The sequence below is a fragment of the Sciurus vulgaris genome (genome assembly GCF_902686455.1).
Source record: "Sciurus vulgaris genome assembly, chromosome: 5".
In the NCBI taxonomy this organism is placed as follows: Eukaryota; Metazoa; Chordata; class Mammalia; order Rodentia; family Sciuridae; genus Sciurus; species Sciurus vulgaris.
Genome location: NC_136465.1, coordinates 138088837 through 138233015, shown reverse-complemented (window position 1 = coordinate 138233015; position 144179 = coordinate 138088837). Strand labels below are relative to the sequence as shown.

Sequence of the window (144179 nt, the reverse complement as noted above, 5' to 3'; positions counted from 1 at the left end):
AAATATAAATTAAGAAAGTCTTATATTTTAGGAACTATAGTGGCACTGCTCCCTCTTTTTCAAACAAAGGGCTCTAATTTTCACAAATTAGGCAGTTGGCTCTAAAAATGGCCATTTGAAACTTCACTTTGAACTTCAATTTGACTAGGAAGGAAACAAAAAATGGGAGGTGTAAAAAGAAATCAGCACCTGAGAGTGGTCCTTTCTGATTGTCTTTACTTTGGGAGAAGATTACTAATTGATAGGAAAGAAGGAAAAAAAATCTTCCTTTCAATATAGATCTTGCAAAGCCAAAATCAATAAACCTGGAAGGAAAATTAAAATAGTTGCAATGCAACATGGAAAAATTTGTTTCCCACTACCCATAGAAACTCCATTATATTGGCAAGACTAAGGTTCAAAACATGAAGAATTTTAAGTCAGATTAAATAGGATATCAGAGAGTTAAATAATAACCAAGTGACAGAAGACATTACAGAAAATGAGGGGTCTCACAATGTTTTAAATTAAAAGGTATCATAATTAATGATATTGCGTTGTACTTGGAATAACTGCTAAGAGTTTAGATTTTAGGTGGTCTTCTTCCAAAGAAAAAGAGTTAACTACATGAGATGATGGATATGTTAATTTGATTGACTACAGTAACCATTTCTCCATAGGTATATGAAAACATCAAGTTTATATATCTTAAATATATACTTTTAAAAAATGAGTTCATAAGATCTAAGATTAAGAGATTTTTTTTTTAATGTGAATAAAGATAGAAAGGAGCTGGTAACTGGCCTTGCACAGAAAGAGGGGATACAAACTGTCATTTTTCTCAAATATTAAAAAACTAAGCCTGGTTTGGTGGTGCACACCTGTAATCACAGTGACTCGGGAGGCTGAGACAGGAAGATCACAAGTTGAAGACCAGACTTAGCAACTTAGCAAAGCAACTTAGCAAGACCCCATCTTGCTAAAAAAAAAAAAAAAAAAAAAGAAAAAGAAAAAGTGACTTAGGAGTTTAGCACCCCTGGGCTAACTCCCCAGTATCAAAAAAAACAAAAAGCTAGCTGGTTGGTCTCAGTCATTGTTCTCATGTTATATCAACATGCAGAAAGCATGATCGAAAGGCAAAATGGAGTAAAAGGTTCTTGTTCTATCACTGCTGTGGTTTGAATGCATTACCCAAAGTTCGTTTGCTGAAAACTTAATCCCCAATGCAACTGTGTTGAGAGGTGGAACGTTTAAGAGCTGATAAGGCATAGGGCTCTGTCCTCACGAATGGATTCACATCTCTATCACAGGAGAAGGTTTGCTTTAGCAAGAGTGGTTTTGTTATAAAAAGAAGCTGAGAACTTTCTTGCTCTAACCCATGTGCTTTCTGTCAATTAGGATGCATCATGAAGGCCCTCACTAGACCTGGTCCCTGGATCTTAGACCTCCTAGCCTTCAAAATTGAGGCAATAAATTTCTAGTTGTCATGAATTACCCAGTTTCTGGTATTCTGTTACAACACCACAAAACAGACTAACATATCTACTAATTATCCATGTAATACTAGGTAAATGGTCTTGCTATTTCCCAATCTGAAAACTAGAGGAATTTGCATCATCTTCCCACTCACAGGAATTGTCAGAGGTAACATAATAGAATGTTGCCTCCCTCAAAATAACTACACTTGTCTTCAAAATGGATACATTCTTTCCAAGTAAAAAAATAAAAAGTAGTAGTCTGAGCCTGAAATTATACATTCCAGCATTTAGAAGAATTGTTTCCTATCAAAAAGAATGGTTTTTCTTTGATTTAAGAAAGATAATTTTGGTGGAGGATTCATCAGTAGCAAGTTCTATCTCCTTAAGTATTTCTGAAAAACCATCTATCAAACTATGAATGGCAAAAACATCAATAATTATTGAGCTGTCTTCTCAAATCTCTCATAAACTGATCATAATCATGATAAACAGTTAACAGCATGGAAGCAGCTCAGCAATGGAAAACTGCAGAAGTGAACAAAATCTAGATTAGAGTCCAAAATAAATATGGACCTATTTAAAAAATAGTTGCCTGATTTTGTAAAGACTAAAACACAAATACACAAAACTCTGGAAGTTCTTTGGATAACTGTGATAAACATGATAAAAATATCCTGAATTCAAAAATCAGACACAAGTTTTCCTAAGCTTTTTGAGCCTTTAGCGAAGTATTCTTCTAGATAAATGGAAATGGTCATAGTTACAAAAACTTGTATTTATTTCTATACTTTCAGAGATCCAGTCTGTTCATCTGTAAATGGGACAATAATTTCTGCCCTGCCTATTACATGGTGCTCTAAAATGACCAAACCTGAAAAATGCCTTGAAAATGTTGAAAATATATAGTGAGATACATATTTCTACCAATTTCATCATGTTCCTAGGATCAGCCACTTGGTCTGGAAAGAGCCAGGGGTAAGCAGGAAGGAATTTATACAATTCTTTACATAAGGCCACAATCAATAAAAAATTCCTTTAATGGACGTTGCTGAATGTAGGACAAAAATGAACCAACAAGTAAACTGTTGATCTCTAAGCAAATAACTACTGATCTCTAATAAATATACATCTGTCTAATCAAAAGTTAAGAAGTATTACTTTACATAAATGAAATGGATTTATTCAAATAGAATGTTGCCTCCCTCAAAATAATTACACTTGTCTTCAGAATGAATACATTGTTTCCAACTACCTCCCTCTCCTCTCCTCCTACTTTTAAACACTTTTGAGTCCTGCAGTGGTACCTGCTTGTAATCCCAGCGGACTACAGCTGAGACAGGAGGATCACAAGTTCAAAGTCAGGCTCAACAACTTTTTCCTAAGCAACTCAGTGAGACCCTGTCTCTAAATAAAATACAAAATACGGCTGAGGATATTGTTCAGTGGTTGATTGCCCCTGAGTTCAATCCCTAGTACCAAAAACAAAACAAACAAACTTAAAACTTTAAAGTGTGAATTTATTTCACACTTTTTAAGCCAAAGAAAGAATATTCAGAAATGACCACTGCCATCATGCAGATCTGGAATGTTCCCCAAAGGTCCATGTGTTAAAGGCTTGGTACCTAGCCCAGGAACTTATGGGGAGGTGATGCTAACTTTAAGAGATAGGACCTGTGGAAAGTTTTCAGGTCATTGAAGGCATGACTTTGAAGAGGATTATGGGATCCCAGGACCTTCCTTTTTCTATCCACTTCCTGATGACGGTGAGGTGAGTGGTTTTGCTCTACACATACCCCCACCATAACATGCTACACAGGCCCAAAGAAAGGGGCCAACTGACCATGCACTGAAACCTCAAAAATGTGAGCCAAAATAAACCTTTTCTAAGTTGATTACCTTAGGTATTCATTATAGTAATAGTATTGGAGAGCAGACTAGTACAGACCTGAAACATTTTTGGTTGCTGCCAAAATTCAAAACTAACCTTAATTTCAATCTTTAAAAAACATGTCTTCAACAGATATATGAAAAAATGTTCAACATCTCTAGTAATAAGGGAAATGCAAATCAAAACTACCCTAAGATTCCATCTCACCCCAATAAGAATGGCGATTATCAAGAACACAAGCAACAATAGGTGTTGGCGAGGATGTGGGGAAAAAGGTACACTCATACATTGCTGGTGGGGTTGCAAATTAGTGCAGCCACTCTGGAAAGCAGTATGGAGATTCCTCAGAAAGCTTGGAATGGAACCACCATTTGACCCAGCTATCCTACACCTTGGTCTATACTCAAAGGACTTAAAATCAGCATATTACAGAGATACAGCCACATCAATGTTCATAGCTGCTCAATTCACAATAGCCAGATTGTGGAACCAACCTAGATGTCCTTCAATTGATGAATGGATAAAGAAATTGTGATATATACACACACACACACACACACACACACACACACACACACACACACAATGGAATATTACTCAGCCATAGAGAATGATAAAATTATGGCATTTGAAGGCAAGTGGATGAAATTGGAGAATATCATGCTAAGTGAGATAAGACAATCTCAAAAAACCAAAGGACAAATGATCTCGCTGATAAGCGGATGATGACACATAATGGGGGGTGGGCGGGGTTAGTGTTAGGGTTAGTGTTAGGGTTAGGGTTAAGGTTAGGGAGGGGGGCAAGAATGGAGGAAGGAAGGACTGTATAGAGGGAAAAGAGGGGTGAGAGGGGTGGGGAGGAAGGGAAAAAATAACAGAGTGAATCAAACAACATTACCCTATGTAAATTTATGATTACACAAATGGTATGCCTTTACTGCATGTACAAACAGAGAAACAACATGTATTCCATTTGTTTACAATTAAAAAAAACATGTCTTTAATCAAAAGAAAGTGCCACAAGGTTCTTAATTATGGGCAATTAGCAAAGAGAATGTGTAAACTGTTTTACAATGACAACTTCAATATAATATTTGTATAAAGTCCCAAGTTAACTTCCTTGAAGAAACCACCCCGAGCGGGTTCCAGTTTGTTCTATACATTTGAGTTTATGTGCTCAGGGGTGCCTGTGTGTGTGTGTATCATGGCATGCAATATTTAGTATTGCTCAGACCGTGGCTGCTTACCTGGAGTGGTGCATAAAAATTCGATTGTCTCTGAAAAATGCTTCAGGTAAAGGCTAAGAGAGGTACCACAGGAAACTAGGAAATATGTAGGGGTGGGGGTAATGCCTAGTCCTAGTGTTCCCTTATCCCATTACCCTGCTTTTGTTTTCATTACATCAGTCATTACTTATCTCAATTTATTTTGTTTATTTGTTTCCTTTTTCTCCCTACTAGACTCCAAGCCCTATATGAATAGGGCCTTGTGGGTCCTGTTCAGTTCCATAGTCCAAGACCTGGAAATGTAAGTGCTAGATAAATATTTTTAGAAGGGAGTAAGGGAGGAAGAAAGGGGGAAAGGAAGGGAAGAAGGAAAGGTTCCTTGTCTGGGCTGAGGTCTTACTCCCTTTTCTATAAAAGAAATCAACTGGTGGTTCAGTCTGTGCTGAATCCAGAACAGGGGAGGGAGTCAAGGGTTATTTAGATGCTCCTTCTCACCATGAATTGTTTTCATTCACAATACTTCTGAAACATAACACCCACACATTCTCCAACCCACTAGACACCAACTGAGTGTCCTGTGATTCAATCCAATTCTGAAACTAACTAGCCAACATCTTTGCAGACTCTAGTAGATTAAGGCTCAGTCCCACAAGACTGTCCCCACTTGAGGCACCAGTTGAAAGTTCTAGGTTGCCACTTATACTTCTGATTGGTGAGCTAACAATCAGGAGTTCCCATCATCTCCTCCTCTTGTTCAATAATCTGCTAGAGCAGTCACATAACTCAGGAAAGTAGTTTACTTGTATTTATTTTAAAGGGTAAAACTCAGGAGCAATCAATAAACAGGGCAAGTTATGGGAGAGACTCTTGGACCTTGTCGTTTGGGAATTTTTAGGGAGGTTTCATTAAGCAGAATGATTGATTTAATCATTGGTCACTGATAACTGAACTTAACCCCAACCTCTCTCACCTCCCCAAGATCATGCCTTGGTCTCTCTGACAACCCATCCTGAAGCTGTCCAGGAACTCCCAGCCACCTCACTAGCAAACAAAAATACCCTTAGCACTCCAGAGATTCCAAGGGTTTTTAGAGCTGTGTGCTAGGAACCAGTGACAACCACCAAATGTCTATGTCTCATTGTACCACACCCCTCCACACACACTCAATAATTTCTATTAGTTACTATCCCCACACACACCTTGATTCTGTGATAAATGTCCTCAATTTTAAAAAAACTATATAAATGCAGCTTCAAGCCAAATATTCCAGACATTATTACCTCTTCTGTACAAAAATTATGGAGTCTAAGAAACAAGGAAACAAAGAGAGTGAAAAAAAAAATGGACGAGGGTCTCAATATACCCTTTAAGGACACACCCAATGAACTAACAGTAGCATCACTTCCTAAATGTTCTACCACCACCCAATAGCACCACAGGCTAGTGACAAAGCCTTCAACACATGGTTTTGGGGGACAGTCAAGATCCAAACTAGAGCAGTTTTTTAAATGTAAAAATTTTTAATAAATGTGATCCTGGTTGGGCATTTCTTTTTAAAAGTGGAACTGGCTTAGGTTTTCTCAACTCTAAGGGGTCCTGAACTTAATGGAGAACTCTGGCTTCTAGCTATTTAACCTTGAATAAATTTGTCTACCTTGGAAACCCAGTTTAATAATTTCTACAATGGGATAATAATTCCCACCCTTCCTAGCATATAGTGCTGTTAAAGGGCCAAATATAGAAACACCTTGAGAACTGTTAGGAATACCACAGTAAGATGAAAGTCAAGACATACGGACAAGAGCACCTCTAACTGTGTTACCTTGACCAAATTGCTAACCCACACTGTGAAGAAAAGGGCCCACCCAGATGTATTTTTAATCCCTGCCAACTATAAAATTCTATGATGTCAGAAAAGGAGAAATTATTATTATCATTTTCTTTTCATCTTTGGTAGCTACTACCATGTCTATAATAAAAGGGGGTAAAGCTATCTTTTTTAACATTATTTTATTCAGTAGAATTAAGAGTTTGCCATTAGTAAACTTCAGGAAACTGTAGGGAGGAGTTGAAAGGAAAGCAGCACTAAGTTCACTAAGAAATAGCATTTTGCAACTCAGTGGGTATACAAGTTTATAAAAGATTCTTTATGCTTCTAGTCACTTGGGGTGACTCATCTTAACACTGCTTAGAACTTCAGAACCAATCAACTTAGAACTTCAGAACCAATCAACTATAGCTAGTGTGTGTTATTGCATGTCATTCAAAGCATTTAGCACAAAGGAAATAAAAGCCAAAGATGGTAGGAGAAGAATGTCAGACAAACAATGAATTTGTTCTCCATGTGTTTTGCAAATGAGACAGCAAAGGAAAAAAAAAAAGGAATGCCTGTTTTGAGTTTGATAAATAATGACTAGAATAAAGCAAGAGATAAAAGTATTCATAAAAATGGAATTCTGACTTTCTCTATGCAGGTCAAAACCTCTTTTAAGTAAGTATTTTCACCAGTTTCCCACAAAATAGACGTGAGCTTGGTTTTCCTCGATTTGTAAACCTATCCTTCTGTTCACTCTTAAACCCTTTCCTCAGCAATTGTTCTATTTCAAAAACCACTGTTATCACAATTCCATGAGATCACCATTGATTAGATTTAATCCCCTAATTCTATACTTATGGTTATTGTTTAAAAATTGAGTATTAGCCATGCAGAACATACAAAAACAGTACTTGAGGCAATTACATTAATTGTGCAGTCATATGAAAATATACCTAGTTATAAAACAAATGTTATGTTTCATAAAGTGTGTACTAATTATGTTCTAATGTAAATAGAACATGATAAAATACATAAAACAATCCTTACTTTTATTACTGATGTCAAGGAACCAATGATCTTTTCTCTCAAGTATAAAATAAATCAGTATTACATCATCTGCTGGCATTCAAATCAAATTCCAAGGAGGCTCACTGAAGGATGTTCACTCTTGTACACACACCATTGTTTGTCCTTAAAATGTTGCAGGTAGGTCAGTGGATGTTGTCCCAAACAGGCACATGTTGTATTGGAATGACATGATATTTTTAAAAAATTGAGAGGGGGGGGCAGACATTTATAATGTTCAACTGTCTTTTCTTTAAAAATTAGACCCATCTGAAAATAATGAGCACTATATTCCCATTCCAGCTTGCTCGCTCTCTCTCAATCTCCCTCTCTCTCTCTCTCTCTCTCTCTTTCTCTCTCTCTCTCTCCCTCCCTCCCTTCCTCCCTCTCTCTTTCTCTCCCTTTTTTATTCTCTTCTTGAACATACTGGCCCATTTCATTTATTTAGATTTCCTGTTTGGTCCCTTGGGATCTGAGTTTTCTATCCCTTCGTAAGAACTCACATCACAAGACTGAAAATGTCTTTGTTTGCATTTCCTTTATTTACAGTGCAATTTAAAAGGTTTTCCTGCTTCTGAGTTTTCGTCTTAGTACCAATATAATATGACCAACTTAACAGTAAAGAACTAGATAGACATTCTTTAAATATATAATAGTGATATAAATAAAGAGTGTGAGGGCATTAGAACAACTATGATTCAAAAAAATATACAAATTAAGAAAAAAAGGAAATATTGCCAGCAGATTCAAGAAATTCAGAACCCATTAAAATTAACCTATGGGTTTAAAAAAACCTGAAAGTCATTAAGCTTCTAAACTTGAGGAACTAATTTTCTTAAGAACTCTCAAAAAAAAAAAAAATACACACACACACATATATACATATAAATGTACACACACAATACACTCATGTAACTAAATGTATCTCCAAGTAATGAACCAGTTAAACGCTGGGGAACTATCCATCCAACAGTCCCTGTTGTAGATCAAAATTTCAAACTTGGAATCACTTTAGGAGCTTTTTAAAAACAATGACAGTGTCTAAACATACTCCAAAGACTTGGATTAATTGATGTACCTTGTAGTCAGAAATTGAGATTTTTAAAATGTTTCTTATAATTCTGCCTATCATATTTTGAACTTATCCTGAAAAGCAAATTATGATCAATAGTTTGTAAAGAAAGTCTAAATAAAATAATATTAACGGACCATATCAGGTATTCACAAGACAATCATACCTTTTTCCCTCCATACCTGATCTATGGCAGATATTGCTAATCAACCAAGCATAATTATATCCTTACCAACCTCCACAGAGCATGCTAGGTACAGCATGCCAATGGGTACAGTCAATCAGAACAGGCATGCAAACTGAAATCTATTTTCCTTCCTAAATATGAACAACTGCAGTGGTAAGAGATTTTCTTGGAGTCTTTTCTGAAATAAGGTGATGATCTAATGTTTTAAAATTGCAGACAATAAATCCTAAGTGGGCTCAATTAAGAGATCATAGTATGACAGTAAAATAAGTGAAATCATTAATTCAACCTCTGACAGAAATCTGTGTTTCCAGGATACCTTGTAGAGAAATCACATGGTAGCCAAGAAAATCTGCATTTACCACCAGCCCTGTCCACACAACACCAAGATCTTTTTGAGTCTTATTATTATGCACCTTTTGTTTCTAAGAGGATATTCTGCTTACAAAGAGACTTTCTAAGATGTGTGCATATAGATATTTTAAAACTTTTGTTATTCTAAATTAAAACATTATGGACTTACAAATATTTTATGCAAGTAATCCATGTTCATGGTACAGAAATCAGGAAAAAGAAAAAAAAAAAAAAACATATAATCCTACCTGCCAGAAATACATTTTGGTGTTTTTTCTGCTAGATGTGTTAAAAATTTATCCATTCAACATATTTTTATTGAGAATCTGTGCCAGCCACTATCCTAGGCTTTCAAGGGTACAACATGAATAAAACAGACAAAAACCTATGCCCCAATGAGCTCAATTATTTCAAAAAATACATTTAATCAAATATGATACCATATTTTGTATATAGTTTGTAGTTGGCTTTTTCCAAGTCTTAGGTTTTTGAAGTATACCCCTAATTCTGTCAGGCTTCTATAGTCTTCTATAATCTTTCTGAACTAAGAAATTGCTACCTATCAGTTCAATCTGACTTCTCTCTTGACAGTTTGTTGCTATGTGAACAAAGAAAACCTCCCCCAAAAGAGAGAATTCTGTGACTAAGTGTAAACCACAAAAGACTACTTAGGGGAGAAAAAAAAAAAAAAAAAAAAGACTACTTAGGGAATGGATGAAAAAAAAAAAAACCAAAAACAGAATTACTCTACAGGTTCATAATCATTTCCAATAATGGGAAAAGTTAAGCTGAATAGTAATTGAAAGGCTTACATACAGTTCTTCTGTCCTGATGTCAAAGAAATGCTCACTTCTTTCAATGCTGTATAAATTCTTAAATCCTCAGTTAACAGAAAGAAGTTCAATCCTTTCTCCCTTTTAATTCACCACAAAGGGAATGAATGCTAATTATTTCTTTTAGGCCTGTTTCTAATCACAAGTTCATTAAAACGAAATTTCTTGTTCTAAATTTTTTTATACTCTCTAGAGCACATTATAATGGGAATTGACTGCCACAGTTTCCAACAACGTCATACATTGATTAATTGATAAAATCAGCCTAAGAAATCTGAGATAGCTACGCACGACACACTTATCTTTTGTGAATTTAATGGATCATTTCACTTGAAAAGAAAAAAAAGGGCCATCACACACTGGCAAAGGGAGATCTTGTTTTGTCCCTCAAAACCTTTGTCAGGTTTTTGATTGATCTTGTTGAAGAAGAAGATACCTTGTGTCAGGAACCTGTTCCCCAACGCTGCCCTGACAGAAAAAGATGGTCTGGAAAGACTACAGTTTCCTATAGTCACAGCTTTTTCTCTAACTACTAAAGATGGTTTAGGGAACTCACATTATCCAAGTTTTTTAAGGGAAATTCCACCTTCTTTGTTGAATCATGTACAATATTTGAACAGGGAGAGAAAATGCTGAAAAAGTTTCCTTTTCCTGTTCTCAAAATAGCTTCAGTGCATGCACAGGTCATAATGGGGATTAGAATGATTTGTGGGTGTGTTGGGTTGCTACAATTTTAAATAATCTAGAAATGTAGCTTGATTTCTGCTTCAACTTTGACATTGTAAATATTGTAGTGTCTCAATTGTTTTTCTTTAGATACTGCAATTGTATAAACTGTAAAATGATATGCTGACCCACTACTTTTTTTTTAAGTCTTATACACATAGTTTTAGGCCTTCTTAGATCAAAGAAGCACTAGAATCCAGTAGATTGATATAAGATAGTAAAAAGAAAAGTAGTTTAAAATAGTTCATTTCTAGTTTCCCAAATCTGTTAGAAGAACCAATTTTTTTACTGTACAGGCATTAAATATATGTATCTGGGAAATTAATTTATAAAAACCAAGTTAACAGGCCTTTTCATGATGGGTACTATAATCCCTTGCTCTGGTTTGATTCCTATTTTCCCTGTCTTTGCTTATCCATTCTACCAACATTTATAAGTACTTAGTATATTCTAAACCTTATACTACAAGCTATACTCAAGATGAGTGAGAAAGAATTCTGCCCTCAGGGAACAGAAACTATAACAGGAAACAAACCAGAACAACACAACATGTTTACAAAGATTGCAACTAACCACTTATCCAATGCTGTACGAGATGGTAGAGATACAGGAAAGAACAAACAAAGGCACCGTCTGTTCTCATGAAGTTCAATCACGGAAACAAGTCTTCATCATATGTGACACAAATGGAAGTCCAGTGCTATCCTATTTAGAACCTTTCAGTTCCAAGTGGCCAAAACCCCCACTCCCTGGCATACACCAAAATGTAAGGGTGTTTATTCACTCTTGTAGTTAAAACAGAGGGTTAGTTGCAGTATGTGCTGGTGTAAGGACACAATGTCATCAGGATCTGGTGCCTCTTCTTTGTTTAGCCTGACTTGCCTATATTTGGGATTCATTCCCATGTTCAAATCCAGTGATGAATATGTAGTGTTTTTCTCCTTCCAGAAAATATTCTGGGCATATCCCTAAATTAATATAAAATAAACCACATATTCATTTATGTTCTTCTGGCAAGAGGAATGTGGTGCTCGGATTGGATAGGCGGAAGTCACATGTTCTTCCTTAGAAGGGCTGGGGGAAGGTGGAACCAATTTCAGGAGAAGCCTGGCCAAGTGGTTCCCTCAAAAAATTAGGATGCCTTACAAAAGGAGGGAATGGCACTAGCAGTCAGACACACTAGTCAATGTCTGCTATTGTGCCCCTGTGGAACAGTCCCTCTGAGCCCACTTACTCCTGGAGACAAACACAGCAACCAACATTCTACTAATGCAATTCCTATCCTTCCTAGTGCCTGTCGAAGATTGCCAGAGAGGATCCAATTTATGAGCTACATACATACATTTAAATACTATCTTCTCCTTTCCTCTCACTCTCAATGTCCATCATATCCCATAGTTGCCCCAATGGCCTCCCTGCACACCCTATTATCTGAGTCCTACCAAAATTCAACTGTAGTTCACATCCCTGCTGCCCTGCCTTCGTTCATCATGCCTCAACTCCCTTTGTGTAGGTTCACTTTCCTCACTTTTAGTTCTTTCCTTTCCCATTTCCAGTCTTACCTATGTCTCAGATTTCCCTTCACTCATTTCCCCAACTTGCATAATAAAGTTCAGAAATGCCCTAAAAAGATAATAGTGAGAAGGACCCAGGGGCAGAAGACTGGACTATTTTAATCTAAGATGATAAATGCATTTAGAATGCCTTCACTTCCTTTCCTGCCATCCAATCATATTCCACAGTTACATAATTTCAAAATACAGTAAGAATCAAGAGTGAGGGTGAAGGTGGGAGATAGGCAATGATGGACAGATGTCTGAATTCAAACAAAGGATTAACAGGAATTAACTAAGTGAGCAGAATTGGAAGGTGAGAAAGCACGCCCATTAGAGAAGACCCTGAGCCTGGAGGAAGGCGGGAACTGAAGAGAAGCAAGTGTGTTCAGAGTGAGAGGAGCAGGACACAGATGAGACTGGGCTAGGGAAATCCTCAGGCAGTAGGCTGCAAAATTGCAGACACAATCCAACCAAACAAGAGTTTGGCCCACAAGTTCTCCAGAACTTTTCAAGTCTCCAAAGGACAAAGGGAAGTCTTCTTAATACTGCTCCTAAGCCTCAGCCTTGTGAAACAGGGAACAGTTATTGCACAAATCTCTTTTGAACACTGTGCCTGAATTGTTACGCTACAGCAATCTGAATTATGTAAGCACTTTGCGAAGAAAATGAAAAGTGCCTTCAGCACAGTGTCTCTTGGCTGAACTCATTAGATATCTTTCTGTGATGTGCTTAAGTCAGAAAAGGAATCACTGCCAAGATCACTTTGCTGTTGTAACCATGATTAGTTCAAGTTTCTAATCTTCCACTGTACAACTTTGTAAGGGAAAATTTAATACAGACAGGAGATCAAAGTTAACTTGTTTACTTGTCTAAGAGTTTAGCTTGTGTTCATCGATATGGTTGGGTTTAAACCCCTCTTCTTGTTATCTGCTTTTCATTTGACCCATCTGTTCTTTGTTCCCTTTTTCCTATTTTCTGCCTGTTTTGGGACTAATTGAGTATTTTTATGTTCACATTTACTTCTTTTGATGGTTTTTATTTTTGCTATAACTATTTGTTTTGTTTCATTTTAGTGGTTGCTTTAGGGTTGGCCATATTACAATCTACCTTCAAGTGATAATATACTCCTCCACATATAATACAAAGCCTTACAACAGTGCTCTTTTTCCCATCCCTGAGCCTTTGCGTCATTGTTGTCATGTATCCACATGCATTACAAAATCCATATCATATACATCGCTAGTGTTTTCTTGTTAGTAAATATCTTTTAGATTTCTAAAAAAATCTGCTTCTTTACTATGAATAATGTTCCTCAATCCTTCTGTAGGCACACATTTCTCTTAAGTATCATTTTCCTTTTGCCCGAAGGACTTATTTTTAACATTCCTTTAAGTTCAAGTCTGCTGTGATGAGTTTTTTCAACCTTTATATGTATGAAACTTTATTTCACCTTCATTTTTGTAAGACATTTTTGTTGATTTTAAAAAATTCTAAGTTGACAAATTCTCTTCCCTCACTGCTTTATAAAGATATTGCTCCATTGTCTGGTGGCTGATGTTTCCAACAAGTCTGCTATCATTCTTACCACTTTTCCCACCCTATATGTATATTGTGGTGTTTTTCCCTCTGCTGCTTTGAAGAAATTTTTGTTTTCACTAGCTTTAAACAATTTGATTATGAAATGTCTTGGTGTAGTTTTCATGTTTCTTGTTTGGTGTTTGTTTTGTTTTCTATATGTCATGCTAGGGACTGAAGTCAGGGCTTTGCACATGCTAGGCAAATGCTGTACCACTGAGCAACACTCCCAACCTCTTTGATTCTTGGTGCTCATTGATTCATTGTTTTCATGCCATTTGGAAAATTTCTAGCCATTATTTCTCCAAATACTCTTTCTGCTCCCCTTTTCTGAGGATTCTAGGTACATGTATTAGGTCATTTAAAATTGTCCTACAGCTCACTAATGCTCTATTCTTTTTTCTTTTTTTCCTGTGTTTCATTTTGAATAGTTTCTCTTGCTATTATCTTTAATTTATTTAATCTTTTATCCTGCAAGTCTTAGTAGATAGTGTTTTTCATCTTAGACATTGTATTTTTATTTATATTTTTTATATTTTATATTAAAGTATTTTCATACTTTATCATATGAATTTGTGGAATATAATTATAACTGTTTTAATGTCCTTGTTTACTAATTCTATCATCTATATTATTTCTAGATATGTTTCTATTTATTGATTTTCACCTCATTACAGATTGTACTTGTTTCTTTGCATTCCTGGTAAATTTTTATTTGATACTAATCATTGTGAATTTTCCTATCAATATTCTTGAGCTTTGTTCTGGGATGCAGTTATGTTATTTGGAAATGGTTTGATCTTTTCAAGACTTACTTTGGAGTTTTATTAGGATCAGAAAAACTTCTAGTCAAGAGCTAACTGCCCCACTACTGTGTACTGAGTACTCCACCTAAAGCCTACCTTTGCTCCAAGATCTAGAAGAACATCCTCTCTGGCTGGTGGGAATAGAAACTATTCCCAGCCCTGTATGAGCTATAGGGATTATTTCCCCCTGTGCTCCATTTGGGTAGATCTTTTCCCAGCCTTAGCTAGTTTCTTCATATTAATGCACTAATTAGTACTAAAAATTTGAGAAGGACCCTCTGCAATTCTGGATTTTTTCATTCTCTATAGCTCTCATTTGTCTATTATCCCTTCTGAGCAGAAAGCAGAAATCTTGACCATGTTAAACTGGTGGTTCTCAAATTTTAGCATGTATCAGAATTAACTGACAGGTTATTCTCCTCACCCCTTAATTAGGTAAGTGTTGGCCTGAAAATTTATATTCTTAACAAGTTCTTAGGTGATTCAGAAGCCTGTGTGGTCCAGGACCATACATTGAGAACCACTGGGTTAAACTACTCAACTAAGATGATATTCATCTATGAATTAGCAATAGTGTGAACACTGATGATCAAGACAAAACTTGTTAGTGGTAGAAAGAATCATAAGTACTTAATATAGTGTTTTTCCAACCCATTGGCAGACACACAGAACAAGCTGTCCATGCACTCTTATCTGGTAAATCCAGGAAATCAACTCTTTGGAATGTTTGTAGATCAACCTCAAATGATATTCCTTAGAACACAAGCACTCTGTGAGTTGTTAACAGGTACTTTATCAAAAGTGCCTATTGCTTTTACTACTATGAAAGTACCTGTTTTGTGAAAGGTTTGCATAGTCCAAGAGGGTTAGGAAGCCACAATATGCTAATATATTTTATGAACTTTCTAAAAGGCAACCAGAATATGAAGTGTTTCCCAAACTTATTTAACAATAATAATTTTATTGTGAAAAACACCTGTTAGCAATTTGAGGGACTTTAATGCCCCTCTGTAGGCAGTTTGGGAAATTCTAGAACACACCCTGGATACTTGCAAGCTAACCATTTTCAGCATTAACTATTTATGAGAAGACGCTCAATTGCTGCAGCAATTTGTGATTCTGCTGAGCAAGATATCATGGTTGGAGTGTGAGTCGCTCAGCTGATGAAGAATGAGCTCAGGCTATGGTACCATTTTGTAGTAATAAAAATATTTGATTCGTGAAAATGACCCTAAAAATGACAGCTATTGATTTTGGTTATGGAAAGCAAGAAGAGGGAGAAAGAAGAAGAGAGAAAGAAGAAGAGGGAGAGAAAAAGGAGGAGGAGGAAGAAGAGCAGGAGAAGAAAAAAATGTTAAAAAGTGGGTGCTAGCAAGAAAATAAAGGTTTGAAGATAAAATTTAAAACCTTGCAAATCTGGCAGGAATTTGAATCTATATGGGAACAAGCTCATACTGTAGCTTACAGGAAAGCCATATAAAATGATTCATGAACTGTTGCAATAAGAGATAAAGCTTAACAAGATAAAACATTACATATGCAACTGCTGACTGAAATATAATCAGGAGGAATCCAAAAGCCTGGGCAGGTGTTTTTGCAAGGTTACAGGTGGTGAAGACACTCAGGCAATAAATAATGTTTGCTTCTAGAATTTAAAGAGCTTACTTTGCATATTCTAATACAGAAGTATAGTGTTAGCTGACCACATTTCAAGGAAACATTTCCTCCTGAACTCAATGCCTCACAGAAGAAAATATATGAGAAATAGCTAGGTGTGGTGTTGCACACCTGTAATTCCAGTGGCTCGGAGAGCTGAGGCAGGAGGACTGTACGTTCAAAGTCAGCCTCAGCAACTTAGTGAGACCCTAAGCAACTCACAAAGATCTTGTCTCTAAATAAAATACAAAAAAGGTCTGGGGATGTGGCTCAGTGGTTAAGGGCCCCTGGGTTCAATCCCTGGTACAAAAAATAAAATAAAATAAAAATAAAGAAATTTCATGTCTTAGGACATGCAGAAAGGTATAGGGGGGGTAAGTGCTGTGAATCACAATGATTCTTTTACGAGAATCAATTCAAGTTCTCCTATTACCCCTTTCACACTCTGCTTAAGGAATGAATGATGAAATTTTACATAGCATCTTACTGTGTGTCAGATGATGTGGTAGTTCAAGAGGTTTTAAATGTAAAGGAGCCAGTTCCCTGCCCTCAAGGAGTTCATAGCCACATGATTCACTTGCCTCTTCTCCCAAGGGAGAACAAGAACACTGAACTGCTACAACCTGACTGGTCTGCCATAGCTGTATTTTAGCAGTGTCCCCAGCTAAATGTCTACTCCATAGGGCAGGAATTTGATCTGTCTGGCTCACCTTTGTATTTGTGAAATGCATACATATTGATTAATGAACATTCTATATAATAAGTTTGAAAACAACCTAGATAATCTAAATACAGGACAATGGCTACACACAGATTGAGTTGACACAATGAAATTCTAGAAAGCAGTAAAAATAAGAATTAAATAATGGTAATTGGGGAAAACAAACAAGACACAGTTATGACAATTATGTTAGTTATCTAAAGTATCCTGAACTCTGCATCCTCTGGATCATTTTATTTTGAATGGCTTTTCCCTTCCTGTATCTATTGATGTCTTAACTCCAAGATGCAGTGGAAGCACCACAGCCTCCTGGAAATACTAAGACATTAACATGCCTCTAGCTTCAGAATTAATCTCTTTCTGTAGCATATGCAGGAAATTCCCATCTATATGCCTCCAACTTTAACTTCAGGACTCACAAGTGAACGTCCAGCTGCTAGCAGCAGCATGTCTTTGGCTAAGGAACTTCTCCAAAGCCAGGAAGACCACTCTGCCCACTTGCTTGGCAGGCCAGAAGTTCTGAAAAAAAAAAAAAAAAAAAAAACTTCCTCCAGCAAAGCCCCTGATCCAAAACTGATGGAAGTTGGTGAATAAACACATTAGTTCCTTTGCCCTTCAGTAGAATATCTCTTACATTTTGTCCACATGGTTTCTGAGTTTCCCCTGGGGTATTAAATGCAGAGTCACCGTGGTGACTGGCTAGTTAATGGCTTCTCTAATAGGCACCTCCTCTTACTGTCTCACTTTTCTGCACCCTACCTTCCTGTATCTTTCCTCTCAATCTGGGTTTCCATGTTCTCCTAGTATGTGTCATGTACTCTGTATTGCAATGTACTGTGAATGTCTTGGCTCTTTCACTAAATAAATTATTAACTCTTTGAGAACAGACACCTTTAATGGCTGTCTTATAAAGCAGTTCCTTGTATATAGGAGGTACTTGAAAAACTAGATTTCACCAAATTGAAAGATTTTTAAAGACAGACACTACAGAAATCCAACACCCAAATAAATAGTTCACTGCATTCTCTGTGGCACTAAATAAATCATATTATTTAAGCAATAATTGAATTGTAGTTATATGTTAATTTATAAAGTTCATAATCCCCAAGTTCAAAATGAAGCTTCAAGTATAAGGAACAGGTCAAATATATTTTAACATTTTCTAGGTGAAAAAAATCAGCACCATTTACTGGCACAAAACACTAATTTTAAAAAAAAAAATATATATATATATCTATATACACTATAAATGGATGGAAGAGGGCTTGTGGGAGTGGAGGGAGGAGAGCAGGGTTGCAGGGAGTGCTGGAGACCCACTGGAGTGGTTGTGTTCCATGCTTTTGTGATTATGTGAGGGTATATCCTGGTGTTGTATATAACTAAAAAGAATTTTTAAAAAATCAGCACCACTGAGGAAATTAGAGGGGACAAGATTGAAATGAATGTCTCTTCCTTAACATAGTATTCAACGTCCCACATGGCCTAGCCCTGGCCTCCCTTTACAGCTTCATCTTTCCCCAATGTAAGGTTATATTATCTTCATGCAAATAATTTGTAATTCAAATTTACCTTTAGTTGTTATTTTGAAAAACTACACAATACTACAAATTCTACTTCATTTTTTTCCTCTCGTTTTAATTTGGGCAATGAGAGACATGACATGAAGAGGAAAAAAGAAACTTCTTCAAATAACACTGCTTCTTCCAACCTTGCTTCTACTTTCCTGACATTATTTTGTTTATTAATCTTCCTTAATTTAACTGATTCAAGATATTGGCAAAATTATATTGTTATGTTGCATGCACTGTTACATGTTTGTATAACAATGAGTACCACTATTATGTATAATTATAATGCACCAAAAAAAAGGTGAATAAAAAGAAATTGACTCAAATATCTAGAAATTCAATAACATGATCTGAATTGGAATAATGGTTAAATGCCCTTTAAAGTTATTTCCAAGGTCTAATTCTATGGCCTTTACCTTGAAGAGAGTTGTCTCCAAGACACAAAAAGGCAGGATATCACCTCTAAGTCATGTACATGTAAACAATAAGCATCATTCTTTCATAAAATTATATAAATATTATGGTTGAAAAAAAATCAGTCAATCCTAAAAAGCAAAAAGATGATCAAAACAGTTCTTCTGATCAAAACCAAGCACTACCAAAATTTTAGTGTATGGCCTTCAGTCTTTTTGCACCATATTTTTAGATTTAAATTTCTTTATTTCTGCAGTGCTGAGAATCAAGTCCAGGACCTTGAACATACTAAACAAGAGCTCTACCACTGACTTATATCCCTGATTCTGTATATTTATTATATATAGTCATGTGCTGTATAGCAATGTTTCATTCAAGGATGGCCTAATAAATTAAATTGCCTAGTGATATTTAGCCATTTTAACTTGAGTAACACTCTTACGATGTTCACACAATGAAATGCCCTAACAATGCATTTCCTAGAATGTTTCCATCAACCAACAAGTGATTTGTATGTAAAAAGAGGCTCAAGGTGTGCATGTTTTCCCCCATCTTTTCTACAGCAACGTAATGATGTGGCAGACACTACACACAGGCTTACTTAACACCCACTCGCTCTTTGAATACAGCTTTCTGTACTCCAAAGACAAGAAGGCTAACATTTGCAAGACTCCCTGGAAGTTCCAGTTCCACATGTAACCTAGTTTCCACGAAGTCCTGGAAGATACCCTGAACCAGATTTGGAAGGCAAACAAGCAACACAAGGTGACAGCCATGGTCAGGGACAGTAGATCTTCTAGCAGCCAATAAGTAGATAGTCTATACTCGGACACTGGTATCATAGATGTTGAGAGGCACACATGGTCACCAATACAGTTCTCTTTAATATTATGCCATCCTGGGGTTGGGCACTGATCCTACCTCCATAGCATCATTTTCTTTCTTGCCCTTCTCCGAAAATCTGTTATCTGCAACTGAGAACCCTGGTGGATGCATGTGAACACCTTCCCTTGTCAAAAAATACATTATTGTAATATATAATTGCTACTACTTGTAGAATCATAGAATTATGACTTAAGTGGAACTTAAGTGATCAGTTATACTTACAAAAATTAGGCTCAAAGGGATTAAATAACTCACCCACAGATAGTGACAGAGGCAAGAGTAGTCTCATTCCTGCTCTGTATAAGGAACTTATTCAATCTTTATGCCCTAAAGAGTATATTAAGATAGCTCAGTTGGTAGAGTGCTTGCCTTGCAAGCAGAAGGCCCTGGGTTCAATCCCCAGCACCTCAATAACATAACATATTCATCCATCATTGGCAGGCTTTAGCTCAAAGAGGATAGTCAAAGTGTGATGCTTTTTAGATTAATTTTCTTCCATCTTATCCTCCACCTCCATCTCCTCAGCAGACACCCCATTTTCAGACCTGCTCCCCTGTCTGAAGACCAGATAGGCTGTTGTTTGGTACCACTACTTGTCTTAGCCTTCATTACTGTTAGCCCAAGAGGTGGTGGTCTCCTTGGACTGCAAAGCTTTATATTTGCTTTCCCCAAACACCAGCTCCCAAGAAGATAGCAGTCTTCAGGGTCCTGAAGCAAAGGTTTATGCTCTTCTAGTATGACAGGAAAGAATCATTGTTGAAAGTCCTCATTTAGTAGGTGAAAAAATAAGATGTTTATGTGATAGAAATAAACTCTTATTCTTCCACTTATTAGCTATGTTGCCTTGGACAAGCTATTTGATTTCCATGAGTCTTTTTTTCTCTCATGTAAAATGGAAAAAAGGGTAATAAATGTAAAGATCATTGTGTGGAACAGAAAAAAATATTTCTACAATGTTTGACATGTAAAGAACATTCAATAAATATTGTTATTTGGCTGAAACATATGCTATTGGCTTGAAGAACTGCTAATGATGTATACTTTGGCTCTTCCTCACTTATGATTTTACAGCTGAATTTGGTTAGAAGATGACTCCAAGATATTCCAAAGCCCTTTCACAGAGGACCCAGTGGCTTTGCAATCAATTTTGCTGTGATTTGAATGTATCCTCCAATGTTCCTGTGTTGAGAGGTGGGACCTTTAGAGCTAACTAGGTCACAAGGGTTCTGTCATTATCTGAGGGGTGGTAGTTATTCTAATAATGGGTTCCCTTACAAAAAGATGAGTCAAATTAGACCCTAACCCTTCTGCCTCTCATAAGTGTTCTCTTGCCTTTCTGTCATGGGATGACACAGCAAGAAGGCCCTTGCAACATGGCCCCTTTGACCTTGGACCTGCCAGGCTCCAGAACTATAAGAAATAAGTCTCTGATCTTTATAAATTACCCAGTCTCAGATATTCTGGTATAGCAGCACAAATGGACAAAGGTAGTGTAGGTACATAATGCATACCTACCTACCTACATACATACATGCTTAGGTCTACCACTTAAGAGTTCAGTAGAGTTTGGTTGTGCTACAGAACTCTAAGCCACATAATTGAAGTGAACATAGAGACAAGTAAACGAAAAGTTTAAGCCTTTTAACACGTGACATTATTTAAGAATTGGAATGGAAATTAGATATTCCCACAGTCTTTTTGGAACAGTGTAGGTCAATAATGTTTGAAGTAAAATCTAGACCTGCTCATTATAAGCATATGATTACAGAATTTATAGAAGCAAGCTTTTTTTTTTTTTTTAAATTGACCTTTTATTCAAAGCCCAATACTTTTCTTATGAGGTGAGAGCTACAGGAACATGACAGGTTTTATTTTCTTTTACAAGAAAGGGTTCATTTTACAAATGACTTTTAATCTCTTGTGTGAGGATTATACAAAAATCCTTGCAGGCACATGCCATAAACAATTAAATGCCCATCAATTACAGCATCGTGTGTTGTTTCCAAAATCTAGTTAATGCTCCTTACATAATTTCCCAGAAAAATACACACACACACACACACACACACACACACACACACACACATTCACACACTGTTTTAAGTGGAAAGTTTTATGAGGTTTTCTCTGGAGCTTTGCTTCAATGAACAAGAGACATATGGAAATCTCATTAACTATATTTAAAATGAAATACAAACCTAAATGTTAATTTTTAAATCCTAAATTAGAGTGATTTTCTACATAGTCTTTTCCTGAATGTGGGGAAAGCCAAATATTTTCATAAGCCCTATTGCAAATTCTAAAAATGTTCTTGAAGGTTGGTGAATAAATACAAATTTATTTTTATATAGTCTTTAACAAGAATTTTAAAATATTATCTAAAAGTAAGAAAGTAAATACACAGAGACTTTTTTCTTGAAGTATTTGGTGTTTCCAGTCATAATTGAGATAACAAAACATTATTTAATGTATTCCCCCAGTATCTTCTGTTCCTCACATTAGAATTTTTTTAGGGAACAAAATAAGTGTCCTGTTGTTTGTGGCTTTGAGAATTCATCACATTTCTCATCAGAACAGTATTTAAAGATGGAAGTTAACATTTGTATAAAACTTCGTGAGACCTCTTAGAAGATTTTATTATGTTCATGTACATAAAATCATATAAATATTCAATGTTGTCCAATAACCAGAAGGTAGAGGGTAAGAACTGAAAAATGGCAATTGGTTTGGCAATTAGGAACTCTCAAATGACCACAGTTAGGGTTTCAGGGTCTCTTACCAGAATGCAGTCAAGTGTCAACCAGGGTCAGAATTATTTCAAGGCTTGACTGGGCCATAAAGTCTCCTTTCAAACTCACTCTTATTTTTGTTGGCAAAAGGCTTCAACTTCTCTGTGCCTGTTAGCTAGAGGCTTCTGTTTCTCACCATTTGAACCCCTCCATAGGCTGCTCAAAAGTCCTCCTGACAGGGCAGCTATCCTCCCCTACAGTAAGTGGTGTGTGTATGAAGGAAGAGAGAGGAAGGAGATGGAAAGGAGGGTGGGGAAGTGGAAAAGAGGTTAGGGGAAAGAATCAGGAAGTCACATTTTTTTTTTTCTGTACTGGAGATAGAATCCAGAGCCTCAAGTAAGCTAAGCAAGCACTCTATCACTGAACTACCTCATCTCCAGTCCAAAGCCTTTTCTGGCTTAAACCAAAATCTTACTTTCTAGAATAAAGTCACAAGGATAGGGGAATAAATTAAATCCCATCTATTGAAAGGAGAAGTATTTGAAAAATTGAGGAAATAGTTCTAAACCACCACAAATACTGGGGAGTCCTAAATGTTAAGGATCAGAAAATCCATCTAAAAATGGATTAAATAAAAATGGGGATTCATTTGCTCCCTTAATGAGAAGGTCTTGCAGGTATGAAAACTTCCTGCAGGGACGTTTTTGTCAGCTTTTTAGAATATGGGATAGACAGCATTTTGTCATCTGAAAGGAAAGGAAGCAGTAGACACAGAAATTGAAAATCAAGAGAATATGGTTAAAGAATGCCAAAGTAATCCAGGGCATGGTGGCATGCACCTGTAGTCCCAGCAATTGGGAGACTGAGGCATGAGGATCTCTTCAGCCCAGGAGTTCCAGACCAGCTTGGATAATATAGCAAGATTCTGTTGCAAGGGGTGGAGGTAGAAAGAAAGAAGGAAAAAAAAAAAAAAAAAAAAAAAGCCAAAGAAATGGAACAAAATTCAGGCAGAGCGGATATTGTGTGTAAGGAATGGGAGAAGCATGAGTCCCTCAGAGATCAGGGTCAGCAAGTATAAATATGGAAGAAAACATGGACTCTTGGAGGCAAAGTGGAAAGACTAAGTAAATTTTGCCTGGTGGTTGTGAATGTGAATGAAGGAGAACGTGATGTCACCAGTTGAAAATGAAGAAGAAAAGAGAAACTGGGCATTTGAGGGGTTAAGATGACAAGGATAGAATGAGATGTTCTAGAGGTTGACATTAATGGTGTTTTTCATACTGGTAGAGCTAGAAAAATTCCACTACAATAAAAAAGCATAATCAGAGGTAGAAAAGCTAGAAAGCTCTGGACAAAAGAAAACATAAATAACACTGTAATAGAAGATAATTGTACTGGAGGAAAATAGTACCTACTGTGGGAAAAGGATTAGGAAATGAAGCAAGTGTGAGGAAGTAGGAGTCTATGGCAGATTAAAAGAAAAAAAAAACTATGGCAAATATCAAGAACAAAGTACTTTATCTTTTAAAATGTACGTACATGTAACTTATTGTTTTCTCTGTCAGAAAATGCAGCAGAGTATCAGGAACAAATAGGAGCAATTCTTAATTCCTACCACTGCTGCTAAGTCTTGACTAAGAAAGTAGAACAGCTGTTTCTTTTTCTGTTGTAGATTAGCAAAGTGAGATTTCTGTTCCCCTTTATTTAATATATACTAAAAAATTCCTCTCTACCACAGCCTAGCTGGACTCTAGGAAGGAATCCTTGCCCTAAAATAAAATAAAGAGGTCTTGTGTTTATATTCACACTCATCTGATTCAGAGTTTTGTTAAGAAAAAGGGGCATGAAATAAAAATATAAAAATATTTTAAAAATCTAAGCTTGAAGCACAAGGTCATGAAGAAAAGAATCCTTGATTTAACTTGCCTTAGGACAGTGACCTTAACAGAGGCCTTTGATTCAAAATTGGTTGATAGGTTCCAGAGAATGAAGGAGTTGTTACAAGTATAATGTGGATTTTTAGTGGGAAAGGGAAACATCCTGCCAAGACATATTTAACCTTCAATTTTGCTTTTATGATGTTGAAGGAGTCAAATAGACAAAACCATGTGAAATTAAGAAGGGTTGTCCTCCACAAAGGCAACTTTCTCGTATTAGCCCTTCTCCAGGCACATTGATTGCTTTCTACTAAAGACTCAATTGTTTTGGAAAACACTCAATACCTCCTTACTACCAAAGCCTTAAGAAGGCAACATAAGATGAGTGCTTAGCAAAGTATGATTTCTATTTCTTTATCAAGAGGCAGATAGGGACACTGAGACAGACTTGCCTAACACAACAACCATTATTCTTGAGTATTTACCCTCTTGCCAGGTGCTATGATTGGTTTTATATACACCATGTGTTTTGATACTGTAACAACCCTACAAGGTGTAGTATTGTCATTTTACTGAAAAAGAAACAGGCGTAAAGAGGTTTAGTACTTAGCCCAAGCCGATAGAGGTGGTAGGTGACTCTTAGTTGGCTTCTCTTATTGTAATGGAATATCTGAGATTACCACATTTAAATGGGAAAGATTTATTTTGGCTTACAGTTTTGGAGGTTTTGGTCTATGACAGGTGGGTCCCACTGCTTTGGTCTGTGGTGAGACAGCACAGTACATCATGGTGGAAACATATGGCAGAGGAACTTCATTCACCTCAGTGACTGAGAAGTAAAGAAAGAGGAGACCAGGTTGTTATAATCCTCATTGAGGGCACTCCCCCCACTGACCTGAGATCTTTCATGAGGTCCCACCTCTTACAGTTTCTACCACCTCCCAATCGCACTAAGTGCTAGGGACCAAGCCTTTAACACACGGGCCTCTGGGGGACACTCCAGACCCAAATGACAGCAATTGCAATGCTGTATGTTGAAACCATGTTTGAATCCAAAGCCACACTCTTTCTTAATACCACTCAGTCTTTAAAAACTTAAAATTTCTTAATGTTTATAACTGACTCAAAGGTTTAGATGTTTAAATTAAAAAAATATTTTAAAACGTTTGTGATTTAATACAAATACAGATTAATTATGTTGTCTATTGTTCCCAGACTCACTGTGAAAGATACTGAGATGAAAACATACAGAGATAGCAGAAATACCTTTTAGGTCAGAAACAAGCCTATTCTCAAATGATAGGATGTGACTGTGGAATCTAAGGACAATTTGAGCCTGACAAAAAGCAAACAGGTCAGGTGGAGGCACCTTCCTCATAAAGATGCTGAGAAGAACACAAGCATAGGAGAGAAAGGACAATAGTTTGCTGAAAACTAGTGTTGCAGTGAAATAGTTTCAGTCAGTAGAAATACTACACAGACCTATGCAACAAAAAATAAGTACTGTAAGCAGCCAAGCTAAAGCAAATGTAGAATCTTAGGGACAGATTGGCACAGGAGTCAAGTCATCTACATTCAATGAAATCATTAAAATAAGATTGCCCATATTTAGAAAAGCTCACAGCAGGCAGGAATACTTCCAGACTCCTGCCACAATATCAGGAGATGTCAATCACCACTATGTGTTTTTGTACAGTACTTGGTGGACAGAGAATAAGGCTGCTATTATGAGTTTACCCTGGATTGGCCCCAGAATACAAAATAAAACAATAATAATATAAGCCAGTTCTGTACTTTGTCATGCAGACATGTACCAGAGCCATGGTTCTCAACCATGCGACCTGCCCTTCCCTCAAGAGGACATTTGGCAATGTCTGGAGACATTTTCGATTGTCACGATGTGAGGGAGGGGTGCTACTGGCATGTATCGTGTAGAGGCATCCTACAACACATAGGACAGCCCCACTTCCCCCGACCCCCACACCAACTATCCAGAATCAGAGGAGGCCACTGATTTGTGGCATGAGGGGTAGTTTTCCGTCATTGCTGTTTGGGGGGCACTCCCCAAATAGCAATTCTCAGGATCATTACTGACGGCCGAGAGGTAGGTCACCAAAAGGACTAGAATGTGAACTAGAAAAAGAGAATTATATTCATTTTTATCTAAAACAATGAATCATTCTGAAGCTCAGGTTTTGGGTTCCTTTGGTTCTCAGCCGAATGAGCAACTGGCACCAACTGAAAACCCAGGGTCCTTTGGTGCTGAGGTTTTTACCTGGGTGTAGGTTTCTTCCCCCGCAGCAACGCGTGGTGGGAAAGCGAAAACACATCGGGAATGAAGCGTTTTCGTGACGTCATTTATTTAGTCTAGGTGAGGAGTTTTGCTCTTTAACAACAGGGAAGTTGCGGATTCCCAGAAGCTGGAAATCGGCCCAGAGAGCGTCCACCAAGGACGTAAAGCACGAAGAGTTTATTTATAAGGAAGGTACGGCGAGGGGGAGAGGGTGGTGGAAACCCCCGTTTGGCCGGTGTGCCACTGCTGGAGCCTGCCCGACCTTGGACTGCTCCCTCCGGAGGAAGGGGAACGGGTGTCCCGGTGGGTCCGTCGCAAGGCGGCGGGGCGACTTCCCCACAGGGCCGTCCGGTCGCCAGGCCTCCCCAGTGAGTAAGGAAGTCCCCAAGTCTTAATGGCTTCTGGAAACCGCCGGGTCCCGTGGAGGCGGGGGGGAAGGTCGGCGGGAGAGGTCCCGGGACGTGGGAAGATGCCTGGCGGGCGGGAAGCGGCAGGAAGAGGCGGGACTCCTGCCTTTTGTCTCTTGGTTCTCAGCCCGGAGTCAGCCGCTAGCAACCTCGCGCCAGACGCCCCAGCCCCCGGGAGCGGGTCCGGGAATCCGCCGGGCGCGGCGGGGCGGGGCGGGCATAGGCCACGCCCTCCGGGGGAGCTTTAAAAGGCGTTCGGCGCGCGCCAGCCGCGGCTCCTGGCTCGCTGCGCGCTCCCTCCGGTCCGGTCTCGTTGGCTCCGCCCGCGGTGCGTGCGCCCGCCTCCAACTCGAGTGAGTAGGGGCGGTGGGGGCGTCTCCGCCCTGCAGCCCACCCTTGGGGAGGGGGTTCCCACTGCCGCCCGGGTCCTCTGGCCATCCTTGCTGCAGTCTCACATCCCCAGCCTGACCTGCATTTGTTCTCCCATCCGTCCTCCTACCTTGGCGCCCCAGTTCTGCCCCCGACCCCCAACACACCTGCTGTATTCCCGGCGGCCGCCCAGGCCCTGCCTTTGGATCCCAGCCCGCCCGCGGGGCAGGTAACTAGCCCTGCGTGACCTTTAATTTCTCAATACCGGTGCCTCTAGAGGAGAGGCGGGGTCGGGAGTTTCGCGTTGCCGTTAATCCACCTTTTAACAGCCTTGGGCCCCCGGCTGGAGCGGGAACTGTGTCTACCTTGGGGAAAGGGGTCGGATCTCTGGGACCCCTGGGTCCCCTGGGTCCAGAGTGTGTGCACGCCGAGTCCGACCTTCCAGGGGCTGGTCGACTGAGGTGGGGGCTTCTGTAGCCCCCCGGGCCCTCAGTCCATCCTTTGCTGCCGAACAGAGCTCTTGGCATCCCCATTGTTTGGTGGTCTCTGCCCATCACGTACCGAACCTTAAATGTTGAAGGAATAGACATGAAATGTTTCTCGATCGCTCATATTTTTTCCAGAACTTTCTACCAGTCAGGTACAAATTGAGATACCAGAACGGGTTGTGAAATTCTGCAACAGGTCCTGAAAGTCCCATACTGGGTTCCAAGCTGGATTCTGGAGCTCCACGTAGGCACCCCCTGGGGGGCGGGGAGGGGAAGCCTCTCTAAACCAGCGGCTCCCCCTCCCCCTTCGGAGCTGGGACGTATGTTAAAAGATAGTGGTTTAAATGGTTACTCAGAATTTGTCTCTTTTATTTGCAGTTGGAACACATGGAACACATTTTATCTTCATAAAGAAAATCTCTTTTGGGTGGCAAGTTTTAACTTGGGCTGTGAAAAGTCTCTTTAGTTGTTGACCTTCCTAATGGACCTGTTTTAAAACTCTCCTTAAAAAAAAAATAATAACCCAAAACTTCAAATAGGATAACCATAAAATTGGCTATATTTTGACCCAAATTTTTCAGGAAAGAATTGGTGATGGATTTTTAAAAGGGGGAAATCTCACATAACTTCAAAACTACATACCAAAGTATTAACGATTTTATGAAGTACTACCTGGTCTTCACTATTCTCAAGTTGATTGTCACTGATTCTTTTATCACTATTTCTCAGGGTCCTTTATCCTCAGCATTTGGATTAGAGCACTGTTACTGCAGAGGCAGAAGCTACATTTCATGAGTCTTTGAAACAGTTTGCTGTTGTCCCTTGGTTGGACCAGAACCTGTACTGGTTAAGTGAAGGAAGGAAGGGGAGAATAAGGTGCAATTGTGGGAAGCAGAGATTTAATTTGACTCAAGCAATAGATGTTTTAGATCTTCTATAAAGTTTTTATCATGATTTTTTAATGGATTCCTTCCATGTATTCAATGAATTTTGATCAGTACTATGCTGAAGGCAGTACTGATTGGAGGCCTGTCCTGGTGAAATTATATTTTATCCTAAAACAGAATGTAAGTACAGAAAAAACAGCAATAAATGAGCTTTCAAAGCCTCGGTCTAGATGCAGCCCTGTTACTAAACAGCTATGGAGATCAGGGTCTCTATTTTTTTCTTCTGTGTAAAAAATGGCATGCATCAAATGAAATGGGGAGAGGGAGCCCTCTAAGGGAGAAGAGGCGTGGCAAGGCCGGAAGGACCAAAATGAACCATTCTGGCCAGAATTCACATTCCAGCAGCAGGAGCACGCATTGGTTTGGTGCCCTCAAGAAAGTTAACTTTATTCTCTTGTCTCAATTACTTGTCCTGCTAGATGGGTATAAATAGCACATACCTTAAAGGGTTGTTGTAAGGAGTATAGATGTGTGAACAAAGTGCAGCCCCGCCTGGGAGAAATTTCTTGCGATTAGACAACATTCTGCACTTTTCTAAATATGTGTGGGAAATGGCTATCAGTGAAAGTGTCTTCTGGGAGAAAGTTGACTCAGACTTGATTCAGTATCTCCTAGGCCTTGCCTAGAGGCCATTTCTCTTCCCTTTGTGAATATTCACAGGTTTTCCTTAAAGCACTGCATTATTTCCTGGGCTGATATATTTCACAAGCTGTCTCTTGGGTTCTGTTGCGACTGGGATCTCCAAACTCTCTTGGGGCCTCAGTTACCTAGGTGGGGATTTCTAACTTTTTGTGTCACAGACCTCTTAATAGCCCTGTGAAGCCTCTGGATCCCTTTCCAAAATGCTTTTAGGTTTTTAAAGTACATGGTACTTAATTTACTGATGCCAGCCCAGACTTTAAAGGAATCTGTGGACTCTGAATTATAGAGTACTGATTTACGGGAGTGTTTCTCAGTTTGAATTCTAGAGAAGCCAGCTTCAGTTTATAAAAATTTTATTGTTGTAAGTCACAGAAGAAGAACCAACCAATAGACCTATATTATTAATCATTTGCAAAGGATATCAAATTCCTTGCATTTTTATGATCTCATTGTGATAATAGTGCTAATTGTCTTTGACTAAGGAGGAAAGGACAGACATCATGTGATACTTTAGGGCCAAAGAACTTCAAAGTTCAACTCTAGTAAAGAAGCTTTCATGGTGGCTTCATAAAGAAGAAAAATGGAAAATTGAAATCTTATCCAATACATAGAAGTACAGGAAATACCCAGTTCGAAAAGAACCTGTGCCATAGCAAGAAGATAGTACTACTATATTTGTGTTCCTAGCAGTGGCTTAGTTTTAACAAAACAATAGTAATTTGGAATTTGAGTTTTATTGGTATTCAGTTTTAAGTTGAATTAGTAATTTTGTTTTGGATTTATAGTTATGAATCACTTAATATCTCTATGTCTCAGGTTTCCTATACATAAAATAGGAATAATGGTAATTAATGCTTATGTCAGTTGTCATGATGATTAAATTGATAAGTATGCTATTAAAATAATTAAAGGATATAGTAAACTTTACAAAGTGCATGTAATTATTATTAACGTGTCATGTGGCAGATGCTATTCTAAGTGTTCTGCATATATATAGAACTGCCTTATGATATACATAAGCATCGTTTCCATTCTTTTTTTTTTTTTTTTTTTTTTTTTTTTTTTTTTTTGCAGTGCTGGGGATCGAACCCAGGGCCTTGTGCTTGCAAGGAAAGCACTCTACTGACTGAGCTATCTCCCCAGCCCTATTTCCATTCTTAAAATAAGAAAACTAGCAGATCACATAACCAGCTTGTACTTATTTGGCAAATAAACAGGGGTCTTAGCATATAAATCTAGGTCTCACTCCATGTGAATATCATGTAAATGATAAATTGTTGGGATACTTAAACATCTTGTAGTTTTCACAGATTGTGGATTTGCTATGGCATGTGTTGGGGTCACGATTACCAAGTTATAGCATAGTTGCATTTTAATTACAGTATGTGATTTGGCATACTGTAGTGATCCAAATCTGTGTCAAGAATTTTGCTGTACTCCAAGTTGAAGACATAAGTGGTAACAGCATATAGAATTAGTTAGAATGGTAAGGCTGAGGTAAACAAGAAGAGTTTACTAGATAGAAGGAAGATTTCCCCCTTGGTGAGGTTAGCAGAGAGGTTTTGGTAGAAAGAAGCAGTTTAGGTGTGAGATTGGCATACAGAAGCCACTGACCACTTAGCTGGGTAGATGAAGACTGGATGGAGAGGGGCACATTCCTCTGTTTTGTTATTTGGTAAATCAAGGACTGATAATTTGCAGTGATTCACTTTGCCTCAGTCCTTATTGTTCTTTGCAGAAAATCAGATAATGAGAGTTTGTGGGACAGCTTGTGATTCTGGAGTCAAAATATGAGCCTGATTTGCCGCTTTGGAAGTTACTTTGGAGATCAGTGACCTCAGCAAGTCACCTAACAACTGAACTTGGTAGCCATATTCAGACCAAAGAGGGCTCCTAAAGGAAAAAGGAAGCCAGTGTGTGGCATACTGGCATTTTTCCAAGTACTTTGCGGATGTTATCTCATTAAATTCTTACAACTACCTCTGAGATAGTTCCCATTCATTTCCACATTACAGCTGAAAAAGTTGAGGCTCAGAGTTTAAAGAACTTGGCCAGGATCACAGAGTGATAACTGACTTTCGTACTTAAGTCTGCCTAATTCTTGAGTTCCACCAGAGTGTCTAAGTCAGGCATACAGCCAGGCATGTGTGCTGTGGTTTCCATTGCAGACATTACTAATTACAATAATTTTTAATGCAGATCAATGACTGAACTTCACAGTCTTCTTCAGCATATTCCCAGGAAACCACTGTCAAGGATCTACAAGATGAAACTGTTTTGCCATTCCTATAAAATTAAAGCCATGCAGACTTCTAAAGTCCTTTTCTATGTGCTTCTGTATCATTGATTATGTTGTATTGGCATTATTTATTTACATGTTTTTCCCACCAGTGTAAATATCCTGAGAAACAGACATCCTTCCTTATAACCATTTTATCCTCAGCTTCTAACTCAGTATATGGCTTATGACCCTTTTTTATTTTCCCTTTTTTTGTGATATTGAGGATCAAACCGAGGGCTTTGCAAATACTGGGCAAGCACTGTACCACTGAGGAACATCCCCAGCCCCAGTGTATGGCTTTTTAAAATACCGAATTACATTTATATGAGAGTTTTACAAACCATAAAGCACTGTGCAGTGTTTATAAGCTGCCCCTGAACTAGAACAGTTACTTGAGATATAGAAATGAAGTCAGGAGTTAGCTGGATGAGGGAGGGAAGGAAGGCAATTGCTTTAATGGGAAGGGGTTGAGGCATAATGAGAGACCAGATATACTGTGAGGTGGGGAGGGGAAGTGAGTATTGGTAACAAACGTTGAACATTATGAAATATTGGTGATAGACTTATTATTTATTGAGTGCCTTCCTTACCAAATTCTCGTAACTATAAAGAAGGTACTGTTATCTGTATTTTAAAGGGAAATGACACTAGGTCGGTTGCAGAACCCATGCTCTTAATTTGCCTTTAAGGCAGAACTGTCTCAAAAGCCAGGTTAAGGATTTGGCTTCAGTAGGAGGATCATCAAAACATGGAGAGGCAATCTTGGCTCAGCATGTTCACTAGCTAAGGGAAGTAGACTAAGTGGGGAGTTTGGATAGCAAAAGAAAAACATTTGAGGACCAGCATCTAAAGCTTAATTTCTAATTAACTGCAGCTCTCAAATACTGGCCTTTTAAAAAATTATTGTAATTACTGACAGTGCTACTAATTTACATTTTTTAACAAATGACACTCTCCCTTGGCCCAAGATAAAACTGATTTGTGAAAATTTTCACTTTTGAGAAATTAAACCATAGCCTGGTTCTAGTGTAATAACAAAACCTATGTAGTAATAAAGTGTCAAAACTTCTGGAAGCATTTAAAATCTGGGTTTATGGACAGACTCACTCCAGACCTTCAGTATCAGATCAAGTAACAAATTTAAGTGGCCACACATAGACTTGGAATGCATGGATCCAGGTAGGTCACTCAGATTAAAGTAAACCCAGCACCTGTGGTGTAAGAATGACCTGTGTGGTCATTTTGTGGCATTCAGTTGGTTACCTAGAAAATAGTTAACTTTACCACAAGGTGAGTCAGATTTAGACAATAGTAATTTCCCTGAAGTATAAGTCTTGTGAATTTTGGGTGGTGCCCTAGACTGGGGAGAGGCAGGAAGGAGCAATTGCACATAGGTGTTCACTTGTACACCAAGCCTTTTAATCTAATGCAGTGGATAAATCCTAGTGCTGGAACTCTGTCAGACACTGAAAAACCCAACAAAGAAGACTAAGCAACAGAATAAACCTGTGTTTGACCTATTTTCTGAGGTATATGTAAAGTGGGATTTTATTTCTGCTCTTGCCATTCTGTAAATTAATGCATAGGATTGGGGAAAGCATGCAGTTCACATAGCTCAGTGCAGACCTAGTTTGCTGTGATTAATGGCAGCTGTTGTGGAATACTGCCGCCAAAGGCTTACAAGAAAAATGAAGCCTTGCATATTTTCAATATGTACAGCAATGCCAAGAGTGACAGAATTGGAAGCTCATCACACATCCTCCTGCCAAATTCAGGAAACATCCATAGGGGTTCAGCCTAAAAGTGTAAATTTGAACTTCATTTCTTGGTCACTTCTGTAGGTGGAGCTATTGTTATTCTTCGGTGTGTTTTAATGTCCCAGACAAAAGGGTTTATGAGTGACTGATCTGCAGATTTTTCGCTACCCTGTTTGTGGCTTTGCCAGCTGTATTCTTAGAGGTTGTTCAGTGGGTTTTCCTACTGGAGTATTGATTTTATCTTCACAATATTCTGTTTCCCTATATATAAGATAAGAAAACTAAGCTCAAGCTTGCACCATATTATAGTCATTGAGTTATAACCCAAGTCTGTCTAAACCAATCAGCCTACCTACTCTTCTTCCTTCTTTCCATTATGAAATATTTCAGATATACAAAACAAGAATTTTAATTTAGAAGAAGACCCAAGGATAACTACCCACTATCCATCTTAGAAAACATAAATTCAGCTGAGGCTTTCTGAGGATGCTCTATTACATTATTTGTCTGTATGCCAGAAAAGGTTATTTAAAAACTGTTGGAAAGCACTTAAACTGGATGGAACTGTGTTTTGATATATGCCAAATATCTGGTAGGTGGTGTGGGAAATACAGAGATGTGGTCTTCACCTTCATGGGCAGAAGCTTCTAACATGGTACATTGAATGCTGTGAAACTTCAGTAGGCATTTCCTGAAACCTGACACTTCCACATTTAGCTAGTGTGGCATGTACAGTAGAAATTAAAGATTACTTACAACAAGGAAATTTACAGTAATTCAGTTATGTTAAAAAAGGAATGCTATTTTCTCCTTTTTTAAAAATTCAGGCTGCTCTTCACTAGCAAGAGAAGAACATAAAGTGATAAGTTGGGTTTTTAAATTTTTATTTCAAATATTCAAAGACAACTTAGTTTAACCTTGATCCTGATAGAAATCTGGCTCCTTATTGGTGATTGCTGCCAAGTGAATGTGTGTGAAAATAAAAGGTACCAGATATTAAACACTTCACCTTCTAATAAAAGAAATGCCTCAATAGCAGAAATGCCTCAATAATAACAAAGTATTTTAAGAGCCAGCTAATGCTGGGATCCAATTCAAATAATGGTAGCATCATCATGTATAGCCTAGATTCTATCTTTTGTTCCTTAGGATTCATGAGGAAACCTCCAACACATGTCTGTCACATCCATGAGTATTACAAAACAAGACAACTTTGGAGTCAAGGAGCAAAGTCAGTGTCACTGATTGCACTCCAAACTGAAGCCAGCACAGGCTGCTGGGACCAAGGCTTTGTGTCTTAGGTTTTACAGTCAGGCTCAAGTTTCATTCTGGGTTTAAATAATAGAGTACCTATCTCCAGGAAAGGGAATAAAAGATTTATGCAAGTACACAAAGGAAAGCTTGAAAGTATGCCCTGTTTTTGATCCTATGTGAATGCCTTCAGAGTAAGGCCGGTAACATTGTGGATCCTCGGAACTACTTTTTTCCTATTTGGATAAGAAAAGTAGGCTTTTTACAAACTGATTTTGATAGTTCAGTGGTAATTAGTTATATCTAATGGGGGTGGGGGTTATGTGTGAATGTTGTTTGTTTCTTGGAGGAGGAGTTCTAATTCCAAAGGGCTTAACAGGGAATTTATTGGCTCACATAACTGAGGACGGAGTGCAGGGTAAGATGAGGCACTGCTGAATCAGGGACTGAAGGGCTCTAAGGGCCCTCCGTTTTCCTCTATGCTAGCTTTATTCTTTGGTACTTCTACAATGGCTGGCCTGCTGCTAGTACCTCTATCCCTTATTCACAAAGCTCTAAATCAAAGCCCAGGGTTTGACTTTCAGTAAATTGGACTGGGTTATGTACTCATTCCTAAACCAGTAACTATAGCAAGAAGGGGGAGTGCATTGATCTGACTGGCAACGACTAAGTCACATACCCAGCCCTGGAGTTGGGGGTTGCTATGGCTTGAGTGTTTTTGTCCCTTCCAGAACTCATTGAAACTTAATCTGTAATAACATGATTTGGAGGTAGGGCCTAATAAAAGGAATTTAGGAAAGAAAATATTACTAAAATAAGGGCTTGTGGGGGAATGGTTTGTTCTCTGTGCCTCTGTCATGTGAGAACAGTTTTTCTCCTCTAGAGGTGCCATCTTGAAAATGGAGACTTGGGCCTTCCCAGATACAAAACCTTGCCAGTTCCTTGATATTGTAGTTCCCTGCCTCTAAAACTGTGAAATAAATATCTGTTCTTTATTAATTACCCAGTCTCAAGTATTCTGATATGGTAGCACAAAACAGGCTGAGACCAGGTTAGAGTCAATATTATCTAAACCAGTGTTTTTCAAACTATGTGGTAAAGGACTATGTAGGAATCCATCTTGACATGGCTATAGCTATGCTGGAGATAACCTGCCTTTTGCCTGCCAGATCCCCCTGGCATACCCCCAAAACCCTATAGGACCAAGTCATTAAGATAGTTAGCTGAACCAGCTGTTGATGCCTGGAATGTTTCTTAACAGACATTGGACATGTTAATCATTTTTGAGAAAGGCCAGGTATGTTCCAGTTGGCCATAGTCCACCTTTGTCTAGTGTAGCATATATACCTCCCTTGAGGTATGGGGATCTCCTTTCTGCTGCCCAAGATAGGTTTGTGTCCCTACGTCCCCCGTGCATTTTGTGCAATCCTGGACCTGTATGCCTCTTTCTTTGGTCTTTTGGCCCCTTCTACCTTGGTGTCTGTTTCTCATAACACCAGGAATAGGTTTTTCCAAAAAAGAACATATGTTTTTCAAATTTCCAAGTACAAACTAACTGTACACAGATGAGTCCATCTGTCCTACTCTTGGTCATTGTGGCATAATACATGAAAATTTTTGTCTTAGTCCATTTTCTTTTGCAGTAACAACACCTGAGACTGGATTAATAGATAAAGAAAAGAGGTTTATTTTGGCTTATAGTTCAGGAGGCTGGGAATTCCAAGATTGGGCACCAGCATTGCCTGGCTTCTGGTAAGGGCCATGTGCTATTCCATGCATGGTGGAAAAGTGGAAGGCAAGCAGTTGCATCCAGAGAGGATGAGAGAAGAAGACTGGATGCTTTATAACAATCCTCTAGTGTAATAACCCACTCTTGAAGCAACTATATGAATCCCTTCATGAGGTTGAGGCTCATGAGCCAAATACTTTGTGCCAGCCCTCACCTCCACACATTGCTACACTGAGGAATTAAGTTCTACATGAGTTTGGGTGGGGACAGTTCATATTCAAACCATAGCAAGTTTCAAAGTGCTTATCTGAATTTTGGCTCAAATTGGTAATAAGCATAGTGGATCATCACCAAGAGACCATACTTTAATAAGTATTTCAAACCACAAGAACTAAGAGAGTAGTTGCCTCCTTGGAAGATAATCTGGGGGAAATATTTCGAGAAGAGGGGCAAAATGTCTACCACATCAATTCATTCTATAAATTGAGAAAGGCCTCATCTAATATTCAGGAAATTGTTGGGTTCTGGACCACTTTAATGGGGGGAGGATGGGAGTTCACCACCCCCTTTTTATGTTAAGGATTATTGAAGATTCTTCAGTCTTTCCTGCTTAGCAGCATTCTTTCCCCCCTTATTTTCTACAAGGTTTGCATTAGTAAGAAAGTCTCAACTTTTTTAACCTAGCCATTTCCCACAGAGGCAAACTGCTACCCCAAAGAGACAGAACAGGCATGGGCTGAGTGTCACTCACAGAAGGGAAGTCTAAAGAGGATGGTGGGGGCAAAAGAATTATTACTGTGTTTTTAGATACCACTCAGGGCCTGGCAGATATAACATGTCTTCTAGCAGAATGACTTTGTTTCTGGCTAAGGCGGTTGAGGATGCTGGCCATTCAGAACCAGGCGTTTAAAACTCTGTCCTGATAGACCAGTTTGAGAGGAAGCTGAGAGGATTTTAACTCCATAGCCTAATAAGATAACCTAGAATTTAACCTTCCAGCTCCACATCACATTAGGCCACATTGTTCCGAACACTTTTATGAACAGTTCATGTTTCTGGGAAGAGAACTTGGTAGCTTATCTGTATAGGCTGACAGACCTGTCACGGAAAACCAACTGTTGGCTGAACTGGTGGATGTTGGGTGTAGTGGAGCAAAGAAACTTAAATCACAGCCATCTGGGTGGGTGTTTGTTGTGGTTACAGCAGGGCTGCATGCACGCAGTTGTTCTGGTCACAGACACAGCTATTTATGCTACAACTCTGCCTAACTTTAGCAGACAAATACAAGTTTTTATTGCAAAGCAGCACATTTCTTCCTCCCTAAAGATTGTTTATGGCTTATATATGTTGAATGTTAAGAATTCAGTGCAGTTACAGTGAACTAAACATGTAGTGAAAACCTCCACCCAAGTGTAAGCTCTTCAACTGGGTTTTTGTTTTTTGGGCTTTTTTTTAAAGCTCATTAAAGATTGGGGTGTTCACACAGGGCGATGTTTGCCTTTCCACTCCCCAGCTTCTTTCTTAACTCCTGTGGATTCTGGTGCATAGTTTGTTTTGTGCCTGGTGACCTGTACTGTTCTATTGAATACAGGTCCTTTGTCTTGTAGAAAAAAACTGTGCATGACAAGCCAGAGTTTCCTAATGAAAGCTGCAATTTGGGAGAAGAGATGAGGTTATTTTGGAGGAACGCAGGCCTTTGAAAGATGTGGTTTGAGTGGTTCATAAAGAAACAAGATCTGCAGCTGTCTCTTGGGTTTAAAAAGCCCTCTAGGGAGCTTGTAAGACAAGCACAGGGGACATTCTGATGAATCCTTTGTTCCTACAGAATGCCTGTCTGGGGAGGTGGAAACAAGTGTGGGGCCTGCGGGAGGACTGTGTACCATGCTGAAGAGGTGCAGTGTGATGGGAGGAGCTTCCACCGCTGCTGCTTTCTGTGCAGTAAGTATCGCCGCCCCCGCCCCCCCCCCACCCCATGCCTTACCTTTGACAAAGTTTACATGCAACAAGCTTCTGTTTACCTTCTTAAGAAGAAAGTTGGTTTTGCTAATGAAGATGATTTTAGAAGCACTGCTGGGTTTTACCTGTCTGTTGTCATAGACATTGTGCCAAGCTTAGCAGCAAGGTCAGGAAGGATGACCCAAGACACTTGGCCTCTGTGTTGACCATACTGCCTCTGTCTCCCCTGCTTCACTGAGAGCTCCGTGTTGTTTATGAATTCTGACACCTAGCAGAGTTTGTGGCACATTGCTATAAGGGCTTGGCTCCAGTTTTGAATGAATGAATTGCTCTTAATTTACCCAGTTTTTTTCTGGTTAGGGTCCTTTCTGAAACCTTGTTAATCTCTTACCACACTGATAATTGAAATTCAAGTGCCTACAAGCTTCATTTCTGTGGAAATTAAAATTCTTTCTTCTCTCATAATGAACATTGAGTTACTTCTGGTTATTGATATTCCAAATTTATTGGGGGAAGGAAGTGGAAATCCCAAATTGGGAATTGCTGTTGTTCATAGATGTCTGGTGCAAGCAGAAAGTAGCACATAAAACAGCACATACCTGTATATCTAAAGATAGCAAATACTTGATAATGAGAGAAACAGAGCGAAAGAGAACCTCCACACACAAGTCCTCTCTAGTTTTTAAAATAGTAGAATATCAGCTTAAGAAAGCTTCTCATTAATCATCTGAGTCAAATAATTGTTTTCTTTTTTGAGGGTCGGGTACCAGGGACTTGACCACTGAGCCACATCCCTAGCCCTATTTTATATTTTATTTAGAGACAGGGTCTCACTGAGTTGCTTAGCATTTCACTTTTGCTGAGGCTGGCTTTGAACTCTCAATCCTCCTGCTTCAGCCTCCCTAGCCGCTGGGATTACAGGCATGTGCCACCACGCCAGGCTAAAATTTTCTTTAATGAAGGGTTTATCACATCTAAGGAACCCACATGTACATGTAGATATTTGCCTTTATGTATAGTATTATAGAGTGAAATTTACTATAAGAAACCATTTATTGAAAATAAATTTGTTTATATTAAGCAATAATTTCAGGAAAAACACATTTGACATTTGAATTGTCCTATTCTCATAGAAAGCAGCAGTCAAGGTATCCAGACTTCTTTATAGTGAGACTGCTTTGTAGATGATGAGAAACACTAGACAGTTGCAGTTATAAAAATAGGAAAATCTATATATCAGTGTGTGCTGTGTATACCTGTGTAATAGCTACCATTTTTTTTAGAAGTTACTTTGTTTCTTTTAAGTTATCAATTTTTCAACAAAACTGTAAGCAAGAAAGTACAGAAACAAAGAGAAATGCAAGTACTTTAGAAATTATTCACGGTTTCATGTAAGGTTAAGCCATAATGTCTACACCGTAATAAAAGTCAGCACTGAGTAAACAAGTTCTTGGTAGTTTGTTTCCAGAGTAGATGTCATTTTATTCTGCTGGAACGTCTTCAGTGTAAGATAATAGACACTTAACAATTTAACTTTAAACTAGCCAGCTAAGTCATCTTAGCTATCCTTCCCGTCGTCGTCCTTCCCCTTTTCTACTCCACTGTTTGATTTCCAGCTGCCTGATTGTGCTATCAATGAGTTCCCTCACAATTTACCTTTTCTCAAACTTAACTGAAGTTTTAGAAAGTGAAATAATGTCTGAATAAAACATGATGACGTGGCAGTTTTATGAAGTGGGATATGTGGAAATGTCTTGTGGCAAGAGATCCATCAAAAAAGAATGTATTCTCCTTTGAGACAGAAGGGAAAACAAATGGAGGCTTTAAACCACTTGCTGGTTTCCAGACATAGGCATCACTGCTGGAGAAGTTGGCGGGGAGGATGAAAGGAGGGTACTTTCTCCTATTCTAGACCAGGGAACACAATTAGAATTCTGGATTTAAAACTTCATCCCTGAGGGTGTTTTTAGAGGAATAAAAAACAAAGGCAGCCCCTATAAGGCACTCACTACTCTTTTGTCAGATTGTGATGTGCCAACACTTGGTATGAAAAGACTGGGAAGGGTTAAGTCTTGAAGGTTGGGAGCAAAGGTTTTAAGATTATAGGCATTTTTAGTTTTATTCCTTTTGTGCATGTGATTGGAGCAATCTCTGAAACTTGTTTCCCTCCTGCCAGATCATTTGGAAAAGTTTGAAGCTTCTGGATGTTAAAATTCCAGTACTTTCTGAAGCATATCATGGAGGAAGGCCAATAATCTTCACCTGTAGCTGACCAATCTAGCTGCTGTCTTGTGGCTTTTGGGAAACCACAGGATAGGCTGTGAATGAGAGAACCTCTGCTATTACTCATGGTTCTAAGAAAAAGGGTATTTGTTGGAGCGTGTTTAAAATTGTAACTTTCTCCCTCAGTGATTTGCAGGAAAAATTTAGACAGCACGACAGTGGCAATTCATGATGAGGAGATCTACTGCAAATCCTGCTATGGAAAAAAGTATGGTCCAAAAGGCTATGGTTATGGCCAGGGTGCTGGCACGCTCAACATGGACCGTGGTGAGAGGCTGGGCATCAAGCCAGAGAGGTGAGATAGAAGGACGTTATCTTCAGAAGTGAGTTAAAACAGTTAACGTTGCTTAGTGGTCAGGACTCTGGGAGTTTCCAGATTTTTTTAGCTTAAATTAAGTAAACAAAATGTGAGTTGGATTTTCTAATGTAAACTAGTAACTATTCTTCAATTTCAAAATATTGACAGTTTTGTACCTAACAGAAGTCTCCATCTATAACCTTGCCTATTCCTTCATGTCATCCTAGTCATCCTTCAGGACCAAGTGTAAGGACTTCATTTCCCAAGAAATCTTTCTCAGTGACTCTGAAACCTTGTGGCATGTGATGATTGTAATACTTGTGGAGATTAAACATCTTCACAGGGTTGATCTCTAGGGGCAGCATCAAATGGGAAGAGCACTTCCTTTGAGGCCAACTTACATTTTCAGTTCAAGCACACAATTTACTAATTCTGTAGCCCTTCACCAAGTTATTTAACATCTGAGCCCCCAGTTCTTCATCTGTAATACAAGTTAACAATTATCCATACACTATGAAGTTCTTAAAAAGGCAGAGGGAAGATAATGTGTGAAGTTCTTACTGACAAGATTGACAGATTTGAAATTTTTCTTGAAACTTTAATAACTACAAGTGTTGGAAATCATTGTTAACAGGTTTTAAAGAACACTTTAAAAAGTAGATTATGGAGATTTTTTGAAAATGCACCTACACTAGGATCAACCGGAGAAACTAATACTGTGAATTAATACTTCGAATTGGTATTTGTTGCTTAGATTATTTCCATTGGCCACCCACAAAGGATGCTGTATATTAAACAACTTGGGTAGAAGTATATTAATGACTCCAAAAAATGGGTGGTGAAGATGAAGATATTGAAAGATGCATGGGAAGTATTTGAATAAATAATTTTATGAAAGGGCAATATTCTAAATTAAGATTCTTACTTTTTATGTATGTAACTTAATAAGCTATAACCTGGAAAACATTTTATTTGCCAAGCAGAAAATATTGACACAAGCTGCTGCTTACACAGTGGTGTCATCTATTTTATCTACTTGACTTATAAGGTTCTACGAGGAGGGCCTCAAAGCCCAGAAGCTCTTCTGCACATGTTAAGTATACCTACTTATTCAATAGAAAACTATTTCTGCTGAAATATGGTCTGCCCTTGTGACCTGAAAATAGTGACAAAATACCATTCTGTCTAGAGAAAAAAATAAAGCTAAACAGTAATAACCAAATTTTTAAAAATATTTTCCTATGAAGAAAGGAGTTTATTCACACTTTACCCTGCTCATATATACTGGGAAACTAATCTGTAAAACACGTTTAACTTTCTTAGTGACTACTTAAGTCAGTTGATCAGTTTTGTAGAAAAAACCTTTTTGGTACTGGGGATTGAACCCAGGGGCACTCAACCACTGAGGCATATCTCCAGCCCTTTTTAAATATTTTATTTAGATTCAGGGTCTGAGGTGCTTAGGGCCTCACTAAATTGCTGAGGCTCCTTTGAACTTGTGATCCTCCTGCCTCAGCTTCTCGAGCTGCTTATAGGAACCCAGCTAGTTTGCAAAATTTAACTGAAGAACTGTTTAACATTGATTTTTTAATCTCCTATGAAGTACAAAGCTAGATATGATTCCAGTGATTTTGATGCTGTGAATCTGGGATAAAAATTATTGCTAGCACAAGGTATGATGAATTTAGACTTGGGAACAAGATATTTGAGTATGGGAGTTTGGCTGTCTTTTTTGTAGTAATGAGTCCATAACAGGTTAAATAACTCCAGCCAGCACCTGAGATTAATTTCTCTATTCTTTTCCTATATTGGCTGCAACGGCTCCAGCCTTGAGACAGGGTAGCAGTTAAGTCCCAGAGTTCCATTGTTCCTGCATTGTGGACTTATAAGGGCCTTTTGGGAAATCTTGCCTCATTTTTTCCCCCTTTCTACAAGTGTTCAACCTCACAGGCCTACAACAAATCCAAACACTTCAAAATTTGCTCAGAAATACGGAGGTGCTGAGAAGTGTTCCAGATGTGGGGATTCTGTATATGCTGCCGAGAAGATAATTGGAGCTGGAAAGGTAAAGTGCCATTTTGAATTAATAACAGTGAATGAATCCTCTCTGCTCCCTTGGTGCCCTAGACCTCTTCATATCTCAGTTAAGTGCTGTGTCTTCTGCTTTGAATTAAAACTTTTTCTAAACCAAATTTCCATCAGAATCGATTTTTTGACCTATCACTTCTATGTTTAAAACTTGTTTTCATAGAGAATGCTCTCAAAGGTCATAAATGAAAAGGGCTAGACTGTCAGACAACTTGGGATCGGCTGGTTAATCCGTGTAATCAGGGTCAGGACATCAGATGCTAATTAGGCATGTGGATTTAGAAGTTACCACTTAGCTTCATTGAGCTGCCCAGTTCTCAACCAAAAGGCAGATTTTGAAAGAGGACACTAGGTTTGTGGCAAGACCTGAGATTGCCCTTAGGGAAAGGGCCGTCCATAGGACAGCTCCCAGCCCAGGTCTCCTGTGAATGAAGTTTGAAGACAGCTCTCTTGTGGGTGGCCAAGAACGCAGATGCAGAGGAGGGCCAGTGTAGCCTTCCAGCTGAGCTGAGCTGAGCCACAGCAGCCAGGAGCTTGTGTTGGGTTTATCTTCCTGAGCTGCTACTTGGACATCTAAATTATATTGCAGGAACCAGGCCTCTCAAACATGCTAACACATCTATCCCTTCTAGCCCTGGCACAAAAACTGTTTCCGATGTGCCAAATGTGGGAAGAGTCTTGAATCAACAACTCTGACCGAGAAAGAAGGTGAAATCTATTGCAAAGGTAAAATTCATGTCCTACTGTTATCCGTATAAGTATCCCATACTGGCTATTATTTAATGAAGTATCACCAGTACAAAAAAGCCAAAGTACTCTGAAAAAAAAAGCAGGCAGTGTCACTGGCTAATTGAAAATAAAACATCCAGAGATGCTTTCGGATGTCAAGAGAACCACAATATTAAGTTCCTATTCAAAGTGTACAAGCATATGAGGGTAACAGATAACTTAGCTGATCTGACTGCCATACTTGTAAGTCAACATGACCGTGAGCTCAACTCTAAGGAACCAGAATGTTGGATTTAACTTCATAGCTTGAAGATAATTACTACAAGGCACATTTTTTTTTAATCTGAAATAGATTTTGGCATAGCCAGCAGCTTGGTTTTTTAATTTATGGGAGTTTGTCTTAAGTGATGCTAGCAAAGCCCAACGAACTTGCACTAACTCTTCCGCTTTCTTTTTGTAGGATGCTATGCCAAAAACTTTGGCCCCAAGGGATTTGGCTATGGCCAAGGAGCAGGAGCCCTCGTTCATGCTCAGTAAAGGTGTTAACCCAGAACTAAGCATCACACACTGAGAATCTCTTCATAATCTAGACAGATAATCTTGTAACACTACACTACTGTGAAATTCTATCAGCTTGAAGTGCTGTATATTATCCTGTACTTGGATGGGCTAACTTGTAGGAAGAAAGCACTGTATCTATCCTTTTACTTAATTCACCAGCATTTTCAGGAACCAATTCTTTTATGTTTTAAATAAAACTTCAACTTTATATATGTGTTCCTTGTCTTTTAATTAACCTTTTGGAGGAGCTGTTGTGACTTCAGTTAATGGAAAACCATTTTTGTTGGACAATCAACCTCATCATCCAGCTGACTCACTAGGCTCATGTTTGCAATACAGGTGTTGAAAAGTGTCTCTCTTTTTTAATCTGGGAAATGTGCCACCAGCTGGCATTGCGCAGTACAGCAGTACCTTCCTGCCTTATCAAAGCCTAGAACTTCTCTTTTGGAGCAGTTTTCCCAAGTGTGGCTTCTGGAGAACCTGCACTAGAACTGCCTGGGAGAATTAAAAGGCAGATCTGAAAGCCCTGCTTCAGCCCCACCAAAGCAGAATCTCTAATGGTAGAATGGGCACAAAAGCCCTTCTAACAAGTTCCTCCAAAAGGCACAAACAGAACCAGAGTAGTGCACACTATTAAAAAAATCAAAAATAAACTTTGGGGGCTGGGGTTGTGGCTGTGTGGTAGAGTGCTTGCCCGGTGTGTGTGAGGCACTGGGCTCAATCCTCGGCATCACATAAAAATAAAGGTCTTTGTGTCCATGAACAACATAAAAAATATTTTTTTAAACTTTTAAAATATATACTTAAAAGTCATTATACCTAACTAGCATCTTCTGAAGCTTAGTTCCACTTGAACAGGAGAGATGTTAACTAAATTCTAGAAACTGGGGTGGCTTTTTTCACTGAATATTCTCCGTAAGTAGCAAACAATGTTGCATTGTCTGGACACATTCATCAGCCTCAGGTAGAAAAGGGCATTAGACTAAAAAAGGAATTTTCATTACCCTGACTCCAGAAGAGTTTTTACTCCATTTCAGGTATGAAATTAGTCTGTAATGTATGTTACTAAAATTAAGCCAGCTTGATTTATGAACACAATCTTTCCAAAACCCACATTTATACCTGATACTGCTTATTCAGAAAAGCTAACAAGGATTTCATATATGTAATTATATATATAAATATATATAAGATATTTAAAAAGGGAGAAACTTTGGAAGTTTTTGAGGGTATACTTGGCAAAACAATTCAAGCTTCCTCTATGTCATATCCTTGAGCAGCTTCTGGTATTTTCTATGGTACATCAGTATCAATGTAGGCGGGGAGGGCCCTTTAGTTAAAGCTGAAAAATAGTTAATTGGCTATATCAGAAGTTGAATTAGGGAGCTGAGGTTGTGGCTCAGTGGTAGCGCGCTGGCCTAGCATGTGTGAGGAACTGGGTTCAATTCTCAGCACCACATATAATAAATGAGAAAAATAAAGATCTAGCAACATCTAAAAAAAATGCAAAAAACAAAAAAGATGAAGAGTTATGGAACAGATTATGTGGTAGTTTTAAAATAAGTCCACAAACTCCTTGACATTCCCACTTGGGAGTGTTGCAGATATGTTTATCCCTGTATGTTTACAGTGCACACTGGCATACTGAAAGCCTTGGAGCACTGAATTGTCCACGGTACCACCATCTAGGGAGATGTTGGGGTGAACCTGCAGTTCTCAAGATGTTTGCTCTCAGAAGCCCTTTACATTATTGAGGTATTCCAGAATTCAAAGAGCTTTTGTTTATGATACTTGCTATCTATCAATATCTATCAAGTGAGGACATGATATATTTTCAGAAAGTCCAACATTAAAAATTAAAATTTTTAAATTTCAAACTTCCTTCATAGCCAAGATTAAATAATAGGGACCTTTCACTGGCAACAAAGGCAAATTACACAAAAAACTTCAGGAGACTGGACATAAGGCAACAAAGGATAGTTATTGGGCGGGGGAGGGCAGAGATCAGCCTATAGATAACCAAAGCTTACTCCTTTGAGAGAACTGCTAGAATATACTGCAAGAAGGGAAAACACAAATGGAACTGGAAGCCACCTTGAAGTGACACAGAGCTGGGAGTGCAGAAGGACCAAGGTTGTTAGTCTGCAGGACTGGTGTGCTGTGCAGAGAGAACTTGAGGATTATGCAGATACCACCATCCCATCTTGCAAGTCTTCAGCTCAGTTCTGAAAAAACAAGCACGAGATAACTGTGATCCTGCCAACTGCTGTTAAAACAATGTCTCCTGCTCACATGGGGCAGCAAGGTGCTTGGTCCTAACCAGTAAGACGGGGAAGTGAGATTTCTCAGGACTTGAGATAGAATACACAGAAGGCCTAAGCCTCAGTAATGGGGAATTAGCTCTAACCCGAGCACTGCTCTGGTCTTGCCTAACAATCTGAAAAGCAATAACTAAAAAGATCAAGTTTACCAAATAACTGCATCCTAGAACAAAGCTTTAAAATTGGTTCAAGAATATAAAAATATCCAGCACCGAATTCAGTTTGGCATTCAACTGAAAATTACCAGGCATGCAAACAGGGAAAGAAAAAAAAAAAGTCTGTGAGGGTGAAAAACAAAATGCCTAAACCAATCAGAACTGACACAGATGTTAAAATTATCAAGTGAGGACATGATATATTTTCAGAAAGTCCAACTATGGAAGATATAAAGTCCAAATATTGTAGGTGAAAATTATAACGAGATGAAAATACACTGAATGGTATGAATGAAAAATCTAGACATTGAAGAAACATTAATGAACTGAAGAACATAGAAATTCCCCAAACATGAAGGAAAAAGAATTTAGAAGATAAAGATCAATAAGCTGTAAGACAATGTCAAACGACCAAATATATATGGAACTGAAATCTCCTGAAAGTGGGGAAGGAAAAATATTTGAAATAAGGACCAGAAAATTTCCAAATCTGATGAAAACTAAACCAACAGATGCCAGCAGCATAAGCAACAAGAAGCCATTCTGATGCTGGAAATGGAAACAATCTGCGTACTAAAAACACTGCTACCTATTAAAAATACTTGTCAATTCTAGTAACTGACAGAAATTTACCTGAGCACAACATTTATATTCAACTCAAAGACAAAAGAATTTTCAAAGAGCCACATCTGGTTTCCTTAAGCTGTGACTTGCTGACCTAATCAAGAGGCATTCTAAATGTTTCACTTGGAATTGTGGATTTTCCTATTTTAAAAGTAACACAAATACATTTAATTTAAAAGACTCTTATAACAAGCACTTGATGAAATTGAAGGTTTACTTTGTAACTAACAACTTTCTTTTTCTGGTTATGTACGACTTACTTCCAATTATATCTGTAAATGAGAAGCCCATGTCCTCATCCCAAGTTCAGTCCACCAGTCCGGCAAGGATTGGCACGCATACAGGTAAGCAGGTAATGAAGAGGATGAAAGAACCTGACTGGAATGGCAATTATCAAGAATACAAGCAACAGTAAAGTGTTGGCGAGGATGTGGGGAAAAAGGCACACTCATACATTGCTGGTGGGACTGCAAACTGGTGCACTCTAGAAAGTAATAGTAGAGTGCTCAGAAAACTTGGAATGGAACCACCATTTGACCCAGCTATCCCACTCCTCAGCTTATACCCAAAGGATTAAAAGCATACTACAGTGATGCAGTCACATCAATATTTATAGCAGCTCAACTCACAACAGCTAAGCTACGGATGGAACCTAGATGCCCTTCAACAGATGGATAAAGAAAATGTGGTACATATACACAATGGATATATACTCAGTCTTAAAGAAGAATGATATTATGGCATTAAGTAAAATAAGCCAATCCCAAAAAACCAAAAGCCTAATGTTTTCTCTGACATGCAGGTGCTAATTCATAATGTGCGGGGGGGGGGGTGGGGGGGGGTGGGGAGGGAGGTTTAGGAAGAATGAAGGAACTTTGGATTGGGCAGAGGGGAGTGAGGAGGATGGTGTAATGAGTCGCTCTAGTATTCCCTATGTACATGTATGATTGTAATCATGTACAGTCAGAGGAATGAGAAGTTATGCTCCATTTGTATACAATGTGTCAAAATGCATTTTGCTGTCATATGTAACTAATTAGAAGGAGAAAAAAAAGTGAGTGCAGTGGTGCATGCCTGTAATCCCAGCAGCCTGTGAAACTGAGGCAGGAGGATTCCAAGTTCAAAGTCAGCCTCAGCAACTTAGCAAGGCCCTAGGCAACTCAGCTAGACCCTGTCTCTAAAGAAAAATATAAAAAAGGGATGGGGATGTGGTTTCATGGTTAAGCAATTCTGGGTTCAATCCCCACTACCTTAAAAAAAAAAAAAAAGAACCTGACCAGAACAGTGAATGCTTGCTTTATTTTGTATAGTGCTCAAAACACTGTTGCTTGAGCTCTGGACAGCAATAGAGGCATTTCTTTCAGTATCACGAAATAATTATGAATTGAAAATATTCCCATTTAATACCATTGAATTCTCAAACCATAAACAACCATATGAACAAAAGGACAAGGTTCCTCTATAATTTTGCTTTTAAAATTCTCAAAGATTCCTTGTCATACATAAAGTGTGATCAACGTTTGGTAGGTTTCATTCTGTAATATCTTATTATTGATATATTTACATTTAAAACAAGATTTTTCTAAGTATCCTAAATCCATGAAATCCAAAATCTTAGAAAAATGTATTCTTTTTATTTAAAAAATGATACACATACAGAAAATTAGAAATTTCTAGAATACTGACTTTACCTTTTACTTCAGCAAATTCCTGTTTTGCCACTTGACTCCTAGTACCAGGATATACATATACAGAACAATTGTTTCATCTTGCAGGGACCACTGTCAGACTTTCTTCAATTTAAGTGAACTGAGTTAAATTAAAGACATGCACACACTTAAGAGTCAATATTTATTTTGATTAATATTTTACAAAATTCTGACATTTAATTTATGTAAGGAGAACTAATTTATTAAACTCTTTACAGTTTTTTCTTTCCATGGAGTAACACAGTAAGTAGCAAAATAATACTTGGCACAGTTATAAATAAAATACAAAATAAAAATACCCATGGCTTAAGTATAATGATGCCATTTTATGTCTATTAATATTTCAAAAAATTCCTACAAACAAAAAAAAGAATGAAAAATGCCAAAGTAATTCATGTTCATAGTTGAGAATTAAGTTCCTATTTGCTAAAAACATCCAATGAGGCTGACATGAACTATTCCCAAAAAGTTCACCTTCATACACAACTTTAGAGCTGAGTGAAACTGGTTCTACACACAGGACCTACAAAATAATTAAACAGTAAGTTCACTGCTGCATAGTTGGCTCCTGACCATTTGACCATTTCTGAGTTATAGATTTCACTGGTACTATGAAATGGTTAGTACTAAAGCATTTTCATTGCAAATATTTTCCATGTAATTACACATCTAGAGGTTTTTTTGTCTATTTGACTGAAACACATCTCTCTTGCACTGAAAAGAATACTGTACCACAAAGAAAGAATATGGTAAACATTCTCAAACTCAGAAAAACACCAGTCATTAAGTTGATTAAAATGTATTTGACAAAAATTGTAACTGAATCTTCAGGTGAAATGGCTCATAACAATAAAAATTAAATACTAGCAACTTATAAATAACTTTGAATTTAAAATTTTTCAGAAATTGCCCCCAATTAGTCAAGACTAGCAGACACATTTGTAAAATTAATCATCTTTTTAACATTCTATGACAAAATGGCACAATGCTATTGCCACCACACACCCATCTCTTCCCTTTTCAAAAATAAAGGACATATGCCAATTTTCTAATATTAAAACACTCAGGTACATTAAGGGTAATCTTTTTTGATGTGTGACTTATGGTAAAAGAAACTACTATATAAAAATGGTGGTACTTGGAAATACTGAACACCAACTATATACATTTTCACTGCTCCTCTTACTAAGGCAAGGGGCGGGTATACCACTAGATTGCTTTAATGCTTGTAATCTGCATTTTACAGGGAATACTAATTTTACCAAGCATCAGACATGCAGTGAACTTGCAGGGTATAATGCCTATTAACAGCAATATTGAACATCACTAGAAGCTCATTAATTATCTCCCTTTTCTTTTTGGTTGGATAAAATGAAATCAGCAGCTTTAAAAACACTAACACATATAGACATAAAGAGAAAACTATTTGATAAATTATTTATATACAGATACACATTCTTTACACTGGTCTAGGATCTGTCATCAGTCTAACCTCCCTTCCTCCCTCATTCCCCCACCCCATTCCCTCTCACAGGTTTCCCACGGGTTGCTTGAACCACAGTTTGCTACAGCATTTAAGAGGACTAAACCAAGTCTCACTTTGTAAACAATATTCATGGAAGCAGTGACTAGTAAGTAGTTCACCATGAAGGTATGAAAATGCTGCAACAAAAATTGATCAGTGCATCACATTTAACAATAAGAAAATATTTCTGAACTTGTTTCAGAGAGCATTAACAAACTTTAAAACATATTCAATATTGAGAAAATTGAAATCATCTTGGAGATTAAATCTTGCTTTCTGATAGGTCATTTCTAAAAACCAGAAGTAATACCATTAGCTTTTCTTTATTCCCATGTGCTATGTACAGAGATCATGCTCCATCTATAGCTTAAACTGTTATTTTTGTCTACATTTTGCAGCTCAGAATTTAAAATGTATATCCACTTACTTCTATTACTAAGAATTTTGCATTAGCTTATTTAATTTGCCTTTTCTTGAAAATCTCACCTCAACTCTTTTAAAAATTGAACTGTTTGCACATCAAATTAAATTCTAATTTATGCTTCACTGGATAATATCTGCTAGTATACATTCTATGCAGTGTATCATGCACGTAGTAGGGCTTTTAAATTTGAACAAAATAGTATGACTTACTACTCATGCAAGTGCTTTATTATCAGACCATAAACCTCAGAGCAAGGTTACTACAAATTATTTCACTGAACTAGAAATATACCAGCATTGCAATGGCTGATAGAAACAAAATATTATTAGCACATTTTTTGTGAACATTATTTTCTTGTGCCTTTGAAGACACATTACACAGTATATCCCTAATAAAACCACATGATTTTCATCACAGTATTTACATGTACATTCTAAAATGTACATAATACTAGTCAATTAATTTTAGACAATTCTCCTGGAATTAGATGCACAATACTCAGTAGAATGCATCATAAAATGTAGCCATGTAACATAAATTTAGTTTTAGTTAGAAATGAACATTTCTGATCAGTATACCATGTCTATCAACAGAAATGAGTTCACTCTTTTTTCATGAAAAACGTAATGAGAACAAAACCAAAGCGTTGAGTACATTGTGAATTCCCACATTAACAACCATTAAGATTCTTTTTATGATCTTTATTCTTCCCAGAAGTGGCAGTGTGTTCTGTCCATGTTGACTTTTGTTAATAAAGTGTTGAAAAAAAGACTGTAAAATTCACTGTTAGCCCTACACATAGCATGCTATTGTTCAAGGATGTGGATTCGAGTGAGAGAGAGACACGGACAGACACAATTTTCAGGCACCACTCAGCAATATGCTTCATAGAATAAAGATGTTGCTACACAAGCTGGTACCCAGATCCTGATATTTGGTCATATTCTATTGTATATTGTCTGGTCCAGTCCACGATAACAGGACGAAAGAGGCCACAGCATCGAAATTCAAAGAAGTCTATAATATTCCTTACACATCCATGGCTAAAAAAACCCCCCCCAAAAGAAAAAAATCCAATTAGTGCAAATGATTTAATGTGAGTTCAGTATAATTTTGGTGTTAAATGCATTTTTTTTCAAACATAAAAACTCAGGTTACTTGGAAGAAAGAACCAATTTATTATTTTTTAAAAAATGAATTACACCACTGATTTTTCCTTTTGCTAATTTAAAAGGTTGAATTTATTTCATTACTGTACCACATACAATTTTTTGCAGAGGGAGGGGAGCAATAATGGGGATTGAACCCAAGGGCACTTTACCACACTAAACTACATCCTCAGTCCCTTTTTTTTTTCAATTTTCCATTTGGACACAGTATCTCAAATTGCAATCATCCTGTCTCAGCCTCTGGAATTACTAGGATTACAGGCATATGCCACTGTACCCAGTGGTCCATATACAATTTTTTATTAAATCTGCCTTGATTAGCAGTGGCAAGGTAACAAACTATTTCCAAATTGAGAAAGGAAGTAAAAGACCAAATAATTGTATATCACAAATTTGGCAATTTTAACAATTAAAAAAGAAAAAATGTCAAGAGGAAGGTCAGGGAATTTTAGAACTTCAATAATATCCTTTAAAAAGCAGTCAGTTTTACATTATACAATTGTATAATTATTGTACCAATAAGAAAATCCTTTTTACGCAAAAGCATACTCGCTTTCTAGATGTACAAAATAATTAATATGATGAATTCTACATTATGTTGTGGTGTGTTAATAAACTTACCAATGCTACTTCTGCAGAAAACATAAATTCAGTAGTAATTAAAAACTAGTTTACATATTGCTAAGTAAGATAAATATTTCCTATTTCATCTTCATGCCATACCAAAAATACTTCTCTTCAACATATTCACTAGATAATTACTGTTTGCTCACTAAGGAATTTATACGACAAGGGAAAATATTCAATTTATAAAAATGTACATACTTGAATGGGCTTTCAATAGATGTTGTTGTGACTTTAAAGTGCTTGTATCTTCTGGCATTCATTCTTTCATTTGTAGTAATACCTAAACATGATATCTAAGAGGAAAGCAAAAGCAACCCATTACTCTTTTGATTATTTAATGTACAAAAATGTTAATTCTCAAAAGGACTAGGATAGACAGGAACATGATGAAATCTGTTTTTAGTTTCCCATCAGGAGCTTACTGAGCTAGTTTACATCATATCATTTTAACTCTGAAAAGCATCCAGTTAAACAGGAAAGGTATTTAAAAACAGGTCACTTGGCATTGTGCATTGGAGACATTCAGATACTACATATACAACCTCTCCATTAGCTTCTTTCAGAATGAGTTTTCAAAATATTCTTAATTTTTAAAACTTGAAAAATTGGTGTTTGCATGTAGTAAAACAGTACCATTAAATGAACACAAAATTAATGGCATAATCAAAGTTCACTTATTCAGGAATAAAAATTCAGAGAAATAAAAATTTCTGTTGAGAGTGGTACTAAAATTTATAAGTTCATAATATGAGAAGAGAAAGGAGAAAAAGAGGAAGATGAAGAGAAAAAGTAAATAAACAATAAAAATTTATCCTTGAAGAGTCACAGTGGTTAGGAAGAGAATATATTACTATCTTTTAAGAAAGGAGAGAAATTTTAAAACAGCACACTAAACAACAAATAATGCATTGGCACCTACCTGGTACATCTGACACATGAGTAATACAGCCACCCACATGAAATGAAAAACACTGTTCAGAAACATCCAAAACATCCAAGGTGAACATGTGGCAATTTGAGTAATATATGTCCAAAATCCATCCTTGGTGTAAGTGGTCTCACAGTGAAGTCCCCAGTCTAAAATCAGAAGACAAGGGACTCACATTTACTCAATCATCATCCAAGCACCTCATGCAGGCATTTATGCTAGCAGATCTTAAAAAGATCTGAAAGTTCAGATTTAATTGATGATGTACAATAGCAAATGTTTTTACATTTTTAAATAACCCCTTTATACATTAATGAAAAAAATACACCCAATACAGAAATGGAAAAGTGGCAATCTTCAAATAATTACTGTGCATCCTGTGGACATATTTATTTGACTGGCACTGCATATACAAAACTTAAAAAGAATCTTTTCTTTAAACAAAGTTGAGGAGTGAAATATTTTGGAGGGGGTGGGGGAATTTAACATAATAGGATCAAACTGGCAAGGTAAGTTTTTTCTAACACAAATCTCTGGCTTGAGAGCTGCTGCAATCAAAAACTAGTTTTGTGGGCAGGAAAGTGTTCTCTCTCAGGTGTGCTGGGCCAGCAACTAGGTGAAGCTCTTTGGCCAAATCTTTCTCTTAATCTCTATTTGAGGAGGTAGCCTCCTTTTGTTCAACAGGGGAACAGTACTGATGGTTTTTAATATTTCTGAGGGTAGGAAGACTAAGAAACCATCCTTACAACTTATTTTTAAACCAGAATCTAATGGTTTATTCCAAGCCTCACCAAGTTCTGAACTAACATTTTCATTTAAACTTTTTCAGATCAGGTTCTCAATGCAATAAAAACTATCACTTCCTCTAAGGTATTAAAACCATGTGATAGAATAAATGGCAACATGTTAAAAAGGTAATTTCTGATATCCAATATTCACTAATAGGCAATAATTATAGCTTACTTTTCAAAATATTTCAAGTTTTGTGCAAGCTTAATTCTACATGTATGTTCTCAAATGTTTGGTAAGAAAGAGGAACTGGCATGAAGGCTGCATCTACAGACCACTAGAATAAAGCAAGCGTGTGATATGAGATGTTGGTGTATTTTACCCAGAAGATTTTCAAAGCTTATTAAACCAACACATTTTCCAGGGGACACACATATTAAAAGGTGGCTAACTGATAACTGCTTATACTGTATGTTGAAGATATCTTTCTTTATGCTTCTTCACAAGGTGTTCCCCAAACCATATATTTTTTGTTAAAAGACTTGTCATTACCTAAGTAATGTTAAGTATAATCTGATTATGCAAACATTTATGTTTTAAGAAGGCAAAAAACTAATTGTACTCACAAGAAATACAACCATAGATCATCCAGCAGATCATAAAAAGCAAGAAGAATAGGTAGCCCATAAAGTATCTATGGTTGCCTGCACCTGAAGAACAACACAGAAGCAATGTTTTTCAGCTAAGAAAAACCAACTGGTAATACACCTTTGAAGGGTGTGCTATGAAAGGAGTGATACAATTTGGACCACTATAACATACATTAATTATTTATAAAATGGCTTTTAAGAAAATAAATGTTTTAATAAAAATCTTAAAATAAGAATGCTTATAATTACACATAAAGATGTGATGACTGCAATGATATTCACTCTGAAGGCAAGGGAATCCTGAAGAACGAAAATCACAATTCTGACCTTTGCTCTTATCTTTGTTTTGTGAGGCAGAAAATAAACCTACTTTATTTTATAAATCTTATAATACAGATTTTCAAAGGTTTCTCTGTAACAGTCACACAATCTTTGTAATGTTTTTCTTCTGTCTCTTCATAAAATCTCCAAGGCCATCTCTCAGATCACTTACTTCATCTTCTCAGATAGTAATATTCTTGAACACTGAGATGTGTACAGCTATATATTATTCCTGTCTCTGTATGTAACATCATTTCAAGCATGGCTATTGCTTTATTTTCTCTAGCTTAATTTCAAAACCAGTATTATTTATCTCCTTATCAATTACAATGTTACCCAAGAGGGAAAGCAGGAAAGAGTAGGCACACAGAGAATGAACAGAGAAATGAAATCAATCTGTTCTAGACAATGATTCTGTGACTTTTTTCCCTCTCTCTTGGTTGAGTAGCAGTTTTGTTAACCAAAAGACAACTGGGAGGATCAAGGACACAGGAATAAGCTTTCTGTTACCTATTTGAATACTGTACATCATTAATTACCTAAGTAACTTCTGAACAATACATTTAGAAATTACTAATATAACTTACCTACACAGTTACCCACCCACGGACAATGATGATCAAATTTTGCTATACAACGGTTGCACACGCCACAATGTTTGGACCTCACTGGTTTCCGTATCTGTTAATAAGCATGTTAAAAGATTATGAAAAACACCGTACTTTACAGGGAGAAGAGCTGAACATTTATTTTCTCAAAATACAAATGTGGAAAGTCACAACTATAGTTTTTCAACAAGATCATATCAAAGTTTCCAAATCAATAAAACCAAACAAAAATTATTTTCTTCATTATTTAATGAAATTACAACTGCAACAACAAAGACTAAAAAGAAAAGAATACCCAGAATACAAATACTTTTAGAGTGAAATAGATCCACCAATTCATAAGAATATCAACTAGGATTTAAATACCAATTTGATGCTATGATGAGTGACATACTTAATTCATCTCTCTCAAATTTCTGAGTAATAAAAACATAATCACTCTCAAGCCAGACATGGCGGTATACACTTGTAATCCCAGCAACTCAGGAGGCTGAAGCAGGAGGATCACAAGTTTAAAGTCAGCCTCAGCAACTTAGCAAGGCCCCATTTCAAAATTTTAAAAATTCTTAAAAGGACTGGGGATGTAGCTTACTAGCAAAGCATCACTGGAATTAATCCTTCAATCCCTCGTACCAATAAATAAATATATACACACACATACACCCATATACACCTACTCCTATATGTATATACGTGTGTGTGCGTGTGTGTATGTGTGTGTGGTGTGTGTATTACTCTCCAAGCTTCTAAGATTCATTTTATTAATGGTCTTGATACTAGTTACTCTAATAAATCTAATTAAATTGTTCTTTAGTAAAAACAATCAAGTTAGAAATGAATAAAAGAAGCTTTTATAATTTGAAATCATTAATAAAAAAAAAGTACCTTCCCAACATTAACAAATTCAGCCAAAAATATTAAGTTCACACATCTATTTAAGCGCCTCCCTGAGATCTCAGATTAAGGTTTGGCATTTCCCCTGCTGGAATTTATGAACACATCTGAGAAAGCAGAACTTGCTTACTGAGTTCAGAGAATCACTACTGCTTGCAAAAAGCAAACTCTATTATTCAACCCTTCATAGGCAATAAAAAGTTCATGTTTATGATGTCTAAGTATCTTAAAATGCTTTTTACTCTATATTATGCTAAATTAGCCAAAGGAATAAAAAAACTCACTGGTAATCTTCAAAGGGCTAGCAGATCCAATATTGGATATATAACAAGAGTTAGAGTTGTTAACCCATGACAGAAATAAAATTTACAGTAGTCTACATTGACTATATTGGTGTTTCAATAAAAGATCTGCCGAAATTTTCCCACTACTTTGCATTTAAGGTTGAGCAGTATTATGAGATACCCAGGCAAAGTTATAGGTAGACTGTACAGTTCTTGTACCTACTAAAAATTATCTGTGGGCTGGGGTTGTGGCTCAGTGGTAAAGCGCTTGCTTCACATGCCTGGGACACTGGGTTCATCCTCAGCACCACATAAATACATAAAGACATTGTGTTCATCTACAACTAATAAAGTTATCTGTGGACCAAAGAAAAGGATAAGCTATTCTTTATCACAGATATGAGACTAAATCTATTTAACAGAAAATCAGTAGGATAATCGAAGTACTACCACACTCACAACCCCCAGCTATAATTCCCCTTTGGGCAACAATAGTCAAAAATCTGAACAGAATAATCAGTTAAGGGTAACTTAGTCTCGAGAGACCTAAATGAAACAATATCCTTGGCTCATTACCGAAGTAATTCATTCTTAAAAAACTCTTCTAGGGCTGGGGAGGTAGCTCAACTGGTAGAGTGCTTGCCTCGCAAGCACAAGGCCCTGAGTTCAATCCCCAGTACCACAAAAAAAAAAAACCTCTTTTCTACATGTGCCTTCTTAAGTGAAGCATACCAGGAGTGACAATTACCCTTTAGATATGAATCATTTTATAACAGAAAATGCTCTTTACAACAAGGAATTATCTATTCCAAAGTATATGGCTTATAACATAGTACACAATAAAATGTCCATGACATATTGACAAAAATAGTATTGTTCTTGTCATCAGATATTTATTTAACAATGAAACTGCTATCTTCACTGAGTCATTAAATAATTGGCCGTACACCAAGAACATCCACATTGCATCCTTGACTTAGAACAGAATAGTATTTCCACAGAATAGCAATGCATGGAAAGTCTAAACATTAAGAAAAGAATACCAATTTTATAAAATTACTGTTGTGAAGCATAAAAACCTTTTCAAAGAAGGCGTGAATAATGAAAGAATCTAGTCAGTACCCTAAAACTGCTCTCCAAAGTAAAGGGAAGCATTTATTTTAAATATTCAAAATTGTAACTAGTCAAAACAACATTGAAACAAAGAATTTTGCAGAATTAACGCTGTTTCAAAAACTCATTGTATAATCCTAAACTAACAATTTTACTACTAATCAAATGATAAAACATTAGTTTAGTTGCATTTAATTTAAAGGTATAAAAGAGCACTTAATTTAATTATATAATTTGGGAACATTCATATGTAGAAAAATACAATTTAACCACTGCAGCAGTCTAAAATTTCTACAAATATTTATAAAAAACAAATTAAAACATAAAAGTACTATTGTAGTAAGAATTAATGTCTACAATAAAGATTATATTTGACTTCATAAGCAAATATTATTTAATTTTAAACACATGATTATATATGACATAAATAAGACCACTTTAAAAATCAATAATAATGTTCAAAACTGCATGAACACTTCACTACAGACAAGTAATACTCAAATTGAACATGCTAGGTGGCCATGTTGTCTGAAAACTTAAGTAATGAATTTTCCCACTGTGACTTTAAAGTTGAAAAACCAATTTTTATTAAAACCTAATTAAGAAATTAGGAATTCACAGTAAACTTTTTATTTTAAATATTTTAAAACTAAACTTTTACTGACTGAGCTATATTTTAAGAAATAAAAAGGAGAATGAATAGCACTTCTGAATCAGAAGTGTAGTCAAAATCTACTTTAGGGAAATAAACACTGGGAAGGTGACACACCTCAATCATCTTTCCATTTGTACCACGGACTAAATGATATTTTTGAGGGTGGGATTAAAAACGTACCCAGCAAAAGAAATTCCCCTTATTCCCCATCCCCCAAGCCCTCTACACTATGCTATTGTCAGAGGAAGAGGAATGAACACAGAAGAAAATACTACCAAACAGGTACTGCAGAATATACTGAGGTCCAGACTTCCTGTTTCTGCAAGTTCAACTATTGTCTGTGAATCAAAAAAAAAAAAAAATTACTTTATTCAGAAATGAATAATGCTCCCCAGTTCTTTTGTCATTACTATGAGTCAATGCACATGAGGCTCATCTTTAATTTCCCAAAATTTTAAGTTCAAAATAAGAAATCTTTTGCTTACTTCTATTTCATTATAATATGAATACTGAAGAACATCATGGTACCAATTTCTATGCAGCCCAGACAAAAGAGTATTGGACCGTTAAGAATTTGCCACTGTATTAATGTACTGTGGGCAGGAATAATTCATCAAGATTTGTTTATAAGAATGGATAAAACACCTCTTAAAATAATCTAAAATGCCTCTAGTTCAACTCTCTATATAACATCTTTTGTGAAACTTGCTATCAAGTACCTGGGTTATATTATAGGAAAGAGATGCCCTGGATCATATATACAAATATTTCAGTTATTGGAATGGTATATCTGTACTATCAGTTTACTGGTCTTCTATTTATAGTCATTAGCAAACACTTACTGAATGCATGTTATTTGCTGTGGGTTTACAGATATATGTGAGCTAACGTCTTTGCCTCTCAAAGCAATCACAGATTATTTATTTATTTATTTACTGCTTTCTAAGGAAGAGAAACACGAAATTATATAAAGTCATGGAAATGTTAAGGACAGGCATCACAAAGAGTACCACAGGTGAGCACCAAATAAAATTTAATCTCAATTTAATTTGAAATTCCTTTATATGCCGAAAAGTTTTTTCCTTTATAATTTAAATATCAGCTATAAATACTGATAAACTGAACAGTTAAATATGTAAACTGTATTTTACTACCTTTTTCTTTTGCTCTTCTGTAGCCTTAATAATCCCTGGATCTGATTTCCAAGATTTTCCAAAATTGTAGAAAAGTGCAACACTATTAGCAAGGAATGGAAGATGAATAAATAAAAAGTTGAGATGTACCTCAAGTTAAGGAATCTAAAACAATGAGTTATTACATGTAAATTTATAATCCATAAGCTTTTACAAAATATTTACCAATGAAAATATTATAGATTTTTAAATCAAAATAGGTATTTTCCCATTATGTTCATAATTAAATTAAAAAATAAAAATGTGACTTCCTTATAAATTTTAAGCTATGTAGACAGTTATCTGACACTATTTTTGTGGTACTGGGGCTTAAATCCAGGGACACTGTACCAGTGAGCTATATAGCCAGCCCTATTTATGTTTGTCCATATGTAGGTATGTCTTTATTGAAGACAGGATCTTGCTAAATTGCTGAGGCGGCTTGTGTTCTCCTGCCCCAGCCTCCCAGGCTGCTGGGATTATAGATGTGCACCACTGTGCCTGACTAACTTAAAAAGTCAGTGAATATGTTAAAAATTACGTGACTAGATTAAGCAATCAACATTTTGTTTGACAAAAAGGGATTTTTTTCATATTCAAATTTATTAGACACATACTTTATCTATATGCACTAAAATCTTTATATATTTACCAAACACTTTAGACACAGACCCAGATATTTTCAAGACTGCCTTTAAAGGTAAGTCAGAGAAAAATTCTCTCCTTTGCCTTTTTTGAATATATTCAGTTCTTAGAAATGTATTTATAAAAATACAGTTAGAAATGTATTTATAAAACTGCTTATAACAGAAATAGTTTTTCTGTTTACTTTTTTTTCAACCTAATGAAAATAGAAAAAATGTACTAGATAATTACAAGTGAGGAATCAAAAATATTTTAAATAATGATATAAAAAATAAACCAATGCAGCTAGAGGAATACCTTTCTGGAACACAAAATATCTGGTATACTGAAATAGACCATTTTAAAGGTACTCTTTGGATACAAGAATTTTACAAGACTTTTTGACATTATCATACATTTACACTGTTTCTCATGAAACGTAGACAGAAAACAACTTCTGGAATGAAATCATCCTACATTTGTTTGGCAAATACCAACAGTCACTTAAAATAGAGGAAAAAATGAAAAAGAGAGAACTTCTTGAGAACAGCTGGGTAAATCTATGGACAAAGAATGCTAAATACTGGCATTACTAATAACTGGCATTATCAGTAAAGGCAGCACCTTTACTGATCAGAACAGTTTCAAAAAAGTGTTAACATATCAATAAATAGGTCTGGCTCTTACAGTCTGAATTAAATTTGCACAGGGTCACTAGCAGCTCAATATATGACCACATATTTAACAGGATTATTCAGGAATTAAATATCAGATAACTTAAAAAAAATTCTTTGCTTGCTATTAAAGGCAAGCAAATTAGTTAGCTTCAAATGATAATTTAAAGTCAGTTTTAGTAATAGGTTAAACACACTAACTTCAAAATTTTAATGAAAATTAAATTTAAAAAGTATACATTCTCTACTAATAGAATGGTTGTTTTTAGTATTTATGATTCTTAAAACAAGAACACATTTAAAAATCATAAAGCAAAAAAAAAAAAAAAAAAACTAATTATACAACCCAGAAATAACTGCTTTATTTATGGTAATTTCCATGGTCAGTCATAATTGGGATCATAGTGTATTTAAGATTCATCTAATAAACCAGGCATGGTGGCACATGCCTGTAATCCCAGTGGCTCAGGAGACTGAGGCAGGGGGATCATGAGCTAATAGCTGACCTCAGCAAAAGCGAGAAGTACTAAGCAACTCGGTGAGACGCTGTCTCTAAATAAAATACAAAATAAATAGGGCTGGGATATGGCTCAGTGATTGCTCCTGAATTCAATATCCAGTGCCTCTCCCCCACCAAAAAAAAGATTTACCAAACAAATAACACTAATTAGTCACCATTGATGCGCCACTTAACCCACACCAAGAGCCCTATGATAAATCCTGCTGCTATGCCCCTTCTATAGATGATAAATGTGGGCAGAGGCTAAGTCCAAGACTGCAGAGTGAGTTAGAAGTAGAGCAAGTATTAAAAGCCTGGCATTTATTACCTATGCTATTCTTGCTCTCCAGTGCTCAGAATTTCTTAGGTCAATAAATATTACAGAAACAATCTACAGGTCTGGATATTGTCAAGGCTTGTTATATACTTCTATACTGTCAGATTATTTTTCAGAAAGACTTTATCCATTTATAACCCCATTAGCAATGACTGCTTAATGACTACCTTTGCATTAGCACTAAGGAAAAAATGCTGATTTTAGAGATAAAATGTTTTATTCTTTTAACTTATGATTTTACGATTAAAAAGTCCTCTACTTAGTGATAAATGTTATCAATTTCATTTCAAAGTTTATTTATATGTAATTCTTTAATCAACTTGGATATTATTTTGATGGCTGCAGCTCTCACTTGATTTAAAAAAATCTAACTAGATTTTCTAAGATAATAAATTGAAATCCTTGCACTAAATTTCTTTACACTGTACCCAACAAACCAAAAAAGTAAATCAAACCAACTACTCCCCCCAAAACTAGTAACAACTTAGGCAAAGGGACAAGCTCTACTATGCCATATATCTTAAAACTGAAAGCCAAGGAAAACAGATCAGTCTGGTGAGGCAAGCTGCCTAGTGTCGTGGAGTCCTTGGGCTTGCCTCCATCAATACAAGTAGACTGTAAAACTAGATGAGAAGGCCAAGTCTGAAAAATGTCATTAATTTCACACTAATTCTGCCATTTATTTGTGTCTGCCTCACCCAGAACCGTATGTTGAAGCCATACCCCACAATGTGACTACATCTAAAAATAAGGCATTCAAGGAGGTAATTAGGGTTAAATGAAATCATAAGAGTATGACACTAATTCAATAGGAGTATAGCCTTATAAGAAGAAAGAATGAGAGATGTCTGAAGTAAGAAGATTCCTGTAAGCTAGGAAGAGAGCCCTAACCAGAACTTGACTATGCTGGCACCCTGATCTCAGACTACTAGCCTCCAGAACTTTGAGGTAACAAACTTCTGTTGTTTAAACCACCAGTCTACAGTATATTGTTATGGCAGCCTAATCTAATAAATACTCCCGCCCTTCATCCTAGGCAATTAGGATGAAATAATGAGCAGACCACTTAAACAAATCAAGAAAACCCTTCAGAAATAAAAGTACCTGAATACCACTACATAAATTCCATTAAGTTAAAAAAAAAAAAAAAAATACTACAGCCTATTGCTAATAAGGTGATTTCACTAAATTGAAGGGATGGTTGTAGGGGATAATTCCAATATCATCCTATCTCCAAGACTGGAAGAATGAAAACTCAGGCAGAACTTTTAACAAGATCTTATTAGGATAGCTAAACTCATGTTCCTGGGAAAGAATTTAACTAAGCTCTCTCTTCTCAGGCAAAGGAAATGTATAGAAATGTAGTAAAACTGTAGTATTGGTGGGGTATTATGCTGGTACCTAATAAGTTAGGAAAAACTCTAAAAATTAGCCTATAATATATCAGAAAAGTCTGAATAACTTTGCACAAGTTAATCATGAAAAAACTGAAAGATAAAAAGCAGCACAACAACTATGCTAGCATGCTTTTTTAAAAAATAAAATGAGAAAAAAAGGTTCAAAACATTCACAAAGCAAAGAATCCAAACCAAAAGGAAATACAACATAAGGACAAAAACAAATTAAAGATGTTTTATAATTAAAATACAAATAATAAAGAGCTTAAAATAACACGTAGGTGATAAATTTGGAACTATATGAAAAGGGTGATTCTAGAAATAATGAGATTGAGGCAAAAAGAACCTATTATATAAGTGAACTAAAAAAATTTGTAAAGATGAATACAGGGAACATAAAAGAAACTAAGATAAAGTAATTAGAAATAGAGAGCATGAACACGGATGGTAGCCAAAGAAAATTCAACATAAGGATGATTTTATGTATAAAGGAAATACAATAAAAAGTATTCAGATATTACAGAAATATTTCTCAGAAAATGGAAAATTTTTCATTTTTGTATATTATATATGTAATGCACAAATATGACCATCATTTTAACATATCATATACTGAAAAGCCATATTGTTTGTTAAGAAAATCTAAGGGACAATGGTTAACATATTCTAAAACATACTGGTTGTTCTTCAATTTTAATAATAATGTCATAGGATTCTTTTTAAAGATCTTTTTAAACATGTTGCTGAGCCGTCAGTAGTATAAGAGGATCCCCTGAAAAGCAGACATGATAAACAAGTACAAATCTAGAGGAACATTCATTCTAAAATTTGGTGTCCACTTTTTGGGTGTTTGCTTATACCTGTATGCTACCAGAGACATTGTAAAAATTTACTAGAGACGTTTACAAAATTCAAGATTACTGGTTAAAAGCTAATACTAATAAAGTATTCACTGTTAATGCTTTTCACTGTAACTACATATTGATAACAGGTTCAAATAATTGGAAAGAAATAATTCTAAATCTATAGACACTTGATTTAACAAAAAAATGTCAAGTAAAACTGAACTCTGAGAAAACTCCATATTCATAAATACATGGAAAAGATTTAATACAATTTGGCCCATAAGTGATAGAGGTAGATAAAAATTTAGTAAGGATACAGTCACTTGAGCAACTCAATTAATAAGCGTGATTTTATATGCAGAATGCAACATTTTGAAATAGTACCTTTTAACTTTAAATGCTTCTATGAAAAAATAAGTTAAATTCAACACTTTTTCATATAATTACTAATTGCTTATATGTCTTCTGTAAAGTGGCTGTCCAGTTCCTTGGCCCATTTATTGATTGGATTCTTTGTATTTTGGTGTAAAGTTTTTAAGTTCTTTATAAATTTTGGAGATCAGTGCTCTATCTGAAATGCGTGTGGAAAGATTTTCTCCCACTCTGTAGGCTCTCTATTCACATTATTGATTGTATCCTTTGCTGAGAAAAAGCCTTTTAGTTTGAGTCCATCCCACTTATTGATTCTTGCTTTGATTTCTTGTGCTTTGAGAGTCTTGTTAAGGAAGTCTGATCCTAAGCCAACATGATGAAGATTCAGGCCTACTTTGTCTTTTATTAGGTGCAGGGTCTCTGGTGTAATTCTTAAGTCCTTGATTCATTTTGAGTTGAGTTTTGTGCAGGGTGAGAGATAGAGGTTTAATTTCATTTTACTGCATATGGATTTTTATAGCAGCTCAATTCACAATAGCTAGATTGTGGAACCAACTTAGATGCCCTTCAGTAGATGAATGGATAAAGAAACTGTGGTATATATACACAATGGAATATTATTCAGCCATAAAGAATAATATTATGGCATTTGCAAATAAATGGATGGAACTGAAGAATATCATGCTAAGTGAAATAAGCCAATCCCAAAAAACCAAAGGCCAAATGTTTCCCCTGAGAATGTTTTCCTGGAGAATGATATATAGTGGGGATGGGGGGTAGGGAGTGAGAGAAGAACGGAGTAACTTTAGATTATGTAGAAGTAAATGGGGGGGGTAATGAAAAATCGTGGAATGAGACAGACATCATTACCCTATGTACATGTATGATTACATGAATGGTATGAGTCTACATTGTGTACAACCAGAGAAACGAAATTATGTACCCCGCTTGTGTAAAATCAATCAAAATGCAGTCTGTAAAAAATTAAAAATAATTTTAAAAAGAAGTTAAATTTAAAAATGGAAATAAAATTATTAAAAGGAAAAATGGAAAAGATTAATAAAACCTAAAGTTGTTTCTTTGCAAATAAAGAACAAAAAATAAATTAAAATCACAAATCCAATATCCAGTGATAATCACTTCTAAAATCCTATAAACTCAGTTCCAGTTCTTTTCCTTGGTACATTTTAAAATTAGAATCTCTTTGTAAATAAAACTTAGTATTCTTTTACTATATTCTAATGAGCCCATCTCATTAAATCTTAGAAAAGTATCTTAATGGTTATTTAATCTCAATCAATATGAAGCACAACTTATAAAATTATCCCTTTATTCAGGATGGATATTCAGTTGTTTCCATTTTTTCCATTATTAAAAACATTATGAAACATTCTTATAAATAATTTTTGATCTTATGCCTTGTAAGTATTACCTGCATATGATTAAGAGATCAAAGGGTATTTTTTTAAAGCTCTTTCTATAGCGTCAAACTGCTTTCCAGGAAAGTTCACAAATTATGTTCACAGCATAACACGAGGGCATCTGAAGATATACTGAAACAAGTAAAAAACCTGGGTTCTACACCACTCTTTTAGTTAGCTGCCTATGTAACCTCGAGCAAAACATACTTCTTTTCTGTGTCTCAATATTTTCTCAATTAGAAAACAGCATTAAGATCTATGTTTTCTCTCAAAGAATTGTTCTGAAAACCAAGTAAAATAATATATCTGAAAGAACTATAAACCAAAAAGTGTTGAATAAATATGCAGTACATATACAGGGAGATAATTATGTAATGAATAGAACAGTTACTTATCTTTTCCACATCTTTATTGGTACATGATTATACACAATATTGGAATTCATTGTTACGTATTTATACATGCACATGATATAACAATATAATTTGGTCAGTATCACTCCCCAGTATTTTCCCTTTCTCTCCCACTGACCCCCTTCCTTTACTCTACTGAGACTTTCTCTTCTTTTTCCCTTTCTAGTTTATATACTAGAGAAAAATCTGATCCTTGACTTACTTAAGTTTGGCTTATTTCACTTAACATAATGTGTTCAAGTTTCATCCATTACCTTGCAAATGACGTCATTCTTCATGACTGAAAAAAATTCCGTTGTATATGTGTAACACATTTTGTCCATTTATCCACTGGCAAGATAGCTAGGCTACTGTGAATTGTGCTGCTTTTAAGAATGGGTAAGCATGTATCACTACAATAGGATGACTTTAATTCTTGAGGATAAATACTGAGGAGAGGTATATCTGGGTCATATGATGGTTCCATTCCTAGTCTTTTGAGGAATCTGTACTGATTTCCAGAATAGTTATACTATCTTATGACCGTACCAACAATGTAAAAGTATCTCTTTCCCCCCATATTCAATCTAGCATTATTGTTCATATTCTTGATGGATGCCATTATAACCGGAGTAAGATGAAATTGCAGTGTAATCTGCATTTCTCTAATTGCTGAAACTGTTGAACATTTTTTCATAATTTGATAGCCATGTGTCCTTTGAGAAGTATCTGTTTAGTTCATTTGCCCATTTATTAACAAGGCTGTTTAGTGATAAGTTTTTTGAATTGTTTATTTATTCTGGATATTAATCCTCTCAGAAGAGTAGCTAGCAAAGATTTTCTTATATTCTGTAAGATCTCTCTTCACATTGTTTCCTTTGCTGTGCAGAAACTTTTAATTCCATGTCACCCCATTCATTAATTCTTATTTCCTGAGCTTTAGAAGTTCTACTGAGTAAGTCATCACCTGTACCTGTATGGTGAAGTGTTGGTCCTGTAATTTCTTGTAGGAGTGCCAAGGTTTCCGGTCTAATTTCTAGGTCTTTGATCCATTTTGAGTTGACTTTCGTTCAGGGTAAGATAGGGTCTAATCTCATTCTTCTACATATGGATTAACCAATTTTCCCAGCACAATTAAAAAGACTGACTGTTCTGAAATGCACGCTTTTGGTACCTTTGTCAAGGATCAGATGACCATTACCAGTGTGGGTTTGTCAATCGTTTGTTCTGTTCCATTGACACGCAATTTTTTTCTTTAATCTCCATAGCACAGTCGTATAATTTGTGATGACTCCAATATTGCTTTTTTGGTTTAGTACTGCTTTGGCTGTTCTGAGTTTTTCCCCCACTTCCAAATGAATTTTAGGATGGTTTTTTTCTAGTTCTGTGAAGAATGTCATTGGTATTTTGATAGGGATTGCACTGAATCTGTATATTGTTTTTGGTAATATGGCTATTTTAACAATATTAATTCTGCCTGTCCATGAAAATGGGAGATCTTTTTATTTTCTTGTGTCTTCTTCAATTTCTTTCTTGTGTTCTAGTTTTCATTGTAGAGGTCTCTGACCCCCTTGGTCCAATTTATTCCTAGGGTGGTTGTAGGTTTTGTTTGCTTCTGTTGTTGTTTTCTCTCCCTTTGAGATTAAGGTTAGGGCTAGGGTTAGGGTTAGTTGCTGAACACAATTTATTATTATTAAGGTTTTCTTCATCTAAGTTCATCAGATTTAGTGGCTTATAATTTTCTTTCCTTGATGTGTCCTTATCTGGTTTTGGTATCAGAGATACCAGCTTCATAGTGTGCATTTGGAAGTATTACACGCAAGTTCTAGTTCATGAAATAATTTGAGGAATACTGGCATTAATTCTTTAAAGGTCTGGTAGAATTCAGCTGAGAATGCATCTGGTCCTAGGCTTTTCTTTGTTGCAAGGCTTTCTAATGCTGCTTTTATCTCACTGTTACTGGACTATTTATGTTTTCTTTATCTTATTGATTTAATTTTGCCTGGTCACATCTGTCTAGAAATGTATCCATTTCTTCTAGGTTTTCCAATTTACTGGAGTATAAGTTCTCAAAATTGTCCTAAGAAATCCTTTCTTGTCTATCCTTTGTGCCTTCATTATAATTTATTCAGTGCCTTTTCCTGTCCTCCTCCTACAAGTCTCTTAGTCTGCCCCTCCCAGTCTCAGAAGTTAATACTGGAAATAAAGTTGCTCCAATATCATATAGGATCTAAAAAGATAGTTATTTTATAACATAAGAAAAGCACAAGGTTTTCAGAAAAGATTACGAGAACTCAGAAGTTTGTGATTGCATTCACAATTACCATACACATATAAACTTTCAAATATAAACTGTACATTTAAGGAGTATTTGGATATAAACTTTAGATTTTCAGTCATGTATGTAAGATGCACTTATTTACATGTCAGGTGTGTCTCCAGGTGTTCAGCTTCTCAAGAACTCTTAAGACAATACGGATAAGTAACTATAAAACTTAGTGATCTCATAGAGAAACTTTTATTTGAAAAATTAACGAGTAAAATTTAATGCACCTTGAAAAGATCGTTACAACAATCTATTTTAAAAACAGAATTATTCAAATTGGACATCTGAAACAGACTTGGTTCTTCTGGACTTCCCTCAAAATCTCTCTCTCATATTCTCAACTCCCCAGCTATAGAAACTCATATAGCTATTTTATGCTATCTCCAAATAAAGAAAAAAGGCAGGTGGGGAGGAGAATATTCATAATATTCTCAAACATTAAGTTCACATTATTTGGTAATTTACTCGTTTTACTGCTTCTCTCCATTTATGCTTAATAGATCAGAAGCAGAGAAAGTTTAAAATTATTTTGAGATAAGAATCTGAGGAATTTCCCCCCTTGTACATAATTTTAATAACCAGTTTAGGAAACACAAAGAAAATATGTCTGGAATACTAAAGATATTTCAGAGGTCAGTGCATTTCTTAAATTTAAAATAGGTGAAGTAACAAAAACAGCAAACCTGTTTCGCTCATATTAAATGTTCCAGTAAGGCATTCCAATGCTCAATAAATCTTTAAAGAGTAACTTTTATATTAAAGTATAATACAAGGCCAGAACTAACTAGCACAAACTGTCACATGGAAATATTTAAATAGATACACTAATAAAGTATTTTAAAAGTACAAAGTACTGAACATTCCAAAATTAATCACAAATGCAGTAAAGATATAAGAATTAGCTGGACACGGGAGCACACTCCTGTAATCCCAGTGGCTCGTGAGGTTGAGGCAGGTGGATCAAAAGTTCAAAGCCAGCCTCAGCAAAAGTGAGGCACTAAGCAACTCAGTGAGACCCTGTGTCTCTAAATAAATACAAAATAGGTCTGGGGATGTGGCTCAGTGGTCGAGTGTCCCTGAGTTCAATGCCCAGAAACAAACAAACAAAAAATTTTAATCGGGGTGTGTGTATGTGTGTGTATGGATTGTAAGTATGGCTACAAATCTGGGGCTTTGGTGTAAAAAAAAACAAACACCTTTTGTTTTTCAACTAAAACACAAGGCCTCTTAATAAAAAGAATACAATATTATAATATGCAAGACTGTGAGTGAAACTGCTATTACTAAAATTGTTTAAGACAGTTACAAGTAACCAAAATGGCAAGTATTTAAAACATATTTCTCATAGTAATGTTTTTAAAAAAGACTTAGTAGACATTTATGAAATGTAGGCCTTTATTATATAATAAATCTTAGCAAACTTTTTCTATGTAAAAATATCAAAAATTGACCTTGGTTTTGTTTCTTTGAAAAGGCACACACACACAAACACAATTTCACATTATATTGCTTTTAAAAAATGTATTACACTGATAATTTGCTGAAGTTTTAGCAAACATTCAGGGATATGGCACATGGTTTTAACAAAGCAAAAATGATGAAGGATTTTAATAGAAAATTATCTTCTACTATCACAGCAAAATAGTGATATTAAGAAAATACTTAAGAGATTAATGGAGTAGAAAAAGGGGTTGAGGAGAAGAGGGAGAAACTACAGCATGAAATTGACCAAATTACATTAGATACATATAAGATTATAATAGTGAATTCAACCTTTATATCAATAAAGCACCAATTAAAAATTTTAAAACACACAACAAAAACTGATAGAAACCTAGAATTTCTCTTTGCTCTTCTGGTATTCTGTAATCAGTGAATGGTTAATGAAGTAAAAAAGAAATTCTGTAGAACTTATCAAAAAAGAAAATTAACTTAGAGAAAATTTGATACTAAGAAAATCACAGTTTTATAGAAAGGTTTAGAATACATTTACAGTTAGACAAATACTTGTTTCAGTGCCAGCTGTATCAGAGACATGCTATGTGTCTTTGGGCTCCATTAATCTAAATTTTATCATCTATAAAATGGAGTAACAATACTAACTTATGGGATGTGGGTTAAATATGTACTTAAGAAAACGCTTTTTAAAAACTCAGTAGACAAGCTATTGTTATTAATTATTCATAGTTGTTAAAAGCAGCTTTCGAAAGCAACCTATTAAATATGAAACATTTAAAAACATTACATTAGTTCACACTTAATATTCTAGGAATACTGTTTTACTGTAGCAAATCATGAGTAGTTCAGTCCTAACATTAAACTATTACTAAACATATGTTTAGCTGGGTGTGGTGGCACACTGTAATTCCCACAACTCTGGAGGCTGAAGGTGGAGGATCACAAGCTCGAGGCCAGCCTCAGCAACTTAGCAAGACCCTGTCTCAAAATAAAAAGTAAAAAAGTAAAATAAAAAGTAAAAAGAGCTCAGTTTTAAAAAGCTCCCATGTTCAATCCTCTCAGACTATAAATACAAAAAACAAAAACATGTTTAATAAGATTTGTGTTAGATAGGCTCTTTATAATCAAAGGATATCATTCCAAAACCAGAAGAACCACGTCACGTACATCCAAAATTTGGTTGCCAAATATATTCCAAGGGGCAATGCACTATGCATTGAATGATCAAAAAAGGACCTGTAAGATACAAGTTATATCTACGATGAACTCTAAAATTCTTTTTAAAAAAAGCATTCAGATGAAATTGCACAAATTCTGTGTTTTTAAAAACTGATTTAACCAGAATCCAGGAGTCTCCAAGATGCTTAAATACTGATACTATTTTTGTAATAATAATACTAAATGAGTTCACAGAAGAGTCAGCAAGATTATGAAGTTTCTTTTAATTTACCAAGAATTAAAATTATATCCAATGTACTTTCTGACTTCAGAATTCCAGTGTATTCCAACTCCTTCAGTCAATAATTCACTTCGGGATACAGAGCAACTATGTAATCCAGCACATTATTCACTAAAGATGTGTTATAATTTCAACAAAGGAGTATAAAACAGTACTCAAGTTTTTCGTTGTTTCTCCAATATTCCCTCCTTACCTACACATTTCAGTTAAGGTTAAGACACATCTTTTCAAATACAATGAATCAGCTAATTCTGTGAAATTGAAGGTTTGTATTTATAACATTAATATTTAGGAAATAACACGTATTAATAAATTTCATTTAACATCAACAGTATTAACTATCCATGCATGTTAAGTAGAGAGTCTTAGTAACTTCATATTTGTAATCTGTTTGAGCTCCTAGAAACACTAAAATTAATTAACTAGAATTCAGTCTTTTATTGAGTTAACATATTTGCATATTACTAGCTATTTTTATTCCTGTGTGAATTATTTTCATGACTCCTTTCTAAAATTCAGGCAAAAATAAGATGTGAAAAGAATGGAAATTAAATAGTAAATTCTAGATCATAGATGGCTTCCAAGATTTGCTGAATGGGGCAACTTTTAGGGCAGTGGGATCTGTGGATAAGAGGAAAAGAAAATGGTCATAATGTTTAAAGAAAAAAAGGAAAGAATTTTTAAAAACTCAGTCTAATTCATAATTATGCTGACTCTACCCTGTTACAAAAATCAAACTTCTTGCCTTGTTTACTGCGTATGAACGAAGAAAATATAATATCAATGGAAAGGCAAGTTCAAGCATTATAATTACTTAGAAATAAATAGTATATATTTACATTTACAATTCTACAAACTCAAGTTCACTATTAAAATAATTTAAATATTGCCAAAAATGTTTAGCCTTTAAAATTGCATGCTACACTTCTGTAATTAAAGCACCTTTAGAATCATTTTAGTAACAAATTTTTAACAATCTAAAAGATTTTGCATATTATCAAAATTCTTTATAATAAATTAAGATCACACATACCACATGCAGGTAGTATTCTAAACATAGAAAACACTGATTTTATGTAGCAGGGTATGAATTAAATTCATGTACAATTAAAAACATAGTTTGAAAATAGCATACTTACTTTGAAAGAAACTGTACTGTAGCCCAAACACCACCATACATTAGTCCTTTAATGAGCCAAGAATCAATATTTAGGTCTGCTATAAATCCAACCAGCCAAATAACTAGGAAGGGAGTTCCTAGCATTACTTTCTGCCGGAATTCCTATACAGAAACAAATAATTAGAAAGTTTTTGCATGTTTGAAGTAACCTCAATCTGAATGATTGTAATTGTTGTGAAAGTATGCAAGAGAGGTTGAAATTCATTCAAAGTTGCCTGCTATGTTCAGGTACTTACTATTCAAGGTGGTGGTTCTCTGGAGACAGATATTAAACAATTTAAAAGGACTTTGTTAAGATTGTGGAAAAGGAAAATGAAAGTTTAGGAGTGGCCTCTACATAGTCAGATACAGAATGCTAACACAGGGCCTAGAAAATAGATCACAACAAAAACCAACCCATTTAAACAAAGATATTGGTAACTAGATAGAGAAGGACAATCAAAATGACTATGGTCTATGTACTCTATCAGATAAGGAAACCTAACCTGGAGAAGACACTCTAAATAACATAAATTAACAATATATCAAACCTTAAAATGAGACGAGAATAAAATCAAACAGTCTTCAGGCTCCCAGAACCCACAGAATGAAGACATATGCCTCTGAACACAAATCAAGACACAGCGTGCCAACTCCAAAGGAAGTTCCATTTCATTTGTTTTGGGCTGGTTATTAGAAAGCCCACACTTGTAAGTATAAGTCCTATATACTTCCTTAACATCTATCACAATTTACATCTTCAGACAAACACAAACTATTAGCTCTTCAATATAACAGCTCTCACAAACTTATAGACAGCTATCAAGTCTTTCTTGAGTTACATGACAAAACGATATGAAATACTCAGTTGTGGTCTAACAAAGCTAAGTATAAATACTACTTTTCTCTTTGAATATTTTATCTTTCTGAAAGCTAAGATTATGCTACACCTTACAGCACCCTTTTCATACTATGGTTCCTAGTGAAATAAAATATTTTTTTTATATAAATGACCATATTTTTCCTATTTTGTCATCATAACTCACTTTCTGAAATGAATGTGTGATCGTAACATTAATAATTAAACATCAATATCAGTTATTGTTGTACTCCAATAACTATCTTATTTTTTTCTACTTCTGTATGAACTTTTATCAAGAGATTATAAAGATTTTTAACTCGGAGGATTATGTGGATACTAGCAGGAAAGAAGAAATTGTCACATGAAAAGGTATTTTCTAATATTGTTTGCTTTTAGTTAAAACACTTGTTCTCCCTCAACATTAGTCACGTTAAAAATAGAGACACTCTTTATATACAGTAAAATTCACCACTTTTTGAGTATAGTTCTGAGTTTTGATTAACACAGTGGTATAACCTGTACCAAAGCCAAGGTAATGTAAAAAGTTCTGTCAAGCCCCAAAATTCATACCCCACCCCCGACCCCTATCCCCATCCCCACCTCCAGTCTCAGCTCAGGTAACCACAAAACTAATTTCTATCCCTGTTAATTTTTCTTTGCAGGAATCATAATGTATGTAACCTATTAAGTCAGGTTTCTTCATTTAGAGAACATATTTGGCATTCATCCATGTTGCTGTGTTATCTATAATTTGTTCCTTTTTCAATAGTGAGTAGTATTCCATTTCCGTGTATGTGCTAGGTCTATTCCCCACTTAAATTAAAATTGTTTCCAGTTTTAGGTGATTCTGAATAAAGTCATTATAACCAATTTCATAAAGTTTTTGTGCAAACATGTTTTATTTCTTTGGATAAATATTTGTGTGTAGGATCTCTAGGTCAGATTTTCTTTCAAAAAAATTATCAAACTGTCATCTAGTTCACGTAAGATGACATTATAAAGATGTAGTGGTGATGTGCTGCTATACCGATATGATAAATCTATTTTCTCCTACCTTAGGGAAATTTTCTACGACATAGGAAATTTGATAGCATTTTGTAATACCTTCATACCCACTACCTAGATTCTAAGAGTTTATCCCCTTCAGCAATATCAGAGAGTAATTAAATACTGTAGCTACATAACAGGTCAAAATGTAACAGAAAAATATATAGTGATTCCTCATTTTCAAAAACATTTCAGCTCTTCTAGGTCCTCCTCTAGGTATGGGAAAAAAACCCACTAAGTCATGGTAACTTCTTTTATATGTTGCTGGATTCTATTTACTAATACTTTGTTAAGAATTTTTGAGTTTACATTCATAAGAGATGATTCATACAGTTTTCTGGACTATCTTTATCTGCTTTGGGATCATGGTAAAATTATTTTCCATTGTTACTTTCAACAGGCCTATCTCATTATATGTAAGGTTAGTTTCTTTGTAAAAAGCATAAAGTTGGAAAATAATTTATAATCCACATTGTCAACGTGGTCTTCTACTGGTATTACTTAGACCATTTTACATTCGATATAATTATTGATATGTTGAAGTATGCAATTTTTTTTGTTTTGTTTTGTCTGTTCTCATTCCCTATTCCCCACACCCACCGCCTTCCCTGGGGATAACTGTGACATTTTTTAGAATCCCGTTTTGATTTATATACAGTATTGTTAAGTATATCTCTTTGTATATCTTTTTTAGTGGATTCTCTAAATGTTGTATTATATAAACACAACTTATCACAGTCCACTGGTGTAGAAAACTTAGCTCCTTTTATGTCCATCTTTGTCTATTTGTTACCTTAAATATGTTTTCTACATACATTTAGAGCCACATTAAACAATATTATAATTTTTGCTTTAATTCTTAAGCATAATTTAGAAGACATAAGAAGATTCTATTTTATTTGCCCATAATTTTGCTTACCAGATTCTTATTAAGATTCCTTCTTTTATTATTTCCTGTTTAAAGAACTTTATTTGCCACTTTTTCAGGGTACACCTGGTGTTAGGTTCTCTAGTTCTGAAAACATTTTGATCTTTCTCCTTCATTCCTAAATGATAATTTCACCAGACACAGGATTCTGAATTAAGTTTTCTTTCAACATTTGAAAAATGTACCCGTTCCTTCTGGCATCTATGGCTTCTGATTTTTAAAAATCTGTTGTCATACGAATTGTGTTGGTAACAGGATTTTAAGATTTTCTTTTTGTTTGTTTCTCTAGTTTTCAGAAGTTTGACCATGATGTACTTAGTGAGATTTCTTAACCTGTAAGTTTGTATGTTGCCAAATTTGGGCATTTTTCAGTCAGTATATATTTTTTTCAGCGTCAGCCTTTTTATTTATTTATTTTTTAAACTAGGACTCCAATCATATCAATGTTGGATCATATTCAGGCCCCTGAGGTTTTGCTCTTCTCCCCTCCCCCTCCAATTTCCTTTTGCAGTTCAAAGTGGGTAAATTTTATTGTTCTATCTTCAAGATCACTGAATCTCTGTCATCTCTATCCTATTGTTGAGCCTATCCTTTGAGGTTTTTATTGTTTTGGTTCCTGTAATTTTCAACTTCCACTGGATTCATTTATAGTCTACATTCTATTTCTTTGCTGAGGATATTTTTTGATTCACAATCATGTTCACAATTACTTTTTATGTTCATAAAAATCATGCTCATAATTACTTATTGAAGCCTTTTTATGATGGCTGCTTTAGACTCTTGTGTCAGACCATTTCACCCTCTCATCATCCTGTTGGCAATTATTTCATGCAGTTTCAGATCTTCCTGGTTCTTAGTATAAGTAAATTTCATTTGAAACCTGGACATTATGGGTATTTTGAGATTCAGGATCTTATTGAACATTCTCTTTTAGATGGATTCTTCTGAAATAGCTTCAAAGCGGTAGTAAGGAGTCATCTCTTCTCTTCAGGTGGAAGAGAAGCCCAGGGCCCCTACTTAGCTTCCACTCCCACCTGAGGATGAGGTTCCTCGTTAATGGTGGATGAGGGTGGCACTTCTACCCTTCAGTGTACCTCTACTGGTATCTTCCTGGCTGGAAGAGAGAGGATTGCCTCATTACTGCTCACTATGTGGTCACCAATAATAGAGGGACTTCATTAACAGCCAGTGGTGATAAAAGTCCCAACTCTCCACGCAGCCTTCTCTGACACCACCCTAGGAAAGAAGTTCGAGCATTTCACTACAACTTGGTAAGGATGGAAAACTAGGCTAAACGATGGGCCTTTGCTGCTCTGAGTCAGGGTAGAGTCACATGCCTTTCTGTAGTGTTTGGCTATGATACAGCAGTTATTTTTAAGAAGATTTCTATGTTGCTAGCGTACCTTTTTTGCGGTCCTCTGACTAGAGTGCAGGCTTTTGTTCTGGCTATTTTTGTCTGCACACATTTGCGTTAGCATTGTGTTACCAGCTTTGCCAGTTCCTAGTCTAGGGTATATGGGCCAAAATAGAAAACCTATAGAACTCACCACCATGTCCTTCTTCAGGTCCTGAATCCCTAGCCACTTAGCCTTTGTCTTCTTCTTCTTCAAGAATCTTATCACATTTACTTTGTATATAATGTTCACGGTTTTTAGTAGTACTTAACAGGAAGGATATGTAGTCAATCTTCCCAAATTTGTTTTCATGTAATCAATAAACATTTGTTAAAAGGATATGTGAAATTTCACTTATTAACAATGGAATCCTATATTTTTTAATGTTGAAATGTACTAAAGATTTTCCTCCGTTAACTATAAATCTGTTTAAAATTTTCTAACCTGAAAAAATCCAAGAGCTTTTTAAATCGTTTTCTAAAATCAAGATTCTTTCCATATCTATTTACTAGCACTGTCCCAAAATACCCACCCCTTCCACCTCTTGCTTCCAAGGGATGATTTTTCTAATAAAATTAAGTCCTGAGTGTCACTATTTTCTTATTTAGTTTCCTCCCCACCCAATGGTTAGTTCTAAATATAGAAAATATTTTCACAGGCTAGCAAACAAAATCGTGTTCATGATTTAAATTTTTCTAATACGAAATGGAAAGAAAAATGAATAATCTACAAAACAGATGTTTAATCCCACAGATCACAGAGAACTCAATCATCATATATTTTTATCTAGTAACTTTTTTTATGGGGGGGCAGTGATGGGGAATCTAACCTTGAGCCCCACACATGCCAGGCAAACACTTCAGCACTAAGCTATGCCCCAGCTCCAGTAATCTTTTTAACTTAGTATATCTAAAATCCCTAATGAAAAGAAAAACAGGAAAGAAATTCAACTTCTGAACGGTTCATGATAATATACAAATGCTAAAACTGCACTAAATTTTTAAGAAGATCTCTTTTTAAAAAGAAATAACAGCCAAACTCATAAACCTCATAGTTTTAATGCTATAATAAGTAACTTCATAATTAATAAAACATCTAATATTTGACTACATATATATGACTACATATGTAAAAATAAAACTTCAAAATATTTAAATTCAACAAAATGAAAGCACAAAGATTATATGATTTCCAGAGTAACATGAGATATTTTTATTACTAGCCAAATTATCATGAGACATTATTTTTCACTATTGAGCAAAACTGCTCCAAAGTTCAGAAGACAGAGCAACATAAAAATAAATAAATAAATCACTTTCTACACCATATTTAATAATTAACTGGAAATATTAACATAATGTTAAAAAATGCTCATTATTTTCAGCTATGGAGTTTGAAATTATAAATCCAATTCTTCTGATGTTTACAGGTGAACTTTTCAGTTCATTAAGGAGTCTAAATGCCTACAAGTAAATGATGCACTGCTATCCTTTTATTCAAAACTTGTCTTTCCATCTTGATAACAGAATAAATCAGTTAACTTTAATCAATTAGTATCACCACTAGAATAATCTGAGTTAGACATACATAAAGATGGTAGTCAAAACTTAATGTCACTCAAGTTATGATTACTGTTAAGTTAGAGAATACACTGTAAATTACTTAGGTACATAAAAAAATGTCAGTCAACCTATTTCTCCTCTATTGGGGAAGAAAAAAAAAAATTTAAATCTAGTCCTCCCTCTCGCTCTTTTGGGGGAAATATTGAAAGTTTTTAAATGATATTATTATAATTAGGCAACTAAGCCAATAGGCATAGTTTAAAATTGAAGGTATATGAAGATCTAAAACTGGATTTTCCATGGAGTAGTCAAGAAAGTAAGTTTTCTCTCTACAAATGTTACAACATATCACAAAAGAATGGAAATCTCAAATTAATTAGAGCTACAGTTGTTAGTTTAAAAAATATGTATTAGGACTATGCTATTTCTCAATATGTTACTAAACTAACAAATGAACATAAGGCCAGTTGAATCAATAAGCTAAAAATTATGTGTAGCCTATGGAAATTTAAACAATTTCATATCCCATCTTTCTTAATTATCAGACAACCAAAACAGAGATATAAACCAAGAAAACAGAGATCTAAGAAACTCTGCTATTTATCTTTGCTTTATTTTAATTAAGAGTAATATTTTTAAAATTGCTTTGGGAAATGCTAAAATTAAAGTCTGTGGATATTCATGTAAGTAAGTGTGGTCATGAATCTTAAAACTCTTTAATCATGAGTTTACCTTGTCAGCTTTTAGCTTTCTAAGGAAAGATGGATTGTCATATCCTTTTGCTTGCCTTGCCTCTTGCAAATGGTTGATCATCCACACATTTTTTCTCTGCTTTGCCAGATCAAGCGCTGATTCACCCTGATAATAAAAGAATTTTACATTTAAAATAAAAGAAAAAACAGAATACTTTAGTTAATAACTTTTATAGAACTTTCACAAAAATCAACATTATTAATTTATTTACATTGTTTTGACATCAGTTAAAGTCAATTTATGTATGTAAACCATCACATATTTGTTAACAATTTTCCAAAGTACAATCAGAAAATGTGTTGTCTCATCTTATTCCATTGATTCTATTTTTGTTTGCATTTTGACATATTAGAGAGCAAATCAAAAAGTAGGTATTTTAGTACCTGCTGGATCAGAGGCTATCACTTTATCAGTTATTTCATATTCTGTATGAATTAATAACGCTAAACATTATGCTACATACAGTACCAAGTTGCTAGAAATCTTAGTAAAATGTTAAGAGTCATAAGAAGAGAATAAGGAAAAAAAGAAATGTCATCTTCTATTTCTGCTACTACTGTACTGGCATTCTTGACCTATCTTAAATTCATTTACCCATTCAGAAATTTCCAAAGAGCATAGAAGTGATAAAAATAGTTTAGTCCATGTTATAAACTAGCAGGTTTAATGCTAAGAAAAAGAATGCCAGGGAGTAGAAGTGAATAGGACTAAAATGTACTAACAAAGTAAGAAATAAACATTCCCAATCCTAGGTTTCTTTTTTTTTCTACTTTGGCAAAATTGATACCTACATTTCCATTTTATTTACTGTCCTCCTCTATTTTTCTACTAAGTTAAATAGAAAAATCAAATGAAAATTGTTTGTCAAAATTTGATGACTGTATAGACAGATATTCAAATTACTTCAGAAAAATATTTAAAATTTTTTTCAAAATACCACGTGAAAAAGAATAAAAGAATAAGAAGCCTTAGGGTACCTTACTCATGATAGAGGATTACTTATCAAGTTTGGAATATGATTTAAAAAAAAAAAAAAAAAAAACACTAAAATTAAAAACAAACAACAAAACATACCACTACCACCAACAGCAACAACTATTACAAAACAACGATAACAACAAAAAGCCCAACCAATCTTTTAATATCAAAATCAATAGTATTTAATAAGGAATGGGCTAATCTAGGTGTCTCTTCCACAAATAGGGATATTTATTTTAAATATCTCCTTGCTTATTCCATAATTCCATCACCTAAGTTGTCAGAACCAGCTAATTAATCCAAACTATAAATATTACCTGAATAATAGCAATCCCTTGGGTAACAACTCCCAGAGAATATCCTGCAGTTGCCTCGGTCCAGCTGAGCATCCCTTCCACTAGAGGGCCATGTGACACCTAAGGATTGCCTAGACAAAAAGATTGAGGGAGCTTTAAAAAAAATCTTTCAACTACTCCTCTAGTCATCTGACTACTTTTGTATAGTTATTTTATTCAGCTGGCAAAATAAACAAGCAATTAATTTAAAGAATCATACTAAAACCAGGCAGGGTTCTGAATCAAGTCTATATTTGACTACTCCATGTCTCAGCCAAAACAATAAAAGACTAAGAATAATGGTATCAGCAAGAATTCACATGGAGTATTTATAGACTATGTAAGTGATAAGAAATTCTTTAAGGGTTTCGGTCAGGTAAACATTCTAAGGTGGACGAACACTCAAAGTTTTGCCTTAAATGAGAATGAATTTTACTGTCAAAACTAAGGAAAATTAATTAGAGACCATCTAGGTCAGGTATTCAAGAGGTAACGAACAAGTATTTTCTGAGAAGTTTCTTACCTCTTTTCAAGAACCCAGAAATCTTTCAAATATATTAATTAATTATGAGAGTTCAGTAATTTTATATTCTATAAAGCTAAAATTATTCTTTCATAATTTTAGAAAGAAGAGATCATAAATGCTTGTGCAGCACTCAGTGATTGTTCTCCCCAAACTCAATTCATCTAAATTAACCTACTTAACCAAAAACATATACTAGGGGATGAAATATTATCTTTAAAAAGTTCACAATGAGATACTACCATAAAAAAGATTATGGCATAGGCCATAATTTTGTTTTGGTTTTTAATTCTTCTTATACCAAATCACCCCACACACACATACACACACTGCTGCTACTTAAATGGAAAGGTTCAACTTTATTTTATGTAACTATTATCTAGAGCTGGAGTTCTTAAATTCCTTTCAGTCATATCTGATGAAACGAATGATTCTTTTCCCCATAAAATACTGATTCTAAAACTGTTAGAAAAAAAGTTAACCTGCAAGTCCACTGGTGGACCACAAAATGAGAACCTCCGATTTAGAGTAAACAGCTATTGTTGATTCTTTCAAGGATCAAAAAAATTACCTATCATTTAATATAAACTGTCTTCAAAGTAAGTTCTATCTTATACTGAGAGAAGAATCATTTGTATATTAAAAGAAGGGAATTCCCTACTCAACTTATTTATAAGAGTAAATCTCTAGACAAATTTCTAAGAAACTTAAGCTTAATCTTATTAGGTAAATGATGACTTAAGAAGAAACAGGATCAACTAGCAGTTACATAATTATTACACAAAGTATACTTTTTCATATTCTTTGAAGAATAACTTGCAGAGTCTAATTCAGATCTACAGGCTACATCCAACTGTTGCAATTCATTTATATCAAGAAGATTCTCTTTTCTAAGACTTTTAAAATGAAAAAATGTACAGAAAAAAACTTGGCCAAATTTCTGGACAAAAAAAAAAAAATTTTTTTTAATTTTCCCTTTCAAAATTTGCAGCAATCTATATTTAATTATTTAATGCAGTCCACATCACTGTGAACTAAATATAATACAAAACGAACTAATCCCTGCTACCTTCACCCACCAAAATGTATTTCTTCAACCTATACAACCTCAACATATATCACAAGACACTTAATTAAAAGAAAACCTAAGTCACCAATAATATTTTTTCATCCCATATAATCTACCTTTTCATTTCTCCTCTAAAATATCATCTCCAAATTCATTCATTTCTGTCTACTCCTCCTCCAGATCCTAGACTAAGCTAACATCAATTATTTGCCTGATTCACTACAATGACTAACTAATCTCCACCTTATCCATTCTCTTAATTCTTCAATGCATTCTTCCTCAACCCAAGTAAAATTTCAAAGATAATTAAAACAGAAAGCATATCCCAAAGTCATTCTACATAAATCATTCTAACTGCCTACCCTGACTTGAGGATATAATTAAAGCTTCCCATGGCACTGTACCATCTGGCACCTGCCTCTCAAGCTCCTTGTTCACAGTACTCTGGCGAAGCTATCTTTATTTCTGCACCTCAAACATAGATAGCAACCTCATCCTGCATGTCTACATGGTCCTCTACAAGGAAGTTTTTCCCCACGTCTCTCTGCATAACTCTTTCTCCTCATGTGATTCTCAAAGTACATGTCATCTTCTCAGAAGTATTTTGAAGTCACAATTTATGTGGCCCTCTCAGTACAATACATTTGTCTTTTAAAAAATTTATTGTCTATTTCCTCATTACAATGCAAGTTCTAATAGGGATCATATCTATCTTAAATACTGTGCCTACCTAACTGAACAAGTATTTGTAGAATGAATGAAACAGTGTTTTTTATTAAACTACACTTGTATATGATGGGAATGCCAGATCCCAGCAGAAAAGGCATTTGATACTTATTTCATCCTTTTAATTACATAAAAAGTGGAGTTTAAAACAAAAATCTCCTTTTTTTTTTAGCCCACATTCTTTTTTATTGGTACCTTATAGTTGTACATATTGATGGGATTTGTTGACAAATATTTGTACATGCACACAATGTAACAATATTATTTGGCCAATATCACTAAAAGTCTACTTTTTCAGCAAAATGGATAAAAAGATTTTTTTGCTGAAAGTATAAATGTTGCTTGTGCAAATGAAATTACTCCTTAAAGTTTTTTTTTTTTTTTTTTAAGAAAGAATAACTCACCCCAGAAGCCACAAGAGAATTACATTTAAAATAACCCTGTAAATAGCCAACCTTGGACATATGTCAAATAAAACTAAAACACTAATAAAAAAGAATTTGTGCAGGAAAAAACTACATGAATTTAAATAACATGCCCACAGGCACAATAATTAGGTCAATTATTCATCACGAGACTCTACAAAGTATTCACATGAACTGCGCTACCAGTTAAGGAATACATTTCATTTTATCTGATCCTAGTGTTAAATAACTAATCTGCTTGAACTTAAAGGACAATAAAAAGAAAAGGTTCAAAATCATTTAAGTAATTTCAAGTATCTCTACTCTTACCATTACTTTTCTTTTGAAATTCATTATATAGTATTTCTTTTACTAAGATTAAAGTTTTCTGCAATAGTTAATGGGAATCACAACTTTCCATTATTTATTTGAAGATATGTAAAATTACAAACAATTCCTCAAATACATGATTGAAGAGATGTTACCTAAAATTTTATATAAACAGAAAAAAATTTTAAAGCTTTAAAAATAAACTACTGGTTTCAAATTATACAGGTGTGTCATTTTACTATTATAATTATTTAGTATCACTGTAATTTCAAAACCTTGTCATGTATTCAACACACTATGGTTATTAGCAGAAGGTATGCAGACTCTTACTAGTTGTCATTCTGAAACTGGTTCAATTTCTTCAATAAGATAATACTAAATATATTGAAATATATTCCAGGTGCATGATGACTTTAAGAATGTCTAGTAGCAAAGAACACTAGAAAGCAATTCAGATAATAAAACATGAGGAAACCTCACTATATTTTTTTTTAAGGGAATACCAACAAGGTTCAGTCAAACTTCTTCCTTATCCTTTTGCCCTAAGGTCAGTCTAATTTACTAATCCCAGTGTCATGAACATTTTAGAGGATATTACTTAAAATTTTTTGGAAAAGCAAAAATCTCTTTATAATTTCTGTAGTGGCAGAAAGGTATCTTGGAAAAATCATATTGAAACCTAGCTTAGGTAAAATTCAAGACTGTGCAAATCTTCATTCAGTCAATACAAAGAGTGGGGGTCAGGCACTATGGTATGCTAACTTTCCTTTTCCCCTGTTTAGTGGTAGATAATGAAACTTTCTGATCACTTTGGGTAGGGACAAGAAAACTTGAAAGTTGTAAAAAAATAAAGAAAGAAAACATGTGATTCTATCACTTCTTAGTTTCTATTATTTTCTTTTAACTAAAATTAATATTTGTAATTAGACTCGTTTCTGAAAATTGGTTATAATCTTAAATCATAATGAAAAACCAGTCTACACTATTTTATTATAATAGTTAAACTTTCTCTTCTTAAAGTAACCAAATCTAGAAAAAATTACTCATTGGAACATAAAGAAATACCCTGATCCAGCAAGAGATACCTACTTTTTGATTGGCCATTTCAGGTTAGTATGTGGCTTGAACTACCTTCATACTTAATTAGCACATATCCTTTAGACATTTATGAAACATGACTCAGAAAATACTATGACTTATAGCCAAAATTAAAGTACATTTGTTAATGGGCACAGTTATTTCTGACAGTCATTCCACAAAAACACCCTGTTCCTTAAAGACACAGTGGGTCCTGAAGCTTTAGAAATAAGAAGGGTTAACCAAAATTTGAGACTACCAATAGAATTCTCTTGAATGTATTCATAAAGTGTAAACAAATTTCTAAATGTAAATGTTAACTGTGCTTGGTGCTTAGTTAATTTTATATACTTTTCCTGGGTTAGTTCACCATTTAGGGTGGGAAAGAGGTTCTCCTATGAATATGATAAAGGTATTTATCAAATTTAGATTCTTGACCTTTGAAAAAATAAGACAATAATATGAACAATTCAAAGAATTACTAAAATTTATTATGAGTAATACGGTCTAACTATATACAAACATCCTCTCTGTAATGATCTAAAAGAATCCAGAAAACTATTCCCTTTCATCTACAAAAAAATAATCAAAGTAATTTCCAAAAACCAGTACAAATTCATAATAAAAAGACCGCCAAACTTTAAAATTTGCTTCAATACCAAAAAAGATGATAGTAAATGATCCGAGCTTTCAAAACCAATTATTGCATGGAAGCAATGGGTTCAACTAAATAAGAAGTTTCTTCCAATTTTCAGTCTATGAAAAGTCTTTTTTATTGAGCAATTCATATATTAACAGCCACATTTTAAACAGCATAATAAACAAAAGATAATTTTACCTTGATATTCTGGGCATCAACATTAGCTCCAGCTTCCAGAAGAAGACTAATGACTGTGGTATTCCCTGCTAGTACTGCCCAATGCAGAGCAGTGTTTTTGTGATACTTGTCACCAAGGTTAACTGAAACATTGAATGTTAAAAGCAATCTAGTTGGATCCACACTGAAAAGGAAAAAAAAAAAAAAACAACAACAACAACCCTAATTTCAATTATCGAAATCATTACAGATACTAAACTGATTGTGGTTGCATTGTCATTCCATCTTGGAACACTTCTAATCTACTTAACAACTTTACAATGAATAATGAGACATACTCTAGTATGTTGTGCAACCCGTATAAAGTAAAAGAGTTCCAAGACATAGCATAGCATACTTGGTCCTGACATCTACTTTTAATGTAAGAAATGATATCATTAACTCCCATATTAAGAATTTAATTTTGTAAAAGTTCAATCTGGACTTTTCCAAAAATGATTTAAAACAACTTGCAAATTAATATATAAACTAGCCAATGTAAATCACATGAAAAGTTAATTACTTTTTTAAAAAATATAATCTCGGTCCATTCTTAGAAATGGTTAAAAGGAGGACTAGATTAAGTAGGTACAATTACCGAGGTAGAGGTAAACAGAGACACCAAAACATTCAAAGAGATAATTTATGATATATACTGTCAAATAAAAACTTGTAAACATTACTAACATTTATTGCTTTTTTCAACATTTGCTTCACAATATATTAGGCTAAAAATGATCTGAATATTTTATAATGGTTACATACCTATGTGTTCTATAAGCTGCCCACATTAAAGGTGTCATTCCATTCTGATCCATCATATCTACATCCTGATAAAGTAAAACAGTAAAACTGTATAAGTTCTCAACCAAAATTACTTGGAAAAAGCTAACTGACACATTACAGAAGCCAATACATTACTATTCAATCAAGAATGACTTATAAAACTTTCAAAATCTTTATTAATTTTAAAATAAGTATTGCCACTAATGCTTTAATTGGTTAAAGTATTATCCTTTTCTAGTTTTCCCTTTTGAGATGCCATGTGTTGTATTTAAAGATCTTTACCTATTCTTACCTTTCAGTCACAAAGGACAGATAAAGTGATTCAAGTCTCTGAAAAACTTGTTTATACTAATTTATGATAGGAAAGAATAGCAAACTCTTATTTATCCCTAAATATTTCAAAAACAAAGAATAAAATGAGGTACTTTTTAAAAGAACTCAAAGTTTATTTTTTATTTTATTGTATGGATGTACTTTTTAGAGTCAAATAAATCTGCAAAGCTTGTGAGGAACAAGTGACAAAACAATCCTCTACCTTACTTTCCACCACTTTCAGTTTCTTTAACTCATTTTGGAATTTAACTTTATGTCTTTAAATAAGACTCTTGCCTTGCTACTTCTTGATTTTTCAACTTCAGGCATTATCTTCTGAGACTCCTCAGTAGGAAAAATGAGAGCTTATCTCCTTCCTCCCCCTCTCCATCACAAATATGCATCTTTTCTACTGTTTCTTCTCAAGGTACCTATTGTAATCCACATTATATACACATTCACTATTTTTTGTTACAAATATGTATTCTCTTCCATGCCAAACAATGCAGTAAACTATAATTATTTTCCCTCTTCTACTTAACTTTATACTTGCTCTGAAACTTCTTCTCCCTTTTGCTTAGTTTTTGGCGAATCTGAAATAAAACTACCACCTCCTAAATCAAAATTCTACCCTGGCTCTCTACATCTCCTTTCAAGATATTCTGATGTATTGGAGAGTCTATCAGTTTCATTGCTCTGAAATCACCCTCTCTGATCCACCCACTATCTGGTTTGATTATCCTCTATGCCTGAGGCATCTATCTCATTAGACAGAATAGGAATCTTTGAGAATCAATATTTAATCTATCTTGGTATTCTCAGTACCTATAAGAGTAAATGATGAAAACCATTTGTTAAATGAAAAAATATACTCATCTGTCTACTCTTCTAGGCTTGAGAAAGGAATAGGTTTTAGAATGAGACAGACATGGTTTAGAATTCCTAGTTCCATCATTATTTAACCACTATGAGACTAAAGGGGTGGGGAATCAAACCTCTAAACTTCAGCTTCTTCATTTAAAGGAAAAAAAAAAAGTGAACTCAAAAAATGATTACATAAGACTCCTATGGTGATTAAAGAGAATAATTTGAGTACTCAGTATCATAGTCTGGAATGTAACGTTCAGTAAATATTAAGTTTGTCTGCCTCCCTTCCTCATCTCCCATTCCCAGGTTATATTAAATAAACAGTTCTAATCCAAGTTGTCTTCCCTAATCAGTGGAAAGAGGGCAGTTAAGACAGTATCCTATAAAACACTGCTTATCTCTATGCAGTTGTTCTTTGTGAGCCACTATTACTGATGGGACTATGTCTCAAATGTGAATATTATCCAAGTGAACTGAGGAAGAAAAAATAGCTAAGAACTACTGTATTAGAGAACTAGAATGTATCCTTGTTGGCATTAGTTAGCCCCTCACCACGAATACTATAATACAATGTTTTGCCTTATCCATTACATGCCAAGAAACAAATCAGGGCCTCATACATGCCAGACAATCACTATACCCTGAGCTATATTCTCAGTCCTTAAATATGTAAATTCTTATTTTTAAATTTTTTAGTAATAACAAGTCTTTTCATATCCTTTTTAAAAAGTGATAGTATCAAAAATAAAGAACAAAATTTAAAAAGTAGGATATACCACAATTCTAAAATACTAAAAGAAAAATGAAATTCAACCTTTTCTCTCTTTAGGTTGGAATTTTTAATTTGGTACTTCTTTTTCAAGTTCAGCCTGGATGTAGTGTATTCTCTATTAGGAACAAATAACAAACCCAGATCAAAAACTTTTGAGAATCCATGATCAACAGGGCTCCAAAACAGTATTTTCCCCTTATACTCTTAAAAATCACCCAAAGAATTGATAGTTAGCACTGAATATATTTAACAGATTACTAAAACAATTATGAAGAACAGAATGACAAAACTGAATGGAAATGTACGTGTCCTAACAATGTAAAATTGATTAAACTAAGAAAAAATGCAGAAAAAATGAAAAAATATTGAAAAGCATGCTGAAAGTCTCGACTGTAATAGCTATGATTCAGTGTATTATCTAAATCAAAGTAATAGAAATAGTTATAATTTTAGACTTTTATTTTTATTTATTTCTTTATATGTGGTGCTGAGAATGGAACCCAGTGCCTCACACATGCTAGGGAAGCACTGTACCACTCTGCCACAACCCCAGCTCCAGAAATAGTTATATTTTTCACAACAAAGTTAACAGGAAGAAAAAGATTATTACTTATGGGAAGCCACCCATGGCCTATATGAGAACCAAGCATAGCTGGGCCATTAACTGGAAAATCTGATCCTAGGGACTCTCTAGTTATTAAAACAGAGCAAGATTGCCTGAGTCAAGTGGTTACCCTGCTTAGCTCACCACTGAACTTCAAATGCAGGCCTAGATGTGGGAGTGACCCACTAGAGCCAAATGGCTTGCTTAACTCCACCCTTATCCTGTTTTTCACCGAAGAAGCTCAAACAGCGGACCCGTTTTCTTTTGTTAGAGTCAGACCTTTATGGAGGGCTCAATGGGTCATGCCCCTGCTTCTAAGATACTTCTGTCTTCTGCCGTTATTCCTGATAAATTTCATAGCCTTTCATTTCGCAGCCAGCCCATCCCTTCTACAGGAACCCTTTCCTGCGCCCACGCGGGGCGTGCTGCAATAATTACTGACTAAAAGCAGTGAAAGGGAGGGGAAAGAAGAAATAAAAATACATTAATTTTATTGCTCATAAATTGGAACTAATAAAATTGCGGCGACAACCTGACTGAACAGAGGGAGTAGTGACTAAGTAAGGAAAGGCCACACACACCGGCAGTAGGAGGAGCAAGCACAAAGGTCCTGAGACAGCAAGTCTGAGTTGCTCAAGGAATCCCAAGAATGGTGTAGTTGAAGCAGAATAAGGAAGGGGAGATGACAGAAGAAAACTGAATAGATAGATGGCTCTGTAAGGCAGAGAACTTGATCCATTTAAGGTATAATACAAACATACATTAGAAGAGTATTCTTTGTAATTTATTAGTGTATACATGGAAAAAAAAATCTTTCATGTACTAAACTATTGAAGAAACCTCAGTATAGGGTAAGGAAAGAAATGGGATTTCATTTTCAAAGCCAGATTCTTCTATTTTATTTGACTATTTTACAATAAGCATGTATTGTTTTTGTACACAGGAAATATTGCTCAGAGGAAAAAAATTAATTATTTGTCAGGCACTTATCATGACCATCATGCACTTTTCATACAAAAGGTACTATGATAGGTAGAAAATGGACCCTTTGAGAATTCTGTACCCTACATACTATGTTGGGTTTAAAAATACTAACAAAATCATCCAAACTCCAAAATCAATTAACAAAAAAATGATGACTCAAAAATTTATACCTCTTTTCTTTCCCAGTTAAAAACTACAAGACAAAAGGTGAATTCATATTATGTCTTCAACCCCTGTTCTAAGAGAAATTGTGGAAGAATAAGGATAATCCCTTGCACAGTTGTCTTCAAAGAAGATCCTAATAGACCCTGCCTCCAGGAATTCAAACTCACATTGACCCTTCCCCAAACTTAATAGGGGCTAGACCTATTCCTCACCTTAACTGATAGAAAGGAGCAGAAATATTGCTATGCCATGAGACCTAAGACTTTAAAAAATGACAGAACAGTTTTTGTCTTTCTTTTGGAGCTCTAAGGCATCATGTAATAACTCCAGTTGCCTGCTAGAGAGACCACATAGAGTATTGGTGTGACGTTCTGACACTGCATGGACAAAGAAAGACCACTCTACCTCAGCCAAGAACAGTTTTCTAGGCATTTCTATCTAACAAGACACAAGGTATATATAAGTGAGCCAACCCTCCAGCCCAGTCACGTCCCCAGATCACTGCAGCCCCCAGCCATTTTCACAAGGTAACAACTACCCAGCTAAACCCTATCACCTCACAGAACTGGGAGATAACAATTAATGGTTGGTGGAGTTCTTAGCCATTAGAATTTGAGGATAGTTTGTTAACAATTATAGAATAAACTCCCTCTTCTAGCAATTACCTTAGTCTATGCCTCTTTTTCTAAACTTCAATGTAAACACACAACTGCTATTGCTTAATATTGTCAACAAAAAAATTTATTAGAATATTTAACATTCAAATTCTAAATCAGTGTGAAATAATAATAAATGTGCTGACAGCAATGAATTAAATTTATTTTTCTTACTCTTGTGTGAGGAGATCCTCAAAATACAAAATACATTTATTATAAAAGCACAGTAACACAAACTGGTGATATTTAATGTGATTATGGTCACTGCTACACATTCAGGAAAAATCAGGACTTAAATCAAGGGGCATGTTCTGACAAGCAGCAGCATTTTATACAGCAAAAAATGAGAAACTGATCTTAAAGAAATTATCCCACTGAAGAGGTATTAAAATAGAAAATAACCAATAAATAACTTCAAAATGTTTAGATTAATTCAGAGGATATATTCAAAAACCATAATTAAGGGGGAAAAACTCAATATCCAAATTTTCTCCCTTACTTTCCAGTACTTATCTCCATCCATTTCAGAAATTTAAAAAACCCACCTTAATGAAATATTATTTGGTTCATGATTATAGTTGTTATTTTTAATGTTAAGGGCATTAAAATTTCAATACCAATTAACTATATATATATTTAGTTTCTTCATCCCTCAGAAAGTACTACTTAAATATCACTAGACTGTTACACATTAGGCATTAAAATCTACACCACTGACAATTTTGTTTTTTTTTTTTTTACCTGTCCTTTTGCTATGAGATAAGCAACAATTGAGGTATGTCCAAACTGAGCAGCTAGATGAATACAGCTACATCCTTCCCCATCAATTAATGAAGGATCTGCACCATATTTCATTAGTTGCACAACCATGGATAGATGGCCTTGTCTAAAACATAAAGAATAAACAATGAAGATATACAAAGTTATTTCAAACAGGATCTTCTTGCAAAAATGGTTTCAAACAAAATAACTGTAGAAAGATTACACACACATTTTACAAAGTTATTTTAAAACAGATGTCAACATATACTACTATAATTGTATTTGATAATTTATAGGAATATTCATAACTTCTTTAAATATAATACATAATTACTACAGTGTATTATTTTTATTACAATACGATCTCAGTCATTCCATGAACTGAGCTAGCTCATTAACTGAATATATACATACAGGCTGCAAAACAATTACACTTACAAATCTGAAATTTAATGCAATCTTTTATTGGAGGAGATACTGAGGACTGAATTCAGGGGCATTCAACCACTGAGCCACATCCCCAGTCCTACTTTGTATTTTATTTAAAGACAGGGTTCTCACTTTCGCTGAGGCTGACTCTGAATTCTTGATCCTCCTGTCTCAGCCTCCAAAGCCGCTGGGATTACAGGCATTCACCACCACACCTAGCTTAATGCAATCTTCTAAGTACATTATCATAAGGCATTGGTAATTCCCTTAAGACACCTTGAACAACAAACTCAGCTTCTAATGCCAGTATTACTGGTCAGGAATACACTGGCATGTTAGAGATGTTAACTATAAGCTTAATAAACTCTCCCACTGATTTTGGCATATCATTTTAAAAAAAAAAGAAATTATATTGTTTTATATTAATAAATAAACAAAAGGAAAAATAATACAGAAGCAAATTTAAACCTTGTGGCCCAGTGCAATGGAGTTGAATTCAGGTCTCCTCCAAGTTGATCCACAATAGCACCTTTCGAAATATAGTATCTATAAGACAAAATTTGTAATCATTTAGAAATTTGCATCTTCAATGTTAAGAAATTATGTGAAAAATAAGGAAAGAAAAGTTTTCCATTTTAGATCTCTTGCTACTTTGTGCCTCTGAAAATAAGCAATCTTTTTTGATTTTTTTTTTTTTTTTGTGGTGCTGGGGATTGAACCCAGGGCTTTGTTATACAAGGCAAGCATTCTACCAACTGAGCTATATCCCCAGCCCCCCAGCTTTTTAAAAAATTTTTTTAGATGGTGATAGACCTTTATTTTACTCATTTATGTATATGTGGTACTGAGACTCGAACCCAGTGCCTCACACATTCTAGGCAAGGGCTCTACTACTGAGCCACAACCCCAGCCCCTCAGCCCCTTTTATGATAGTTTAAGAAACATAATTAGAATTTTATCTTACAAATACATCACTTTTTTTTTATAGAATGAAAAATTGTAATTACAATAAAGAATAGAAATTCCAAATTAATCATCTGAAAAAAGAAAGTATCAGAGAATCACAAAGATCTGAGTAGCAGCATGTAAAATATTAGAATCAGAATGGTGGTACAATGGGCAGGATATGTCTACCTTGAATTGCTCAGATTTTTAAGCTTTACTTTCCTTATAAGGTTACTGTAGATTAAATAAAACAATATACATGCAAGAATTTCATGAACTATAAACTGTAACAGAAGGTCTTTTATTATTCCTTATTTGTCTTACCTAGTTTAAAGCCATGTTGCTTTAAAAAGAAAAGACAACCTCAATGTTTAATGTATTAATGGTGTACCACTTGATATCCTCTGAAATGAACCCATGTATTCCACTGAGGCTCTCAAGCTGTTCTAAGTGATTATTGTTTTAAGTCACTAATGCATTCATTTTTAATGTACATAGTTCTAAATGTTTAATATAGTCATTCTTATAATCATTCTTATAATTAATAAATCTTCTGCCTTATATAAATATTTGTTAAATTTGTGCTTTTAAAGCATTGTATAATGAAGGGACTAACTCCACTGTCATGTAAAACATATTTCAAAGTAACTTATTACAGTATTTCCAGAATTACCAACTAACACAAACATTTAGGTATTTTTGAATTGGTTCTGTTAGACATTATACAATGCTGAAGATATTTCTTGAGAATGGTTAGGCTAGAACTCAAAGAAGTATGGCTCCAAGAACTATTTTGATAGGAATTTTTTTTCGTTAATCCCAACTTCAATTCTTTTAAAGCAATTCCATTCCCTTCTTTAGAGGGAAAAAAAATTACCTCCAAAGCACTGAAACAGAGAACAATAGGAAAATGTACTAAAACAGAAAACAAAACAATAGAGGAGGGGGAAAAAACCCTATTATCTAGAAAACAGATACAAACATTGGAGCAATGGAAATTACCAAATTATGGCAAAGAAAGATCTCAAGGCAATGGTTGTATAGTAGCCCTACACAGCTAATAATCTGGGCTGAAGCATGAAAAGTGGAGAAATCTAGGAATTATTTCATCTTCCCTCCTCCATAAAAACAGAACTGATAAATTATCTAATACTGTTTGCATAAGAGGAATTTTTTCAGTTCTAAGTGTATGGGAAGAATTACTGACAGGTAAATAACAATTAAGCAAATGAAAACCACATGAAGCAACTTGATAACTCAAGACAAAATCCAAAGTTCTACAAGAAGTTAATCCTAGAATTGTTTTTGTGCTTAGCAGTGCACAGTTACATATACCTAACAATTTAAACACTGTGTAATGACAGAACTAAAATCAGAAGAGTAACAGAAAAGTATTAGTGGTGAGACAGTCTAGAACGTCTAGTTAAAAGAACAAAATATAATGCTAAACATTAATAACCCAAGAAATAGTATAAAGTTATCAATATTTATTAAAATTAAAAATTTGTATCTTTCTTACTCCAATGAATTCCAGACATACATAAACATATGCAAAATGATATGTGTATGAGATATCAATTGCAGTACTGTTTGTGACAGCAAACACTAGAATCAATCTATTTATCTGTCCATCAATAAGGTAACCAGTAAATAAATACTTCATATCACTGGTTATACAGATTTTAAGAATGACACAGCTCGATTTGTACTAATAATGAAAAACCCTGAAGACATACAGATTAAATGAAAAAACAGAAAATTGTTTGCTATCATTTGCATTAAAAACATACATATAAAGTAACAACATAAATACATCAAGTTTGAGAGTAAATACTAGGTGGAACAACTTAAGCATTGAAAATTTACTTCCGAAGTATGGAATCAAAGGGTAGAGAGGGGCTGGTGTTTTTCATTATAAGACTTTAAACAATACCTGTTTAATTGTTTATGTACTACTTTGATTAAAATAATATTAATCAAGAAAATAGAGATCATGGAAGACTATGTAATTTGAACCAACCTAATCCTCTCATTAAAAAAAAAAAAAAAAAAAAAAAAAAAAGTTCAATGAAATATAAGAAACATTTCCTAAAACCCAAAGCCTAACAAAATTAACAGCATTTACCTGGTTAAGATTCAAGAAAGGGCTGAAACCTGAAGAAGTTTAAAAAATGTTCAGTATGTTGACTTAAAGACAATTTGCTGATGCAGAAAAGTTGGCCAGGAGAGAAGCAAAGGAGATGAAAAGCAAACTAAGGATTCAGACCAAAAAAAAACTGTACTTAAAGTAAGGAAGAGCTAGAACTAAACTTAGCTACAGCATAGCCTTTGTCTGTCTATCTGTAGGAGCCAGAAAATCTAAAGTTTTTGAAATTAGGTTGGGCCTGGCAGAAACAAATTTTTGCAACTTAAGTCTCAAATTAATCAATGTATAACTTTTCCAACACAATGTCTAGTATATACATCCAAGGATAATCAGACACATTGAAGAAAAACAACAGAAACAGACCCACAGACTCCAGAAGCTATACTTTTACAGACAGATTGTAAAATAACTGTATTTGCTACATTTGAGTATGTAAGACAAGATTGGAAATTTCAAATAACTAATGATTTGAGTAATAACAGGTTTAAAAAAAAATTCTAAAACAGAATGATAAAATTTTTAAAATTAGAAACCCAAAGATTAGGAACACAGAAGATTACACAGAGAATAAATGGAAGGACAGGTTCAAAGAAGTTTCCCAAGTGAAGCACAGAAGAGACAAGCTACAATTAAAAAAAAAAAAAAAAAATCTAACATACATTCAATGGAGTTCTGGCAGGGAAGTTAAAAGAGAATGGAGGGGGCTGGGGTTGTAGCTCAGTGGTAGAGCGTTTGCCTGGCATGTGTGAGGCCCTGGGTTCAATCCTCAACGCAGCATATAAATAAATAAATAAATATCCATTGACAACTAAAAAATGTTAGAGAAAGAGAGAATATATGAAGCAGGAGCAATATTTGTAGCAACAAGAGCTGAAATCTTTCCAGACTGAGGAAAACATCAAGTGACAGAATCAAAATTCCTTGCAATCTAATTCAGAATAAATAAAAAGAAAATCACACCTAGATACATCATTGTGAAACTGCAGAAAACCAAAAACAAAGAGAAAATCTCAAATGTTTAGCATGATTTCTTAACAGTAACAAAAGTCAAGAAACCGAAATGTTCTTCCCAGGGTGTAAAAGGCAAAATTTTCCATTCCATGTGAAAATTTCCTTCACAAAGATGAAACAAATACATTTTTTGACAAAAACAGAACTAGACATAAGGAGATCCATACTGAAGACACAGGGAAAGTTAAGAGATTTAACAAGGGCAAATGAAGAACAAAGAAAATGGAAATATACTCTCTGGAAGAAAGTGATTCACCATGTTCAATGCATTAGTTATTGTTTGTTTAATCTTTGCTTAGAACTTTAAGGACAAATTCTTTTATCTGGCATTAATATTCTGTTTGCCTCTGGACTCTGTATGCTGCACTTAACTATACATCTCCAACCAGCTCATTTTAGAATTTCTTTTCTAAAAATTTTATGTCCAAAGTATCAAAGACTACCAAACAAGATTACTAAGAAAGACTTCCTATCATTTCAACTTTTTGCTTATTTAACTTTTTTCCTTTTCTTTTTCCATTGCTGGGGATCAAACCCGGGGCCTCACTCATGCTAGGCTAGTACTCTTTCTCTGAGCTTTATCCCCTGCCCCTGTGAATATTTCTTTTTAATATTAAACCAGTGGATTAATAAAGAATAAAAATCATTTTATACTTCATACATGAAATTCTTATCACTTAAGCTGATATGAACAATTAAATAAGATTACTGTCTCTTTTCTGCTTTTCCCCATAGAATCCACACTCAAAATGTGAGTGCCAAGTTAGACTGCCTAAATTCAAATCCTAATTCCAACCATTATTAGTTGTTTGTTATTAATAGCTGTGTGTAGTATATTTAAAGGCTGTGTTTCAGTTTTCTCATCAGTGAGATGGTAATTATTGTTATATTTCATATAGGGTTATTTCAAGAATTAAGGCTAAAGGACCCAGTGGCTTGGGAGGCTGAGGCAGGAAGATCATGAGTTCAAAGCCAGCCTCAGCAAAAGCGAGGCACTAAGCAACTCAATGAAACCCTATCTCTAAATAAAATACAAAATAGGGCTGGGGATATGGCTCAGTGGTCAAGTGCCCCTGAGTTCAATCCCCAGTACTTTAAAAAAAAAAAAAGATTAAAGGAAATACACATGGAAAAGCACTCAGAAAAGTACTTGGCTTATACTGTCAATATATGTTAAAAGCAATCTTGTTCAAGAAAAAAGGTATACAGGATACATAATAAGTCATGAATTTTGAAAATTACTCATTTTATGACCATTTCTTCCAAAAACTTAAAAAAACAAATAAATAAAACCAACTAATAGTTAATCAAAACCAGAAAATACATACTTGACTAAATCTATTCTGTTATTGATGGCAGCCCAATGGAGGAGGGTAACATTTTCCTTGTCTGGTTGCCGTACATCATAACCTGCTTCCACCAATTCTCGGCAGCGTTCATATATTCCATATCTTGAAAAGAAAGAAAATACGGATTGTTACTACTATTTAACAACAAATTTAAAGATGAAAATAACATTTTAAGAAGAAGATAATGCTCCATTTTCAGACTCGGAAATTAAAATGGGCTGGGATTGTAGTTCAGTGGTAGAGTGTCTAGCATGTGAGGCACTGGGTTCAGTTCTCAGCACTGCATATAAATAAATAAAATAAAGGTTCATTGACAACTAAAAGAAAAAAAATATATATATATGTATGTGTGCGTATGTATATTTTAAAAAGAAATTAAATGTATTTAAACAAAAATATCACATTTCTATCTGACTTGTCTAAATTCCTGTGTGTGTGTTGCCAGGAATTGAACCCAGGGCCTCATTCATGTAGGCAAGTGCTCTACCAGTATTTCAACAGCTTTAATCCATTTTATATTTCTAAAATTTCTCATTTATAAAAACGTAGAATCTAATTAGCTGGAAGAGAAAAGGATACCAGAAATGAAAATTCAATTAGTTCCTCATTTTTCTTTATAGCACTATTCCATGAAACATTTGAGGCAGATTGTAAAAATATATACGGCTGAGCTTAAAATAAGTGGCAAGGAACATGTAAATGATTAGCAGAACATCAAAAGGAAAGGATGTTTTATAAGCCCCAGAATCCTCTATTTGTAAATTTAGCTTTGATATTCCTGAAAGCAAATAAAAAAGGGTGTGTAGGGGTTGGAAGTGGGTGGGGAAGAACCCTATAATTCAGTTCAATCCAAACCAAGAGAAAATGCACTGGAAGAGCTCTTTGAAGGATGTTCATATCTAATAAAAGAGAGGCACATGCAGACAGCCTGATCTGCACTTGCTATGTCCCATCACTCTGTGGCAAATTATTTTTAAGACTTTAATTATGGAAATTTTCAAGTATATAAAAAGCAAAAGTAAAAAGAATAATACGATAAACCACCAAGATTCCATCATCAAGCCATAACAAACATCTTCTTTCTCCTAAATACTGGATCCCTGGAAATAAGTATCAAAAAACAAATTTAAATACATCTGACATTATTTGTATTTTCTTAAGCACAGTGATATCCAAAATGGGAAAGGTACACCTCAGGATAAGGTTAGGGGAGAGGAAGCACAATAAGGATTGCTAGAACCGAACATTAGAACTTCTACCTATATCCATCTCTTACGTAATAGACAAATTAGATTTACAAATGTTTAGCACAGCCCTCACACTGCTGCTGTCCTTGGTTATGATTTGTACAAGTAACACACACACACACACAAGAGAGAGAGAGAGAGAGAGAGAGAGAGAGAGAGACATAGCAGCATCAACCTAAGGTAAGAAAAAGCAAGAGGATGACAATGATACCTTTAGTTGTTTCTTTCAGAAAGTTGCTTACGAATATCCAGACAAGTAACTAGGCATATTAAAGAGTGAAATCTCACTTTGAGATGATAAATGACCAGGGAAATCTTTTGAACCTTAAACAGAAACACTGGTTATTTTTCCTCACATTTAAAAGTACCTGAGGAGGATTCTTGGAGGTTGACAGAATAGGAAGCATCAGAATCTGTTGCTCCACCTAGACAAGTGCCCTGGCAGTCTGTATGATGTATCTATATTTTGGAACTCTGAGGTCTTTTGAAGGCTTGCAATTTCCAGGTGAATGCTTGGACAGTAAACTACAATTCATTTCAGTGCTTGGCCCACTCACAACTACCAATCCCTACTCTCCATCCCCTGGCAGGCGGCTGTGCACCTGTTTCTAGACTATCAGTATACAGCTAACCAGGGTGAATCCTGTCCTCTAAACATTAGAGACCTGTGCTCTGATTGCTTCTTCAAATCATACAGGCACAGAAAAAAAGGGGTGTCCATTGTTGTAGCACATATCCTCAACTGTTGCAAGCCTCTCCACTTCTGGGTGAAATTAACTTAAAGGACCAATGTCGCTTTTCTTCCTCTCCTTCATTTTTCTTTTTCCCCCTTTGGGAATAAACAATAAGAAGTGGGTTATTCAAAGACAGTTGTAAATACAGGGAAAAATTAGAAAGTGACTATGCATGCCCAGGGAAGAGCACAGACTCAGAAAAGTTCTGCAAGAGCCTACAGTTTATACCCTCAGGCTGACTCTTGACAGAGACTACCTTTAATAATCAAAAAGAAAAAGGAAAGTAAATAAACAAACCCTGAGGAAGGAGCAGTACCTGATTTCCTAGTTACGACATCATTAGATTCAAATGTCCAGTTTTCAACAAAATAACCAGATGGCATTAAAACAAACCGTTATGGGGTGGGGGGATCCATACAAACTGTCCCTGAAAAACATGTGACAGCTCATGTACTAGAGAACTACTTTAAAACAACTGAATTAAAGATACTCTAAGAACTACAGGAAGATGTGGACAAAGTTAAGACAATGACACATGAACAAAATGAAAATATAAAGAATACCTATAAAGAAATTCTGGAGCTGAAAAGTAAGACCATGAAAAATTCACCAGACGTTTTTAAAGGCAGATTTGAGGAGGCAGAAGAAAGAGTAGGCAAATGAACCTAGAACAAGGGAAACTACCAAATGTGAGAAGTAGAAATTAAAAAATAGACTAAATTAAAGTGAAGGGAGGGGCTGGGATTGTGGCTCAGTGGTAGAGCACTTGCCTAGCACGGATGAAGCACTGGGTTTGAACCTCAGCACCACATTAAAAAAATAAATAAAATAAAGGTATTGCAACCCAAAAAACAAAGTGAAGGGAGTCTCTGAGGACGTTTCTCATCAGAAACTTTAGTAATCAGAGGACAACAGGCCAATATATTTAAAGTATTAAAAGGAAAAGTATTAAAAGGAAAAACAATGTCAACCATAAATCCTATATCCAGCAAAACTGTCTTTCAAAAGAGACAAATTAAGACATTCCTAGATAAAAACAGAGGCAGTTCATTACTGCTAAACCTGCCCTCCAAGAAACACTCAAGGATGTCTTGTAGGGTAAAATGAAAGGACACCAGACTGTAGCTTAAAGCCATATAAAGAAATAAGAGTGAATACATGAGTAATTACAAAAGTTAATATTTAACAATTTTTTTTTCTTTTTTTTTGGTGGTGCTGGGAATTGAACCCAGGGCCTTGTGTTTGCCAGGCTAGCACCAGCACTCTACCAACTGAGCTATATCTCCAGCCCTTAACAATGATTTTTAACTCTACTTTCTACATGGTTTAAGAGATTAATATAACTTTTAAAAGACTACTAGTTTAAAAGCTAATATTAATGCTATTTTGACCTATAAGGGACTAATGCATTTTAAACAATTATTTGTTTAGGTTTTGGAGAATACAATGTATAAGTAGGTAAATTTGTGAAATTAAATACTGAAAGGGGTATAAAAAAACTAAATGAACAGTTTGTATATTATTAAAAATAGTATATATAAATTCAAAATCAAATTCTAATTTAGAGCTATAATTTTAGAATCTTAAAAGTAACACAGCAATCACAAAGAAAAATAGCTACAGGAATATGAATTTAAACATTTCCCTATAAAATTTTAACTGAACACAAAAGAAGACATTAATGCACTAAATAAGGGTCAAAGGCTATGAAGCACACAGAAAACAGGACAAAATGACAACTGCTCATATTTATTGGTAATTATTTTCAATGTAGATGGACTAAACTCTCCAATACAAAGATCCATAATGGATAAAACAACAACAAAAAAACACATGTTCCAACTGTGTGCTGTCTACAAGGGAGACTTTAGATTCAAAGAAAAGGAAAGTGAAAGGCAGAAAATGAGTATGGAAAAACATATTCCATTTAAATAAATAGTAACCAGAAGATAGCGGTAATGACTACACTAATATCACACCAAATAAACCTTTTGTTCTTCGAGGCACTGGGATTAAACCCAGGGGCACATTACCACTGAGCTACATCCCCAGCCCTTTTTATTTGGAGAAGAATATTAATAAGTTGCTAAGGCTGGCCTTGAACTCATGATCCTCCTGCTTCAGCCTCCTGAGTAGCTGTGATTACAGGTGTACACCACTGTGCTTCCAGGTCAAGTAAACTTTATATCAAGAAAGATGACAAGAGATAAAGACATTATATATTAATAAAAGATTTAATACAGCAAGAAGATACAACTATGTTACTACGCACCTAATAACAGACCACCACAATATCTGAAGCAAAAATGAATTTGAGATAGCTCTCCCATAATAGCTGGAGACTATCAATCAATTTGCAACAATAGCTACAACCACCAGACATAAAGAAGTAAACAGAGGGCTCAATATGATAAACGACTAGATCAAACAAATACACAACACTCTCACAACAGACAGACACTGTGGAAAACAGTATGATGGTCCCTCCAGACACTGAAAATAGAATTATATGATCCTGCAATTCTATGGTATATGCCAAAAAGAACTGAAAGCAGAGCCTCAAAGAGGTATCTGTAACTCTGGAAAGCAGTATGGAGATTCCTCAGAAAACTTGGAATGGACCCACCATTTGACCCAGTTATCCCACTCCACAGTTTACTCCTCGGTTTAAGTCCAAAGGACTTAAAATCAGCATACTACAATGATGAAGCCGCATCAATGTATACAGCTGCTCAATCCACAATAGCTAGATTGTGGAACCAACCTAGATGCCCTTCAACTGATGAATGGATAAAGAAACTGTAGTATACATACACAATGGAATATTACTCAGCCATAAAGAATAAAATTATGGCATTTGCTGGTAAATGGATGAAGTTGGAAACGATCATGCTAAGTGAAATAGGTCAAGCCCAAAAAATCAAAGGTCAAATGTTTTCTCTGATAAGTGCAAGACAATATAAAGGGGGGCAGGGATAGAGGAATGAAGGAACTTTGGATGGTGTAGAGGAAAATGGGGTGGGAGGGGGTGGGGGACAGAAAGATAGTAGAATGAAACAGACAGTATTACCCCATGTATATGTATGATTACATGAATGGTGTGAATCTACATTGTGTACAACCATAGAAATGAAAAGTTGTATCCCATTTGTGTACAATGAATCAAAATGCAGTCTTTAAAAATAAAAGATTTTAATATTAAAAAGAGGTATTTGTACACCTCTGCTCATGGTACCATTTTTCACAATAAAGAGTGAAAGCAATTCACATCCATCAACATATCCATGATGAAGCAAAATTCATTATATACATGCAATGGAATATTATTCAGCCTTAAAAGGAAAATTTCCTTTTAAATTTAAAGGAATTTAAATGGATGAATTGGTGATATAATACTAAGTGAAATAAACCAAAACAAAAAAGGAAATACTTGTATAATTCCACTAATATGTAGTATTTAGGGCAGTCAAAATTGTAGAAATAGGGAGACAGAGAGAAATGTTAAGTTATTATTTAATGAGTATAGTTTCAGTTTTATGAGATGAAGAAGAGTTATAGAGATGGATGGGGTGATAGTTGCACAATATTATGAAAGAATTTAATACCACTGAACTGTACACATAAGAATGGTTAATATGGTAAATTTCATGTCGTGTATCTTACCACAATAAGAAATGGAGAAAATAAATGTTAAAAATTTTAAGAGAGTATGTATGTTTCCTTTAACAAAACAGACAAAGCTTGGTGGTGCACTATAATCCCAGTGGCTGTGGAGGTGGAAGCAGGAGGACGGTGAGTTCAAAGTCAACTTTAGCAACTCAGCAAGACCCCCATCTATAAATAAAATACAAAAGGGGCTGGGCATGTCGCTAAATAATTAAGCATCCTGGGTTGAATACCTGGTACCCAAAAAAAAAAAAAAAAACCACACAAGTGTTTCAAAATTTACTGACCTTTTTCTTTTTGGCAGAAAGGGCAATAATGAGTCTAAGTAGTATGCTACCAGTTACATTTTCTTAAGAAGGGTAATGATTTAATCTGTTCCCCTTTCAGTTAAGGACAAGTGAAAAAGTATTTTTATTTAAGAAAAACTGCTTCTATAAAAAAATGCTTTTCAAAATTCATATTTGGAAATATTTCTGTCATTATTCAACAGTTTTTTGAAAGATCTAAAATGTACTCCATTTGTGTACAATGAATCAAAATGCAGTCTGTATAAAAATAACATTTTTTTTAAATTTAAAAGAAATAAAACCATTTGTTTAAAAAAAAATCACTAATAAAAACCTTATGTACACACAATAAAAACATGAAACAATTTTCTAACATTTGAACCCATTTGTTGTTGTTATGAAAGTACCAAAAGCTGATTAGTTCTCAAGAGTGATTATCAACATAAAATGTATGTTTACTAGGTAAACTTCAGTAAACTACACTTGACTAGTGAATGATACTGAGGGTAATTACTGTGACTTAGTAAATGTAACCTGCATTCCAGTTCTTCCATTTGGGAATTACATTTTTTTGTGAAGTATCTTTTTTCAAGCAAGATAATCACTAAAATAGGATCAGAGATCCTTATTACTGTAGCAAAACATCAAATGATAAAGCATATTTAATTACACTACTCACTGTAAATGAGATTGATGAAGACACATTAAGAGTAAGACCTAAGAAACATTCTTCCCAAAATGATCTACAACTTTAATGTAATTCTAATTAAAATCTTAAATGAGTATTTCATAAACTTCCAAGTGAAACTCTAAAATTTATTTTGAAAGATTGGAAAGGCCAATAATACCGACAATACCCAAACTCATTTTGAAGAAAGCTTTAATAAAACGATGTGTTACTAACAAAAGTCTCAATAAACGGAACAAAAAAAGAGTACCTGGAAATGGATGATGCATGAGGCGGCATAAAAGAGACATATTAAGTATCAGTGAAGAATGGATTGCTGAATAAAAAAATGTCTGAGATATAACTGGTTATCTATACTGAGAAAGATGAAACCAGAATCATGTTATCATAATAAAAAATACCTAAATTAAAATTTGCATGCACATAAGCATGCAAATGTAAAAAGACAAAAATCAAACTATTTGAATACAAATGTTTTCATCTTAAAAACAAAGTACAAAAACTACTAAAATAAGTATCTACATAATTGCCAGTCAAACCAAGTAATAAAACAATCGAAGCACTCTAAAACTGTCATGATTCCTTGTCCTTCCATACAATTACCTTTATGATCTTGGGAAGAGAAGGATTTAAGATATTTCCCAAAAGACTAAATTTTAGAAGAACTCATTGAGTAAAAAATACACAGTGACACAAAACAACAAAGAAGAGAATAAATTAATTTAAAGCAGTTAAACAGAACAAGAGGTCTCTATCTGGCAATAAAGAAAAAAATCACAATAGCCTTATGGTTCTTAAAAAAATTAAAAAGTAAGCCACAAAAAGATATGTATATGATTTACATAAGTTTTAAACATATTTCAGTAGCATATTTTGTTTACATAATGGGTGTGAATGGTAATGATTCCTAGCAATTTTAAGGAAGGTTTCTTTCCAAGAGATAAGAGAAAGAGCACACCAGTGAGGAACCTGTAGCAATGACAGCAAAATGTTAGCATCTGCTTAATCTGACAGTTCTATTTCTCTATGTATTTTTCTACAGGACTGAAATGCTTCACAATTTAAATAAATGTTTTTAAAAACAAATTGCTAACAGCATACAAATACTTTTTAAGAAACAAGATAGTCAGAATGGTACATGAGGGATAAAGAGAAGTATTTTATTTCCTAAGGATGGAAGATGCTGGAGTATATTCATTTGTTGAAGAGGAATGATACATTAAGGTGGAACATATTAATGTAAAAGAAGAGAAAGATACCAAAAAGAGTAAAGTTCCAAAAAGAGAAATCAGACTAGAAGAAGAAGAAAAAAATACACGTGGTAGGTATGTGTGCAGGTTCAAGGATGAAAAGGTAAGGTCTCTAGAATCTGGGATACAAAGTACTAAATGTCCAAGTAAGCAAATATATAATAAAATTGGTGGAAACAAATGGGCTAAGCTTTCAAAAAACAGAAACAAGACTCAGATGGTTAAATAGGATGAACTGCGTGTGAAGTCCCACAGAACTACTCAATGACAGAAAACAAGAAACAACAAAATAAATTAGGTTAAAGCAGTTAAATAGAACAAAGTTGGTCCTTAACTATCAACAAAGAAAAAACACATTTATGATGAATAGGATGAAAAAAGTTAGTGAAAATACAAAGTTACTTAATGTCTAAATATCTGCTTACTAACATAAAACTGATATCCTGCTATCTATTACATTACAAACGATATGAATCAAAGAACAAGGCTTTAAATTTTTTAATAAGTTACACATCTAATTAATAAAGCATAACCACAAACTTTCTAGTATCCACTGAAATTAATGTAATTTGTTTCATAAATTAAACACAGTTGGCATAAGGGTGCATTGATCTTTGACTCTAACACTCAAGAATAAATAAAGCCCTAGAAAAGTTATTACTCCACAAGAACAATAAAAATTTGGCAAATGTGGTCAAAATCAACATTTTTAGTACTCTAGAAATTACCCAAAAGCTTTCAGCAACCCAGGGAATGAAGAAAAATATTTAAGTTACAGGAAACCATATCTAAAGAAATTTTAAAATACTTAAGCTTTACTTTGTTTACTTATTAATCACAGACATCACTTAATCCTGTTATTGGAGATATGCAAATGATCAGAAAGATTAGGAAAATCATATACCTGAGGTAATTATCCAGTAAGTATTAACTCTGCTAAATGCAACAAACTTCAGAAAACTATAAAATGCTGAAGGACCTATGAAAAAATATGTACTTCCTCCTCTTTCTTCAGGTGAAAATACCTGCTGTATTTCTGGCATTTTGAAAATACTTTAGGTAACTGTAGTATCTCTATCAGTATAAGTTAAATAAATAAACAAACATGGCTTTTACTACATTTTATTTCTAATTTGTGTACCTGGCTAAAGGGGAGGGCAATAAGGGATGAGAGCTAAGATTCTTCATTTATAGTGCTTTTAACCAACATTCTCCAATTCTCCATAATCAACCTAAATATTTATGGCATAATAATAAACTTCTCTAAAGATTAGTAAACCCAAAAGCAAACAGACATGTTCAATAAACTGATGGGAAATACACTAATTTAACTGAGATACTGAGATTTTTCCAAAATAAGACAATTATTCAGATTCATATTTCACTTAAAATATATGTCAAAGAAGAAAAAAACTACAATAAAAACAAACTTACTGGGTAGCCTTGACTATGTCCCATGTACTATAATCATCAATATGAGTTTTCCGTCCAAGAGGTTCACCATATCCATGGTTATAATGGCTTTGGGGTTTGATTTCCTGTTAAAGAAAAAAGCATACAGGCAAGAGATGAGAAAAAGAAAGGGTGTAGAAAATAATTAAAAATGAAAAATCTTTTTGAAATGATTGTTTCAGTTCATTCATTGTTCACATCCTCAAAATTTAAAAACTATAAGACTAGGAATCAGTGACCAATCAGTAACTGAAATCCATTTTTAGTTCCATAGAACTCTTATGGCTTCATGAAGTCAGCCCTCATTTTCAGAAGTTTTTCTACTACTCTAGCATAATCCCTAGCTCCAACACACTAACCTATTCCCCACATAAGCTCTAAGGTCCTAAAAGAAAGGAACTTCTGTATTCTCGGAGAATATAAGACTATTATTATTCTATTATTCTCAGATACTACCTTTTCTCAAACACCTTCATACTGAGGACTTAATATTCTACCACTAGGGAAATAAAGAACAATGCTATAGTGCTAATAAAATATAAATCTGCCCATACAGTATATGCTATATAACATTTCAGTCAATAGACCACAAATATGATGATTATCCCATTAAGATTATAATGGAACTGAAAATTTCCCAAAACCTAGTATTTTTACTGTACCTTTTCTATACAAATATTTGCAACTGTATTTTAACTGCATATTCAGTTTGGTAACATGCTCTGCAGGTTGTGGACTAGGAGTAATAGGCTACCTCCTGCAGTCCAGGTGTATAGTAGTCTGTTCATTCAGGACTGTGTAAGTATACTCTATGATGTTCACAGGACGATGAAGTTACCTAACAAAACATTTCTCAGAATGTGTCCTATTCATTTAGAAAAACAACTGCAATTCTAGGCCTATCAATATCCTTTAAATAACTTTTTGTATAAAAATTTAATTAAATAACAATACCAGAGTATTACAGTATTCAAACCTTAAATATTGCATACAACTTTTATTTAAAATAAGAAATTTGCTATAGTCAGCTACCTCAACATAACACAGCACTAAGATACAACGGTTTCTTTTCAATGAAAACAGAAAAACTGAGTATGTCCAGCTCTAATATCATTTTCACATTGCAACAATTGATGCATTTAAATATAAATAAAAGGATAAATCCTAACAAAATAATTGGAAAGTGTTGGGGGGTCTCAAATTAATTGTGGGTGTGTCTAAGCCATCTCTAAGAGGAGGTGTGCCTCCCAGAGAACTCTGCATATTATCTCACCTATTAGACTGCTTCATTTGGCAACATCCTGCTCAAAAAGAATTCTATGACACCCCAGAATTTACTGGTTCAGACAGCCCTAGGTTCAAACACAATTCTCCCAAGATGGAAAGAGATACTGGTGTGCCCAAGTAGCCTCATGGCGCCAGCTTCCTGGAGGAGAAAGAATTACTGCACAAGTGATAAGTCCCCAATCAGGCCAACTGCCCCACAGCCCCTCGCTTCTTGTTTACCTTGAAGAACTCTTCCTCACCACAAATTCCTTCATTGTGCTTCACTATAATTAAAGCATTCTCGAGGGTTTTTCCCCTTTGTTAGGATCAGACCCACCAGGACTTTTCCACCCAAGTCCCTACTTTCAATATATTTCCAAGGCTTCTGCTTTATTTCTTGATATTATTTTTTCACACTTTTATCTCCAGCAGGCCCACACCACATCTATGATAACCGAGGGTTACTTATTCCCTCCCACCAGGCTGCAGTGAGAGGAAAGAACTACTTAGAACAAATTATATTCTCTTGCCTCTAATCATATCACCTACCACTGAAATGTAATAATATAAAATTAAGAAAAGTTTACTGGATAAGTCTAATGTAAGCCCCAAATGTAGAAGACTACCAATCTGGATGTTTTAAAAATTAGTATATAAGTATTTTAATCTAAAACAGGAATTGTAAAATTTTCACAAAAGCAAATTCTGCTTAGTATACAACCTTTCAAAAAGCTAATGCTTAGTTCTTTATGAAAATGCTATAGCCAATATTAAAATACCACAGTAATAATCATATGTCCATATTAGCAGAAGAATGGAAACATCTCATAGTTAAGATTCACAAAATACTGTTAACTAAAATGATTTTTAAAGAAATTATTCTCAAACTCCATTAAAATTAGAACATGGACAAGAGTTAACTATTTGGGGTATATTCAACATTCTTAATAAGTGATAAAACATTTAAGATTTATGCATCATCTTTTTTAAAATTTCTGAATTTACACTCCCCACTGAATTCCACTTTTCAACTCCTCTGTGTTCTACAATCAGGGGAAAGATACTTCTTAGGTTAATAATACTTCCTTCTTTCTAAGTTCTCTTTTCTGATTCTATTTTCCTCTACAAGAAAAATAATTTTTGAACCTTCCATTCTGACTTTTATAGGGCTTTCCCCTGAGAGACAGTAAGAAACTGGTGATAGCTTTCAAGCAGAATGGAATAATATAACCAAAAAAATAAGAAACTGCTATACATAAAGCTCTCAACAAAATACTTGAACTCAGAATCATGCATGACAGGGTGAGGCGAGTGCAAAGTTTCAGAGTATATAAAAAGAAGGTAATCAACATAAAAAATAGATGTTTTAAAATTGAAAACCAATTACAAAAAAAGAAAAAAAATCCATGATGAACCCAAACACCAACCTTTTAAATACAGAACTTCACCATTATTGATTTTTTTTTCTTTCACATTAGACTCTACAATGGCTCAGAGCAAGTACTACAAAACATAGCGTCTAGCCCTCAAGAACTCTGTAATGCAAAATGCAAGGACAATGAAGGAAATGAAGTGAAAATTATGAGCAAGAGTCTGCTGATAAGTTAAAACACAGAAATAAACAACACAATGTCCAAAAAATATAATTTCTGAAAGCATTCAAACTTGAAAATCAGCTAAGACCAGCTGCTATTCTTTGTTACCAAGAACAAATATATTGCATGTAATGAATATCCACAAATGTTTCTTTTTGAGGATTACTATCTAAAAGAAGACTATCATGTGTCTTTAATTTCATTTTCATTCCTAGAGACCTCACTTACTTATGATTAAACTGCATTCTCAGCTTCTCTATCAGCCATTTTGTCTTACCAACATTACCAGATGTGATCTTACAAATGTTACTGAAAGTCAGTCTTTTTTTCTCAGTAATATTTTAAAATTAATTAATACCAAAATCTACTTTGCTCTATTAGGTTGTTTTTACTTTCTAGGAAAAGATATCTGATTTTTTAAAAGAATGTTTTTCAACATAACCCTAGAGCAATTCTAGAGTGGAAGAATTAATCTTAAGCAGAAGAAAGGTGGCTAAGTAAAACTCAACCTTCTTTATTACCAAATTTTGCAATATGGAGCTTATTTTTCTCATCCTTATACAGACTCAATACTGGTTCATCTCTAGGACTAATACCTTGTCAATGTGACAAAGGACAACATTTCATCAAGATAACCATAATTATTACTAGGCCTAGACTAAACTGTAATTTTAAAACTTAGAAAAAAATCTTTTTCAAAAGAGAATTTTGCTATGTTGCCTAGGCTGACCTTGAACTCAGGCTCAAGTGACCCTCCTGCCTTAGCTCCCACAAGCAGCGAGGATTACAAGTTTTCGTCAAAGTGCCTAACTCATAAAAAAATTTTTTTTTAAATGTGCTCACATAAGTAAAATTATGTTTTACTGACTGACCAACAAGTAAGTACAAATAGATGCTGCAGAATCACCTCAAGGACTAGCAGAGCAGGTAAGATTAAAAAGAATCAAAGGATTCAAGCCCAACTCATTTACTCCCTTCCTAAACAAAGTACTTTGCTATTTATGTGCTTTTAGATTCTTTTTTTTTTAAAGTTAAAAAAAAAATAAACTTACTTAGCAGTTTATTTGCACAAAGAACAATTCATGAAATGGGCAGGACTTACAACCATAAGAAGTTCAGAGAGCTAAGTTTTACATCATGAGCTGAGGGCTTTTAAAAGCTCGCCTCAAAAGCAAAAAAATATATTACTTGGTTGGATGCAGTCATTGGTCATATTTGGGTATAAATGTGGTAGAAAAGTTTCTAGTTAGAAGTTAATTGGCAGTTTCTGATTGGTAAAGTCTGCTAGATAGTGACTAGCAGTTTTTCACTGATAAGAGCTGAAATTTCATTTTTTTCTGTTTTTGTCAAATGAGGATTTGAGTTGCTTATGTAGGAATTTAAGGCACTGCAAGAGTTATCTTGGCCTAATGACCTCCCAATTAAATCTTTTTTAGTTTAGGGCTTTATAATTTTTTTTTCAATTAAAAAAAGATTCAGCTTCTTTTCAAAAAAATTCAGACATTTCTAAATTAGAAGTACTCAAAGTCCTTTCTAAAACTAACATATAACTTAATATATTAATGTAAATTATAACTACTTGGAAGATTCTTAATCTACCTAGATGTCAAAGATTTTTACAAGTCCTGACTTTGGCAGCTGTTTGAGAACCTGAAGGAGAGAAATTACCTTCAGATCTGCCACTAAACAGGTAGAGAGGAATTAGAAGAGTTGGGATAGACATACCAGCTATATACACTACTGCAAGAGAAATCAACACAACATAACCTAACTCAATTATACAGTAAGTACCAGGTAAATGATGGCTCATGTGTCAAGATAGTAGATACCATAATTCATATTTACTCACATCCCTGTTGGAATTATATAGTAGTCTCCCCTTATCCATAGGGATATAGTCCAAGACCCCTGCTGGATACCTAAAACCAGAACAGTACTGAACTCTATACATACAATGTCTTTTCCTATACACACAGAAATTTAATGTGTTTTACATCTTAACTAAGCATTTATCACACTGTGGCTACTGCAGCCTGAGGTGCAAGAGCGAAACTAGCACCAATTTCTTTTTCCTTCTTCACAATTTTACACAGGAGATTTGTTCTTATTGTAGGTCTTAGCAACCTCAGCATCTTTTTCTGTCCATATTAAGTCAAAATATTTTACCTTTTCACTTAAAGGAAACACTTTTTTACTTCTCCTTGGCTTATCTAAATTGCCAACACTACTACTCTTGTGTTTTGAAGCCATTATTAAGTTAAGTAGGGTTGGTTTAAACACTTTGATACCTGAGACAAGACAGTTGATCTGGTAAAGTAGGCAGCAGCTAAGTAATCAAAGGTCAGGCAGTAGATATAATGTGAGTACAGTAGACAAAAAGATGATTCAGTCCCAGGCAGGATGGAGCTGGATGTTGTCATTTTATCATGCTATTTAGAATCACACACAAATATATGAATTGTTTACATCTAGAAGGCAAACAGTAATTCGAACAGGGCAAAATACGGTGGCAAATACATTCATGAATACATGCTGCAATTCTCAAATAATTAAACTGCATTCCCAAATCAAAAAAAATAAGAAGCAGCAGCAGCAGCACCAGCAACAGCAGAAGAGGAAGAGGAAGAGAAAGGAGGTGGAGGAGGAGGAAGAGAGAAGAAGAAATCAATCCAACAAAACTCTACACACGTGGTTAGCCACAAGGTTACACAGGTAACCTGCCTGCCTTTGGTGCGTACTTCATAAATGAATTAGCAAATCAAAAGGGCTTAACCACATGCTTATGAAGTACTTTCACTGTACAAATGTCTGATACCAGGTACCATTCCAAAGGACCAGACTCTGAATCAAGAAACTAAATAAGCTTAATTATGTCATTTGAACTACTTAAATTTAATTCTATTAAATTTATGATACTAAAGCATTAAAATATGGCTGCCAAGAAGACAAGGAAGGAAAAAGAACTCTAAAGGTACTTGATTCACTTCTAAGTTCTATTTAATACTGATAAACCAAATGCAACCTTAGAACAGAATGAAACAGAAGCTCACAGATGTAGTTCACTGGAAAAAACAACACGATTCTTTACTCATATTGTGAAACAAAGGAACAAAAAAAATTTGGCAAAGAATGAAAACTTCAGCAGTGTACTAAAGTCTGAAGATACCATATGAATTTTTAAAGGCAACTGGTTTTCTTTGCATTGCATTATTTTCTTGGTTATATATATGTTTTATTTTGTACTGTCTGACAGCACAAATATATATTAGAAAATAACTTTCCTTTAAAATGTAATTAGTTAACTTTACCAGCAGATGGCACTACTCTCAAGGCAGAATCTTTTAAGCTACTTAATGCATCATCTTAAGGGAAGATTGGATGAAAATGATTTGGTTGAGAACATATAATGGAAAGATTTCAAACCAACTTTTTCAGGAAATACCAAGTCCCTTATATAATATGTATTCTGCTGAGTTCCCACTCCCTAGATAATGGCATGTAACTACTGATTCTAAGTAAAACAACTCCAACTTGCAGCACCAATTCTCTATGTACCACTGTCAGTCCAAAATATTAAATATTTCTTGCTTCCAACAAGAAAGTATGACATGATATGACAATAAAGAAATTCAACTAGAAAAATGTTCATCAACTTCTAGCTTCTTTAAAAACTGGTTTTCAGTCTAATGTGCAAGTCCCTGAATTCAACCCATGCCACAAAACAAACTGGTTTTTCACTTTATTTTCTTCTAGTATTAGTCCTTATGTATGCATGTGCTTATAACAATATATGTTAATTTGGCAAGGCTGAATGTACATCAAATGTCTGTGGAAGCATCCCTTTTGGATTCCCACAGCACTCATCTTACAATCATGATTAAGTCTACTTACTGCAGTTGCACTGAAGTGACTAGTTCTCTCTGGTTTTCTATAATGTTAAGTTTTTATTATGGCATGATAGCAAAATTATATTCTAAAGCTTATTTTGTAGGTGGTAATAGTTTTTAGACTAGCTTTTGTAAATACTGGTGGAAATAAAGCATCAAAGACATTATATATTTAAGCTGATATATATATATATATTTAACTGTTTTTTTAGCTCCTCATGAAATCTTAATTATGTGGAAAACATGGTTGCTGTTTAAGTGATGCTGAATTTGCTGTGCATTTATAACTTAAGTGCTATATACATATATGTATATTTCAAGATGTATTACATATTCTGTATTAATACAAAGAACCATATTTTGTCTGCTATTTTGTAAAAATAAACATCTGAGAAAATAAACTGTTTTCACAAAAAAAAAAAAGTCTGTGGAAAAAATTTTCACCTTAAACTAAATTTCTTTCAACACTGCTATACAATCTTTATTTGCCCAAAGGATTCATGTAGTCTGTAATCATAGTCCTCACATCTTACATTCTTCTCCTTTTACATTCCCTCATACCATTATACTGTTTAAGTACAGTATTTAACCAATGCATATACCAAGACATGAAATGCACTGATATTATTAAATTCTTAATCAGTGAACGTTTAGGTTATTTAAACACATCTTAACTAAACTCGAAAGTTAATTCTTAGGCATCCCTCTTCTATGTCTTCTAATATTCTCCTCTCCATTAGACTTTAAGCTATGACAGGACAGAACATTATCATAATCACTCATATACTCTGGTGCTTAGGGCAGAAGCTGTCTAGTATTGGTACCCTTAAATGAAATAAAGGAATGGATGTAATTTTTTCTTCACTACTAAAAAATACCTCAATTCATTAACATTTCTCCTTTTCAACTAGGGTAAACTTCCTGGAGAAGGCATGAATATTTTTAGGGCTTTGACAAAACCATAAATTGTTCTGAAAAGGATATTTGTAATCCCACCAGCAATATTTAACAATTTCTCCATAAACTCACACTGTTATTTTTAAATTCTCCCCCATTTAGAGTAATAGTTACAATTCCAAACTTAAATATTTTCCTGTTCTATCTATTAAGAATTTTCTGTTGTTATCCTTAAGTCATTTTATTCTACTTGAGTTCTAAAATTTGTTTAACAATTTGAATTACTGATTTCCATACTGACAATAAGACTTCTGTCCCATTTTCAGATGCTGATTTATGATTTCAGTATATTTGAGATCGTGTGTGTGTGTGTGTGTGTGTGTGTGTGTGTTTACCAAGGGATATTTAACCACTGAGCCATATCACCAGCCCTTTATTTTACCTTTTTTTAAAAATATTTTTTCCGATGTTGGTAGACCTTTATTTTAGTCATTTATTTATATGTGGTGCAGAGAATTGAACCCAGTGCCTCACACATGCTAGGTACGCGCTCTACCACTGAGTCACAACCCCCAGCCCCTTATTTTACTTATTGAGACAGGGTCTAAATTTTTGAGGCTGACTTTGAACTTGCAATCCTCCTGCCTCAGCCTCCTGAGCCTCTGGGATTACAGGCATGTGCCACCATGCCCAGCAGATTACATTCTTTTATAGTCACATACATATTTTTCTTGAGTTTTTTTGGTCTTGACTTTTATATTGAAAACTACTGTAATCATTAGTGCTTTTCACCAAATATTCCCTGTTTTCCTCTCAAGCACATGGTAGAACTGGAAATCTTTTACCCTGTGAAAAATAATGTGTATGTGAGGTTGGCTTTATTTTAACCAGTGGAATGTTTCCCCCTGACTTTCTCTCTTTCCCTCTCTCTTTCTGTCATAGACTGGAAATCTTCAATCATTCTGGGTCCCAGAGTAGCCACCAGATAACCCACAATGTATGTGTAGCATGAACCACCAACATTTAAGCTCTTAAAATTTTAAGGTTGTTACTGCAGCAAAACCTAGCTTATCCTAACTTAATTCTAAAAGTTACTTATTTTGTTAAGTAGAAAGCAGACAGATCTACATACATTTTCATTGAATTTTGGAGCTGGTTATAACTTCTACATGGTTTGACTACTACTATTCAGAGATTTCTTTTATCTGGTTACAATGTTAAAATATAACCTCTGATTTCAGATCACCTCTTTGAATAGTCTAAGAAAACAATCGAATCTCCTATAGATAAGTGTTGTTTTCTATTTCCATGGTCTACAGCATGGGCAAAAAGATCAAATTAAATTTGGAAAAAATAATGAGAATATATCTCCCCCAATTTTAAAGGCAATGTCTTTAGTATTTCACTATTATATACAAACTTGTTAAACCATCCTTATCCAAACATATTTCAGAGAATGAATAAACAAATACTCATGTGGGCAGAAATGTTCATTAGATCACCATACTCTTGCATTTTGGAATATATCCAATTTTGTATTTCAACTGACACTTATTCTTAATTTTATCCTCCAATTCTAGGATTCTGACTAGAATCCTTCTAATGCATATTCTAGTTGGACTGATAATATTGTGCAAGTCACCTTCCCTCACTTTTTTCTGCTTCATCTACCACAGGCCAACTGTTTTAACTAGTAGCCCAAACTCAAGTCTTGAACTTACTTCCAATTGGACCCTAAAAATCTGGCAAGACATAGATTCTGGAAAATTCTGAGGAAGTATCTTTCAAGCACTATAAAATGTTTTGTTTAAATCTGAGTCACCTACACATGTAAATTATTTAATTACCAAAATGTAATTTGAATGGTAAAGAAACTGAAAATCCTAAAGCCTGTTGTGAACAATTTCTTAGAAGAAATGCAAAAATTCCTTCTTCAATGAGGAAAAAACAAACGCATTTACCTATCCAGTTCAGTAGGCAACAGAGATCAATAAAGGAGTTTTTGTAACAGGGGCTCACTTGATGTTTTATCCCTTGTCGTTTTGAAACTCATTTTTTTTTTTTTTTCTTTTTCCCAAACTTTACCCTGACCTTCTCCCTGAGCTTTTCCCTAACCTCCTCCTCCCTGATCTTATTCTGAGTCACCTCTATAAAAGGCCCTGTTTCTGCTGATGGGCAGGATCAGAGCCTTTGGGACAAGAGTTCCCTGTGTTTCTCCTTGGCTAGCAAAGCAATAAACTTTTTCTCAAAACTATGTCCTCATTTTTAGACTGGTATCAGGGACAAGGACCAAACTTACCGCAACATTTTGAGAGCAAGGAAATAACACGATTTATTTTTGCCATTTAAAAAATAATCTAATGATTTCCCCCCCCTCTATCTCCACAGTCTATTGTTTCTCCTTCCTGTTTTTTGTTATTTTTTGTTTTTGTGGTGCTGGGCAATCAAACTGAAACAAGAGTTTTGAGATGGGTAGATTCCCAGCTTCACCAATTTCCTCTGGGTTCTTGTCTCGAAAACTTAGAAGAATAAAATCCACAGACAATTTCAGCAAGAAGAGAACTCCTACCATGCAGGAGGGGGGCCAATAGCAGAAAACACCATTTTGGTGTGCCAGCTAAGGAGTGTATATAGGGTTCTAGGTAAAACATGGATCAAAATACATGTTAAACAGGCACTGAAAAGCATGGAAGCTATTGTCTTCCTTTCCATCCCGGTTCACCCCCACCTTTCTTCCTAAAACTTCCATTTGGGTTCACCCCCACCTTACCTTTTCCACCTCTGGGACAAAGGAGTTGGCTGGAGGTGTTCCCACAGGTGAACCTCAAGGTCTTTTACATTTGGGATAGGCCTTGATGGTGCTCATTAATAAGTCTACAGGTTAGCTGCCAGGTGTGGTTCCTGTGTCTGAATAAAATTGACTACTGATATTCTGTTCAAAACCAGGACCTTTAACGTGCTAGACAAGAACTCTACAACAGAGCTAAATCCCCACCATTGTTCATTTTTCTGTTTTTTTTTGCACCAGGGATTGAACCCCAGGGCACTCAACAACTGAGTCACATGCATCCCCAGCACTTTTTAAAACTGTTATTTAGAGACACAGAATCTGGCTAAAGTGCAAAATTGTTAGAGAGAGAATCTCGCTAAGTTGCTTAGGGTCCCACTAAGTTACTGAGGCTGTCTTTGAACCCATGAAACTTCTACCTCAATCCAGAGCTGATGAGGCATGCACCATCATACCATTTATTAAAAAGCATGTCTATGTGAGACAGGGGCAAAGGACAGATAGTCAACGTGTGAAGGAGGAACCAGACCTGATTATAAAATGAAATTATAAAAACACTATGATGAAGAACCAATAACTGAGGAAAGGGTTCATCCCACCCCACTCAGCTTCTCTTCAGGGAACCTAATTAACCTCGGGTCCCCATCTATTGGATTGTAAATGGTTTTCTCTAGAAGTTTCCCTCTCTTGAAATGTAAACATCCAAGCCAGAGATTCAACAGGTTCCTGTGAAGAGTCGTTTCTTCTTATACTTTGAAATTTTCTGGACGCTGTAGGAATGCAGCTACAGCATTTAACTGCTTTGCTAAGTAACTGTTGTCTAAATTATAACCTCCTAGGTTTAGTTCTTAAAAACATAGCTCTTAGGGAAATAAACTCAATTCACCTTGAGTTACTGCTGCCTGTGATGAAGGTCATTTTGTGATAACACTAGCAAGCGTTTTACTGACTGTTCTACACCTGTGAATTATTTATCGTAAATTCCCTGTGCAGGGCCAAAAATTCAAACTCACCAATGCTGTAATGGTTAAGAAATGTCAAATTTCCTATAAAAGCCCCACATAACCTCAGCTCAGGACCCAGAACTTCAGAGTTCACTTGGGTCTGCTAGTGTAACAAACCTGAGTACTCCAACACTCTAAATGGTGCTTGGTCTCTTGCAGAGTGCTACTTCCATAACTAGCCTAGATAATAAATGATCCAGTGGGGAAGATAGGGGCTAATTCCAGGAAAAGGAAATGAAATGCTCACATCGCCAGAGGACTCCTACCCTTCTGAAGGTTACTGACACCTCCAGGGAATCGCCCCTCCCAGCACAAGGAGTTGCTAATGAATGCCCCCAGTGCAGATCTTTCCCTGCCTTTTGATCACACGGGCAAGATAGGAAAGGGGTGGTAAGAGGAAAGGAAACCTGAGATCTATCAGGGGGCAAGAAACCCCCACTCCTATGGATACCAGTTCTGGGTCCCCTTCTCTCCAAGTGTCTACTATCTCTATTCTGCCCCTTAAATAAAACTTGCTTTCTATGCTAGCCTTGAAATTTCTTGGGTGTTTAATATTCAATATCAGGGAACAAGGACCCAATCCTGATTTCTGAAACTGGTATCATATGTATCAAAATTAGAAAATTCATTCTACCTTGACTCTTTATCCCAATACTCAGGTACAGTAAACTGCTTACCAAGTCTCACTAGGCTTTTCTCAATACAAATACATCAGCCCCTTTTTCTGTATCTCCTTTTAATATCCTTTCAAATAGTCTGTCATTATTACTGCCCCTACTGCTCCCATACTTAAAATCACACATACAGAGTAAAAGATTATTCGAGCAGCCATACAAAGTCATACAAAATCGCTCATGAACCTGTTCCCATTTACTTTTTCCAGCTTTAGTAGCCAACATCCCCTTTTACACATCCCTCGTTAGCTATTCCAAGAAGTTATGTACTTTAAACTGCTTTTGTTATCCTACTTAGAAGATTTCATCCCATCTCAGGTTTGGGCAAACTTTTATAAACCCGCCAATTTACAATTCAAACATCACCATGCCCTTCCTTGTTTCTCAAGTAGTAAACCGCTCTATTATCTATTCTCATTATAGTTAATTTATCATTGTCCCTGTAATAAACTGTCACAAACTTAGTAACTTAAAACAACACACATTTATTATCTTAGAGTTCTTAGAGTATCTTAGAGTTATCTGAAGGTCAAAAGTCCAAAATCAGGGGCTGGGGATATAGCTCACTCAGTTGGTAAGTGCTTGCTTTGCAAGCACAAGGCCCTGGGTTCAATCCCCAGCAGCACACACAAAAAAAGAAAGGTCCAAAATCATTATCACTGGTCAGGATAATCTTCCCATCTTGAGATCCTTAATCATCTCTGTATTCTTTTTCCTTATAAGGTAACATTTATAGGTTCCAGGTACAAGAACCTACTATCATAAGGGGAGGGTTAGAATTATTCTGCCTACCAAAGGATGAGAATAAGGATAGAGAAGTGACAAGAGACAAAGTCCAAGTTACAGAACTGGTGCTGTTTGTAGTTTCTCTCGACTACTCGAACACCTTCAGAATATCATGGGACAAGTGCAACTATTGGCTGTCTTGTGGGCCACTTTGAAAGTTGTGAAATTCGCCCTATGGGGACTGACAAAAGACTCTCTCCTTAACCAAACTGTAATCAAGCTCCTCTGTGCCCTCATCTTGACTAGACCTCCACACCTCGACCTTTGTCAGGCCTGCCTAGCTCAATTTTGACAAGAATCATGCTAAGCATCATGTTCAGGAAGAATCACCTACCCCAGTTAACTCTTCAAAGAATTCTCCTCACATTGTTTTCTTTCCCTTGGATAGGCTTGAGATGATGGAGTTCTAGGCCAATCATGGCCACTCTTCAGCAAATTCGACACCTTTGTTTACAATGCAGGGAGCTTCTATCAGGTAGTGTTCTTAGCTTTGGGCTCCAGGAAAAAAAAAAAAAAGCTGACAAAAAAAGTTCCACTTAATATCCTGGGACACACAATACTAATCCTTTCTCACCTAGTATTTTTACCATTGTTTTTGAGATTTATCTATGCTGATATGCATTGCTCTAGTTTATTCAATGCAATCACTAAGTGGTATTTCATTACATGGATAAACTACTTACCAAGAAACAATTAGGTAACTTATACTATTGTAGTCATACTGCAATGAACAATCTTACACAAATTTCATCTACAAAAGTTTCTCTAAGCTGGGTATGCTAGCACACACTTGTAATCCTGATGACTTGGGAGGCTGAGGCACAAGGATTTCAACTTTGAGGCCAGCCTCAGCAACTTAGGTAGGCCCTAAGCAACTAAGCAAGAAGTTCTCAAATTAAAAAATAAAAAGGGCTGACTGAATATGTAGCTAGGTGGTAGAGCAACCCTGGGTTAAATTCCCAGTACAAAAAAAAGGAAAAGTTTCTCTAAGAGGGCACCTGCTAGAACTTATGAATAAAAAGACTTGAGTCTTCAGCTTTACTTTCATGCTTTCCAATGTAGTAGGATTAATTTATACTCTTTACTATCAATATGAGTTTTTCTTTCACTATACTTAGATTTATCTGACTTCTTAACTTGGAAAGATACCAAATTTTATCTTGTTTTAATCTGTACTCCCCAGAAGCAAAGTGAGAAAAGTTGACTAAGGAGAGATCAACTATATCAATGCTGCTGAAAGTCAGAAAAGAATGAGGACTGCAAGCTGACACTAGAGTAAGCAATAAAGAAGTAACATTACTTTGAGAAGGCAGGGATATATGCCAGATTGGAGATCATTCAGGAAAGAATTAAAGACAATACTGACAACTCTTTGGGGGAATTGTGTTACAAATAAGAGCAAAGAAATAAGGCAGCAGCTAGAAAGGAAGTGGGATCAATGAAAAATATGGTTTTGTTTAAAGGACGGGAGAAATGCTAAACAGTAGAAATGTTCCGGCCAAACCAAAAACTGATGATTTAAGAGTAAAAGAGAAATGCCAGAGGGAAGTCCTAAAGTGAACATGAAGGGACAGAAATTAGTGCAACCAAACATCTACAGTGCCTTTGTGCTAAAAACTACAAAAATACTGGGGAAATAAAACAAGATCTAAAGACAGACATACCATATCTATGAACTGGAAGACTCAACACGGGAAACATGTCAATTCTGATATACAAGGGTAATTCAATTCCTATCAAAATTCTAACAAGGCCTTTTTTTTTTTTTTTGGTAGATACAGACAAGGTCATTCCAAAATTTATACAGGAATGCAAAAAGATAAGCAGATAAAATAATCTTGAAAAAAATAAAGGAGGAAGAAACAGTCTACTCAATTTTAAAACCTATTATACAACTATAGTAATCCATACTGTGTAGTGGTGACTGAAGGATAGACACTTATCAATGGAACATAAGAGAAAACCCAAAATAAAAACACACAAATATGCTCAGTGCTTTCACTGATGACATGACTCAGATGGGCTCTTCTACCGCCACTTAGGCAAGTGGAATCCCATCTAATGCCCCAGACCCCTGGACGCTGGTCTCACCTTCATTTGCCTGTACGCTTGGTTCTACATCCACCACTGGCATTCAGATTGGTGAGTTTTTCCCTAGGCCAACTTAAACACTCCTCTGCTGACCTGAGACATCACCATTGATGGTCTGGCACCCTCAAGGCGATTGAGGAGTAGGGTTCCCCCAGCCACGACTTTTACAGTTACAGCTGGATCACCAATCTTGATGATGGAGATTCTCTCCGGGTTGAGGATTCTCTTCACTTTTCCTCTCAAAAATCCTGGTGTGAGGTCCTCAACCCTCTTAGCTTTTGCCCGGCACACAGTGAGGGGGCTGACAACTCCCATCATTGTGCTGCCTCCTCATCTCCAGCCAACTAGTCTGTGACCTTGGGACACCTTGGACACTGACTCGGCTATGCATCAGTCTCCATCATGGGATCTAGGTCCTCCACCCCTGGGATGTCTACTAGAAAATCTTAATACTCCTTTGCCTAATCCCCAACTTAGAGCCACCAAAACTTACTCACTTGTGCAATGATATTTGGCCACAATCCTTTAGATAATCAATCAAAATGGCCAATTAATGGCATCCTGGATTCCAATGTTTTACAGGACTTGTACAACTTTTGTGAGCAAGGGGGCAAGAGAAAGAGATTCCTTATCTTCATGCTTTCTCTTTCTTGTGCTCTTCCTACAAACCCAAACACCTCCTTTTGGTTTCTTCTCCTCCTCCTAATCCCTCCTCCTCCTCCAACTTCGACCTGGCTAACAAAGCACCCCCATACCGGTCCCCTGCGACAGTGGTCCCTCCAGCCCCTGCTCCTCCATCTCCTTTGCTTCCTGCCTCCCACACACCACCTGCCCAGTCTACCCAGCACTCCCATCACTCAGTCCCTCGCACATGTTCTAGTTCCCACTACAGGAGGTGGCCTGGAGGGAGTGATCAGAGTCCATGTTTCTTTCTTGCTCTCTGATCTTCCCCAGATAGAAAAGAGGCTCCTTCTCCTAAAACTCCGCAAACTTCATTAAGGAGTTTCAGTATCTTACTCAGTCTTATGACCTTACCTGGCATGACATTTATATGATTATATCCAACACCTTTACTCCCGAGGAATGCAGGAGAGCCTGGGAACAGGCACACAATTATGCAGATAAGGTTCACCAGTCGACCTCAAACCACCTCACTGGGACTGAAGAGTACCAAATAGGGAGCCTCAATGGGACTGTAACACAGGGATCAGGCATCTGCGGTGCAATGAGTTCCAAACCTGCATCCTTACTGATTCCGAACTTCAGAAGTAATACAGGACAAAACTGAAAACCCATCCTCCTTTCTGAGTCGCCTCTCAGAGGCCATGCTCAAATATACTAACAAGGACCCTGAAACTTTGGAGGGATGACAGCTACTCATGACTTACTTTTTTTTCCCAAGGATACCCAGACATAAGGCTACATTGAAGCAGTTGGACAGGGGGCCCCTTACCCGACAGCCAGAGGTTCTAGCGGTGGCATTCAGGGTGTATAATGGAGGGGAAGAAAAAAAAACAAAAAACAAAAAAAACTAAAATACCTAATGCTAGCCAAAGCCTTTTAATCAATCAGTTCTGCCCAGCCGACCACTACTAGGGGTACCCTAGCTCCCAGAAGACCTCCAGGCCCATGCTTCAAGTGTCATAAAGAGGGGCACTGGGCATGAGCCTGCCCCAACCCCTGGCTGTTCCCAGGTCCTTGTCCAAAATGCCACCGACCGGGATTGGGCAGTGGATTGCCCTGGTGCTCAGAGAAATGCCAGGTCACCCTCACGCCCTTCCCCTAGTGACTTACTGGTATTGGTAATGGATGACTGAAGGGGCCTGGGACTTCTACACCAGACAACCAATACCACTCAGGAGTCACAGGTGACCCTTATGGTGGCAGGCAGGCAGCTTCCTTTCCTTATAGATACTGCAGACACCTTTTCAGTGCTGTAGGAGTTTGGGGGGCTCACTTCTCCTGCCAAATCCTGTTGTCAGAGTAGAGGAAAAACCATACCACCCCTTACAAACCCGTCCAATAAGTTGCCAAATCAGAAAAATCTGTTTCACTCATTCCTTTTTGATAATTCCTATTTGTCCCATTTCTTTCCTGGGAAGGGACATCCTAACCACCTCTATTTCCTACTCACTATCAATCAGTTTGTATTACAGAACTATCAGGACCTCATAAAGGATGACTTGGAGTCTGGCTACAAGTGCACTCCCCAGGGAAATTATCTGGTCCCCACCCCCACCTACTGCAATGACATCTCCCTCCCCTGAATCAGTTCGATGTCCATGCCCACAGGAAGCAGTTACTGAAGATGGATCTGTGCCCATATGCCCAAAAGGAATCTTCTTATAAAAACAAAAATGGGGAAATGAAGGGAACAAAGCTGTAGTCATTGCTCCCCTGATTCTGCTCCCCACACACACCACTTTACAATCTAGATTGTTAACTTCCTCATCAGTCATTGGTCTGATTAGCCCGTGGGCTTCCACAACTTAAGGGCAGTTCCCCTGCCATTTGCGCTATCTCTCTTTCACCCTTAAGGGCAGACACTGTCTGCTTATTAAAATCTCTTGTGTGAGTTCCCGCCTCTGGAGTGGTTTTCTGGGTGCTTTCAACTATATTCGAAGGTAGGGCCTTAAAAGAGGCAAATAAATTAAAATGAGGCCATCAGAATGGCCCTAATCCAAACTATGGTCCTTTTAAGAAGAAATATGTATATACAAAAGTGACTATGTGAGATTACTTTGAAAAGGTAGCCACCTCCAAGCCCAGCAGCAAGACTCAGAAGAAAACCTGACAACAACTTGGGTTCCAAAATTTCCAAAACTGTAGGGAAAACGTGGGGAAAAAATTATTCCCATAGTTTAAGCCATTCAGTGTGGTTCTTTGTAATAGTGGCCCTAGTAAAGTAATACAGCCAAGAGGAAACACTTCATCAGAGAGGATACACAAATGAAAATAAGCACACTAAAAAAATTAACTTCATTAGCCACTACAGAAATTCAAATATGGCAATGGCTTATCATATACCTATTAGAATGGGCTAAAATTACAAATTATAAATTTACTTAATATAGTTGTTGCTTTGTCATCCATTTTTTTAGGCCCAACTTGTTATTTGAAATACAATGGAATCCTGTTATCAATGGCCTAATTAAAACTCCCCAACTTTTGTGTGGCTGTTTGCAATAAAGACTATTTGTTCTTTATGTCGCTGACCCAAAACCAAACACACCACACAACAGCTGACTATGATAAAACCCTAATGGTCAACACTAGTGTCCTATAAGTAAGCTCCCTGTTTCTCTTGGTCTAATTAGTCAATGTGTTTCACACTAGCCAATCCAGAACCCTCCACACAGGAAAGCCAACACACAGTATATTGCTATAGACCCTAATAAAGGCATAATTCCAAAGATATCCCCTCTCCATCTTTCCCCCTCTTCCCACTTCCTAATGGCACCCTTAACCTCTGGGATATATAGTAAGTTTGTTTCATGAATTCTGATTTCACTTCCTCACCTCTAACCTGATATACACACCTGAAACTAATCCCCCTCCCTACCACCATACCCTACCAGGGCTCTCCTAGAGATTAGCCACAAGGAAAACTAAATTATAAAGAAGCCATAATGACAGAAATAATAAAGTGACAACACCAAATGCCAATGGGGATGCAGAGATATCAGATCGCACACACACTACTGGTTGCAGCATAAAATGTATAGCCACTCTGGAAAATAGGTTGCCAATTTCTTAAAAACATTAATACACAGCTACCATGTGAGAAATGGAGATATAGCTCTGGCAGAGTACTTGCTCAGCATGTTCAAAGCCCTGAGTTCCATCCTCAGAACCAAAAAAAGGGAGGGAGGAGTAAAGAAACAGAAACAACTACCATATGATCCAGTAATTCACACTCCTGGGTGTTTATCCCAGAGAAATAAAAATTTATGTTTACATACACACCTGCATACAAATGTTTGATAGTCAAACCTGGAAGCAACCTAGATAACTTACCTTGGGTAAATAGTTAAAACTGTTGTACATCCATACTATGGAATATCATTCAGTAATGAAAAGGAATAAACTACTGATACACATACAACCTGACACAGAGAACTAGGCTGAAAGGGGGTGGGGGGGAGGCCAATCCCATATGGTTACATATTACATAATTCTATTCACATAACATTCATAAAATTATAAAACCAGAGAAATGGAGAATAGATTAGTTGTTGCCAAGGGTTAATGAGAGGCTGAGGGCTAGAGGGAACACCATATGGTTATAAAAGGACAACATAAAACATCCTTGTAGTTATGGAAATGTCCTGGATCTTAAATGTATCACTATGTTTTAGTCAGTTATTCTGCTACTGTGACAAAAAGATCTACCCAGAACAACTGTAGAGGAGGAAAAGTTTGAGGGTTCACAGTTTTAGAGGTCTTAGTCCACAGAAGGCTGACTCTATTCCTTGGGGCTCAAAGTGAGGCAGAACATCATGGCAGTGGAGGGTGGCAGAAGGAGGACCTCACATCATGGTGAGCAGAAACACTTCACACTCCAGATACAAAATATATACCCCCAATTAACCACTTCCTCCAGTCACATCCCACTTGCCTCCAGTTACCACTCAGTTAATCCCCTCAGGGATTAATTCACTGATTAGGTTAAGAGTCTCACAAACCAATCATTTCTCCTCTGAACCTTCTTGCATTGTCTCATGTGTCACCTTCTAGGGCACACCTCATATCCAAATCAACCTCCCGGTTATGATATACTATAATTTTGCATAATGTTACAACTCGGGGAACCTAAGAAAAAGGTACAAGGAACCTGTTTTTTTTTGTTTTTTTGCGGTGCTGGGGATTGAACCCAGGCCTTGTGTGCCTTGTGCTTTCAAGGCAGGCACTCTACCAACTGAGCTCTATCCCCAGCCCAAGAACCTATATTTTTTACAACTGCATGTGAATCTGTAATTATCTTAAAACGTTCAAAGAAGTTATCAAACTGAATATTTAAAAGTTGTGCCATTTATCATAACTTAAACACACTGTGCAATAAAAGTAATTGTGCAATAAAAAAATTTTAAAAAGATACACAATTTTTTTAAAAACTGGGCAGGCATATGTTGTGAAACAGAACTTTCTGCAATTATAGATATGTTCTACAACCCTCTGTGTTGTAACAGCAGCTAGAACAGCAAAAAAAACCTACATGAAATGTGAGTAGCATGACTGAAAACTGATTTTATTTTATTCATTTTAATTAATTTGAATTTAATCAGTCATGTGTCCTTGGTTACCAAACTGGATTATGAAGGTCTTAACAATAAAAAAGAATAATTATTATGTGCTAAAATAGAACCATGTCCAAATGTTCAGGAAAAAACCTTTATAATATACCATTTATATAATAAAAACAAAATAAAGGCATATAAAATATTTATATTTGCACCAAAAATTTCTCAGTACACTTGAGAGTAATGGTTACCTCTAAGAAGTGAGAAGTATGTATTTATTGGAGGCAGGAACTGGAGCTTTTTCCCTCTATTATACATCTTTCCACACTATTTTTAAATGCATGTCAATAATCATGTGTCTCTGATTAAGACAAAGAAAAAAAAAAAAAGTGTGAGGTTTTTGGTACCTTGAAAATTCTTAGCATTATTCAACAATATGACATAAATTAGATATTAGGTTTAATAGTACAGAAAGTTTACATGGGTCTGCTATGCAATAGTGCTAGATTCTAGTTTATCAAAAATTTTTTCTAAGGATGTCCATTTTTTGGATGTGACTACATTCAATTAAAGGAAAATGGACACAATCAACACAAAGTTTAAATAATGGGAGCTTCTGAAATCAAATTAATTAACTTCTTACATAAATGACTAGAAGATCCTTAATATTTTTATTATGGTTATTCAAAACGAAAACAAAATTTCTATTGAAATCAATGTTTACAATTTATTAATGATTAGATTTATCAAATTATGAACAAAGAATAACTGAATAATTACAACTTCAGTGAAGGTACAAGGACAGAAAAATCTCCAAGGTATAAATAGGATTAACAATGTCATTCATCTTCTCTCAGAATCTTGAACTGCAGGAAAAAAGTTGTGATTTTAAGATCAATAAAACATAATTCTATTTCCCAGGTTCTGTTCTAAACTTTAAATACTTAGACAAAATTTCACAGAACTACAGATACTATTGACTATAAGATGTACCACTACTGTAGGTACTACAAAAAAACACTGCCAACTGGACTACAATACTATGCTGTACCACTTGGAATTTTTATTTACTAACTGGAAGATTATTTATACTAATTAAGAGATCTCATAAGCTTATTTAGAAGGACTTTTATCATTTCTCATTGGGACACATCAAAAGGAGAAAAATAAAATTACTGTATTGCTAAAACTTCAACATTGGTCTTTTTTGGATCAGTTTTCATGCTAGAGTTGTCAATCCCCATGTTATTCATTACAATACAGTTTATGAGCCACCAGAAACATTGGAATGCAGTATTTCTTAAAACAATCTATCACTATTATCTCTGGGATTTCCTTCTAAGCTAATATACATTCTACAAGCTTTGATGACAGCATTTTCTTGGTATTATCAGCATATTATCAGAAAATAACCAGGAAATCATATATTCTCAAATGTTCCTTAAACAGATTGCTGACTGAAATGGGGGCTGCAGGCATGCAATTATGCCATCAGGAATAACCACCAAGGTGGCCTGTTCACAGGCAATGATAAGTAATCACTAGAGCTACTTAACCAAAGCAGGAGGCGGTATTAACTGTAAAACACAAATACTAACTTCAGAGATTGAGGAAATATATAATGTTAAAACCTACAACATATATCAACTCAAGCTCACAAGAACATTAAGGGGTAGATGTTGTTACCTCTATTTTTTAGGCAAGAAGACTAAGGTACCAAAAGTAAATTATTTATCCAATATCGTGCAGTTACTAACTGCTGGCTGTTATACATCATTCTTCCTGGAATATACCCAAAACACCAGAATGCAGTCCAGCAACAAACCTTTATATAGATTTACAAATAATACAATAAATCTGTGAACATTTAAAATTTGTTCCATTTATCATAACTTAAATACACTTCAATAAAAACAACTGTGTACCACCTGTTCTCTCATCAACTATTCTCACAGATTTAACAATGAGAACATCTATTTCCAATCCTGTTAACACTTAGGGTTATTCCAAAGAAAATCACCTCCTTTCAAAGTTAATGAAAGTATATTTTACCTTATTAATTTACACTAAGCAGGAGAAATAATGAGCTGAATAAAAGAAAATTTTGATGTTGGTGAGGATGCTGAGAAAGGAATACTTATACACTGTTGGTGGGATTCTAAATAATATAACCAACTAAGGAAACCAGGATGGAAGTTCCTCGAAAGACTGTGAATTGAGCCATACCACTACTCTCAGTATTTATCCAAAAGAATTAAAGTCAGCATTCTATAGTGATACAAGTTGTATCCCCATGTGTATAGCAGTGCGATTCTCAATAGCCAAGATATGGAATCAGCCTACATGACTGTCAACAGATGAATGGATGAAAAAATACAGTATATATACACAACAGTTTTATTCAGCCATAAAGGACAAAATTGTGTAATCTGCAGGAAAATGAGTAGAACCGAAGAATATCACGTTAAGTGAAATAAGTTCATACTCAGAAAGTCAAAGGTTCTACCTTTTCTCTCACAATGTGTGGAAGCTAGAGAAAAATGGGGCAGAGGAGGAGCTAATGAAAACAGAAGGGAGACCAGTAGAGTAGTAGGGGATCAAGGGGAGGGAAAGCAGAGGTAAAGGGAAATAAAATTGATCTAATTATGTTATATGCATGTACAAACATACTGCAATGAATCCCATTATTAGGTATAATTATAATGCCCCAATTTAAAGGAGGAAATTTTAGGGGAAAAATTATGTTTAAAGAAATGTAATTTTATTATTTCAAGTCAAGGGTTACGGAATGTGCCTTAGAACAACCACCAAAAAGTGAATCCTCCCTAACCTTCAGTATCAAGGAAGAACTTAGTTTTTAGTCTATATCATTAATATTATTAATAAAAATAAACGTATTAATTTCTATGGTAGAAGATTATGGATTTGGGCATCAGAGAATTAAGGTTCTAAGACAAATTCTGCCAAATAGGATGTGAACCTGAATAAATGACTTTACCTCTGCTTTTTAATCTATCAACAGTTCAATATATACTTTGCAAGAACTACAGCAAAAAGTATTTGAGCAAAGCTTGGAAGCACCCAAGAGGTTCTTCAGTATATGTATTATACTCAACCAATGAAATATTACTCAGTGCTAAACAGAAATAAGCTATCAAGGCTGGGAAAAACATGGAAGAACCTGAAATGAATATTACTTAGTCAAAGAAGGAAATCTGAAAAGCTACATACTATATGATTGCAACTATATGACACTCTGGAAAAGATAAAACTATGAAGACATTAAAAATATCAATGATTACCTGAAATTAGAGAAGAGGGACAAGTGAATAGGCAGAGCACAAGATTTTTTAGGGCAGTAAAACTATTCTGTATGACAATGTACACATGCTCCTCAATTTACAAAGGGATTATGCCCCAACAAATTCACCATAAGCTAAAAAAGCTTTAAACTTAAGAGTATTATGAGAGTAGTCCCATACTGCTATCCCAGGAAAAGCTCAAAACTCGCTATCTGAAGTATGGTTTCCACTGAATATATATGGCTTTCACATCGTGGTTAAAAATTTTCAATAGAGGAGCTTAAAATATATGTTAGAACCCATAAAATGTACAAAACCAGGAGTGAACCCTAAAGTAAGGGATGGACCTTGAATGATAATGATGCATCAATGTATTGCAATAAATGCACCACTCTGTTGGTGTATGTTGATAGTGGGGAAGATGATATAGTTATACGGGTAGGGGGCTTATGGGAACTTCCTGTGCTTTCTACTAATTTTTGCTATGAAGTTAACATAGCTCTAAAAAAATGAAGTCTAAAAAATTATAAAACAAAACATAAATGAATAATTTGCAACCCTAGATAGTTAATGCCTATCAAACAATAATCAATTCTACAATTGTATCATATCTATCACATTGTTCTGTGCTATAAAAACAAGGGCAGTCAGGATTTAAATGCAATTCTGCCACTTATCAGCAAAACATCTGACCTCCCTCTGTCCCAATTTCCTCATGGATAAAACAGATACACGAAGCTGGGAGAATTAAATGAATATATATGCAAATATGCTTAGGATAATGCCTAGCTGATAGCTATAATTTGGTAAGTGTTGGCAATTATTACCATTATTTTTGTCTAGCAAAATTAGGAGATAACATTTAGAAGTTCTCAATACAAAGTCTCATATTTTACATGTTGAAAGAGCTTCTCCCCCTCCTATAATACAACTTTTCCCACATATCAAAGTGATATTGGAGAGTGGAAAATAAAATGTTTATCAAAATCACTCTGGAACTTTTTCAGTACACATACCACAAACCCACATAGGGAATTAGAAATTTTGAGGGGTTATATATGGAAGCATGTGTATTCTGACAAAGCTCCCCATAAGATTTTAATGCACACACATATTCTTACTTCATCCAACCTATCTCCCACATACATCCATTTCTGATGAAGTTATATCAGAGATCAACAGAATTGAGTTAAAATATATTTTAACATAAATTTCTTAAGAGTGTCTATGTATTGTGTACATCAAAGTTATCGAATCATAGCCCATGGCCCAAATCTGGCCTATCGCCTAATTTTAGAAGGTTTTATAGGAACACAGCATCCCTATTCACTTCCATATTGCTCATGGCTGCTTTCATATGTCCACACTGTTAAGTGGATTGCTACAGAAATCATGTGGCTCACAAATTTGAAAATATTTACTATATGGCCTTGTACAAAAAACATTTAGCAATTCCTGTCTAATTCATACACAATGCTATTCAGTAGCTCAACTAGAACATTTACTGTGATGAATAAGTTCAATGTAATTACAACATCTCTCTTGAAATATGTTAAAAACTAGAAGGTTGGAGAAAAAGCAAATGTAGAGTTCTCATAAGAGTATAAAAGACAAAGAGTTTTGCCTGCCCAGCTGTTCCTCCACCATCTCCAAGTGATCTTGGCCAATTACAGTGTTGCTGCCATTGTCATAGGAGTATACATATAAACTAACTGGAACCATCCAATGCCACTTTTCAGTGTGAAAAAAGGAACAATATGCAGTTGCTCTCTAATGGTTAGATTTGAGATGTATGGCCAAAAAATAAAAATAAATAAAGATGGAATCCATGTCCACACTACATATTGGAAAGAAGCTGCTCTCCACTTGAAGAAAATAAAGCTGAAAATAAGAGAAAGAGACAAGATGCAGAGTCTTAGGGCATTCTCATCTCAGGCTCCAGTGTTCTTTGAATCCAACTGGACTCCTGTCATCTGGGTTTTGGGACTGAGACAGCAAATTATTAAAAAAAAAAAAAAAAAAAAAAAAAAATCCATGTATGTTTCAACAGAATTGCTGACATTTGCAACCAGAGGATTCTAATTAACAAAATAAGGAATGTCTGTATTCAGTTCAAAGGACATTTTTCCCCCATGAAACTAGCGGTAGTCACTATTTTTATTCATCACTCATTAAATCCTTAATAAAGTTTAAGTGTTTATAATAGAAAATTATTCTCAAAAGCTAAACATGGGTATGGTATAGTAACATCTCACTTTTTTTTTTTGTACAGGGCACTTAACCACTGAGACACATCCCCAGCCGTTTTTTATATTTTATGTAGAGACAGGGTCTCGCTGAGTTGCTTAAGGCCTTACTAAGTTGCTGAGAATGGCTTTGAACTCAAAATTCTGTAATTCCTATATGCTGGGATTACAGGCATGCACCACCTGGCTATTTCTCACTTTTTTTCCTTGGGGGAAAGAAAAAAAAAAAAGAATGATAAAAATCACAAGCCATCTAACATATACAAAAATTGCTTCAGGCAAATTTAGTCCTATCGGCTCCATATCCTCAACAATAGCACTGATAATCAAAAAGAAAGATGACTCTTAGATGCTGTCATATTTTGACTGATCAAAGAAAGATTCTATCATATTTGATATATATTAATTCTCAAAAACAGAGTGATTTGTTTGGTACATTTTCAACATGAAAAAAGTATTGTTTAAACCTTTATAACAGGTTATTAAGTTCTTCACAGTATTTCCTACACAGAAGGTTGAAATTTTATAAAACTTTTGACTTAGCTGCTTATAATTCTTTAAGAAAAATCTAAATGAAGCTATTATCCTTGGATTGGATAAATATTCCATTGGGTGGATTTTTTATTTGTGTATTTTATAAATAAAATATTGCCCTGAATCATGATTTTTCAAACTCCAAAGTTAAAATGTTTGATATTTTACTTTTATTCATGAATTGTCCATCTGTAATTGAATAGTAAAATACTACAATGAGATGATGCTTTAGAAGAATCTGCTACAATACATGAAGTCATCAATTAGTTCCATTTTAATTTTATCTATATTGACCCAGTAGTTACTACGCTTAAGACATAGTATTTTAAAATCTAAATTACAACTATATGACTATAGCATTTTTGCTGAATTAAAAAAAAAAAAAAAAAAAAGCATCGGATCCTAAAAAACTACAGAAAGATTTGCTTTGAATAAGAACAGTTGCCATAACCTGCCAGAAGAAAATCAACTTTCAAATAAATTTTCTGCTTTCTGAAAGCAAATGAATTAACTCATATACATATACAAATATATTTCTCTAAATACATAGTAAGGCTAAAAATAGAAACAAAAATCAGTATTACTAAAGATAAGCCTCAAAAAGTAAATTTTATTAAATCTATGAAAAGTAGATGTGGTGATACCTAAGTTCAATATTCAAACAATAAAAATGAGACACAAAAAGGGATAAAATAAATGTAAAATAAAAAAAGTGTTACCATTTAAAACAGAGGGAAACTGGAAAAAAAGACAGTAGCACAAGTTTTGAAATTGAGGGGAAAAAGAAGAAAGAGATGGAAGTCATAGATAATCTAGGCAATCCAGTTCAAAGCTGAGTCAGATCTTTCTGACTCCTAAGACACTCTGGCAGAAGAGGTATTGTGTCATATGAAAGAACTGAGGCAATTTACAAAGGATGTACTAGTAGTAGGTGAAACAGAAGACCAGTGATAGCAAGTCTGGCATATGGCATCTGTCCCTATACCAAAGTCTTTCTTCTAACCATTCTAGAGACAGGAACCTGACACTGCTTACAGGATACAGTACTGAGACTTCCCTGGATTCTGTCAGGTGTTTCAGGTGCATATACATTCCTAACTAGAGCAACAACATCTGGAAAAACATACACTATCCTTTTTATTTTAACTGTCTTAGTCAGCTTTTTCACTGCCGTAACTAAAAGATCTGTCCAGAACAATTGTAGAGGAGAAAAAGTTGATTTGGGGGCTCACTGTATCAGAGGTCTCAGTCCTTTGACAGCCGGCTCTATTCCTCCAGGCTGAAAGTGAGGCTGAACATTAGGGTGGAAGAATGTGAGGGAGGGAAGCGGCTCACATGAAAACCAGAAAGCACAGAGACACTCTACTCAGCACACACAAAACATATACCCCAAAGTCTGGTCCCCAATGCCCACCTCCTCCAGCCACACTCTACCTGTCTTCAGTTACCACTCAATTAATCCCTATTAGAGGATTAATTCACTGATCGGGTTAAAGCCCTCATAACCCAATCATTTCTCCTCTAAACATTCTTGCACTGTTTCACACACACAGGCTTTTGGGGGGGACACATCACGTCCAAACCATAACAGTAACCTATATAACCTAATACAGTGCTATGTACCCAATAGTTTGATGTTCCAAGTCGATCCTCTTGAAAAATCACAACTTAAAATCAGAACATTAGAGTTCAAAGAAATCTTAGGGATCATCTAGTCTGGCCCCTTTACCTTAGAAGAAAAGAAAACTATTCACAGTTGAATGTCTACTCGTTAAAGGTCACAGAGTTAGGACTTATACCCCAATCCGGATAATCAGTTCATCTTTTGCAAAAAGCCTTTAATTCTCCATTACGATAAACTAATAGTCATCTATTTCAACAGAAAACAAAGTAACAGCCCTTTCAGTATTCACTATATGCTATGGCTTTTAGAAGGCTCCACTAGCTTGGCAACCTAGGTCTGTGAAGGCTGCTTTACAAACACTACCCTACCTAATATAACTCTAAAAGGAAGGCAATATTAAGTCAAGTTTACGAATGAGGAAAAGGCAACTTACCATCATGGCAGTAAATGGTAAAACCCAGATTTTCAATTTGACAACAGAAAAACTGTTATTATTTTGGCTCTTAACCATATCTGTATATCCTATACAATATGTTCTATACAGTCCTTCACTGAATTTACCAGAAAAATGCTCAAATCTCACACAAAAAGTCTTACCACAAAAATGCTCAAGTCCAAAACAATGCCTGATCCAAACATGATAAATAAACTAAATAATTATTAAATTCATTAAAAAATTAAGGTTCTCTCGCCCCCAAATGCCTCAAAAGAAGGTTTCATTGCTCATCTAATTGCACAATACTCTAAGGAAGGTTTCAAGAGTGGACAGTTTGCATATTAACTGGAGATTTAAGAAATGGCTAATTTCTTTATCCTACCAATAATTCATTTGTTCAACATGTTTAGTGAAAACCTTTTTATTTGAAGATAAAAAGCAAAATAAAAACATTCTAGCAAGATCCTATTCCACTCAATTAAAACCCACATAAGTTTCAAAATCACTCACCAAAACCAAAATAAATGTGTTAACACTTCCCTCCTTCTGAGAGGGAAAGAAAAAAAGCAACATTAACTGAGCACTTACAATCCACCAGTTATTAAACCTCAACATAGTCTCACCTAATCTTTTAACAGCAAGCAAATTAGGAAACATCTCTATTTTCTGATAAACAAATTGGGGCTTAAAGAAATAACATTCTTGATTCAGATCACTTAGCTACTTCTGAAGATTCAGAATTAGAATCCAAGTCTGTCTGACCCAAACTGTGTTCTCTCCAAAAAAGGAGTTTAAAGTAATATTATTACACTGATCATCAATGGGATTTCTTTCCAAGAGAGATGTAAAACACTTTTTAACAAAAATACATTATCTTATTTTATCTTCTCAGTTCCTAAGGAACTGTCCCGCGGTTTTAAATAAACCAAAATAATGAATAAGTGGGTGGCTGAGCATTAACATATGAGAAGGTGATTGTTATTTACATTTTATTTTAAAAAGAGGAGCAAACCCAGAAATAGAATCATTCTAATGCAAAGTAACCAGGTTAGAAGACTTCCATGTTTGTTCACCCCATAACAAAATACTGATATATCTTCTTTCCAGAACCTCAGACTACCTGAGTTTTCGGGAAGTCGCGGCCCTCCCCCAGCTCCAGGTCACTGTGGATCATTAAAACCCAGAATGCATCAAGAATTGCTTCCAGGCCTTAACTAGCACTAGCTCAGCTTCAAACTAAGAAGTAAACAAGTACAGAACGTGACTGATCCTGGAGCAGAGAACTCTCCACTTACACGGGAAGATACTCAGATTGTGATGGGAAACGTGTTGCACTCTTCTCCCCTAATTCCTAAAAAAAAAGTAGCGGCACTTTGACAAGCTAATGTGAGCGTGGGTCTAGTCCCAAAAGTTATGACCTCTCTTTTTCATCGCTTAAGGACAAATACTCAAATAAGGGCACCTGGCACAAGGTGCCCCGAGGTGCTACTATGGCATAAACTGGAGGGACATCACTGTGCCCAAGAAACTGTCCTCCGACAGTGAGCTAAACGGAAGGAACAGCGTCATTCGGCCAGCGAAGGAAAAGAACATATCCAAAACAGACGCGCTTCCTCCTCGCCCTCCTGGGCTTGGAGGAACACTCGGGGCTTAAGCCGCGGTTCCAGGCCCCGGTCGCCTGTGCACCCGCAAGCAGTGCGACGGCAGAGCAGAACCATCCCCAGCCCCACCTCGGTCCTCCACACAGCCAGGGACTGCGTCCCAGAGCCCGCCCCGGTCGGGCCCGCCCCGCTATCTCCTCCCCCGTTATCCGCTCGCAGCCGCGCTCGGGCCTGGATTCGCCTCCCCACCCTCCTCAAGTTCGGCACGTCCCTCTACCCTCCACACGTCGGCCACCACCATCAGCAAGTCTGGGGAAGAAAGGTCGGGGCGGCAGGGGAGGAATGCGCTCGGCGCGGTCCCTCACCTCTGGATGGAGAAGGGGCACGCAGCCCGCTTCGGTATCGTACTCATCCGGGCCGTCCGCCATCTTGGTGTTAAATCCCTCCTCCCGCTGCATGCCGGGAGAAAGCGTTTCACCCTCGCGGGGCTCGGGCGAGGCGGAGGGCGAGCGCCAAGGCGAGCGCGAGCCGGGCCGGAGGCGACGCGGCCGCCTCCTCCTCCCTCCCCGGCCCCCGTGACGCCCCCTCTGCCCCCTCCCCGCTCGGAGGGCGCGGGTCTCTGCGCGCGTGCGCGCAAGCACGGCCGACCCGGGCGGGAGCGCGCTCTGCTGCACTGCGCCGGGGCCAGAGGACCGCTCAGGGCGTGGGCGCCGGGCCGGGGGGCGGATCCCCGGCCTCAGGCAGATGTGAGCCTCGGCCACCCCGGGAAGGCGGCGCGGCCGCTGATAGGTTCGCTTAGGGGAGCTAGTGGCGACCCCCTAGCAAAGACAGAGTTCCGGAGCCCCTAGAGGCCCACGCCCGGTGCCCCGCTCTTCCACCCCGGACCCCCTCGTCAGACCCGAGCGGAGCCCGCACCCGGCCGCAGGGAGAGGCTTTGGGGCGCTCGGGCTCCAGTCCAGGCGCGCAGCGTTCCTGAAGACGAAAGAAGCATCCCTTTCCTCCACAGTCAAAAAGGTCACCTCCCAACCTGTATCTCCGGGGAGCGCGGGGGTATGGAAAAACTCGGATAAAACATGGGTCTTCATCCAGGAGAAACGTTTTTAAATGATCCCAGCTTGCCCTCGTTGGCTTTCAGTCCGTACCACATAAAAAATACGAGCTTAAAGCCCACACATCCCCATCTGCTGCATTTTAATAAAATCCAGGAATTCCGAACTGCAGTCATTAAAACTGAATTCATTGAAGCGCACGCGACCCAGATAAAATGCCTAAAGCCATTTTTTAAAGGATATTAGAACTATAAATGATATAGAAATGCGAGGGGAAGATTGCGCCCTAGAAATGGGCTGACGGCACAGTTTTAGAAAGCATTTGTCTGTTTTTTAGCCATTAAAAATTGTACATCAAAATAGCTCAGAGGAAGATTTAACAGAGATCGGGAAATTATCAACTGTGGTTCCTGATACCAGCCTATCTTCTATTTAAGTCAAACCAGCCAAAGATCACCAGAAAAAAGCCTGCAGTTCCACAAAATTAGACTTATTTGTAAATCTGGAGAAAAGGCGCACTAGAGGAAGCAAAAAATACGACAGGATTTAGTTCCCGCCAAAGGAGCCTGAGGAGGGTCTGGGGAGAGTGGGGATCAGTTCAGGATTGGACATTGTTTCTGAGGCGGGTTGAGGAAAAGCAGGAAATAACAAGGGATTGGATGTTGTCTTGAGCTAGGGCAACTTAGTAGCTGGGCACCCACAGTGGTAAATGAAACGAGCTCCTTGGTAAAAGGGGATATGGCTTTCATGGCTATGGGGAAAAAGATTAACTCTGCAGCTGGCTTTGTACTTGTCTACCCTCCCAGCACAGCTGCTTTTTCTTTTCTCAGGTCATGCTGATTTTCATTCTTTTAGTCCTGCCCCAAACCAGGAATCATCATGCAGAACTGGACAGAATTAGGGTTCTGCCTTTCCAGCACCAAATTGCTTTAAGAACATGTTAATATGCTCAGAAATCATTTTTATTTCATTCCAGTTTTCATCTTGCTCCTCCATATCCTTCCTTATGCCACGCATTTACTTGGAATAGAAGGTGAGAGTAAAGAAAGGAAATTGAAAAACATTGAGAGGTGTCATTAAGAAAGTATTGAATGAAGTGAACGAGTGAAGAACCTAGGCATGGACAACAGAAGAGACTTTCACCCGCGCTGCTATACACATTTTTATTTGTGACTTCTGAGAATTATATAACTTAAACATAGAGAAAATACTAAAAACTGAAGTCAAAACAATTTAGCTAGGATCTATGACTGCCTTCCTCACTACTGTTAAGACAAATAGTTCTTAAATGAACAACTGAACAACAACAACAAAAGCAAGAGCAGATATTCTTCAGAAACGTTGAATTGGACTGGGTTCAGTATGTACCAAAATGAACACATTAGATATAATCAGAGTTCATCTTGGTAATTATAGAGCTCTTAACAGCACAGCCCAAATTTGAGACAATATATTCACTGGAGTGTAAGCACAGCCAAAAGTACACTGATTGGATAGGCTGACAAAAGAATTGCATAAAATTATGCAGAATAGTAGCTTAAAAAAATAAAAATTCAAAAGAGAAAACTAGACCTTGTTAGAGAAGAATTGTGAAATGGATTTAAAGACAGATTAGAGGGGATGTGGGGTATTGTAGAAATAAGGTTTCACGTGTAACATCAGAGGCTACTGGAACTGAAGATGGCATTATTCAGTTCTAGTCCAGTTTTATCACTTCACAAATGAGTAAATGATGGTTGAGAAATGTAGAAACCCTCTTAAAGTTACAGAACTCCTGGTTCTAGTAGCAGGATCTAGAAACCTCTTGAATTTTCCCCATTGACTGCTCTTGCCACTATCACGTATTTCTTCTGTTGTAATTATCCTCAATGAATTTCTTGCTTCATTTAATAGATTTTTAGTTGTGGTAAGAACATTTAACAAGAGACCTACTCTTTCAAATCTTTAAGTGCAAAATAAGCATTGTTAACCATAGGCACAATGTTGTATAGATCTTTTAAACATACCCTTCTTGCATAACTAAAAAACTTCGTACCCATTAAACCGAAACTCCCTATTTTCCCTCCACTCCAGACCCTGCCAACCACCATTCTAGTCTTTGTTTCTGTCAGTTTGACTATTTTAGATACTTTACATAAATGGAATCATGTAGAATTCATCCTTCTGTGAGTGGCTTATTTCACTTATCATAGTGTTGCCAGGTTTATCTATGTTGTTGCATACAGCAGGATTTCCTTCTTTTTAAAGACTGAATAATATTCCACTGTATTTATACAACACAATTGCTTAATAAATTCACCCTCCAATGGACATTCAGGTTGTCTCCATATCTTAGCTATTGTGATTAATGCTGCCTCGGAGTTCTTATGAATCTCTCTGAAATTCGTGGTTTCAATTCTGGGTATATACCCAGAAGTGGGATTGCTGAATACTATGGTAGTTCAACATTTTTATTTATTTTTTTCAGGGCACTGTCATACTATTTTCCATAGTGACTGTATCATTTTTCATTCCTGCCAACATTGTGCAATGGTTTCAATTTCTTCATGTCGTTGCCAAAAGTTATCTTTTGTTTGTTTGTTTGTTTTTAATAGTACTGTCCTAACAGGTGTGATATCTCATGGTTTATATTAGAATTTCCCAATAATTGGTAGTGTTGAGCATATTTTCATATACCATTTGTCCATTTGTCCTTAAATCCTTTACCCATTTTTAACTGGGTTATGTGGGGTTTTGTTTTTTTAGCTATTAAGTTGTAGGAGTTTGTTGCATATTTTGGATATTAATCCCTTATTGGATATATGATATGCAAATATTTTCTCCTATTGTGTGGGTTGCATTCACTTTGTTGATTGGTTCCTTTGCTCTATAAAAATGTTTTAGCTCCATGTAATCCTGCTTCTCTAATTTTGCCTTTGTAGCTTGTGCTTTTTATGTCATATTCAAGAAATCATTGCCAAGCCCAGTGTCATGAAGATTTTCACATATGTTTTCTTCTAGGAATTTTTACAGTTCCAGGTCTTACATTTCATTCTTTAACCCATTTTTGATTTTTTACGTATGGTGCAGGATAAGGACCCAGTTTCCCTTTTTGCATATGGATATCCACTTTCCCCAGTACCATATGTCGAAGAAAGTGGCCTTTCCACATTGTGTATTCTTAGTACCATTGTCAAAGATCAGTTGACCACGTATGTGTGGTTTATTACTGGGCTTTCTATTATAGTCCATAAGACTTCAGTCTTTATCTACTTTTATGCAAGTCCCATACTTTTTAAATTACCGTAACACTCTAATATATTTAAAAATCAGGACATGTCATGCCTCTGACTTTGTTCTTTCTCCAAATAGTATTTGGCTATTCAGTCTTATCTGATTCCATATGAATTTTAGGATTTTTTTCAACTTCTATAAAAAAAAAAAAAATGCCATGGGGATTTTGGAAGGGATTGCAGAGAATCTGTAGATTATTTTCAGTACTATGAACATTATAACATTATTAATTAAATCTATGAATCTATGAATATTAATCAAATCTATAAACATGAGAAGTCTTTCTATTTATTTGTATGTTATTTTAATTTCTCTCATCAATGAATTGTGATTTTGAGTGTAAAAGTATCTTCTTTGGTTAAATTTATACTTATTTTGTTCTTTTTGATGCTATTGTAATGGTATTGTTTTCTTAAATTTTCTTTTTAAATAGTTCATTGTTAGTGTATAGAAAAACAATCAATTTTTATACGTTGATTTTGCAGACTGCACATTTACTATATTCGTTATTAGTTCTAGCATTTGGCAATTACTTATTAAACACTTGTTCTGCATGAATATTGGAAACAATAATCACAATCTAGTCAAATATTTTTTAAGATGACAGATTATTTGGTCTAGCTAAATACTATTCTGTAATCATAGTACTTTGAATTCTAATTAAGTATGTTAATGATAAAACATTCTTATAAGCCATTTCACAAATTTCTATGTCTCATTGGAATTGTGGACTCCAGAACTAAATAGAATACTGACTACTTAGAACTGGGATGAAACAGGGGTTGCTATTTTAACCAAAGAAAGCAAGTTCATATAACAGCACTCTATAATCCTATTTTAAGCAAAGTGGAGACAATTTTTTGCAATCATATTCAGTATGATTCATTGATGTAGAAGAATTCAAACTGGAGCATTAAAGGAAAATGTGGAATTTGGCATGGGTAATGGCCAGCTTCCAAGGAGGCTACCATTGATTTTTGCTTCCTGGCATTTTCCCCTTTGACACGTGAGTAGGGTTGACCTGTGTAACCAATAAGATATTGTAGAAAAAAGGCGTATGACTTTGGAGGGCAAGTAATACAACACATCTTGGCTTCTGCATTGTTCATTCTTGTATCCCTAACATAGGGAAACCAGTTGCCATACCATGAAGACACCCACGGAGTCCTGCGGTGTGGTCCATCTAGCTCAAAGCTATTGCCTGCTGCTAACAACCTTCGTTGACTTGCCAAGCATGTGAGTGTGTAATCTTAAAAGTGGATCATCCAGCTCTAGACAAGCCTTCAAATGGTTGCAAGTCCAGATTACACCTCAACTGCAAGCTCTTTAGAGACCCTGAGCCAAAGTCCCCTACTTAAACTTCCCCTGGATTTCTGATCCACAAGTTGTAAAATATAAGTATATACTCCTAAGCTGCTAAATTAGCAGATAATTTGTTATACAACAATCAATACAGTGTGTAAAGTGTGTAAGGCCTGAAACCCCCAAAATCAAGTTGTATAATTATAAGAATCCAACAGACTGGGCGTTGTGGCACACGCCTATAATCCCAGCATCAAGGGAACCTGAGGCAGGAGGATCATGAGTTCAAGGCCAGCCTCAGCAACCATGATGCACTAAGCAACTCAGTGAGACCTTGTCTATAAATAAAATACAAAATAGGGCTGGGGATATGTCTCAGTGGTTAAGTGTGTCCCTGGGTTCAATCCCCAGTACCAGAAAAAAAAATCCAGCAAGATCAAAACATTCAATCTAACAGAACTGGTTATTTACCCTCTAAACTTTGCTCCCTTAGAAGGAATATATAACTTATTACTCATTACTTTCATTAGGGGAGGGGTGGGTGTGTGTCTTAGTCTGTTTTGTGTTGCTATAACAAAATACCCGAGGCTGGATACTTTATATAGAAAGGAAGTTTATTTAGCTCACAGTTTTGGAGGTGCAAGAGCATGATACTGGCATCAGCCTCTGGTGAAGGCCTCATTCTCAAAGAAACTAACCCACTCCTGCAAGACCTAACACACCCCTTGAGACCAATTTTGAGACCTATAGACCAATATTAATCCCTTCATGAGGGCAGTCCTGATCCAATCACCTCCCTTAGACCCCACTTCTTAAAGGCCCACCACTTTTTAATACCTGTACATTGGGGGGTCAAGCTTCTAGCACATGAAACTTTGGGAGACAAATCATAGCAGTGTGATAGGCAGATTTCTCATTTCTGGAGAATGTTTGAAGACTAAACTGTTCACATCCCTTAAGAGAGTGAAATTAATAACTTGGAGTCAGCTTTCAAGGGTTATCACTATCTCTTACAAAAAAGAGGAAAGAAACTCTGTTGAGAAAAAAATGGGGATTTGAAGCAATGTATGTATTGAAGGGATAGAGAGAGAAAATGGTCCAAGTGAATTATTAAATCTGAACTTGTCTACAAACACATCCTGCTTCCAGAAAGTGTAGGTTGGGGCTGGGGAGATAGCTCAGTTGGTAGAGTGCTTGCCTTGCAAGCATAAGGCCCTGGGTTCAATCCCCAGCACCACACAAAAAACAAAAAACTGTAGGTTGATTG

General features: G+C 35.7%; 2 protein-coding genes across 4 annotated transcripts; one reads left to right on the top strand and one right to left on the bottom strand.

Moving 5' to 3' along the window:
• The first annotated feature begins 27324 nt into the window (after nt 1-27324).
• Nucleotides 27325-44698, top strand: CSRP2 (cysteine and glycine rich protein 2). 2 transcript variants are annotated; one of them, XM_079142562.1, is made up of 6 exons: nt 27325-27464; nt 38401-38513; nt 40941-41109; nt 43063-43177; nt 43833-43926; nt 44390-44698. In XM_079142562.1, exons 2-6 carry the CDS (start codon nt 38402-38404, stop codon nt 44464-44466), a joined length of 567 nt encoding a protein of 188 aa, XP_078998688.1. In that variant the 5' UTR covers nt 27325-27464; nt 38401; the 3' UTR covers nt 44467-44698. The 2 variants fall into 2 exon arrangements, with proteins under 2 accessions (XP_078998688.1, XP_078998687.1); XM_079142561.1 differs by having other exon boundaries at nt 27326-27464; nt 43048-43177.
• Nucleotides 44699-49366: 4668 nt separating this feature from the next.
• Nucleotides 49367-139594, bottom strand: ZDHHC17 (zDHHC palmitoyltransferase 17). Of its 2 annotated transcripts, XM_079142544.1 has the most exons (17): nt 137654-139594; nt 107300-107403; nt 97973-98095; nt 93011-93088; nt 92093-92237; nt 86971-87035; nt 86188-86350; nt 79887-80012; nt 73342-73484; nt 71879-71979; nt 60381-60505; nt 59502-59564; nt 56260-56353; nt 55328-55411; nt 53964-54121; nt 53243-53337; nt 49367-52291 (listed from the first exon to the last, which is right to left on the bottom strand). In XM_079142544.1, the coding sequence occupies exons 1-17, from the start codon at nt 137744-137746 to the stop codon at nt 52153-52155; spliced, it is 1899 nt and encodes a 632-aa protein (XP_078998670.1). In that variant the 5' UTR covers nt 137747-139594; the 3' UTR covers nt 49367-52152. The 2 variants fall into 2 exon arrangements, with proteins under 2 accessions (XP_078998670.1, XP_078998671.1); XM_079142545.1 differs by lacking the exons at nt 86971-87035; nt 92093-92237; nt 93011-93088; ... (1 more) ...; nt 107300-107403; nt 137654-139594 and adding an exon at nt 81203-81312 and having other exon boundaries at nt 86188-86309.
• Between the last annotated feature and the right edge of the window lie 4585 nt (nt 139595-144179).

Excerpts from the sequence above, each read along its gene's own strand:
- CSRP2 (XM_079142561.1), top strand. The coding sequence starts at position 38,402 with ATGCCTGTCTGGGGAGGTGGAAACAAGTGTGGGGCCTGCGGGAGGACT. Across the intron at positions 38,514-40,940 it reads CCGCTGCTGCTTTCTGTGCA|TGATTTGCAGGAAAAATTTA; the intron begins GTAAGTATCGCC and ends TTTCTCCCTCAG. Across the intron at positions 41,110-43,047 it reads CTGGGCATCAAGCCAGAGAG|TGTTCAACCTCACAGGCCTA; the intron begins GTGAGATAGAAG and ends CCTTTCTACAAG.
- ZDHHC17 (XM_079142544.1), bottom strand. The coding sequence starts at position 137,746 with ATGCAGCGGGAGGAGGGATTTAACACCAAGATGGCGGACGGCCCGGAT. Across the intron at positions 73,485-79,886 it reads GAAAGCTAAAAGCTGACAAG|GAATTCCGGCAGAAAGTAAT; the intron begins GTAAACTCATGA and ends GTTTCTGTATAG. Across the intron at positions 56,354-59,501 it reads TATTCTGCAGTACCTGTTTG|ATACGGAAACCAGTGAGGTC; the intron begins GTAGTATTTTCT and ends GCTTATTAACAG.